The sequence below is a fragment of the Capra hircus genome, chromosome 2, assembly GCF_001704415.2.
Source record: "Capra hircus breed San Clemente chromosome 2, ASM170441v1, whole genome shotgun sequence".
Taxonomy (NCBI): domain Eukaryota; kingdom Metazoa; phylum Chordata; class Mammalia; order Artiodactyla; family Bovidae; genus Capra; species Capra hircus.
In genome coordinates, this window is record NC_030809.1 from 25,334,410 (window position 1) to 25,478,588 (window position 144,179).

General features: G+C 40.9%; 1 protein-coding gene across 1 annotated transcript; it reads left to right on the forward strand.

Annotated features, from left to right (window-relative positions):
- Nucleotides 1,196-104,759, forward strand: PAX3 (paired box 3). The gene is made up of 9 exons (XM_005676604.3): nucleotides 1,196-1,666; nucleotides 2,966-3,201; nucleotides 4,543-4,672; nucleotides 5,837-5,971; nucleotides 72,047-72,252; nucleotides 81,881-82,046; nucleotides 83,424-83,638; nucleotides 102,498-102,744; nucleotides 103,239-104,759. The coding sequence occupies exons 1-9, from the start codon at nucleotides 1,582-1,584 to the stop codon at nucleotides 103,271-103,273; spliced, it is 1,455 nt and encodes a 484-aa protein (XP_005676661.1). The 5' UTR covers nucleotides 1,196-1,581; the 3' UTR covers nucleotides 103,274-104,759.

A 144,179-nucleotide genomic window follows, 5' to 3' on the forward strand; every position in this document is an offset into this window, starting at 1 on the left:
CCTGCCCGATTCTCATCCTTTTGATTGATTAAGGCCCTGAATACCTCGCAGGCCCAGAGTGACAGTCTCTGAATAGACTCGAGCGAATAAAGCGCAGTGCAGAGCGCGGGGCTGGCACTCGGGGGTGTGAAGGAGGCGAGCTCACTGGCACTTACCAAGTTATAAATAAAAGCCTGTGCACAATAGCACCTTCTCGAAGGACAGACAGTCTTTACAACACTCCTGGCGTCATATCCTGCTGGGGACACTTCAGCTCCTAGCCAAGACTTTGCTCCTTTTATTTTTCCAGCAGTTTAGTCTGAATACCATAATAAATTCCTGAGAACAAACGCTGCAGCCGGGCAAAACTTTAACATATAGATGAATCTCTGCCGAAGCATTGGGGGATCTGTACCTCTAGATTTAGAGCTGGGGCTTCTGAGAGAGGGTTTTTTTTTTTTTTTAATCAAGAAGAGGAAATAATTTTCTTTCTCTTCCCCTTCCCAGGCTTCGGGTAACCAGGACTGGGGCCTCCGGCCACTACCTAAGTAAGCTTCAGTGTCCTGGCTGCCAGAGGGTGAAGACAAAAGAACTTATCAGCACATCCTGGACTCTTTCTGGGAGGAACCCCATAGGAAAGACCCTCATAATAAGCCTAGGCCAAGGGGCATGGGCCAGAGGAAGGAAGACTAAAGGGGTCGGGGGCTCCAAAGCCTTCTTATTGGAACTGCGCCCCTTTCATTGGCAGTAAGCCAAGAAAAATGGGCGAGAGGGAGAGCCACAGGTAGCAAAACAGAGACATAGAGACACAGAGAGACAGAATGAGAGGACGAGCCAGAGACAGAGAAGGACATACAGAGACACAGAGAGAGACGAGGAGACAGACAGAGAAAGTCAAGGAGAGAGGCATACATGGAGTGACAGACAGAGAGGCACGGACCCCTCTTCAGTCTCGGCATCTCCTCCGCACTGTCTCTCCGGGCTTCCGTGGGTCTACCCTTCTTTCCCCAGGTTAGAGGCGCAGCGCGGGTCCCTCTCGGGGCCGGTCGAGGCTTGGGCACCGCCGGGGATGGGAAGAGAAAGTGGCCGCTGTCGCCCAATCAGCGCGTATCTCCGCCACCCGGGACGGTCTCCCCGTCGGCCAATCGCAGCTCAGGGCTCCTGACCAAGCTTTGGGTGAAAGAACTAATAAATGCTCCCGAGCCCAGATCCCCGCACTCGGTGTCACGACGGGAGGAGACTCTCAGGCCGGCCACGCTCCCGCCCCCGTCCCCCCTCCCCGGCTCGTTGCCGAGCTCCGAGCCCCCTCCCCAGCGCTCCCAGCCGCGGGGCCGCCGGCCCAGACTCGCACTAAACTTTTCCGCCCTGGGATCGGGATCCTGGACTCCGGGGCCTCCCTGCCCACCCCCTTTCCCCGGTTCCACCTCGAGCCTCTTTTTGGACTAAGAGCGAGCAAACCCCCTTTTCCGGGTCCCTCCTTTCTCTCCAGCCTTTTCGGGGAGGGACTCTCCACGCTCGGGGGAGTTGCCTGGGGTCACCAGCGCCTGTCTCGTCTATTTCGCCTTCACCTGGATATAATTTCCAAGCGAAGCTGCCCCCAGGATGACCACACTGGCCGGAGCTGTGCCCAGGATGATGCGGCCGGGCCCAGGGCAGAACTACCCGCGCAGCGGGTTCCCGCTGGAAGGTAAGAAAGGGCCTCAGCGCCGCCCAGATCCTGGGTCCGCGGCCAGGCTGCTCCACCCAGCCGGGGTCTCCACGGGCTCCTTCGACGCGTCCAGGAGCCTATTCCCGGGGTACCCGCATATCCGGAGGGAACAGTCGGGCGAGATCCCCTCTCGATTTTCTCTGGGTAAACGAAGCGTCCTTTTCACTGTAACTCCTGCTGGAGCTTGGCGGCCAGGCCTGCTCCTGGGCGGGTGTGCTTTCCCCTGTTGTTTTGAAAATGCCTTGGTGGGGTAGGGGTCAACCGGCTTTTGAGCACCAGCAAGCAACTTCTCAGCACTTTGTGCCCCCGAAGGCATCTCAAAACTACCTCGGCTGTTCCTGTATCGCTAAACTCTTGTTAATTCTGGGAGGATTTTCTTAGGGGGTGAGAAGCTGTGGCGGCGCATGCGGGTGCAGAATCGTGCTGGGGAATTTTTAGTATTGATTGATTCCTCAATTAGGGCCTCGTTTATCTCCAGCTTCATCTGGAAGTTTCCACAACCCATTTGGCAGACCACCTTTCAGTTAGTCTGAAGGTTCTGGACTCCAGGGAGGCAGGAGACCTTGCAAGTCCTTTTTCGGACTTTCTAGACAGTTTGCGGGGTTGGGGCACCTGAGCTGGGGTGCTGACCTTGCCGGTGCCTGGGCTTGGCCCTCAGTCTGAAATAGGATGTCTTATTAATAATAACCAGAGCACCAGTGGAGCTGAGGGGCCTGTGAGCAGACTGGACTGTCGTCTCTGGCCTGAGGTGTAACAGGTGACTCGCGATGACACCTGCGGCTTGCTTTCAGTACCCTCTTTGACCTTTGGCTGCAGCACTCCTAGCCCCAAACCCAAAGGGTTGTCAACTCCTCCAAGTTTCTTAGAAAGAAAGGCCCCCCCCCCCCCCCCCAGTTAGACAGGGTTTAATGCCAGCCGCAGAAGGCCTGGGTGAACATCTCTCTGCAGGGAGGCCATTCTTTCACCAGCCTCTAGGTCTCCCCACCCCACCCCCTGTCCCTGCAAATTGTTCCCTTTCTTGGGTCCAAAGGGAAGACAGGTTCACTATAGCGAGTTCCTTTCACACAAGATTATGTGCCCTTGAATTGCTTAATAGTTTGAAAAAGTGTGGTTGAAGTAGGGTCTCAGGTTGGGAGCCCAAATGGAGCGATTTCAGTGCTAAGGCTGTAACTTACTGATCGGCCAGAAGAGTGTGAAATTGGGGTTCATCTTTTGGGCTGCTCTCCTCTCTCCCCAAACGATCTTCCACTTGTCTCTCTTCTTGACTTCTGTTCCCAGTGTCCACTCCCCTCGGCCAGGGCCGGGTCAACCAGCTTGGAGGTGTTTTTATCAACGGCAGGCCACTACCCAACCACATCCGCCACAAGATCGTGGAGATGGCCCACCATGGCATCCGGCCCTGTGTCATCTCCCGCCAGCTGCGTGTGTCCCACGGCTGCGTCTCTAAGATCCTATGCAGGTATCAGGAGACCGGCTCCATCCGCCCTGGTGCCATTGGTGGCAGCAAGCCCAAGGTGAGCTCGCAGGCCTGGCCCTGGGGGCCTCCTGTCTGGAGTTAGGGCAGAGTGGGCAGTGGGAAAGGACTGCCAGCTGGGACTTTCTGAGGTGTTTTTTTGCAAGTCTGGGAAAGTGTGTGTATGTGTGTGTGTGTTGCGGGGGGTGGTGGTGGTGAAGAGAACGGTCTACAGTGCTGTTTGAGCTGGTACTTCTTGATAAATGCTAAGGGAAAACTCTAGCATTTTTGCAAAGGAGATAAAGCATTTGTTTTGTATGCCTCAGAATCCTAGAATTCTCATCAAATTGTTTTAATAGGCAGACACCCAAAGCATCCAAGCTGTACTCACCTGTTGCTGGTTTCTTCTCCAAGTATCTCCCAAGCTCCCAGCGACTATACTGCCCATTCCAAATTTAATCCAAGGAGCCACTTTGGGTTTTTGAATGGTTTCACTCCCAACTCTTCTCCCCAGTTGCCTCCAGTCCAAATTGTCTTCAAGGAGTCAAAAGCTAGGGTGATTTGCTTTCTTTGTAATGAGCCGATGACTTGGCTTTTAAAAGGCAGTTTGGTGCTATCCTCAAACTATTTTGGGTCTCCTTACAAAAGGAAAGAGAATCACACTGGCTATGGCTGAGTGGGAGGGGATTGCCTACAGCTGCCCTTTTTTCTGGATGTGGGGAAAATCCAGTATAATTTTCTGGTTGCCACAGGGCAAAACCAAAAGGATTCTGGTAAACTGAAAATTTCCAGACAACTGCCTTTCCTCGCATGCCAGCCCGCTTTGCAACCTCTCTAAGAATCTCTGGAAACTCTTTTTCTTGGGGAGGGGGGTGGTGGTGGTGGTGGTGGTAGTGGAATAAAGAGCCTGTCTTTCCAATTAATCATATTTGCTACCACTCTGATTTTTAATGGACACTCAACTTTTGCATTTCATTTTGCTCTTCACTTGAGCTAAAACCTTGAATTCCTTTGAAAAGGCCCAAGTTACAGATCTAACCTGATTTTTTTCTGCTCCTCTTTCAAGCCTTCCTTTTTTAGTTTCGTTTTCCTGTTGATTCAGCGTAAAGGGTTGCCTTTCTTTATTCCCACGGATCAGAAAGTACACCCCTTCCAAGAGGTCATACCTCTTTTTATTTTATCCCAACTGTGAGAGCTGATCTAGGGAGGAGAGGGTTGGGATGGTTTTCTCTCTGCCCTTTTCTAAAGTACACTGCTCAGAGAGTTGGGGTCCTTTTGCTAACCAGGGGAAACTTGCCATGGGGCACAAGAAGGAGAATCCCACCAGGCCTGGAGGCGGTGAGGCCGCCACATCTGGCCCAGAGAACTGGGTACCAACGCCAGTCTGCCGGTTCTCTTAAAGCAGGTGACAACGCCTGACGTGGAGAAGAAAATAGAGGAATACAAAAGAGAGAACCCCGGCATGTTCAGCTGGGAAATTCGAGACAAATTACTCAAGGACGCGGTCTGTGATCGAAACACCGTACCCTCAGGTACCAGGCTCATCTGCGTCTTCCCAAGGCTAGGCGTCAGTCGCTATTACGCGGGCGGGCCATCTGAACCGTAATCACCCCCAGTGATCGATCTGGATGATCGGGAGGCGGTCCCTCCGGGACTCTGAAATATTTACGAACTAGCCGTTTTATGGAGGGAGTGATCAGCTGCTTGTCCTGGGGTTGAGAGACCGCCGCTCAGGGCTCCCCAAAGAGGGTTTCTGTCGAAGGGGCAGGGCAGGAAACGCGAGGCGGAGGCCAAGCGTTTATTAATATTGATGTTCCCTTTTAAAGAGAAACAAATGTTTTGGTAACCCTAACCGAAGGGAGATGGGGCCGCGCCAGCCGAGGCTTCTCCGTGCGCTCACGGGAGAGGAGGCTTCGGCAATGGCCGGGAGATTTTTTTCCGGGAAAGTCCCAGGGACCATCCGGCGCCCCCGGCGGCCAAGGGGAGGCGAAGGGAGAATAGGGGCGAGAGCAGGGCGAGCGCGAGGGCGCACGGGTTTGTTTTTAATTAGAAGGAAACTCCCTTTCCCCCCCCTGCGAGAACGAGATATTTCAGAGGATGGATTTGTTTACCAGACTGGAATCTGGAAAAAATAAACGGGGAAGAGTGCATTTTCTTTTGATTTTTACAATAGGAAACGATTCTGCAGTTGAAATTTAAACCCTTTATGGTCGCAAAAGAAAAAAGTCGAATTGCAGGGGATGGGGCCGCTCTCCTTCTTCCTGCCATACCGCGAACCGCGGGGCGCAATGCCTTCAGCTTGGGGTGGGGGTGTGCCGGGTGGGCTGGCGGGAGAATTCTCTGAGACTGGAGATCTAGAGACCCGTCTGTGGAGTCAGGAGGGAGGCTTCCTACTGGGGAGAGAGGACCCGTACGGCTGTTCCCAGCCCCTAACCCGGAGGTGTGAGCTTTCCAGGCTGCGGTCTCCGCGATCCTAGAAGACGATCATACAATGGGGGTGGGGTGGGGGCAGGTTGAGTGGGAGGGTGAGGCGGGGTGTAGAAGGACAAGGATGCCCAAAGATGCAGGAGGGGACAGAAGCAAACTCTGCAGGGCAGGCCTTCTTCACTCCCACTCCGATTAGGAGCTGGGAGCCCCTTCCAGCATGATCCTGCAAATCTCAGTCGTTTGCGCCCCCTTCTTCCTCCCGCCCCCAGTGAGTTCCATCAGCCGCATCCTGAGGAGTAAATTCGGGAAAGGCGAAGAGGAGGAGGCCGACCTGGAGAGGAAGGAGGCAGAGGAGAGTGAGAAGAAAGCGAAACACAGCATCGACGGCATCCTGAGCGAGCGAGGTAAGCGGCGGCGCTCTGAGCGGCGCCCTGCGGGCCAGCGCCTCTCGGACTCCGCGCTCTGACCTTGGAGGCTCCAGGGCTGCGCCTCCCCGGCTCATGTCACGGTCCCTCCTCATTCGTATCCACTGCACCCGGGTAAGAGCATTGAAGAGAAAGACCCGAGATGCACTTTCATTGAAAACAAAAATCTTTTTTTTCTCTCTCTTTTCTGTTTCATAAATCTTTGTTCCGTACCACTCACAGTCTCTCGGAATCTAGAACTACAAATTGCGGTCTGGCTGAGGGGCTACCCTCTTGCCCGCAGGCTAGCAAGACTGAATCTGAGCAGTTTGGGGTCTGGGGGCCAGTCTTTGAGCCTCCTGAGGTTAAAGGAAATTTTTGCGCCCTTAGGAAAGTCTCCAAAGAGCTTCCTTGGTTGAGGAGGTGGGTAGACAGGGGAGAGGAAGAGAGACTCAAAACTCTTGAAAGCAGTAGGTTCTCAAAGTTACATCACACTGATTGCCTTATAAATGTATATATATACATCAGTGGTTTTTCCTTTGTTTTAAATTGATCTTCAAGTGCGGTAGGGTTTGAACTGTGTGTGCCTGGGAAGAAAAACAAGCCTAAGATCTAGTTACAAGCAAGGGGTTTCTGGGTTCTTGGGTTCACAATGTGGGTGCACTTTCTCTTCCCAGGGGTGTCTTCTTCTTGGCTGTGATCTGTCAGCCTCAAGAGAAAAACCTCCCCTGTGGAGCCTTACATGTAGGCTTGGGGTTATCTTCAGAGCCCCACGGAAAAAGTCCACCCCGTGGGAGCTGAACTGGGAAGGGATCCTGGCACAAGGAGAGTCTCCGCAGTTCTGCCTCTCAGCGCTTTTTGCTTGGGGGATGGTTGCACCTCTTTCGAGGCCCAAAGGGTCGGGAGTTGCCCGGTGTTCCCACCCATGCATGGCCTTCTCTTGCTGGGGGCTGAGACTCCTGAGGCTGAGTGGACTTTTGAGTTGACTTAGAAGGGCAGACGGCTCTCCAGGTGGGCTTGGAGTGGTCAACTACTTCGACCTACTGGATCTGAGCCCTCCACCAGTGGTGTCCTGGGTAGGACTGTGGTTCGGGAAACTGGTCGCTTTTTTTACTTTCATTGCTCAACTCCAGCGCAGGCCACTGGCCCTCCGGAGCCGGCAGCTTTACAAATCAATACCAAATCTGTACACAACTTCGAAGAGACACAGACTTAGATGTTACAAATCCAAACCACAGTTTGTAGGGCTAAAACGATGCCTAGGTGCTCTGGCACACACAGGCAATCAAGACATAAAAACCCAGGGCAGGTTGAGTGAAGAAGACGCATACCCTGTGGCTTCCCTCCTTTGAAGCAGAGGTCTCACACAGACTCAGTGTAAGCCCTTCTTTTTGAAGGGGTGCCTTTCTGCCCTGGTCTCTGAGAGGATGCCTGGCTATTAGTCCTGGTCTAGATGCTGTATTGGAGATGCTGGGGAGGGAAGAAGGCAAGAAGCCAGCCAACCCCAAACCCAACAGGCCCCTGCAGGCACTGAACCCAGAAGGAGGCTTGGGAAGGAGGGTGGAGGTGGCCAGGCTTTGCTACTTGTTGCTAGAGGCGCCTGCGCCACAGCTCCATCGCCGCACCGGCAGCCGAGGGCCTAGGAGACAAAACGCCCCAAATGAGCTGGTCAAACATTTGTACAACTTTTCCAGCTTTTACAAAGAAGGCCTTCTCTACACAATCTACACTTGGAGATGAACTTGGGAGACAAAGCCGGGAGAGTCCATTGAAACTCACACTTTAGCTCGGCCCAGACAAAGCTCCCGCTCGCAGCAGCTTGATGTGAACAAAGGAAGGCAACCTTTTTATAATTCAAGGAGAAAAGAAGAGAAAACAGCCCCACAAAGGGCCGAGAATAGACATTATGGGCTTGCAATGAGGGATGAATTATTCAATGAGCCCCAAGAGCTGCTGCGCCAGGAAGTTTTATGGACTCTCCAGCCGTGGAAAAAGTGGCCATTTCACCTACAAAATGTTTCTAGTCTTTCGGGCTGTCTAGCTGGGGCTGCTGCCATTCAAGGGCAATTGCTACCATTTTTAAAAGCAGAGTATTCTCCCCAGCGGGGCTGAACCGTTGAAAACACACACACACACACAACTCGGAGGCTGAAGTCTAATTTAATTTGGAGTTGTCAAGCAAGAGGCAGTGTCAGTCTCTTCGCACCTCTAGCTCCTTTTCCAGATGAGCCCTGGAGGGCAAGAGGGGCCCAGAGAAAGGACAGAGGGGAATGGAGTTGGAAGGGAAGTTTAAAAATCTCAAAAAGGAAAAAAAAAAAAAAAAAAAGATTCCCGGTCGTCTGGGCAGCAAAAGTCTCAGGCTGTCCGGCTTGGAAAATAGAATGAATGTTGATAGAGGGGTCTGAGTTCCCAGGCGGGCCTAAGGAAGGCCGTTTGGGCGTCCTGAGCAGGGCGGCGCGCGCTTTCTGAAGGTTCCGGATTCCTTTTCGGCCTGCCGGCTGTTGCTGACTGGCTCTTCTCGGGTGCATCTTTCTACTTGTCAGAGACTAGGACATAGGTTGAGAGGCACCCTAAAAGAGGGCAGAACAGCTCTCGTTTTTCTCCCCAGGGTCGCGTTCTAGATGGCCCCATTCACTTTCCCAACTTTGCCTTGTGCGTCGCCCCATCCAAGAAGACCGTGGCTGACCCACCCGGTGCGCGCAGGCCCGTGCGCCCTGGCACGGAACAGACAGCGCGCCCCTCGCTGGATCTACACTTCTAGCTGTTTTGCCAGGGTGGAAGGAGAGGGTTGGGCGGCCAGGAATCCCCCACCCTTCCCAGGACCTTCTTCACTCCCCTTCATTTCCCTCCCCATTCGGCACCGAGAGCCGACCGGGCGCAGCCGCAGAAACCCAGCCCCGGTCGCGGCAACGGGGGGCTGTGGGCACGGCCCGAGCCGTGGCCACTCAATGGGCGCCTCTGTTCCTCCCCCGGCGCGGCGGAGCGGGCCCGCGGGCGCCGCCACAATGGGCACGGCCCCCACTCTTGCGCCCTGAGCCAAAGCGCCGCGCCGCGCCGCCCCCTCCTCTGCGCTCCGGCCGGCTCGAAGCTTAGCTCGCCGGGCTGCAGCCGACTCAATTGCCTCCTTTATGTCCTTCTCACTTTCATCTAGACACAACCCGCCTCCCCCTCCTTCTTCTCCTCTTTTTTCCCCTTCCTTGCCTGAGGCTCACATTAGTGAAATTTCTGCAACCTCCCCCCATTTTTCCCCCTCTTATTTTAAAGAAAGCCCTTAACACAAAAGCGGTGACTAATCAATAGAAACTGCTCCTTCATCAGCTCCTCCCCCCAGCCTCCTCCTCCTCCTCCACCAGCGGCAGGGTGACGCTTTTCCTGTTTGTGAGTTTTGGGAAACATTTTTGCTTTGTGCCGTAATGGAATTAGAGGACAGATGAGGACTGTAAATGGACACGCGACTGCAAGACTCTCGCTTAAATATTTAGATGCAAAGTTACAATTACTGACTTGTTGCAGCAGCTTTGAAGTGGCAGCTCGGGGGTGCAGGGGGAAAGAGGCCAGATTGCCAAATTGATGTTTTGATTGGGGCTGGAGATACACTTTCATAGGACCCTAACCCTTTTTAAGAATCACCAGCTAGCGTGGGAGGTTTGCAACAGTTTCAAAGTTTGAGCCAAGAGACGCAAGCATAGGTCGGTTGGAGCTTACCCTCCTTTTATATCGATCCCTTTCAATTTGACATTTATGAAAAGCAGTTGGTTTTTTTTTTTTTTTGAGAAAGTAAAAGTGACAAAAGCTTTGCTCGAGTTTGCAAACTTGTGAGCTTTTCTAAAATTAACGAAGACGACGTCATCTTTTCAGCTGGGCATAGGATAAAACAAACACGTACTGACGTTTTAAAGGTTCTGGAACGATTTCGTTTCCTGTGGGATCATGAACATTTTATCATTAACGGGAGCACTATTGAAATCGAGGGGGAACTGAAGGCAGTTTGTGTCTGCCCCCTCTCTACCCCACCCCACCAGTTAGCAGGGAAGGACTTTTGGGCGCGAGGCAAAGGGCGGGGGTCAGGCGGGGGCGGGGGGGGGGAGGGGGAAAATCTTTCCCACAGATTAAAATCATGAGCTATAAGATCTTAAGTTTGTGGCATCGGAACCTTTATTAAAGTGGACAGCCAGGTCTCCATTTGTCAGAATCACGAATTTGACCCCAATGTCGTCTCTTGTCTTGGGAGGGGGATAAATTTAATGTTTTCTGTAGCGCTTAAAATACTCAACAAGGAAATATCACCCATTTAAAAATCTATGGGAAATATCAGAACTTGAATTAAAATTGAAATAGCACGCTGTGTTCTTTTCGAGGAGGTAACGGTAAAGATTTTCCCGTTGGACCGATTTGAAAGGAAGCAACCGAGATCAGATTGTAGCTTTCTTTTTCGCTGGTTGGTTTTGTCTGGTTGACTGCTGTCGGCTTACTTTATAGCTTTATTGAAAACATGCAGATTTTCTAATTAATGCTTGAAATTGTATGTTTATTTTGAAGTTTGATTTGCTGGGTGATAGCACCGGAACGGGGACGTTGGTGCTTCAAGTGCGTAATAATTACTGAAGGGTCATTTAAGAGTCCCCAGGGCTATGCAATAAAACCCATCCGCGCGGCGAGGTGGAACCAGCAAGTGCGCCTGGGTCCAAGGGGTGGAATATATGGAAATTCATCAGGTGAATAGTAGTGTTGCCACCGAACTCAGGTTCAGCGTTCACGAGTATATGTATTTTTGAGAAGAACAACAAAAATCCTTCCTAACCACGAGGTTAAATGTTAACGTACATAGATAGTCAATGAATGTTAAAAGCCTCAACAACAGCAACAAACAAATGGTGAGTTTCTCCAGGCTTGGGGGCAGAGAAGGTTCTGTTTGGTGGGGTCCTACCCCAGGTAATTTATTTATGCGGGTAAATAAAGATTAAAGAACCATTAAGAATGTACATATATAACTAACCAGACAGTAAAAGGCAATTAAGCAGTCAGTTTAATGCCTTATCTCACTGGCTGCTCTGGGGTTGTTTTACAACAAGGAATTAAAATCTGAAAAGGAAGTTTTCAGCAGCTCTGGCCAAATATTGATTAAGTAGCTGTTTGTTGATACCATTGTTACGCATTAAAAGGCCAGGATCGCGGCCTCTCAGTGGCCATCTTCCATTGTGAAGGATTCTTAACCACTGAGATCAAAGCGGGATCATTTCAACTTATCTGTCTTGGAAAATCCCCCTTTTCCTCTGAAACCTCTAAGGAGGATTGACCGAATTCTCTTTAAGAAATAGGAACCGAAACCAGTTACATGTCCTAGGTTTGTAGAGAAGAGATTCATGGGGTGTTTTTAATTATCCTACGGTGATTTCTTGTTTAAAACTTAAGCTAAGATGGTGAATTTATCATCAAATAGATTCTCCTTGGCCGGGAGGTGGTGGGAGGCATGGAAGCTAAGATCCCAGTGTCCACTAAATTTCTAAATATGGAAGTTTTACTGAAGTTGCTTTCCAAGCTGGAATGATGTAAAGGCAAGATGTCAGAGTTTTATGTAAAACTAGGTGGGGAATAATTAAATACACAGGAAACTGGGAGTTAGATTAACTGCATTTCCCTACATATGTTTCCACAATTTTTCTGTTTATGAATGGTTAGATGAGTCCCATGTATATTTTTAAACCTCCTACAGTGTAGGAGCAGATATGTGTTTGTTTGTGTGTGTAGTTTGTGCATCGTTAGAGTTTATTTATAAGTCGGTCACTATGAATTATGCTGGCAGTAAACTATACCCAGTTGCACACACACACAGAAAGGTTTATTTGTCCTGTGGATTACACTTTCTAGAGTCATCAGAATTTGAAGTAACAGCACAGCTTCCCAATTCATACTCAGCACTGCTGTTGAATGCTAGGAAAAATATTTCCCTGAATAATTTTATGACTTTTTTGGACTGTTGATTTTTCGATGAACTGCTAGACTTTTTTTTTTTTTTTTTGGTTTAAGAATTTAATATATTTGGAAAGATTTTTCTTTTATTATGAGAGCTAAAATTCCTGCAAAGGCTCTTTTGGAAATACCATCTCTGTGCTTAATTTGCAAATTCCAACAAATCACTCTAACTGAGGTTGTGAAATTTATGCCAGATTCAGCTTTGAATATTCAACTGAGCATCATGGATCTGCCTGTGGGGGTGGATTTTCTGAAGCCCTTTCTCTGTTCACTTCTCTACTAAATAATTGTGCTTAGAGACTTATTTTTATTTCATTTGATTTTATTTTACTATGCCATTCACCCTTGAGCAAGATGAATCTTGACATACAGAGTCAGAATCATTAGTGAGTATTTTCTAACATTTTCTATTATAATTCCCAATTAATTAATAATCTGTGCTCAAATGTTCTTTGAAATAGTCCCAATCATTGCGCATTGGGACAACTGCCTGAAATAGATTAAGCTGGAAGTGTGAGTCAGTGCAGATTGATTATGACTGCCTTGTCCTGGGTCCAGATGCAGTGCTAGAGAATTCTTTGCTGCATTTTTCACGTATATGTGTATTTCATGTTTCACATACATGTGGAGTGAAAGTGACTGTCCCCTCTTGGATATCAGGCTATGTGTTCATATACTGCCAGGGGGGCACAGAGTCTTACTCTGAGTGGAGCCTGACCTCAGTACCAAGGCAGAATTACTGACTTTGACAGTGGGCTTATGTTAATTATATCTCAATAAGGTTAGAAAAAATATTTGATGTTATTGTTGAAATAGAAAAGTGCTGGCTACCTTAGCTGGAGAATTGTGATTGAAGAAAGTGAAAGAGAATTTCAGAAGTTGCGATTCTCTTGGAAGATACACACTAAAGTGGGGACAGAGGACCATTCTCTGCTCTGCTGGGAAAGGCTTCCTCACCCCATTCGTCCCAGTCTTGAGTGGAGAGTGGCACAGTTCAGCTTTCAGCTTTATGTTGTGGTATTGGGCCAAATGCTGAACTCCAATAGTGCTGAACTTTTGCTGGAATGGGGTCGTCTCTTTTCTAAGAAAGCATCCTCTCACATTGTCTATGATGGAATTATGCCCTCAAATGAACAGAATATACTTTCCAGTTTGTATCTGGAACATGCAGTTATCAAAATGCCCATTAGGATTATAAAATCTTTATTTAAAACAGATGAGTTAGAAGTTTCACCATTGTCAAAGGGAATTATGAAAACCATGGAAAATAGTTGTTGAAGACAGTTGAGGAATAAAAGGCTTTATGAATTTTTATTGTCAAAGTCAGTTTTTCTTCCTTCCTGATAAAGACCAAGGAGACTGACATAATTTCTGCCACAGCAATGGCCACTTCCCTTTAAAGAAGTAATTGCATCTTAATAAAGGATAATGGTGTAAAATTTAGAATTTGATTTGGTGTACATTTGTCCTAGAAAAAAATTCCTGAGGGAGAGTTTTACCTTAGATGTTGTGTATAACAAACTTCGTAACATTTAAATTTTAGCTGCAGGATTTTAAGTTTAAAAAAAACAAACAAACCCAAACAACAAAGAACCCCTTCTCTCTGTGATGAAGCAGCTCTATCAAAATAGGTAGAATGAGTTTTTACTGCAGTGGCTGGGAAACAAATCTTCCTTCATAAAACAAATCGAAACTCATGACAGGCAATAGCAAACCAGCCGTGTTTATCTCCTTCAACCCACTTAGTGATTTCTTGATTCTTATGTACTTTTATTTGGCCAGTTTTACTGTATCTACAATATTATATTAATATAAACTTCTGATTCTAGGAACCAATTTCCCACTCATTCTGGATCTGATTCCATTAGATCTGTTTTAAAATAGCTGATCAAAACGCTTTGTGACAAGAGTGGGAGATTCTTCTTGGCCGGCTAACATAGGTTTGGAGGAGAGGAAATACCACTGACTTTCAGCATTAAAAATTTTCAGGATCATATTGGAATTCAAATAGTACAGCTAAGGAGGCTTAAGTGGAAATTTAAAAAGATTTTATAATCAGATGGTAGGCATATTTCTGGAAACAACTGCAGAATTCGGTGTGCTTGGCCTTATGTCATTAGATGGAAACAATAAGTATGTTAGGATAGAATAGCTAAGAAAGGAAAGTTAATGGCTTTGTGCAGTTTACCTTATGGAATTGTTTTTTGTATACTTTCACAGTCAAGGCATACATGGTCATGTGCAAATTTACATTTTTAATAGAGAGCCTGGCTTATGATTTTTACAAGTACACAGATAAAGGAGAAGTACAGCCACCATACTTATATCTTTTTTTTTGGCAAGCCCTTGTATAAGCATCAACTTACCCAGTCAACAGGCACTTAGGCATTGTCTGGGGGTATTAGCATAGTTTTTGTTTCTTTTATAGGGTTTATCTTTTTTTTTTTTTGGAAAAAAAAATCTTATTTTATATAGACCCATAGAATCTATTTTCAAACACATATTAAAAAATTCTTCCAGTATTCAAATATATTATTATGATTAAGAAAATCTTGGCCACAGGGTGTGTGTGTCTTCCAATTACCATGGTTAAGCTTAACCTGAACTAAAGAAAATTAATTGGTCCAATTCATTTTATTATTAAAAAAAAAAGCAACAGGTTCCTTCTTTCTGAATCCCCACTTGGCTGGTTTCCTAACTGAGGTTCGCTAATACAATTGAATGTTTCTTGTCTGACTTAAACACACCCCAAAGTCCTTTATCATGTCTTTGCTTGCCTTTAAGAACATAGCACCCAAGGTAAAAGTAGTCTATCTTACATCACTAATTTTGCTCCAAAATTGAGACCAAGCACATTTTGGGTGTGATCCCTTGAACTTCAGTTTTGACAGCTGGTAAGACTGGGGCATATTATACTGTACCAATTTCCCTGAGTGGTATGAGAATGAAACGAGAAGGTGCAAGTTATACCTATCTCATAGGAAAACTCAAAACCTTGTAGAGGGAAAACCCTCCGAACTTACAGAAAGTGACTAGTCTGCTGGCAGATGGGCTCTGCCCAAGGGCAGATAAAAGCTTAATTCAGGCTTAGGAGCAACAATGAAGACCAACACACATACATGCACACACTCACGCACACCACAAACTCCACTTTCACTGAGTCAGAAAAAATTGAGTTTATAAGAAACTCTTTAATAGAATAGTCTGTATTGATTTAATAGATATGAAAAATAGCAAAATTCAAAAACCATTTGCTGGGATGTCAAAGATATTTCTTAATTACTTTTTTCTCCGGATCTGAAAGGTTATTTTTCTCTCTTAGACTAACTTGGTTGTTGAAAACTCTTCCAAATCAAACTTTGTTTTCTTTGTGTATTTGCACAAGTCTTCCCTCACTCCCCTTACTAACTGACAAATAAGTTGCTTTTTGAAAATGGATCTCGTCTATGTCTATACGTTCTTACTCCTGAAATCTTGGCGCAATCCTTTGTTTGTGTTTGTATAATTCCTCATCGTGTCCCTTCTTCAGCCTGCTTCCTTGTTCTAAAATGTCTTTATGGCTCCGCATGTGAGATGGTGTGCATTCTTAAAGCTTTCTGCATGATTCTTCTTAATCTCCCTCCTTTAAAATTTGAGTTCAGAAATATTAAGGAAATTTTCCAAAATAGCATTTGTTGAGCTAGGGCGGGGGTGGGGGTGGAGGTGGAGTGGTGGGATACATTTCAGTGACCTCGCTATTCAGTTTTACTCTGTCTAGTCGGCAAAGCTGGGGACTTCTATGTGACTGGGGTGCTATGTGAGGGTGAAAAGAAAGTAGCCTGGTTTGTAAGACTGGGGTTAGGGGCGCGGCTGGAGAGCTCCTGCCCCGTGGTTCCCCCGCTGGAGCAGCTTGCCAATGCAGCCACTGGAGAGAAGGAAGGTTGTTTTCTTATCCCCGCATGCACTGGGCTGACCTGTCTCTGAAATAGGTCAGGCTGGGGCACCGCCAGTTTATGCAGCTGTCACGGCTTAGGCGTCTCAGCAGGCAGCCCGGCTCCTTGGCCAGTCGGCCCCCAGTGAACTGATAAAAAATTCGCTGGTGAGCCCTGGGCCTTCCTTCTGGACCGTGCTGGCCCCCTGAAGGCTTTTAGAGGCAAGAGGACTCCAGGATTATGGGGGCCAACGCTCAGCCTCAAAAGGGAAGCGATCTTTTATTCCAAGGATTGCCCTCTTGTCCATCTGAACACTCAAGTGAAATACATGCTTTGTCAGATGGCATTTTAATTTTTAATTGTTTATTTTTTGGCTGCACCACGTGGCATGTGGGATCTTTGTTCCCCGACCAAGGATCGAACCCCCGTCCCCTGTATCAGAAGCATGAAATCTTAACCACTGGATTACCAGAGAATTCCCCAGATTTTTAAATCATATTTATTTTGGACTGAGTAAACCTTTCACTCTGTACATAATTCAAAAGATAGAAATGGGTGTACAGGGACAAGTTTCCTCTCACCCAAGTCACTCAGTAACTTGATTGTCTTTCTAGAGAGGCTGTATAAACAAGCAATTGTATTTCTTTCTCTCTTAAAAATATTCTCTCCTCCTTTGTTTGCACAAATGGTAGCCCACTGTAGAAACTTTTCTGCACTTTGCTTCCCCCCCGGCCCCACCTTCGAATATATCTCTGCCATCACTCCACATCAGAGGCTGAGGGTCTCCTCAGCCTGTTTGTATAGCTGCATAGTATTCCATCCTGTTGGCAAATGATTTATTTACCAGCATTTAGAGTGTTTCCAATTCCACAGCCCCATTTGGCATATGTGTGAGTTTATTTGTAAAATAATTCCTCCATGGTAGGGACAAAGGGTATGACATTAGTGATTTTGATAGCTTTAGTGGAATTTGGGTCCTGCGTTGAGAACAAATGGTGAAGGAATGTTTAGTCAACACGGAGGGTGTGCAGGTTTGGCTGTGGCCGCTTGTACGAGAAAAAAGAGACGCTTCCTTCTACCACTGTATGTAGCTAGGAACATAGGTTTTGAAATTTCTGCTTGGAAATTCCTCCAGTATTTTGGTATTTCTCCAAATGGAACATTCTCTGAATCCAAGGAAAGGTTTTTTTCCTTGACTTATTAGTGCCTCTTTTTATTCTATTTTTATCTACTGTTTATTTCACTCTGCCTCCGTCGAAACTAGTACACATATGTTAAGCACTTATTTTTCTTTCTATACTGGAAAAACTATTGGTAGTTTTTAGAACAATTCAGAGACAACTTATTCTGATTGTTTAGTTATAAGAGAAATTGTCTCTCAGGGTTACCAAATTAGATTTGAACTGGTAAGACAGCAGGTTATGAATAATAAAGCTGTCTTCTATTTCTCATTTTTGAAAAAGTGCTGGCCTGATTCTCTAGGGTTTTCTTGAGTTTGGTAAGGGCTAGTTTTTAATTTTATGAACTTTTAAGGGGATATGTATCCATTCCCTTCTAGGCACAAAAGACTTTTTATATTTTTGCACATACCTTGCCTCCCTCAAATCATTTCAGCCCATTTTCCCTTAAATCTGATGCTCAGGAATTCAGTTGTTGATGCTGCTGAGTACCTGGCTTACCTAAGCTGGAAGTTCGAATCTGCAGAGTGAGCCAGAAAGTACTGTGTTCCAACTGCATGAGAAAAACAACCCTCTCCAAAGCCCCCAGAGAAAGCTGGAGATGTGAATGCCAATAAATATTTTAAGGTCAATATTTCAAGTCATTCCTTCTTAGGACTGAGCCTTTCAGAAACAGGAGAACAAGTTACATGTTAAGGATTTATTTTCGAAAATCAAAATCTTGATTCGGTTTTTAAAAATAACAGAAAAACAAACACAGGTCTTCTTTCTTGACTGTTCCTGCAGCCAGCCCCACAGCATGTAGCAGTGTTCTACTAGACAGGAGGCAAGAAAGTGGGTTTTCCTAACGCTAGAGCTTTTGTTTGTGCTTCAATAGAAACGGCTATCTGGGTGCCTTGGTTGTCTTCCTGCTTCCCCTCCAACTGGCTTATGGAACTCCAAAGGAGTCAGTTGGGGATGTAAACAGGCCTGGCATTTAGAGCATCTGCAAAGAGCTGAGAAGAATCAAAAGCAGCTTTTTTCCCCTCTCCCAGCTCTGTGCATAATTTGGATTGAATCAGGCCCATAATTTGTGACATCTGATTACTACCTGCAAAAGTATGCAGGCCTCCATGTAGGAAGGAGGATATTGGGAAGGTTAATCCCAACGAGGAAAATTGTTGACCTGTTTGTCAGCTTGCTGTGACGCTCTCAACAGAAATTTAGACCATATAAAATCAGTGGCTTTTGGGTCCATGTCAGCAGAGTAACCATACTTCAGATTCTCCACATATCCTCACGTTGTTCTGATCACAGAGGTAAAGAAAGTAGCAGGCTGAGGCGTTCTCTAGGGAATTGGCTTACTATTAGGTTCGTTGGGAGAGCTGCCCCCTCTGAATTTTAGATTTATAACTTTTTAAAAAGAGACCCATGAATTCATCTGGAGAAACGCTTCAACTTTCCATTGTAAGATTCCCAAGTGACTGGGATCTCAGTGCCTGGAATTATTGGATATATTTTGGAAACTTTTAGAACTTATTACATCCTCTCAGACTATTTCTAAAGGGTAATGATAGCCCATGTCAGGAGGTTGAGCAGGTAAATGGGATCTCTCCCAGTGCATCCTGGGAACTTGCAGTCCTGCCTACACAGTGCATCCGGGTCTCCTCGAGGCATCCGGGGAACCTGCAAGACGCCAGGGCCGAACAGGATGTGGGAAGCTAACCAGGATGGAAACTGTCCAGGTAGTAGATTTGCCTTAACTTTATTCCTACAGGACACATCTGGGGCTTGTGTGCACGCAACACGTATTTATCAGGGACCTGTAGAAAAGCGAATTGTGTAGTCTCTTACCAGAAGCCAATGTCTGCTTGTGGTGACTGGCTAGCCCTGCCAAGCTCGGAAATCTCGCTGAAGTTTTGTCTGAAAGAAGAAAAGAAATGAAGGACTGCGGACTTAGCATCGGATCAGAAACTGTGAAGAACCCGGCTGGCTAAGAGTGCAGGGGTGAGGCGGGATGCCTGGTTCGGGGAATTTCTCCCATTCTACAGGGAATCAGTTCCAGGTAGAGGGCCCGGATGGTAACTCAAGCCCTGGCTTATTCTGGATTTAGCTCCTGGGCTTTTGTCTGAACTTTTTGAGCCTTAACCTCTGCCTTCGTCCTGCCTGTGGAAAGTGGGTTTTCTTGGGTCGTCATGAGCATAAAGCTCTTTGGGAGCTGGGAAGGCTGCCTCATTTTGTTTTCATCAGAGGTTCAATAAGTGGATGTGGAAACAAACAAATCGTGTTCAGGTCAAGAACTCATTCCCTGGCACACCTTTGTGTCATGTGGTTTGTCTTTTTAGAAAAATTGAAACCAACAGCCACTGCACAAGCTTTTATTCCCAGTGGAGTCCTAGCAGATACCTTGGGCAGATAAGGAGAGGAACAATTTCCTTATTACAAAATACAAATGACAGAGAGAGCCGAATTTGGTCTTCATTTTGCTGGTTGGCAAACTTTCATCATTTTATTGAATTACTATAATTTAATGTTACTTGTTTAAAAGTAACGATTTTTCCCCTGAAATGAATCCTTTTTATTTATTTATTTTTAAAATTGAAAGCTCAAATTAAATTCATTTGGGAAGACAATGACTATCTTTCACATTGACATTTCTGGTTCTTGGAAAATCCTTTTGGAAAAACTTTAGAAGATGGTCACTCAGACCATAGTTTAATAAGAAGTGATGTTACTGGAACAAGTTTGGTTTTTTTTTTAAAGACCATTTATTTGGCTGCACCATTTCTTAGTTGTGGCTTATGGAATCTAGTTCCTTGACCAGGGATCAAACCTGGATCTCCTACATTGGGAATTCAGTCTTAGCCACTGGACCACCAGGGAAGTCCCAAGTTTGGGTTTTTTACAGGGTTGTTTGATAATCTCCCTGCCCTCAATCCTCTGTTCCCAAACTCCTTGAAAAGTTTTTGTCACTTGCCCTTCACAAAGGGCTTTATGGGCTGACCTTGGGTAACAAGGGGGAGGTCAGTCTTAGCTGCTGTTCCCTCTCCTTTCCTGTCTCCCTACCATCCTGCTTCTTTCTGCCTGGTTTACTCTCCCCTTGTGTACCCTGATTCCACGCACACACCTACCATTGCTTCCACTGAGCTTTATTTTACCTCATTCACATGAAGACTCAACTGTCACCCTTCCTAAGGATGTTTGCAGTTTCTAAAAGGCCCCTGGGAGCTGGTTTCCTGGCATAGAGGAATGAACTCCCAGTGGCAGAATTCCAGGTACCCATGTAGGACAGCTTTTTGATGGAGGCGAGGGGCAGGTTTCTGATGCCCCTCAGGTCACACCCCAGCAGATACCAGCTTCACTGTGGATGGGCAGGATTAGTTCTGCTCCAAGGAAGCTCTTTGCTGGTGAGTGTGGCTTTCCAGGGCATGGTACCCCACTGAGTACTCACGGGGAGGCAGGGCCAGGTGGGGCTCAAGAGCATTCTCCCCTGCAGGTGGATTTCCGATACATCCAGGATGGCAGGGAAGGGCCTTGGCTTGTGTCCTTTGGGCTTTCCGGCAAAAAGCAGGGCCAGAGGAAGGACATGCAGCGTCTGTTCTGGCTTGGAGCCAGGGAGGGCACTTTGGAGCCCATCCTGCCTCTGTGCTCACAATCCTCCAAGGAAGCAGATATCTGATTTGGGTATCGGTGCTTCCAGTGGTGCCTGGATAGTTGTCAGTGGTCAGAAGAAGTGAGGTTCTCCTCCTCAAAACAGATAGGGCCCAAGGGGCATTTATGATGGATCCACTGGCGAGGAGAGCTTCTGAAAAGTGTTCTGAAGACTTCCAGGAGTCTTCCGGAATGCAAGTTTCCTAAAGTCTCAGTGCTGGCATTCTGGAGAGCTCAGAAACATGTGGCTTTGGAGGATGTGAGCCACTAGGGTCCCAGAGGGACCCCTGGCATTTGGTCCACCTGTGATAGGTGGGGTTCAGAAACAGCCTGCTGGGTTTGTTGACTCTGATAATCTTGGCTTACTGCTGAGCCCCCAAAGTTGACACTTAGACTTGATTAATGTTTTGCAAGTATTAACAACAGTGCATACGAGCACCTAGAAACAGCCCCCATCTCTCCTTGGCCCCCTCAAGTGAAGAATGAGAGAGGAGTCCTGGGCAGAGGTGGGTTTACCACAGAGCTGATGAACCTTCAGTTCCAGAGCCCCTCACCTGTGGGTGTCCCTTCCAGGGGCTCTCTGAATTATAAAAGCTTCGGGTCCCATGAAACTGTATCTATCCTTGTCCTTGTTCAGTTTAGTGTGGGAAAGGTAGAGGCGGCCTGTACATCCAGTATAGGCCTGGCACAGCTGTGTTTGAGAGCAAAGCAATGATAATAATAATAATTCTGATACTCAGTTACCCTCCACTTGTATCTTTGACTTTAAAAGTGTCCAGGATGCTTCCTTGTTTCTTATGCCCTACCGTGTTTACCTATGGAGCCAGAGTCTGTGCCTAGCAATCCAAAGGTGCTGAGAATTCCCCCACATGGCCCTTCTACTGCACGCTATTCTCAGTCCTTGCGTGGAGACCCTTACAGGGATCATAGAGACCACCAGCTCCATCAATCTGGAGGAACCTCCGTCCACTCACTGCGTACAGGTTGGTGGGTATGACTGTAATTCTGGGGGTGGAGGTGGGGGCTTGGTGCCCTCAGCTGTTAAGGTGTATTTGGCAATTTTTAGACATTGTAGGTCTTTACAACTAGGTAAAGGTGATGGTCCTTCCCAGCCTGGCAGGTTGTGGCAGCTGTGGTCCCATGAAACTCTTGATAGACGTTGGGAGGGCCCGGACAGCTCTTTGAGGAAACAGTGGGGCCTCAGGCAGTCAGGGGATCAGCGTAAGAATGGAGAGGCCTGTGGCCCCTCAGTGTCTTAGACGGTGAGCAGCTCCTGCCTGTTTTTTGCCTCAGGGGAAGGATAGTGGCAGTGGGGCCTTGCTGTACTGTTGAGCAGGTGGACACAACTGGCTGTTCCCCATCCATGTGGGGAAACGCTTGCTTTCTTGGACCTCCTTTCATAGCTGCAGCTTCCAGATGAGGTGGGAAAGGCCTGGGGGTATTGGTTAGAGAACTTTGCTTTAAGTTAGAGTTGCTTAAGCAGGACGGTAACTTTCCTTCTTTCACATCATCTGTGCCTGGACATTTTCCCTGACACCCAGAGAGGGGCACAGATTTCTCGCAGCCGACAAGGTCAAAGCTAGAAACTGCCTGGGCTTGAGGAGAGAATCAAGACAATGGTGCGTTCACTTCATCGAATTCTGCTGTCATTTCTTAAACTTAAATTAGCTTCCTCACTTGTAGTTCTCAGAAACTCAGTCGGATAAACAAGATTTGTTTTTTTGTTTCTGAGTTATAATACCGGAGAAGGCAATGGCACCCCACTCCAGTACTCTTGCCTGGAAAATCCCATGGACGGAGCAGCCTAGTGGGCTGTTGTCTATGGGGTCGCACAGAGGCAGGCATGACTGAAGTGACTTAGCAGCAGCAGCAGCAGTTCACATCTAAAAATTTTTATCTTTTTTTTTTTCGAGAACTTTGCTATGAAGTGTTTTAGAAACTTGGAGAGGATGTAAGAAGTATTTTTTTGTTACATTGAAAACAGTTCAAAGCAAGATGTCCTAGCCTAACAAGGGAAGATTTCAATAAAATTTTCCCCCTCACTTTTTAACTTTTATGTTTGTGGAGGATAATTATTTCAGAAGTCAACACATACTACGTATCAACTTTTTAATATATATTCTGAAAATAGACAATGGTTCATTCAAATGCTACAGTCCTTAATTACAAAGACCAAATGATAAAATTAACAATGTAAAATGTGTTGTGAAAAGTCATTTTTTTATTTGAGGAATTTTTAGAGTATATAAAATAGCCAATCTAATATTTGCATTTATAACTTTTCTTATGTATCTGAAATATGTGGCTCTAATTTTGTTGTAGTTTTATCTTAAGCAAATAGATTTTGTAAGCGAATACCGCTACAACGTATCTACCAATCTTTAAAAATAGAAGCAGAACATTATAAAATTAGAATATCAGGAAGAGAAACTGTGCCCCTTTATACATTCAGAATAATAAGTACTACTGTTTACCATATGAAAGAGCTTGTTTCTGTTTTTCTTAGTGATTATCCTGTACTCAGATCAAATGTTTTGCAATTTTGAACTTTGAATCACAAATTAAAATTTTTATTTGATAGGAGAGACAGTCACTATTTGACCTATAGATTAAAGAAGAAATCTGATCTCAGCTACTTTTAGTCAACATTAGAATTTTTGTTGAGTAACTCCATACAAATCAAAACAATTCAAATTATTGACTCCCTTTTCTGTATCCATAAGCAAACGTCTGACTTATACTGCCACATGAATTGAGTTCCATCAGCTTTGAAGAAGTCGAATTTGTGAGAGTTATGGCATTCATTTGTTTAACATAGCTTGAATAGCCAGATAACTATAACTTTTAAAACGGCAGGCATTTATAATGCCAAGTTTGGGGTGGTGAGCAGTATTCGATCTGAGTATTTGATTTCTTGTACTTATTTTTTTTTCATGTTTTCTTAGGGAAGTGCTAGTTGAGAATCGAAGAAGACTTGTTATTCTATTTAACTATATAAAAACATTAAAACATTTTAGGGAATGCAAAAATACATATGCTTCAGGTTAAAATATTGAGACATCTTGGATATTTTAATAACATTTCCACTCCAGCAAAAGCAGACTTTTTAAAACTTTATACATGAGGTTACATTTGCTGATTAAAGTAATTTGAACACTTTGGAAGGACACTCAACTTTCTAGTGGTAAGACTTTTTACTGTTTTCCATGCTACTATTTATTTATAGATAGAGTACCATTATGATCATTTTTGTAATTGTTCAGAGGGACAGTTCTTAAAAGTCAATGTGAATGCAAATGTATATGAATGAGAGAAAACGAAATCAACAAATGCTAAAACTAAACAGTAAGATGACATTCTATAAAGTAAATATAACTGCCAAATAATATTATATACATTGCATATTTATATTAATAATACTTATAAAGACTGTTGTACAATTTCGTTGGAATGTTCGAGAGGAAAAATATCCCTTTAGGATTTGGAGAAATTGAAACTGTTGCTATTTGCGAGGAAAGGGACCCACAGAGGAAACAACGTTCTAGGGAAGTAAAAGGAATATTTAAACTTCTTCTTCAGAGGCTAAGGATTTTGTATCTTTATATACAGAAAGAAGAGCCCTTCCTGAAGTTGATTTCTCACATTAAGATTAAAAAGATAATTTCCCTAGAAAGTGAAAAACAAAACCCCACCAAACTCCAAATTCACTTGCAGGATGGATAACAGTTTAGATTTGCTTTTACTCGAATGATGGGAGTTTTTTAATGAAGGGAAGTGAACTGACGAGCAAATTCAAGAAATTATAGCACCAACTTTGTTATATTGTGGTTGATTTTTTTTTACTCTATTATAGTCCCAAGAGCTGTCAAATTACCTAAAGAGAACAATGAGTTTCTCAAGAGAAAACAAAAAGGAAAAAGAAAAAGAAATTACCCAGAGATGCTGCAACTTACAAAACAGTCACTCCTGCTAGGCTTCATATAGCTTTAAACGCAATTGACTATTGATTCTATCAGACCTAGTTGACTTAAAAGCTAGGATGGATCAGGAGCTGATTTTTGGCATTCCTTCATTTTCCCACTCTTTTGTTCACTTGACACGCAGCTTTTATACACTGGCTTTGCAGGAACCACTGGCATGATCTCTGAACAATCTGTCGGAGGAGGAAAGGGCTCCTCCAACCAGCAGCCAGAGTTTTAATTAAATACTGTGCATCCCGTCTATCTCAACAGCTGAAGAAATTGCTGTTGGCATAAAGGTACCCATGAACTTATGTTCTCTGGGGTTAATACAGCAAGGAACCTTCTTGGTGGTTAAAAAAAAAAAAAAAAAACAGAACTCCAAGCTACCCCCAATCATGTGATTATTATTTTTTAACTTAAGAGGACTCTGAAGCAACAGTGCCGATCTGTGGAGCCCAACTCAGTATCACATTGAAAGGGACATGCAGGTTGGAGAAATTATTTTGTTTATTAATTCAGGTTACATGTCCTGCCAGGCTGGCTGGAAGAGAAGGGAAAGAGAGGTGTAACTTTTAAGCACACACTGATTTGTTCTTATTACATAACAAAAGTCTATTTCTTTATCATGTTATCATTCAGTTAATAAAAATTAGCTACAATAACAGCATCAACTTAAAAACCCCTCAAAGTCCAGGGGATTTTCTTTCACAATGAACATGAATACTGTTCAGAAATACAAACAGTCAAAGGATAACTTTAGGTCTGAAAGAGAAACCTGGCAAGGGTAATTGAATAAGCCTGGGTCCCTTGACTGTGTCATGGTGAGGGCAGTCAACATGTCATAATTAGGTTTATTGAGGGCCATTCCAACAATCTGCTTCTATTCTTCCTGCCTTATTGTCCACAGCTAGGCAAATAGCCAAGGGACAAAAGGAATCAAGTGCTGACAAAACATGAAAGAGGAAAAAGATTTAGCTGCTTTTATCAAAGAAACTGAGAAGGACTTTGTGTAAATAAAATAAGTGACTGGCTATCCTGCATTTAGGCAATGCCGTTTTCATTAGAATTAATTCTTGACATATTGGAAGAGTTCCAAGGGAAGGATTTCTACTTCTGACAAGTTTAATTTGTAAATTAAAAACAGTTGGTTAAACATGAGCCTCCATCAACAAAACTTAACCAAAGCCATACACGGCAAAGGGCTAAGCAGGTGAAAAAGAGAATTACTTTGAAAACAAAGTCTTCCCCAAAATTATGCAAATTCTTATTACTTCATAACAAATGTTTCCCATTGAAGACTACAGCAGGATGTCTGCTCAGGGAGGTTTGTTTAGATCACATTTTCTTCCCCTTTAAGCCTCTTTAGTTGACATAACACTTATTCCTTGCTTGGGCACCGTGCTGCTTCTTGGGAGAAGTGGCAGCAAGAACAGAAGAGGTAGTCTGACATTTTAAAAGAAGTCAAGCTAATACCACTTTTGTAAGTCTCCAGATTTCAGGACAGCCTACTCTGCTTTTTCTTCAAGGTGAGAGAGTCTTGCAAGTGTGCTTTCAATGCCTAATGGGGATAAACAGTGGAGACTGCTATGCGGTTTTTCCTAAACTACTAACAGTTATTTACCCACTCTCAGGTCAACCTTGTCTGCCTAGAAGGTTGCATGCAAAACCAGCAGTGCTGTTGGTTGAGACTTGGTGGTGCAGGGAAAGTGGAAAACTTCGGGAAAGAGATGTAGCTTGCATCTGGACAAGGCTTTAAGTCTAGAAAGCCCCTTTAATAAAACAGCTATTTGTGAAGTTGCAGTACCTTTCCTGTTGCATTTTTTCAGCTTGCAAATTAAGCTTCAGATAGGGGTCTTTTCCGTGAACCTGAATATCAGAAGCTGCAAAAGAGTAGGTGGCTGGAAAAGAGAACTCTATCGTGAACGATTTGTCTCTTGGGGATACAAATTTTACTTGAGTACCAAGTGCCCCTTAGTTTTACTGAGAGTAACAGAGATGATAAGAAATCTATGACTGGGGTAGCTTCAGTGACTAAGCTGTTTCGATTTAAAAACTTCACATTGCTTTACTTCACCTGACATATTAGAGACTTACATTACTGTATTCCTTGGCACTTGAAATGAGAGTGAAAAAAATTTTTTTTTCTCATGCCAAAGAATTATTTAATTCCGTCTGATAGTGGATATGAAAGAGTTAAAGCCCTGGAGGAATGCAAGACTTCATCGTGATCTCAGTACCTTTATCATCAGTATCAGTACCATGTTTGAATGGAGCCTCTCAATGGTTGTATGTGTATGACTGTAGCATCCTGAGGAAGTATTGAAATACATGGTCCAAACAATTTTCTTGTGGCTCATGAAGCTGGATCTGCAGTGTCTTGAAGTTTATTCCACTTGTGGATTTTGGTAAAAAAAAAAAAAAACAAAAAAAACACAAAAAACCAAAAACCCACACAGTTGGACTGCTGATCTAGTTCTGCACCAGACGTAACTGTGTTTTTTATGAAGGATTTTCTTTTGTTGTTGTTGTTAAAAGACTTTGCTTTAGGTCCCAGTTCAATCTCTATAGCTAGCTGAGTGATGAAGGGAAACTCAGTAGCCATTCCGAGTTGGATTCCTCTGAAGTGAGGCAGACAGTAAGATGCTCTGCTGTCTCCAAGAATTGTTGTGATGTGTTAGTGGCCCTGAATACATTTCAAGTTCTGGGCAAGTATAAAGAATTACTTGTTTATAATCTACCCATTGCTTTTGTGTTCAGCGAAACAAGATTTGGTGTCCCGTTTGCCTTAATGTCCTTTCTTAGAGTACAGTTTAATAAGAATTAAGTGGGTCTTCCTGTGGTCAGTCCAGAATACCCTGAAATAATTCTATATCCAGGACATGTGGGACCTGGTTGCTGGGATGATACCGCTTTATTGCAGAGCGGCACACTGGTGTACATCTAGTGGAAAAATGGTATGGGAGAAGCTGCTTTAAAGGCTTGGATTTGTGCAAAATAAGTCTTTTAGATTTCCATATTGTTCCAATGCCCGTTGGCTCATGTCACAAAATTGGAAGGCCCAGCAGGCCAGGAAGGAGTCTTTCTGGAAGGAGTTGGAGATTTATGCAGATTGGCTGCCTCTCTGACATTTATTTGCTGCCCTTTTCTCACTCTGTTTTGGCAACTCTGAACCAGATGGACAAGCCCATGGAAATGAAGGCCAGTGAAGAGAAGATGCTTTTGATTTCTTCAAAGATAAGGGAGAACACTTTCTTTCTCTCTTTCTTTTAACATAGCCATGGCAATTTTTTTTTTTTTTTTTTTTTTTGTGCTCAGATCAAAACTGGCAAATCACTTTTGGAGACTGATTGGAACATTTGAACAAGGACTTTCCTTGTTACGTCATTGAGAGTAACATAAACTCTGTTTACCAAGGCATCCATGGAAGAGAAATGTCCAGGCAATGGTCCAAATGTTATGTCTACCAGAAGCCAGCCATGTACTTTGTAGCTGGGCACCAAGAATGTTGTCTGAGTTTCAGCTAGGATGATAATTCACCAGGACTGAAATCCTTCCTTAATCACCAAGCTCTCCAAAAGGCGAGTGATGACGAGGGGAAGCATAGCTTACTGTTTCACTCTGTAATCATTTATGATTTGAGTTGTATTTTACCTTACAATGACCTCTGGTTCTGTTAGTGGATCATTCTAGACTTGCTGCTACAGTATTACAGGGGCCACCATGAAGACAATGGCCACTAAATGGTGATTTATCCGGGAGAGTTGGAAAATATGACCTTCATGCATAAAAAGATACACAGAGGTATTTTCCTATTTTAAATGCAAACGACAGTCTCTGTACTGAAAGTGTTCATGAAGAATCAATTATATAAGCACAAATATTCAGTTTGAAAGTAATTATGTCTTGAGCACTGGGACGTATTTTTGAAAGATAAAAATACATATATTTTAAAGTCATACACTTGTCCCTCTGTGTTACCCATGGTGCAAAATTTCAGACTGAAAATATTTCATCTCAGGCATGTGACTGAACCTAGTCCTTGGAATTTCAGTGTTGAAATATGGGATTAAAAATGGTGAATGGATTTGCTAATTTGGTGCAGCTTTTTTTTTTTTTAAGGGAAGTACGGGAGGGGGATGTGCAGCTCCTGATTTTCTTCTTATTATTTATTGTATGTTGTCGCTGTCTGTAGACTTTTTCTTTTATTTGTTTACTCTTGTTTGTTTGAACTAATCACTACTTAAGAAACTGTCCTCTCAGGACGGACAGCCTCCTCTTCCTGAAGCCTGTAGCTTCGGTGACCGTTCAGGCATAAAAACGTGCTTATCTGCAAATGAATGGTAGCTCTTTGCTTCATTAAAGCCCCTTTCTCTTTTGGCACTCGCATTGTGACCCTTTGATATTAATTCAAAGGGCAATTAAAGAATGCGGCCCATCTTTGAAGTAAGGCATTCAGGGCAGGGGTAGGGATGAACCTGGGCCTCTGATGGACTGTGTGTATTCAACAGGCCTTTTCAAGACAGTTTGAAGTGAGTCAAAGAAAATGGGCAGGAGAAGGTCAAAGAGAAAAAAAGGGCTAAAGAAACAGTCTGTATTTGTTCGGAGTATTAGCCAAGCAAACTGCAAATAGCAACAAAATGAAACAGTTAATAGAGCAGCCAGACAGAGCCATGTCAATCACTTAACTTGAACAGCGTTCGGCGATCGGAGCTCCCTCCACTGTGTTACCTAATTATCTTGGGAAAGGCAGTAACTGGAAGTAATGGTATTGTATTTCTTTCTGCTTACTGCCCAGAAAAGGTGATAAATACTCACTGCTCCATAATTATGCAACATATATACATAAAGGAGTAGGAGGGGGTGGGAGGAGGTGGAAGGGGGCTGCATGGGGGAGGAGGTCGCATTGAAGTTGTGTTCCTAGTCAAAGGACCAAATATGGCACAAATATGGCATTTTCAAACATTAGCATGCTGGAGAATCACTTAACTCATTTCATCTGGAGCTGGCTGAAATATGCATGATTTCTCCTTTCACAGCCCTTAAAGACAAACACGTTGAGCCATCCAAGAAAACTTCTTTCGCGGGGCGGGCGGTGGGGGGGTGGGGGGGAACAAAAACAAAAAACAACCAAAAAACTTAACCTGCAAAAGCTGTGCTCAAATTATATGAAGGACTGGGCTGAGCATTCCCGCTGCCTCCGTGGAAATTGAGTAAAGCCGCCACTGGGACCCTAGCTCTTCCCACCGTGCCTGGCTGTTGAGACACTTTCTTTCAAGAAAAGTCCAGAATAAGCCCCTAACCTTAGTAGACGGTCGAGGGGAGGAGGCAGGACTGGAGGACTGATCGGAGGCAGAATGGGTTTCTGTTCCTAGGGTTAGGAAGGGTATTTTTGGATTCCACTTTTATGGGTCATTGTAAAAAACAAAAGAGCATCAACCACACACTTCTTTGAATGGTGTGAGCAAACTTGATTTTAGAAAGATTTCCAACTCCGTCAGGGGTGTCTAGGTGAGACAGGGGGAAACTCCAAGCCCCCGTTGGAATGTCTGCAGATAGGTCGAACTGATCTCCGAATTGTAAAACGCGGCCGCCTTTTAAAGGAGCCGCTGAGGACTGTATTCGGATCCTTTGTAACAGGGGCTGTTGCGGATTGCTGTTTGATGTTGGCTTTGTGCATAATGGGTTTTGTTTGGAGGGACAGTAATAGATCTGAAGGTCTGTTATGCAGCTTTTTGACATATTGTTCCAGAATGTATCTATTAATATAAAAGTTTCTGCCTTTGTAAAAAGTCCATTACTGAACTAAGTACTCAATTGCTCGGCATTTTAACACACCAGTCCTGGCACTTGAAAACTGCCTTCTTAAAATCTGATTTGAAGGTCACCCAGGGTGAATTGTAAACAGAGCTAGGAGAATGAATTATATGATCAGTTTTTTAATATATTAATAACTTCAGCTATTTAGTAGTGTCAACACAAATTGTCTCTTGCCCTGTGTAATGCTACATAGGGTGGAACAATGTTTGGGAGTCTAAGGGGTATTTCTACTTGGAAACAAAGTTCAAATGGAGAGCAATAGCTGCTTAAGAAACTGGAATTCAGTGAATATACTAATTTCCTTAGGTGACCTGCTTGCAGATTCTTTACCCTCTGGCCCACCAGCGAAGCCAGAAGGGGAAACTCAGGCAATAGAAATAGAATAATCTAGGACATTTTCACCAATAAGAAACTGTGGAAACTTTTCCACTAGAGAAATTTTTTTCAGACAGATTTGGAAAAATTGTTTTATTTTAGTTTTAAAATTACTCAATTTAGAACTCAATTTTATGTTTTTCAGGATGATTTAAAAAATCACAGTATCTGGAAATATTAGGAAATGTCCATCATCTTAGAATGCTAAAAACTGATATAACTTTCAGATCAAAATCACCTCAAAGTGGGAAGAAAGACTGGGGGCGTCTTTGTTATTCTTTGTCTTTTTCCTAATCCTGGGTGATTTGTAGATTTTCACAAACTTTTACCCTTCTAGCCTCTTTTCCCCACGCAAATCCCCAGTTTTGTTGCCAGAAGTGAAGGCTGGGGAATAGCGGTGAAGAAGAACAATTTGGGTTCCCTTTTGTCTCCTGTGTTAAGCTTGCTCACCCTTCCTGAACTCAGAATCCTGTGCAGTCTCTAGGAGACTGGTTCTGAAGACAAGACACATTTAAACATTTTTTTATTTTTAATTGGAGGACAATCGATTTACAATATTGTGTTGGCTTCTGCCATACAACACTGTGAATCTACCATAAGTATACATATATCCCCTCCCTCTTGAACCTCCCCCCAAGCCCCCATCCCATCCCACCCCTCTGGGTTGTCACAGAGCACGTGGACTGAGCTCCCTGTGTTATACAACAACTTCCTGTTAGCTATCTGTTTTACATATGGTAATTATACCTAGCTGTCCATTGACAGATGAATGGATAAAGAAGTTATGGTACATATATACAGTGAGATATTACTTAGCCATAAAAAGGAACACATTTGAGTCAGTTCTAGTGAGGTAGATGAACCTAGAACCTGTTACACAAAGTGAAGTAAGTCAGAAAAACAAATTTCATGTTATAATGCATATATATGGAATCTAGAAAAATGGTACTGCTGCACCTGCTTACAGGACAGGAATAGAAACATGGAGACAGACATAGAGAACAGACTTTTGACACAGCGAGATGGAAGGAGAGGGTGGGAGGAATTGAGAGAAGATACATTTTATCATTTGCTCTTATACCTGTGGAGACTTTGAATTGAAATGGATGAGTCTAGCTTACAGAGCATCAGTTGCAGTTACTGCACTTATAGCCTCTGCTACATTCAGGTTCAATTCCACATCGTTTCGTTGGTCTGTAATGCAAGGAACTCCATTCTGTCACCCCCTCGGCTGCTTCCTAGAGATACGTGAGGAATTCCTAGTATCTGTATGATCTTTTGGATCTCGTGGTTTTAATGATTTCCCCCAAATCAGAATTTATCCCTATCCTTGGATCAACAGTCAGTTCTCTAGGGGCTAGACAGGTAATGAGAAAGCAGCAATATAAATGTATTCCTATTTTCTGTCTAAGGATACAGAGGTGGGAGAGTAACACTGCTTGTAAAGGCAGAGCTGGGCTTGGACCAGCTGGTCTAGGTTCGCTGGACTCCAGAACTGCCACTGTGTAACTGGCTTGTGGCTTCTGGGAAGGCAGGTGACAATAAAAAAGCACTGGGAAGGGGGTCTGTTTTCAGGGAGCATGCCTAGCAACTCTGGCAGCTGGTAAGTCTATGAAGTGCGGCCAGTAATAATATTTGCCTTACAAAATTGCGATAAAAATTATATGAGAAAAAAAATTATATGAGAGACTACACAGGGATACAAGTGCCCCTCAGTAAGTGTCAAGTACTGTCTTTGTTAATCTTATTTGTGGGATGTGGCTCAGAGATGAGTTCCCAGGAAGCAAATAAAGCTTCAAATATAGGGCTTTTAGGTCTATGAGCCCCTGAGGGTGCTAGAGTCCTGGGTGGGGACAGGAAATCAGGATGACTTTTTGTGTAAGAATTCCTACTAAACTGCCTTGAGAGGTAAACACAACAGATAACTCCAGTAATAACTTACTGAAATTTTTCTCCCATTCAAAATAAATACTCACTTTGTACCTGGCTTTTGTAGTTGTAAATTTATATTCTTAAGAAGGTCCTGCCAAACCTGGATCAGCAACTGGGTATGGCCATACTATTGGGCTGGCCCTTGGAGAGACACTCTCCAGGCACCAGTGAGCCAGGTTATGGCGTGAGTGGGAAATGGTTACTTTACTGATGGGTTAGTTAAGAGTTTGATTTATTCAGAGGCATTAACTGAGAATTCTGTCTGTTCCATCAGATTCTATGTACATGCACTAAGATGTCAAAACCACCGTCCTACTCTGGAATTGTTTGTAGTATAGTTAGCTTAATGTTCTAGTTCCCAATATCCTGAGAGAGATGGAGGGAAAATCTTGCTGTCGGTATGAAGACTCCATAGGAGGCTAACTCAAAACAACTGGGAAAGTATAAAACCTAGGGAATTAGAAGTCATTTTAAAGCAAGAGTAACAGATCCTGTGTGAATAAGGAGATAACAGCACTTGTTCAGAAACCAATTCAGACTATTTTATGAGAGATATACAACAATCAGCACCAATCAACTACACTTTTAAAGACCAGGGCACCAAGGAAATGCGGGGAAGGTTCATCTGGCCATCTCCAGGTTCAGAGATGCTTCCTAGAAGAGAAGATGTGAGAGCTGAGCATTGGAGGATGACCAGGAGTTGATCAGCGCACGAACTAGAGGAAAGGCGTTACAGGCAGAGGGAACAGCACGGACGACAAAGGCATGGAGCAGTCAGACCCAGGGAGGACCTGGGGACTGGGGAGCCCCTGAAGGCAACAAGGGGTCCTGTTGCCAGACTCACTCAGTCTGAAAAGGCAAAATAAGCACCCCCTTTCATCTTTCCAGTGTTGAAAGTGAACAAGTGATACTCTGTAACACAACCTCATTCTCAAAAGGCTAGATAGATTGCTTTCTCCCTATCCACAGCTTTACTGAGATATAATTCACATATAACATGGTGTGAGTGTAAGATGTTCTGTGTGTTGATTTGATACACTTGTATATTGCAAAGTGACTACCACAACATACACTTGTAACTGCATGTTAGCTAGCTAATACCTGCATCATATCACATGATGAGTATTTCTTCTTTTGCGGTGAGAACATTGAAGATCTACTCTCTTAGCAAAGATGGGCTCGATAAAGGACAGAAATGGTATGGAACTAACAGAAGCAGAAGATATTAAGAAAAGGTGGCAAGAATACACAAAAGAACTGTACAAAAAAGAGCTTCTGCTGCTGCTACTAAGTGGCTTCAGTCGTGTCCGACTCTGTGCGACCCCATAGACGGCAGCCCACCAGGCTCCGCTATCCCTGGGATTCTCCAGGCAAGAACACTGGACTGGGTTGCCATTTCCTTCTCCAACGTGTGAAAGTGAAAAGTGAAAGTGAAGTCGCTCAGTCGTGTCTGACCCTCAGCGACCCCATGGACTGCAGCCTTCCAGGCTCCTCCGTCCATCGGATTTTCCAAGCAAGAGTACTGGAGTGGGGTGCCATTGCCTTCTCTGAAAAAGAGCTTCATGACCCAAATAATCATGATGGTGTGATCACTCACCTAGAGCCAGACATCCTGGAATGTGAAGTCAAGTGGGCCTTAGAAAGCATCAGTATGAACAAAGCTAGTGGAGGTGATAGAATTCCAGTTGAGCTATTTCAAATTCTGAAAGATGATGCTGTGAAAGTGCTGCACTCAATGTGCCAGCAAATTTGGAAAACTCAGCAGTGGCCACAGGACTGGAAAAGGTCCGTTTTCATTCCAATCCCAAAGAAAGGCAATACCAAAGAATGCTCAAACTACCACACAATTACACTCATCTCACACGCTAGTAAAGTAATGTTCAAAATTCTCCAAGCCAGGCTTCAGCGATACATGAACCGTGAACTTCCAGGTGTTCAATCTGGTTTTAGAAAAGGCAGAGGAACCAGAGATCAAATTGCCAAAGTCCACTGGATAATGGAAAAAGCAAGAGAGTTCTAGAAAAGCATATACTTCTGCTTTATTGACTATGCCAAATCCTTTGACTGTGCGGATCACAAGAAACTGTGGAAAATTCTGAAAGAGATGGGAATATCAGACCACCTGACCTGCATCTTGAGAAATTTGTATGCAGATCAGGAAGCAACAGTTAGAACTGGACATGGAACAACAGACTGGTTCCAAATAGGAAAAGGAGTGCGTCAAGGCTGTATATTGTCATCCTGCTTATTTAACTTCTATGCAGAGTGCATCATGCGAAACGCTGGCTGGAAGAGGCATAAGCTGGAATCAAGATTGCCAGGAGAAATATCAATCGCCTCAGATATGCAGATGACACCACCCTTATGGCAGAAAGTGAAGAGGAACTAAAAAGCCTCTTGATGAAAGTGAAAGAAGAGAGTGAAAAAGTTGGCTTAAAGCTCAACATTCAGAAAACGAAGATAATGGCATCTGGTCCCGTCACTTCCTGGGAAATAGATGGGGAAACAGTGGATACAGTGTCAGATTTTATTTTTTTGGGCTTCAAAATCACTGCAGATGGTGATTGCAGCCATGAAATTAAAAGACACTTACTCCTTGGAAGGAAAGTTATGACCAACCTAAATAGCATATTGAAAAGCAGAGATATTACCTTGCCAGCAAAGGTCCATCTAGTCAAGGCTATGGTTTTTCTAGTGGTCATGTATGGATGTGAGAGTTGGACTGTGAAGAAAGCTGAGCGCCAAAGAATTGATGCTTTTGAACTGTGGTGTTGAAGAAGACTCTTGAGAGTCCTTTGGACTGCAAGGAGATCCAACCAGTCCATTCTAAAGGAGATCAGTCCTGAATGTTCATTGGAAGGACTGATGCTGAAGTGGAAACTCCAATACTTTGGCCACCTCATGTGAAGAGTTGACTCATTGGAAAAGACCCTGATGCTGGTAAGGATTGGGGACAGGAGGAGAAGGGGACACCTGAGGATGAGATGGCTGGATAATATCACCGACTCGATGGACATGAGTTTGAGTGAACTCCAGGAGTTGGTGATGGACAGGGAGGCCTGGTGTGCTGCAATTCATGGGGTTGCAAAGAGTCGGACACGACTGAGCAACTGAACTGAACTGAACTATAATCACTGTGCTGTACATTAGGTTTCCAGAGCTTATTCTTATAAATGGAAGTTTGTACCCTTTAACCAAGATCTCCCTTTTCCACCCACATTACAGCCCCTACTAACTACCATTTGGGTCTCTCTTTCCATAAGTTTGGTTTTTTTTAAGTTCCACATATAAAGGAGAGTTTAAACTTGTCTTTCTCTGTCTGACTTATTTCAGTTAGCATGAATCTTTCATGTGTCCATCCATATAAAAATGTGTCTCTTTAACATTTATTGTTAAGTGTTGTTTGAAAATAAAATGGATTTCATATACTTCAGTTCTTTTTTTTTAAATGGGACAAAAATTTTCTCACTAAAACTGACCACTTTGAGGAGCATTTTTGGGAAGAACAGAGCCTGATGTACAGAAGTGAGGTCCTTGGGAATGTAACAGCCTAACTCAAACTCTTCCTTTATACTTTGTTCAAGGAGGTGATCTGAGTTTGGAGTTACAAATTCTATGTTTTTCTAGATTCCTTCTTTTTGTGACTTAAATTTATATTTTGAAATGGTCATATCGTAAAACAGACTTCAGTTTTTTCTGCATTGAGGTGAAATTCATACAAACCATTTTAAAGTGAACAAATCGGTGGCGTTTAGTACAGTCACAATGTAATGCAACCACCGGTTCTGCCTAGTTGTAAAATATTTCATCACCCTGAAAAGAGACCCTGTACCCAGTAAGTAGTTGCTCCCCATTTTCTTCATCCCCCAGCAACTACCAGTCTGTGTTCTGTCTCTGTAGATTTAAATATTCTGATTATTTAATGCAAACAGAATCATATGACCTTTTGTGTCTGTCTTCTGTCACTTAGCATCATGTTTCAGGGGTTCATTCACACTGTAGCGTGTGTCAGAGCTTCAGTCCTTTTTACGGCTGAATAATACTCCATTTGTATGCATAAACCACTGCTTGTTTATCTAAGCATCCACTGGTGGGCCTTTGGGCTGTTTCCACCTTTTGACCATTATGAATAGTCCTTCTGTGAACTTGTATATACATACATTTATTCTTTTTAAAAATGTTAACACATGTATATATTCATGCAACGACCATCACAATCAGTATACAGTATAGTTCCTTCATCTTCCAAGATCCCTTCATGCTCTCCCTTTGAATGGACACCCTCCTTCCACTCGCAGCTCCTGGCAACCACTGGTATGTTCTCCAGTTTTGTCCTTTTAAGAATATCCTATAAATGGAATCATACAGTATTTAACTCTTTCAGACTGGTTTCCTTTACTCAGTATAATTATTCTGAGATTCATCAAAGCCATTGAATGTGTCAATATTTCATTTCTTTTTAAAAAATGGACATTTATTTTATTTCAGTTTGGAATTAGTATTTAGTTTGGAGTTGATTAACAGTGTTGTGTTATTTTCAGATATGTAGCTAAAGTGATTCAGTTATACATATACATGTATGTATTCTTTTTCAAATTTTTTTCCTGTTTAGGTTATTACAGAATATTGAGCAGAGTTCCCTGTGCCATACAGTAGGTCTTAGTTGGTTATTTTTAATATAGCAGTGCGTACATGTCCATCCCAAATTCCCAATTTATCCCTCCCCTTTCCCCTCTAATACTCATAAGTTTGTTCTGTAAGTCTGTGAATCTGTTTCTGTTTTGTAAATAAGTTCATTTATATCATTTTTAAGACTCTGCATATAAGCAATATCATATAATGTGTGTCATTCTCTTTCTCTGTCTGTCTCTGACTTGCTTCACTTATTATGCGTAACTGCCAGGGCCATCCATGGTGCTGCAAATGGCATTATTTCATTCTTTTTCATGGCTGAGTAGTACCCCATTGTATATATGTATCACATCTTCCTTATCCATTCACCTGTCAGTGGACATTGAGGTTGCTTTTATGTCTTGGCTACCGCTGTAGCCAAGCACTGTAATGAACGTGGGGGTGCGTGTATCCTTTCGAACCATATTGATGAATCGTATCCTACTGACTGGTTGTGCTTGTTTGTTTATTTATTTACCTGTTGAGGAACATTTAGATTATGTCCAGTTTTTGTTCGTTATACATGGAGCTGGCATACGTGTTGGTGTAAAAGTTTTGTTCGAACGCAGAATTTCATTTCTCTTGAGTAAATGCCTGGGTGTGGGATTGCTAGGTTACATATTAAATGTATGTTTAACTTTATAAGAAACTGCCAAACCATTTTCTGCAATGGCTATACCATTCTGCATTCCACCAGCAATGGATAAGAGGTCTGGCTGCTCTGTGTTGGTGCTAGCCTTAATATTGTCAGTATTTAAAAATTTACCTATTCTGAATAGATGTCTAGAGATATCTAATCATGGTTTAATTCACATTTCCCTAATGACTAATGATACTGAACACCTTTGAATGTGTTTATTTATCATCCATATATTCTCTTGGGTGAAATATCTGTTCAAGTGTTTTGCTCATTTTAAAATTATATTGTTTTCTTATTGTTAAATTTTGAGAGTTCTTGTTATTCTGACTTCAACTCCTTTGCCAAATATGTGATTTGCTCTTGATCTTAGCTTGTTTGTTTATTCTTCCAACAGTGTCTTTTACAGAGCAGAATACTTTGATTTCAGTGAAGTCCAGTTTGTCGATTTAAAATTTTATGGTTGTGCTTTTTAGTATCATGTGTAAGAACCTTGTGCATAGCCCTGGTTATGAAGATTTTCTCCTATATACCAGATTTTGCATTTAGGCCTGTGGTCCATTTTCAGTTAATTTTTGCATGTGGTTTTATGTTTAGGGCAAAGGTTATTTGTTTTTGCATATGGATGTCCAAATGTTTCAACACCATTTATTGAAAAGATTATTCTTTCTCTGTTGAATTGTGCTTGCACTTCTGTCAAAATCAACTGGTGGTGTTTGTGTGGGTCTCTTTCTGAACTCTCTATTCTGTTCCATTGATTTATAAGCCAGTTCCTTTGCCAATACCACAATGTCTTCATCACTATAGTTTTGTAGTAATTCTTCAAATTCAGTGATATGATTCCTCCAAACTTTTCAAAATTGCTTTTAGCTGTTCTAATGATTTTCCACATACACTTTCACTATAGCTAATCTTATAGCTATGAAAATTCCTCCTGGGAGCAAATTAATTTTTTGAAAGGCATTTGTTTTGGTTTTGAATAGTTTTGGAAAGGAGAGGGTGAAAATAAAATAAGTCTATTTTTGTTTCACGCAAAATTAATGAAATTATCAGATTGGAGGTTTCATTCTATTACAAATTCTTCCTCTATGTGAAGTGGTCAGTTTTAGTGAAATGGTTGGCTGTAAGTCAGAGAAATTGAGCAGCGTCATGTCTACATGAGAGATAAACTTTGAAACACCACATATGTTTAACCTGCTTTTTGAATTGGTCACGCAACACTCAGAATCAGTTTCAGTCTCAAGGAAGGCATACGTAAAACATTTAATGTATGTTCATGAAGAACAGGTCAACCTGCCCTTGGCTTGTGTATCATTTATTTAATTTATACAGTTTTAGGCCTTTGGGTCCTTTCAAAACATTTGCAAATGTGCAGCATTATAGGGTTTCCAGGCAAGTGTTCTTCCCGTGAATTAAAAACTAGAACACCAGGAACTCAGGAAGGGAAGTAGAAGCTAGGAAGTTTTGTTTTCTTTTTCTGCTTTGAAGGAAGAAAGAAATTCACCCCCTGCCCCACTTTATAAGAGGATTCTTAGAAAGATGTCACAGTCTTCTTGCAACTTTTCCTTAGAGTCTAGAACTTCATTGCAAAACTCCAGTGAACTTTGACTGCCATGTCCTTATGTTTTATACAGAATGATATGTATGCCAGGTATTAGTGTGTTTGCCCTATCCATTTTCTAACACTTAGAATAAAATGAACATTTAACACTTATAAAGTCAATGTGAGCATTATGAAAGTGAGCTTAAATATAATTAAGGATTCAACACACTAATACCTGGCATACAGGTAGAAGGTTGGTTTTTTGAAGGATGCTGTTAAAATCAATTATCTTGAAACTCTTGGCAGCTCATTATGTGCATACCAGGTCTGCCAAAATAGTTGTTTGTTGTTCTAAATTTTGGAAGCTTTGGGTTAAAGTCTGCTTATTTCAAGTTACTCTTTAAAAACTGTATATTGAGATGAATATCCCAGGTTAAAGTTTATCAGTTAAGTAATTTTAGAAATTTTACATTGAGAAGTGAGGGATGTGGCTACTTGTGTCATTCTAATCATACCAAGTCTAGGTGGCTCTTGCTAATGCTCTCTTACATTGAGAGCATCATTTTTAAATTTTGTGTTTCCAGAAATACTTTTTTCGTTCCTCAATCAAGACCCTATGGTGTTGAAACATAGCTACAGGTAAATGAACATTAGTTCTTCGATTTCTTAGTTAAAGACTAGATAGGCATGTAGTTCAGTGAAACTAACACAGTTCAGCAAATAATTATAATGCTTTATTTCTCTGCGGTTCTTTTACGTGTAGTTTTTGTTTGCTACTTCATATTGTGACGTGCTGCAGAATGGCATGGCTTTCCCCACCTCAGACATGAAAGTGAGCCTCAGAGAAGTGGTTGATCTGAAGTCACTGAGCTAGGAGTATGTAGCAGAATCAGCCTGAAAACCTCATTCTTCTGAGGCCATTTTACTTTTAGATAAAACAGATTCTTATCGTATATCTGTGAGAAAAGGGAGAGAATGACTCCAGAATACTGCAGTTCAGATTCTATGGCAAAAGTTATTTGATATCTTTTGAGTTTTTCCATTAAAACTAAAAGGACAAAAATGCTGAATTCTGTAGCACCAGCTCTGGCTTTGAAGTATTTTTAAAAACATAGGCATTTGTATTTTTCTTTCTCTAAACACAATCAGTGTTACTTCCCAGGGGAATTTCTCTGTTTGGACTAGTAGTTATAAACCCTTGTATTTTGATATTCTTAATAGATGTTGATTGGTATAATGCTATGCCAGGTCTTTATATTTGATGTATCACATAGTACCTGCAAAGTGCTTATTTGTTTTGTACAATCTTTTGGTCTTAACCTTTTGATTTAGATATAAAACAGGCAGAAGCAATGCAATCCCTGCCTTTAATGTAATATGATGACAGGAATCAGGAATGTCCATTTTAGAATGTGTCGGGAAGTGGGGATGGGCTTATTCAACAATGCTGCTGTGTTGGATGCATTGTGTTGGTTGCTGCCTTGTGTGTGCTTGTGCACGCGTGTGAGTGTTCATTTAGAAGCAGTAAGAATAGGTTCTTCCTTTCCCAATAAGCCATTCTTGGAAGGTAGATCTCAGCAGCTGTAGATGAGAGAAAATATAGAATAAATTAGGTTTAGGAAAATTTAAAAACTTTAAGATTAATTTTTTAAAAAAGGAACTCATTGAGGTGCAAATCTGCAGGAAGAATTTTTCTCATTCTAGTTTTCTTGTTGAGGTCAGTCTAGTGGCTCACTTCACGGAATGCCTCAGGGTTTGAGATTTTTATAGTGTGTATAAAATCAGTGCCATGCACTCTATCCCAGATCTGACCCAAGAGAATAAGACCCAGGGGAAAATATCTCAGCATTACCAATAAGAGAACTACTTTTTTTTTTTTGAAGAACTAAATTGCAGATCCACACTTCAGAAAGATAGAATTGGTACCCAGTAAAACTCAGATTAAAAAGAATCCTCCATCTGCCCCAAATATTCTCTAATTGCAAACAATATGCAAGGGTTAGGAATCAAGTCCAAAGGTTAAAGGTTCTTGCTGGCAAGTGAAAGAGGGAGGAAGGAGGTATATTGATGCATGTCAGTTTCCAGATTCTGGGGTCAAGCTATTGTACCTAAAAGGAACAAGGCATCTTCAGAAGAAGTGTGATTATCAAACAACAGGTCAAAGTTTATCTCTAGGTCAATGAAAAGGGTGGGGGGAGGGCCATCATTCAGATTCTGAATATAAGCTTTGTATTTAAATTTGTGACAAGCTATTTTACAAAATTAACCTATTTGGTTTATTAAATGTCATTTAATAATGAAATCAGAAAAATTGTTCTCACTTATAATAAATATGAAGTAATAATAATAAGCCTCACATACATTATATAATGTAATCCTCAAAAGAATGCTGTGAGGTATATATTATTATTCCCACTTTGTAGATGAAATAATTGAAACACTTCTTCTAATGTCATTTATGTTAAGAGTCACTCAGTTGTGTCCGATTCTTTTCGACCCCGTCCTCTGCCTATGGGATTCTCCAGGCAAGAATCCTGGAGTGGGTAACCATTCCCTTCTCCAGGGGATCTTCCTAGCTCAGGGATCAAACCCAGGTTTTCTGCATTGCAGGCAGATTCTTTACTGTCTGAGCCACCAGGAAAGCCCCAAGGTTATAGGGGCATGTAAATACACTGTTCTTTCCGCCACTGTAGTTCTCCCCCCAAAACTGAATGGTGTGATATTATTTGGTCCTAATTTGATTCATCATAAAATACAAATGTTCTTGAGCGCACTTGGTTTTAGGACGGAAAATGTCTCTCAAATATTCCTCTTCCTTGAAGCGGTTCTTTTTTTCTTCTCATTTCTCTAGAAGGGTTTGCTGTCCATATCGGTCCAAAACCCCTTTTACCCTCTGCCTGCACATTGCCCGGCCAGTTCTGGTGGTGACTCTGAGCCGGACCGCACAAGAATGCTGAAATGCTGGCAGTGAAGGGCGGCCGGCACCAGCAACGATGCAGGGAGGCCCCACGGACACAAAAGCCCTCTGGAGGCCCGGCCTCCCAACGTCTGTGCTGCTCGCAGATGCTAAAGGCCCTTGGCTCCTCAGCAGCCCTTCTTGTTTGGTTTAGAAAAATATTTCGGGAGGGTATTTGGACCAGTGATTACAGGCAATCTGATCAGCATTCAAAAAGATCAACCAAGACAGTTAGTTGATAATGATTATTTTTTTTTCTTCACTAAAGGAAGGATGTTTTTGAACCAATGTCTGGGAAACAGTTTCCCAGTGGAAGCTACTGAGAACAGAAGTCTCCGTAATTAGGGTGGTAAAAGCTCCTGGAGTAATTAAAACAATTCATAGACTAAGCTGGTTTTAATTTTTCTGGTAGCTGTGGAGGCGGAAAGCAATTGTTCTAGCAAATTACTAATGCTTAAAACATAAAAGCCTATTATTAATTGGCTGTTTAGTTGTATAAGTAAAAAATAAAGGGAACCAGTGTACACCTTGAATTACCATGACCTCATAGCATCAATAGTCAGGCAGAGAGTGTGAGGAATTAGATATTGTCTGAAGGTCTAAAAATGCTGAGCCTTTAGTCAACAAACTATTTTGTGTTTCCTTGTTAAGAGAAAGCACATGTAGACAGATGAAGCAAAATATATATCTACATGGAAGTTTTTTTTCCCCCCATTTGGTAGTTTTTGCGCACCAAAAAAAGGAGGCTGTGTTACGGTGTACCTGTGTGTGTTCATTCTGTGAATATTTTCTAGATTTAACCAGCAGGCCATACCTAATATTCAACTATCAGTAGTTATTTATACTGCTCTCAGTTTGCCTCATTAAACAAAACTACCTCACAATTGCAGAGTCCACTTCTCCCTTTCAGACTGAACTGAAGTTTAGAGCTGTGTGGCCACATCTGTACCTTTCAAGGTGGAGTCCATCTAGAGATCGTGCAGCATTTTACAATGGAGAGAGAACCAATCCATCAAATTCCACGCCTGTTTTCCGAGGTGGAGTCAAGTTACGTTCCCTGAAACAAGTTACCTCGTTGAAGCACAACTTAAAGAGTTCCATATTCATATTCACTTTATAATTTTTTAGGAAAAGGAAATTTAAAAGATAATTCGTTTAAACAGCACCGTTGCATACAGTATTTAATTTTGTATTCATGAGAAAAATGAGACTTCCAGGCTACTAGAAAAGAAAAGTTAATTCCTTGCAGTAGAGAAATCAAAGTGTAGTTTCCGATTCTCCCGGGTGGAGGGCCTGGAGGAGGTTAGGGGGTCTTTGTGCCCGGGGGATTGTCTCAGTGGGAGTAGAGGGGGAGAGGGAGAGATCAGGAAGTGCCTGCCTCGGTGCGAGCCCGAGGGATCAAGGAGGGACTGCAGGGGGCTCTGAGAAGGAGGATGGTATTAGCTGCACGAGGAGGTCCTGCTTGGATCAAGGCATCTTCCAGGCAACGATGAGCAAAGTCCTCCGGGGCTGGTTGAAGGGAAAGAATGGATTTCTGTGAGCAGAGAAAAGTACTTCGTGGAAACTCCGAAAACACTTAAGAGCACTGCCTCCTGGAACGTGATTGATTCCAGCACACTCCTAATCCCAGAAGAAGAAAAAAAAAAAAGAAAGCCCAGGAGCGCAGAGGCTTCCCAGGGCAGGGTTGGGCTCAAACCATAGAGAAGTTGCTCATTCTCAAGGTAGGATCTCACAGCCACCAGCAAAGAGTGCAACAGACTGGCCTTGTTATTGCTGCTCAAGGCTGGAACTTTCCTTAAGGTTACTTGTGCGTCTTGGGAGACCCCACGCTTCCGATCAGCTCTCGGCAGATTTCTAGGGCGCTCCTGTTGGGTGCTTTATGTGTAATTAGAAATTCCATCATCACAATACCATACAAAATAGGAATTATTGCCCCTGTTTTACACTTGAGTTCCCTGGGGTGGCGGCTGGGGAGGTTAAATAACTGTTGGCAGCCACACTGCTGAGAAAATGGCAGTTCCAGGATTTAACTCCATGTGCGTTTTACTCTGAAACCTAGCCTGGTGGTCTAACTTCACAGAAACTAAGAGTCATACATAGAGAACATGAGTTAATACCTAAAAAAAAATTCTCAGAACTTTGACTGGTACGGTAAGTGCTAGAAAGTGTTAATATTATAATTGATTTCTGGGCTTCTTGCATAAGAGAATATTTCTGGGGCCATCTTCAAGTGATTTTGATTTTGCATGTGTGGAGTGGAGCTCAGAAATCATCATTTTTAACAAACATGTCGGGTGATTCTGATGCTTATACTGGTAGATGACTTGCATGATGTCCCCATTTAATAGCAGTGCTAAGACTTTATCTGGAGTAGGAAGAGGCAACCCACTCCAGTATTCTTGCCTGGAAAATTCCATGGACAGAGGAGCCTGGTGGGTCACAGTCTGTGGGGTTGCAGAGTCAGACACAACTGAGCGACTGAGCATTAAGGCTTAATTACCTAATGGGGCCTCTGCAGCTAGGAGGTCCTCCTTCTATCTTCCTTGACCATATTTAGGCAGGGCAGGCACTTCCTAACTCATAACCTCAAGAGTAGGTTCCCATCATGCAAGCTAACTCATTTTCAGTATTAAAATCAGATCCCATGACTTACATGTTTGAACACCACACATTCCCTCTTTCCTCAGTGAAATTTGTGAGTTTGGCTGTTGAACAAAACCTCTAATTCTGTTAATGTTGCAATTTGCCCAACTGGCTAAATTGAGATTAGGAAGTTTAATAGTAAATCTTAAGTATATGATAAATGCATGTTGATATAAACTGAGATGTTTGACATGCATACACTGTAAAGTGACATGAAAATAATATGAAAAAAGATCTCAGAGAGCTCCAAGTGGTCTCAGCCAGCCACAGTACTTTCTTACATCCTAAATAAACATGGCCTTGATGGAGACATGTTTGAGGGCAGACCCTGAGATGCGTCTCAGAGATGCCTTCATGATAAAATAATACACTGAGACTATGGGAAACCTAGATTTCCAAAGGTCTTCTGAGATATCTAAGAGACCCTGACTTTCAGACCTTCTGAGTAACCATATATGTCTGAAGTATTGACAGTACTTACAGTGGGGCGATGTATGTCAGAAGAAAAAACATATTTCAGTACAACAGAATTGAAATGTAAGATGAGAAAAGACTGACAAAATATAAAGTGAAAAAAGACCGTGACAGCTACTTACACCACCACCCCCAACCAGGCAAATAATATATCCACTGAACACAAAGTGGGATTAGAAGTCCAACTATTATTTCGTAAACCATCTAATATATCTGACTGAAAACTTAAAACTCCAATAAAAAAAAATTGCAATTGACATTTCCTGGAGGTTGGATGTCAGATTCTTAAAAATTTGATATTTGCTAAACTCTGAGCTTTTTTCTGTTCACTTTTCTGCATGTGCTGCTTTGCATAGACCTGGACCTAGAGTAGGCACTAAATAAACATTTGGTGAATAAATAAATGAGGAATTAGAGAAAAATTTTGTGATGAGGTTATTTAAAATTTCAGTCTCTTTTTACAGGAAAGGAAAACATATGTCCAAACGTGTGTATGGGTAGATTGTGTCCTGTTGTCTGGACTTTGGTTATATCTTTGCCAACTTGTTTTACTGCTATTTTGGGTGGTGCATCATTTAGGGTTATTTGTATAAATAAGGCCTTGATTAGCATTAAAATTTGGATCCTGAATCACAGCCTAGAATGTCTTTAGTGTTTGAGAAAGTTAGCACACTAATGTAAGCCAGGATACATAGTTTATACTTGAAAATGATAACTTTTATTTTACATTTCTACAGTCCTCTACATTTTTCAAGGTTTATTCATACTTCTGTAAATCTGTTCTTTTTTTATTCATACTTCTGTATATCTGTGGACTTTTTGAAGTGAAGTGAAGTCGCTCAGTCGTGTCCGACTCTTTGCGACCCGTGGACTGTAGCCCACCAAGCTCCTCCGTCCATGGGATTCTCCAGGCAAGAATACTGGAGTGGGTTGCCATTTCCTTCTCCAGGGGATCTTCCCAACCCAGGGATCGAACCTGGGTCCCCCGCATTGCAGGCAGACGCTTTATCCTCTGCACCACCAGGGAAGCCCCTGTGGACGTTTTATGACTGCCTAACAGATAGCATGTCTAAGAAGGATACAATTTAGGCAACTGTTTGTCCAACTGAAGGTCTGGGTTGAGAATACAATCCTAGAGGTAGAATACTAGTTCTTTCTTTTATGTTATTTGAACTTCCTTGTTTACCAACTAGGTAAATTTGCTGCCGTGGTGGTGGCCACTTAGATAAAAAGGATAAGAGTGGTGTGTGGGGCATCAGGGTATAGGACTGGGGAGTCAGGCGACAAGTATGGTTCTAGCATTTCTGCAGGTGTAGCCAGTGGCTTGTGTCAGAGGTCACTGAGTTCATGGCACAAATCTAAAGTCAAAGCCAAGGAGAACATTAAGCTAAAGTAAGCACAGCAGCAAGACTTGAGACCACCTGGGAAACTCTTGTCCAATTAAAAGAATTTCTCCGTTTTCTATCTCCTTGTAAATGGAGTAATAACTTTGGTTTTGGGTGTAATTAATTCATGAATTAGGTTTGGCACTCAACACTCTAAAGCTGAGTAACATCACATGAGATCTGGGCTCTCACGGGAAAAAAAATCTGCTGCAACTCTGGCTTCATTCATGCCTGGAGATAGGGGAATGACAGCAGTGGGAGACAGGATGAGAAGCCCCCCACCCACAGTGCAGAGGGAGTGGGACTTGAATCAGGCTACGGAAAAATGAGAGTGTGGGCTTTGTATTTTGCCTATCCCTGGGTAATGAGAGTGGTGGTGGGCTTGGATGGTAATAGGGCACGTGAAGAAGAAATTTGGCACAGAATTCATAAATATGAGCATCTGTATGAGAAAATTATTATATCAAACCTACTTCCACTCCATACTACTTAAGTAACTCTTTCTGTGCTTCAGCAGATTTTTCACCCATAAAGTGCAGAATAGTCTTAATTTGCAGATTAGATGAACAAAAGCACGTAAAAATGTTTCACACAGTACTTGGAGCATAGTAAGTACTCATAAAATGTTGGCTATTGCCTAGATCAGATACAGTTGTATAGACCTTTATCTAATAAAGGATTGTATAGTGAATATTTTTGCTTCTGTGGACTACTGGTCTGTGTCACAACTTTGTAGCGTGTAGCCATGTGCTCTGTGCTAAGTCACTTCAGTCATGTCTGACCCTTTGTGACCCCACTGTAGCCCTCCAGGCTCCTCTGTCCATGGGAACCACTTTCTTCTCCAAGCATGTGGCCATAAAAATACATAAATGAATAGATGTGGGTATGTGCCAAAGAAGAGAGGTGAAAAACAAAGGAGAAAAGGAAAGATATAAGCATCTGAATGCAGAGTTCCAAAGAATAGCAAGAAGAGATAAGAAAGCCTTCTTCAGCAATCAATGCAAAGAAATAGAGGAAAAGAACAGAATGGGAAAGACTAGAGATCTCTTCAAGAAAATTAGAGATACCAAGGGAACATTTCATGCAAAGATGGGCTCGATAAAGGACAGAAATGGTATGGACCTAACAGAAGCAGAAGATATTAAGAAGAGGTGGCAAGAATACACAGAAGAACTGTACAACAAAGATCTTCACGACCCAGATAATCACGATGGTGTGATCACTCACATAAAGCCAGACATCCTGGAATGTGAGGTCAAGTGGGCCTTAGAAAGCATCACTACGAACAAAGCTAGTGGAGATGATGGAATTCCAGTTGAGCTATTTCAAATCCTGAAAGATGATGCTGTGAAAGTGCTGCACTCAATATACCAGCAAATTTGGAAAACTCAGCAGTGGCCACAGGACTGAAAAAGGTCAGTTTTCATTTCAATCCCAAGAAAGGCAATGCCAAAGAATGCTCAAACTACCACACAATTGCACTCATCTCACATGCTAGTAAAGTAATGCTCAAAATTCTCCAAGCCAGGCTTTAGCAATACATGAACCGTGAACTTCCAGGTGTTCAAGCTGGTTTTAGAAAAGGCAGAGGAACCAGAGATCAAGTTGCCAACATCCACTGGCTCATCGAAAAAGCAAGAGAGTTCCAGAAAAACATATACTTCTGCTTTATTGACTATGCCAAAGCATTTGACTGTGTGGATCACAATAAACTGTAGAAAATTCTGAAAGAGATGGGAATACCAGACCACCTGACCTGCCTCTTGAGAAATCTGTATGCAGGTCAGGAAGCAACAGTTAGAACTGGACATGAAACAACAGACTGGTTCCAAATAGGAAAAGGAGTGCGTCAAGGCTGTATATTGTCACCCTGCTTATTTAACTTATATGCAGAGTACATCATGAGAAATGCTAGACTGGAAGAAACACAAGCCAGAATCAAGATTGCTGGGAGAAATATCAATAACCTCATATATGCAGATGACACCACCCTTATGGCAGAAAGTGAAGAGGAACTAAAAAGCCTCTTGATGAAAGTGAAAGTGGAGAGTGAAAAAGTTGGCTTAAATCTCAACATTCAGAAAATGAAGATCATGGCATCTGGTCCCATCACTTCATGGGAAATAGATGGGGAAACAGTAGAAACAGTGTCAGACTTTATTTTTTCGGGCTCCAAAATCACTGCAGATGGTGATTGCAGCCATGAAATTAAAAGACGCTTACTCCTTGGAAGAAAAGTTACGAGCAACCTAGATAGTATATTCAAAAGCAGAGACATTACTTTGCCGACTAAGGTCCGTCTAGTCAAGGCTATGGTTTTTCCTGTGGTCATGTATGGATGTGAGAGTTGGACTGTGAAGAAAGCTGAGCACTGAAGCATTGATGCTTTTGAACTGTGGTGTTGGAGAAGACTCTTGAGAGTCCCTTGGAGTGCAAGGAGATCTAACCAATCCATTCTGAAGGAGATCAGCCCTGGGATTTCTTTGGAAGGAGTGATGCTAAAGCTGAAACTCCAGTACCTTGGCCACCTCATGAGAAGAGTTGACTCATTGGAAAAGACTCTGATGCTGGGAGGGACTGGGGGAAGGAGGAGAAGGGAACGACAGAGGATGAGATGGCTGGGTGGTATCATCGACTCGATGGACGTGAGTCTGAGTGAACTCCAGGAGTTGGTGATGGACAGGGAGGGCTGGCGTGCTGCGATTCATGGGGTCGCAAAGAGTCGGACACATCTGAGCGACTGAACTGAACTGAACTTATGTGCCAATAAACTTTATTTATGGACACTAGTATTTCATTTATTCTCTTGGTCTCCAAAATCATTGTAGATGGTGACTGCAGCCATGAAATTAAAAGACACTTGGTCCTTGGAAGAAAAGCTATGACAAACTTAGACAGCATATTAAAAAGCAGAGACATTACTTTGCAGACAAGGTTCACATAGTCAAAGCTATGGTTCTTCCAATAGTCATATATGGATGTGAATTGGACTATAAAGAAGGCTGAGTGCTGAAGAATTGATGCTTTTGAACTGTGGTGTTGAAGACTCTTGAGAGTCCCTTGGACTGCAAGGAGATCCAACCAGTCCATCCTAAAGGAGATCAGTCCTGGGTGTTCATTGGAAGGACTGATGTTGAAGCTAAAGCTCTAATACTTTTGGTTACCTGATGGGGAAAACTGACTCTTTAGAAAAGACCCTGATGCTGGGAAACAGTGAAGGCAGGAGGAGAAGGGTATGACAGAGAATGAGGTGGTTGGATGGCATCACTGACTTGATGGACATAAGTTTGAACAAACTTTGGGAGTTGGTGATGGACAGGGAAGGCTGGTGTGCTGCAGTCCATGGGGTCTCAAAGTGTCAGACACGACTGAACAACTGAACTGAATATTTCATTTAGTTTTCATGCACTGATGTTATTCATTGTATAATTTTTTTCAGCCATTTAAAAGTGTAAACACCATCCTCAGGTCACAGACATGCAAGGACAGGCAGTGGGTCATGTTTGGCTGACCTCTGCTATAGACCTTCACATCTTCAGTTTGGAAGTCTTATTTGCCTAGTAAGCTTCCCTGGTGGCTCAGATGGTAAAGAATCTGCTTGTGATGCAGGATACCTGAGTTTGATCCCTGGGTTGGGAAGATCCCTTGGAGGAGAGCATGGCAACTCCCTCCAGTATTCTTGCTTGGAGAATCCCCATGGACAGAGGAGCCTGGCGGGCTGTACTCCATGGGGTTGCACAGAGTTGGACATGACTGAGTGACTGAGCACAGCACAGCACAGGGCCACCTCTGTGCTTGTGGAGATGCCCATTATTAGAGTTCTGTTGGCCGCTTCTGGTTCTGCTGCAAAGCATGTGATGGGGTGTGAACAGTACTTCCTCATTCACTGGAGACTGGTTATAGCTACCATGTGGAACACTTCTAAGAGACAATTGAAGTGATGGACTAAGTGGTCCTTTAAATGCAAACATGCATTTCTTGGGTAGGGACATGTCCCAGGTTCCCAAGATATTTCTTTAAGGTTTGAAAACAAAGCAAAATGGCATTCTCTATTTGCCATGAATTTCTCTGCATTCTCTGTGACCTTATAACTCAGTTATCATAGTTTATAGAATGGGTTTTGCGCATAGGTGGGGGAAGTGGCTGCCCCTGAAGGGTGATTTTACTGGGATTGAGGAAGAAACCCTATGTCCCCATGAAAGACTCAAGGAAGTTCACGATCATGAGTATTGGTTGACTTGTCTGTCCCTGCTGTTTTGGGGGTAAACTGGGCTTCATTGCTGTTGTTTAGGGATGTTTGCACCATATTCATGGTAAGAAGTGTGGAAAGAGAGGGTCTTTCTTTGTTCATTGCATTTAAGGACTCTGGTTTCATCAGGGGTTCATGAGCAAAAGTAGATTTACAGTGAAGCTAACTTCAGAACCCCTCTTCCAAATCCTTGCAAAGGGCCCCCAAACTGTGTCATGTGGTCTTGCAATTTTGTGAAATGTGCAAAGTAACCTCGTTTTGTGGGTTATTTTTAAAAAAACTCCACCCTTCTAAGCTGTAAAAGCTTTAGACCCCACGAAACGTGGATCTGCTTCAGGCTCTGTATTTGCAGGCTGGGACTGACTTACACTTTTTTGGAAGGTGAGAAGAAAAACACCTTTGTTGGTAGATAAGGAGGATTCTGGGATTTGTGAGTAAATCTTCCTTAAGGCCTCCGACTGAAGAAAACGTAAAAGATTTTCTTAGGGAAGAGGGCATGAAACTGAGAGAGGAATGACATTGTTGGTGTTTTCCTGTGTTCCTCATGCCACCACCTCCAGAAAAAGAGAAAAATCAGGATGTCTGAGAAGAAGATGGGCAGGTATCTTAAGCTGATCAGAAAAGAACCTCATGTACTCAACATTTTAAAATGCTTCATATACTGTCTAATTTGATCCTGGCTGATAATGTTTAATGCTGCATTATCTGCTATAATAATGATGATGAAATGCTGGTAATGATGATGATAAAAATACATATGCTACATGAATGTTACCATTTATAAAACACTTTCACATACTTTCTCTCATTGGTAACCACTGAAGCCAAGAAAGCATCTCTTTATTTATGGTCTTTGGATGCCTCCAGAATTAACTGGGATCCTGTGAAAGATTGAGATGGAATGTTCTCTATGGGCTTTTTAATTATTTTCTGCTTGTGTGCATGTGTGCCCAGGCGCTCAGTAGTGTTCAACTCTCTGCGACCCCATGGACTGCAGCCCATCGGGCTGCTGTCTCAGTGGAGACTACCGGAGTCCCTGGTGAGACTACTGGAGCGGGTTGCCATTTCCTTCTCCAGGGATCTTCCTGACCCAGGGACTGAATCCACATCTCCTCCATTACAGGCAGATTATTTACCACTGAGCCACTAGGCAGGCACCTATTATTTCCTTATTTTGTGATAAAAACCATGACACCTGTCAGTTTCTCTTCTTTTGTGAATTCTTCAGCATTGGGACAGTCAAAATAACCATTGAACTTTGACACACAAAGCTGTTTGCTTCTCTTCAAGCGGCTTCTAATTTTTGCTTGCAAAACTACTCAGCTGGCAAGCAAAGAACTCAGTTCCCTCAAAACCTACTCTTAGTAAGGCAATATTTGCATTCATCAGCTTTGTCTGTAAAAACATACTGCTGACCTCTGACTGTTTGACCTTTTAAATGAAAAAGCACCACTGGGACACATAATTATACACATTCAAGGGTGTGCTCAATCAGAGAAATGTGTGATTGTGAAAGAGTTGATCTGAAGTTTAGTCAGTAGTTCAGTTAAGAAGGAAAAGTGCTGGCAGAATGGAAAAGATGAAGTGCTCTTGAGTGCAGAGAGAGGAGGGGTGTATAGGATTGGAAGGTTCAGGGAAGGTTTGTGGAATGGGGTTTTGAGTCCTTTGACATGGGCAGAAAGGGCATTCTAGGTAGAACAGATAGTGGGTTAAGGTAGAAAGGTCAAGATATGGCCAATCCTTGGTCCATTTTGGTAAGTACATGGGATTCGGGGAAGTAGGTTTGTTTCAGTCGAATGAAACCTTTAAACTCCACTCAGTGAACTCTTCACAGATACTCATGTACACATTCAATTTCATGTTAATGAATAGTTTTCTAATTTTTAAAGCTGATTTACTCAGGAATATATGAATCATTATTTCTTATAAAAATTGGTTATTAGTGCTTGGTATTTGAATAATCACATTACTTGAGCAAAGAAATTTGAGAATGATACTAAGAAATAGATGATTTAGAAATCACTTAAGTGCATTTTTAGAGTGAAGACTGGTGATTATCTTCTTAGTTCTGACCCTTCATTGGCTTCCTGAGACTTTGGGTCCTTTTAAACATTGTGAATATCATCTTCATTTGAAAAACAAGAATAATTTAGAATTTGAAGATCTAGATTTGAGATTTAACTCTGCCACTAAAAAGGCAGATGATAGATGGATTATTTCATCCATTTGAAGCTCAGTTATTATTTTATATGTAAGGTAAAGCATGGTCTGATGATTTTTAAAGTGATTTCCAACTTTTAAATTTCTGTGTTCAGCAGCACATTTTAATACAAAACAGGAGCATCTCTGGGCTTCCCATGTGGCTCTGTGGTAAAGAATCCACCTGCCAAGCAGGAGATGCAGGTTTGATCCCTGGGTCGGGAAGATCCCTGGAGAAGGAAATGCCAAACCACTCTAGTATCCTTATCTGGAAAATCCCATGGAGAGAGGAGCCTGGTGGGCTACAGTCCTTGAGGTCATAAAAAGTCAGACGTGACTGGGTGATTGAGCATGCACACGACACACACATGAACGTTTCTAGCAAATAATTGAAAACATACACAATATTCCTGATACTTTCCTCCTGTAGTTTACATGGTTAGTTACTTGGAACATCACCTTCCTGTATCAGTTGGTTTTCTTCTGTAGCCACTGTCTTTCTTTATGCCCATCTTATACTCACATTCACACACGGATCCTGCTCTGGCTTCTTCTACCAGGAAGAAGAAAGCATTTTAAGGGCCTCCTCTTACTCAATTGAATCATGATTAGAAATGAGGACTTGGGAGGATGGTTAGTAAGGACAACCATCTCTGATGTCTCAGACTTTCTTAAAACTGTGGTTTATTTATTATGAGAGTAGAGGGATGTATGAGAGTGGCTTCCATGCTTGTTTGAATTAATTATATCACTGCTTTATGTGAATGCGATGTGAGTACATGCCATTTATCTCGATCTTCATACATAGAGATGGGCAGATGCTTATATTTGTTCATTCAAATATATATACAGGTATAGATGAGCAATGGAGAAGGCGATGGCACCCCACTCCTTGCCTGGAAAATCTCATGGACAGAGGAGCCTGGTAGGCTGCGGTCCATGGGGTTACGAAGAGTCGGACATGACTGAGCAACTTCCCTTTCACTTTTCACTTTCATGCATTGGAGAAGGAAATGGCAACCCACTCCAGTGTTCTTGCCTGTAGAATCCCAGGGACAGGGGAGCCTGGTGGGCTGCCGTCTGTGGGGTCACACAGAGTCAGACACGACTGAAATGGCTTAGCAGCAGTAGCAGCATAGATGAGCAAATTGGAAGAACCCTATGTAATCTCAGAGCTGAATTGAAATTTTCATGTATCAGCAATACTACCAAACAGTTTTGTTGTTATTACTAAAACAACAGAGACAAATTCACTTGAATACTTGCTGGAGGAAAGAATTTTATTTACTTTTTAATTGTGTAGCTAATCAAGAGAAAGGTTTTAACAACTTATATTTTGTTAATAGTATACATGGGACAAAAGAATGGAAAGAAACACCATAAAGGAGTTTGACTAATTCATCTCTCTCTCTTGATCCATCTATCCATCCATGCATCCATGCATTCATTTATCCATTTATATAATCTATTCCCTAATTTAAAGTCAATAGTGATTATTTTGAATTCTGGAACTATAGTTGTTTTTTATTTTTATATACTGCTCAAATTTTAGTTTGTAATTGTTTTTATAATGTAAAGACAAAAATATACAACAAAATAAGAAATGTATTTTGTCCAGGAAACACTTCTTAAGAATAAACTTAGAATTGGGTGATGAGGAGTAGGGCTTCAGTTCAGTTCAGTTCAATCGTCTGACTCTTTGCGACCCCATGAACTGCAGCACGCCAGGCTTCCCTGTCCATCACCAACTCCTGGAGCTCACTCAAACTCACGTTCATCGAGTTGGTGATGCCATCCAGCCATCTTATCCTCTGTCGTCCCCTTTTCCTCCTGCCCCTAATCCCTCCCAGCATCAGAGTCTTTTCCAATGAGTCAACTCTTCACATGAGGTGGCCAAAGTACTGGAGTTTCAGCTTTAGCATCATTCCTTCCAAAGAACACCCAGGACTGATCTCCTTTAGGATGGACTGGTTGGATCTCCTTGCAGTCCAGGGGACTTTCAAGAGTCTTCTCCAACACCACAGTTCAAAAGCATCAATTCTTCGGCCCTCAGCTTTCTTCACAGTCCAACTCTCACATCCATACATGACTACTGGGAAAACCATAGCCTTGACTAGACGGACCTTGGTTGGCAAAGTAATGTCTCTGCTTTTTAATATGCTATCTAGGTTCAGTTTGAACTAAATTGGCTACATAGTTTTTAGATGTTGGCATTATACTGACATGTCAATGGGATGATTTCCGGTTACATTATTGGTTGGTGTGGGTAGGAAGGATGAGTAGGACTATCTTTGGTCCATCCAGGTCATGCAGGATCCTTAATTTATTCAAAGCTGCCAAAGATAAAGACACATATTTAGACCCTTAACACTGAACCCCTCAGATCAGGCATTCCTAACTCAACAAGACTTGTCATCAGAGCCATTGGAGAAAGGAGTTCCTGGGGTCAGCCCTCTAATTCTAAAATCACTTATTGTGTTATTACTCTTCTTTGTAAGAAAGGGGACCTTCTTCTGTTCTTTCCTCTTCTCTCCTCCCCTCCCCTACTCTGTCCTACCTAGTACTTCCATTCTTTCCCTTTCAGCTCTGCAAGATAATTCCTGGAAAGAGAATGTCGAGAGGAAATACAGTTGCCCAAAAATTCACCTGGAAGCCTGCTTTTGAAGGAGTTCTTCATTTTATTTCTCCTGGAGATGGAAGCCTGACCTATTTCACATTGGCGAGGGACACCAAAATGAGCAGATAGAGAATTGCTCAAAGCCATACTTCATTTTACCTATGTTGATTCATATCAATAGACAAAAATGAAGAAGAGAATTTGCCTGTGGAAATTCTTCCCCATGGAAACCAAAATTGTTGGCACAGAGTAGAGGCCAAGTGTCCTTCATTTATTTTAGGCTGTTTGCTGGATGTTTATTAAGATCAGCCCTCTTGCTTAAGCCCTGAGGTATTTGGGGGAGCACAGAATTTATTTACTGTCCTAGCTACCTTAATCGTCGATTCCACAGCACAGATGCATGTCCTGGGCCAGGAGGAGTAGAGTGCATTGGGTTACATTTTAGATCTTTTAAAAATTAATTTTTACCAGAGTACAGTTGCGTTACAGTGTTGTATTAGTTTCTACTGTATCGCAAAATGAATGGGCCATACCTTTACATATATGCCCTCTCTTCTGGATTTCCATCCCATTCAGGTCACTGTAGTGCATTAAGTAGAGTTACCTGTGCTACATAGTAGGTTCTCATTCAGAGCTGAACATCCTTTTAAAGCAGACACATATATACTAGCTGATTGTGGGCAGGATCTTCAGAAGAGAAGCAGATGGGAGATTGGATGATGATCTTATATCATAAACTCAGGAAATTCTACAAACATCTTCGAAGTTTTGGTGATCATTTTTCTCCTTCAGTCTTAGAACATAGCATTTTTCTCATGCTAATTTTTTTTTTTTTTTCAATGCCGGTGGGGGTTCGATAATATGAAGGTGAAGGTATGCAGAGGGCTACATGTTTGGAGGATCTATTGTGCATTGGGAGCTGTTGTGTGCTTTGCAAACTCTTCTTTCCTTAAAACTCTTCTTTCCTTTGAAGCAGGCGTTTCAAAACCACATTTACTAATGAAAGAACTGAATCAGAGGCTTAAGCAGCTGGCCCCAAATCAGAGAGGAAGTGGCCAGGTGGGCGTTTGAAGCAGACTGACTTTTCTCTAGAACTGAAGGTCTTTTACCATAGCCTTTTTTTTTTTTTTGCCCACTTTGTTTGCTCAAACCTTTGGTATCATCTCTTCTGAACTCAGTGCTGACTGTTGCTTAGATGTAAAGAGAAAATTTCATAAACCAGCCATCCCTATCTAAGGATAGTGATAAATCATTCACATTATCTACTTAATCATCTTGACTGGTTTGCCAGTTCCTCCTGGGGTTTTGGTGGGATAGGACACCAATCTGGAAACCAACCTTCCAAGGCTGAGCATCATACCTTTGCAGGATGAAGGAAAGAAACCCCACTCTCTTCTTTATTATCCCTTTCGTCCCAGCCTCTGGCAAAGTACTGCTTGCACAGTAGGTTTCCCATGAGTGCTTTCTGATGGTGACCTTGATGTTGCTACTAATGCTTTTGCCAGCGAGAATTAAGCTCAGCCTCCCTCTTTTGCCTCCAGGAAAAGTTTCCTCTTTCATTTATATTCAGTTATTACCTCTTCCTATCTTCCAACAAGCAGTAATTGACCCAGATAAGATTTGGATTTTCTAAACAAGCTTCCTGCGCTGTCTCTTTTCTTCATTGTGGAAGCCGGCAGAAAACGAAAAGCAAAGAAACAATCTTGAAATGCCATATGGGAGGTGTCACTTAAAGCATTTATGTATTAATTTGATCTCTATATTAAAGATCACAGGCACACAGAGTCTATGGCTCTGTTATTTAGTAAATAATGTATCTGGGTTTTTCAGCCTTGAGAGACCATTTAATCTTTCTGTTGCCTCGGGGCATGGCTGAATTACCTTCCGTATATACTGATACAGGACTTGGATTCAGTGGAAAGAGCACTGGAGCGGGAGTTAGGTGATTTAAGTTTTACTTTCTGAGTTTAAGCACCATACTTGCATCCCCAGTGCCAAGGACAATATCAGCCAAATCTTAGGCTTTCAGTAAATGTTTACTGAAAGATGTGTGATTTGAGGCAACCCCCATGCTCTCTCTGAGCTTCAGCTGCAGAATGAAAGGATTGTCCTAAAGTTTCTTCCGATGATTCTGTAATTCTGTAAGTGTTTTGTTCTGTATTTCAAATCTCTTAGTCATTTATCTTCTTATACCTCTTTTGGTAGGTTTCTGGCACCAAAAGTGCAGCATTTAACTTTCTTCTTAAACCTGCCTTTCTTCTCTTTTCCCAACATCTCCAGTCATGCTAATCCTGACTAAGTGTGGCTGTTTAGGTTTTGTGTATCTCTAGGTTGTCTTGTCTTAATAAGAGTGGCAAAAGCATTCTTTTGTTTTCTGCCCTCTGAAAGGCTCTCTGTGTAACCTGTCACCTCTTTTATATACTCAGCCTTAGTTTATTTGTTGACTTTTAAATGACCAACGCACATTATAGCAAAAATATTCAATTGTGGAAAATAAAGGCAGGGTGATTCTTTGTCAATTGTGCTTTATTTAAAGCTCTGTAAATATGGCTAAGGTTTGGGTTTCATAGGCAGAATTCTTTCTTAGTGACTGCACGTAACATAATTTCACATACACCAACCACCATGGAAAATATCACTCACCTTTTATGGTCATGTTTTCACAACGAATTTATAGAGTTGACTGTGACCAGGAAGGAAAAAATGTGTCGATATTGGCCAGTCTTTTTCTCAGCCCACCTCACTGGTTGAACCAACGTACTCCTCAAAAGACAATGCTAATAAAACTGTATATTTGATATATAAGACCTAACATTTAGGCAGCTTCTCTTAGTTCTCATGGATCAGCTAGGTTACAGGACTCTTGAGATGTCATTTTTTCTCATCTATAGGATGGGGATGACAGTACTCATATGGGGTTTCGGGAACTTTGAAAGAATATGCATATAAAGAATGCCAGAAGCAGAGGTGTCAGCAAATCAGTGAATAACAGCTTAAAAAAAATATCCTTATTATTATTATTATTATTGAGTTGGTTTTGCCCAGAACGTTGAAGAAACGATCACAAGAAGGTCTTTGAGAGATCCATGTTCTGCCTCTAGTTAACCAGTTTACACAGAAATGATTTCAGAATTAAATTGTTCTACATTGCAGTGGATGAACCACACTTGGACCAAAAAATGTGGTTTCAATTCAGATACAGGAAAAGAAACATAAGCTAAATCTCCTCATAAAGAGAGTGTTTTGTGACATGGTTTTTCTTTCCCTATTAAAGAAATATTTTTCCATAGGAGGAAAGGAAGGTGAGTATGTTTGGGAGAGTAAAGGGGCTTGACACAATTATTTCTTAAACTGATATCACTGGTGATGTTAATAGTAAGCAACCCAGAATGACAGCATTTCTAATATTTTACAATTCTGAATGAATAAGGTATAAGTGGAAGAAAGAGATATAATTACCATAGGGAACACAATCTTCTGTTTCATTGGGTTTTTTTTTTTTTCCATTTATAACATCTTAGAAATGCATAGCTAACCCTGAGAGATGAAAAATGCCTATTGTTCTTTCGAATTGTTTGCTGTGTCCAGCTTTTCTTTCCTGACTCAATTCTGTTGAATACCTACGAGTTGTCACATTTTTAGTAAGTAATAACTGTGTCAAGCTGTGATGACAAAATATCCCAACATAACTGTTAATAAGCATTGTCATTTTAAGCATGAAACAGTTTAGCCAATGATTTATCTCTTATAATGCAGCACTTGGGGCAGCTGTATGATTTGTCTCTTTAGCAAGTCAAGTAATTTCTTTAACAAAATGTTAAGCACAGATGGGCCATAAGCTGTCAGTTAACTATTATTGTGTCTGCATCTGCTTGCTTTCAATGCACTGTTTTATGTATTCAGTCAGTTACTTAGCTGCGGCTCTGTGAAAAGCTGAACCTACTCTGATTGGCAAATAAAATGTTCATTTGTCTCTTCTTCCTATTGTTTTGTTTTGGTAACACATGTCAGCAGCTCAATTACCCAGTTCATTAACAGCTCCCAAAGGACATGATGGCCAGCCCGTGATAAGAGGGCAATTGTGGCACATATGGTCAATAATGGCCTCTCTCTTGGCAATTGTAAATAAAAGTCACTTGGCCCTTTTCCTTTCACCAGAACTACTGTTTTCCTGTTCCCCTTCAGTGTGCAAATTACCTTTCTTTGCTCCCTGCAATCCAATCGCAGTAAAGCAAAACCTAGTTTACTGTTTTTTGAGACTCAGAGACTTCAGCAGAGAGGGAGCTCTGGCTCTTAATTTTAATTATGACTGACTTTTAAGCTCTTGAGGGAGGAAAGTTCTTATCAAGGGAGACTATTCTTAGAAAGCTGTTAGCTGATTAATTAGTTAACTAATCAGTTTTCCTAATTGAATAGCAACACATTTTCTTGGGGCTTTTATCTCTTTTCCTCTTTGAAATACTCTGGTGGCTGAAATACTCTGGTTACCACAGAATTTAAAGAAGCAATTTATTAATAAAACAAAAATGTGCTAGTAGGAATCATTTGCAGGGGCAGATAGGTGTGACTTCATCTTTGTTCCATAAGAGAGATTCATTTCCTTCCAGAATTCTTGTTCCAGGTAAGTCTCAAAATAAAGTGTTTAAGAAGCCACTGGGTTCATTTGAGTCACTGTCAGAGTCCCCCCAAACCAGTTAAGGATTCCTTCTTCCTTTTTATACCTTTGGAAGGAGATGCCGAAACAGTTCCTTTGGGGTTTTGTGGCTCCCTTAAGCAAATTGTTGCTTGTGTCAGGGGAAAAGAAAGGGCAGAAGCCTGTTTTTACTTCAACATATCAAGGAATACAAAATAATCATTTCTAAAGCTCCTAGAAATAATCACTAGCAGGGCTGAGATGGATGAGAGATAAATAAACCTGTGTTTTTACAAAAGAGGCCTTTTAAGCGACTCATGGTCAGGTAGTGGCTGTGAGAAGAGAGCTCCAGCCCCAATACGTTTCCTTAGTGTAAAGCGGATGGAGACCTCACGCGCACGTGAAATTCAGTGTTTTTGGAACCTCAGGATGGGTGCGGAGGGGGTCTTGGGGGCCATGCAGGTCAATGTTTCGGAGGCAACTAGGCTGTACAGCCAGCCTCTGCTTGGCAGTCCTTATCTTACACAAACACCCAATGGTGTACGTTGTCCTTTTCAAGTCACTCCCGGGTCCGGAGCACACGCGGCCCTTCCGGGCTGCCCCTGCGGCCGGCCATATTCATAACCAATCTGTACTCTCCTCCCAGGGCAGCGGGGACTCCGGGAGTTGTTGAGTGTCAGGGTTTATTTGTGCTATTTTGATTAGCACCAACCTGGCAGGAGCTTATTTTCCTTCTAATGACCCCGTGCTGTGAGAAGGCAGCTTCCGAGGGAAGGGCTTGGGTCAGAGGGGAGGGGACCGGCATTACGTTTCTGCAGCCCCCAAGAGGGGGTGGGGGGCGCTGCTCTGCGGGAACAAGGGTAGGTGAAGGGCTGGAGGGTCTTAATTATATTGAGAGTTTCTAAAAGAACCTTTCCGAGAGAGCCCAGTATATCCTTCCCATAAACTGTCCTGCTTTTTTTTTTTTTTTTTTTTTTTGGTATTTGCTAAAGATTTTTGGGCTGGCTGGCACATTTTGCGGGAGAAATTGTAGTGGCTATAAAACCAAAACAAGACCCCTACCCGCCCATCTCCCCCTCGAGGCCGCTGATCAGGTTATAAACCAAACCGTCTCTCCTAGTTTATCAACGAACACAGTCAGAATTACTCAAATTCTAGTTCTGAATTAGAAATTCTAGAAAGTTCGAGAATTTGTTAGGTCACATACACTGGCTAGATCTTAGATACCTTAGGATTTTGTTGTAAAACTTTGGTTCTTTTCAGCGGAGTTTTTCTCTCGACGTATATACAATTTTAAAAATTAAAAAAAATCGCCGATTACTTTTTAGCTTGTGAATTAATGTGGAAGAGAAGCTTCCAGGTGCTGAAGTCTCTCAACTGGCTTGGATTAACCCCTACTGTGCGTCCATTTCAACCTCCCCCTCCTCCCGCCTCTGGAAAAAAAAAAAAAAAAAGTACCCAACCTCCCCTTTCTCATCCACTCCGGCTTTCTTTGTGTCTGCTGCTCCCTGCCAGGCAGGTGTCAGAGCCCTGAATGAGGGTAAACGCTCCGCTGATGGATTCCACAGATGGAGCGTGGAAATCGGTAGAATAGGCCTCGGCCACAGGCCATTTCTGGGGATCCAACAAAAGCGTCCAAATAAGTCAACAAAAATCCCAAAGATCACAAAGGGAAAATGTCATTTGTCATTTACTCTGGGGCTGTGAGGGAATATCAGAGTCTTCCTGGCTTTCACCCGAGTAAACACGAGAGAGGTCATTCACATCTCTCAGTGTAAAAGGACCACTTCAGATCAGAAAACAGTTAGTTGTCCCATTGTCTCCTCCTGTGTTGAATAGTGAAACTCACAAACACACAAGAGGTTCTATGATTGGATGCCAAGTAAGTGCATCCAACTTCAAGTTGACCCGTTAAAGACCTCATGGGATATACCTCTGAAATACCAGTTCAGTGTCGAACACAGGGTGAAACCACCTCGTGGGGCTTTCAGGAACAATTTTTATTTTTCTCTTGTTCTTTCGTCAGTGAAACAGATTTGAGGACCGGTGCTGACAGGTTTAGCTCCAAAAGGTTAGTACAGATACCGGGACCGTGTGATTCAGTCTGAGGCCGTCTAAGAAGAAATGACCAATGACCAATGACCAAGGAAGTTCAGCCTCAAAACCTGCAGGGCCTCCTCCCATGTCTGTAAATCACGTTGTATTATATCAGGGCAAACACAGAGTTTAAATGGTTGTCATGTTTTGATTCCTTAATTATTCCAATGAAAGGTCTTGCTGAGAAGAAAGACAGTGTGCCAAAAGCATTCTTGTGTTATTTTGTTTCTCCAGTTTTTGCCTGTCTCCCATCTCTGAATTATACTGGTCTGGAAACCAGTAATTATAGAACCCCACGTGACTAAATCCCTGTAAAATTGAGGTAAGATCTCATGTATAATAGCGTTAACTAGGATGAAATATTTCCTGAGGCTACAGAAGAGGTCACAAGGGGTTAACGGACAAAGACATACTCTCTAATTCTGTAATTCCTTCTTTAATTAAACTTCATGGTCGGTCCGCTGGTGGTAAGACTTTTGCCTTCTCCTCCCAGTTTGTTTCTGAAGGAAGAATTTGTAATCCTGTGGGGTATGATTGTTGCCTATGCTTGACCTTTTTAATTTTTTTAAGCTGAAAATACACATTTTCCCGAGGTTGTTTTTGGGAGTTAGTGTGAGATCGTTGGGATAACAAATTTTTGCTCCTAACACTTAGAATTAGCTTGACATAGAAAAAGAAGAAATGAACTTCTTTCAAAATTAAGAATAAAACACAAGGTTGAAATACTTAGGCACCTGGTGAAAGGTGATATTTTCCCAGCAATCACACTGAGGTTTCTGCTGAAAAACTTGTGAATATCCCAACAGATTTCAAATTTTTATTCCTGTCCTTTTTGTCTTAAAATAATTTGAGGTTACCTTATAGCTCTTGATATCCTTTCATCAGGGTGCCTTTAATATAAAAAAAAGAAGGCTTTAATACAGATGTAAACTGAGTGATCAGTTCAACTGCTTGTAATCAATAATATTTTCCAGCTTGATGCTGGATATTAGGACCAAGGGTCTATGATGATTATTAATGGAGACTGCAAATGGTCAGACAATTTTAATTTCTTAAATTGATTCAATATCTTGGAAAATTGATTAGTTTTTTAGTGCTTTATTTGACTATGCAAAGAACTCAATGAATATTTGTTGAATTAAATTCAATTGATATATCAATTTCCCAATTGAATTTAATTCAACAAATATTTATTGAATTCTTTGTATATTCAAAGTATGGGGGCTTCCCTGGTAGCTCAGGTGGTAAAGAATCTGCCTGCAGTGCAGATGATTTGCTTTCACTCCCTGGGTTGGGAAGATCCCCTGGATAAGGGAATGGCAGCCCACTCCGGTATTCTTGCCTGCGGAATTCCATGAACAGAGGAGCCTGGCAGGCTGTATATAGTCCATGGGGTCGCAAAGAGTCAGGCATGACTGAATGACTAAGATTTTCACACCTTCACTTTCAAACTATTGCATTTCTGTCGATTTTTGCTTGAGTCTCAGTTTTGAAAATTTGAGACAAATGAGGATAGTGGTGGCAATCAGTAAATGATTTATATTGGAATTCCTGACTTCATGTGTTTCTGGTATTCCTCTTCAAAAGGACTGCGTGTGTGTGCGTGTGCGTGTGCGTGTGCGTGTGTGTGTGTGTGTGTGTGTGTGTGTGTGTGAGAGAGAGAGAGAGAGAGAGAGAGAGAAAGGAACTCAACACCTATTTAGGACGTTCCAGGCTACAAGGGCGAGTTCTCTGAAATCCTATAAACCTGGGTCAAGTCCTAGTTTCCCAGCTGTGTGACCTGAATAACCTCTCTGAGTCTTTCCATTTCCTGTGCAATGGGGTGAGTATTTACTTTACAGGATGTTTGTCTAGTTACATAAGGAAAGGAGAGAAATTCTCAGCCTCTTGGTGAGATTTGTTCCAGGTTCATTGGTGACATTGAGTTAAACTAATGTATAAATCAGAGAATGGATTGTGAAGACGTTTTGGTAATAGGGTCAAAACTTTCAAAGTCTGATAACATGGATTGGGATAAAATCGGAGAATTTTTATGCAATTTAAAATAATAAAATTTCCACTTAAAAAACTACATTATGTATCGATAATGGATTTTCTTATGAGAACAATTGTGGAATTTCAAACTGGGGGACAGTATCTCTAATGAATGATAAAACAAACTGTGTGAAGGCAGGTGTAGAATGTGATAGAGCAACTTAAATGTCTGAACATCTTTCCTTATTAAGGCCAGACAGTAGAAGTAGACTGAATAAATTATATTTAATCTAGTTGCTATATCCTGGCAATTTATGAACATTTAGATAAACATCTTGTTAATGCTGCTTGTAGTTTCAAAGTCATAGCTTAAGTATTCTACACAGAAAAAATATATATCATTTCTTTCTGTCCAGCTGTCTGAAAAAAGTATTATTTTTACTTTGCTGTAATATTTAGCAAGGTTAGAAACTTGGTGTCTAGTATCTAATTTGTTCCAGTTTTGAACAAAGTTAAATATGTAAACTAGAACTTCAATGGAATGATTTAACTTGTGCTATCAAAATGGGATTTCAGTTTTAGACTTGTTTTTGGTCAAAACTGATTCAAATTCAGGACATTGTTGCGAACCATGTCCTATGAGACTAATACATTTTAATTCTGTTGAGTGATACAAAAAATGGTAGTATTTCTGTCTTTAGAAAGAGCTAGTATTTCCTAGCTTGTAGATTAATCTAGGGTGGTTCACTGAACATTTTTTAAAGCCCACATCCCTCTGGAATTCACAGATGGGGAAAAGTTAGAATTAGCTTGTAAGACTGTGGCTTCACAGTGTCAAAAATGATCAGTTTGTTCGGATAATTTTCCAGCAGAAAAATCAGGCAAATTGTTTCCTCAGTGCCTTTGAAATTATACTGTTTGGAGTTTTTCCTAGTTAGATGGAACCTTTTTATTGCTTTTGAATAACTAGTCTAGAAATAAAAGTAGTAATTTGCTAACTTGTTAAAGAAAAATTTATTTTTGGTGGTGAAGGCTGTCCTATTGAACTCTTAGATATTCTGAGTCTTTTTCATCACTGGTGGTTGATAGTTCCTCACCTTTTTAAAAAAAAATCCTCTCTTAATTGATAATTATTCCTCAGAAAAAATTCAATTGCATTCAAATGCTTGCAACAATTTTCAAGTACTTTTTAAGGATTCAAAACCTCCACCCTCAAAGCTCATCTAAATGGTGGGTGACTCAAAAGAGCAGAATTTCCATTTTAAAGATCTAAAATGATGGCAGAGAAGTAAATTTTAGTTCAAAACTTAATTTTTCTCCTGTACTTCTAGCCATTCAGCATGTATTTATTGAGCACATATTATGTTTCAGCAGTAGTTCTAGCAATGAACAAGGCAAAGGAAGGGACTTCAGCTCACAGAGTTTATATTCTGGGAGGGGTAGAGGTGGGCAGGTATTAACTGTTAAGTTGAAACAGTGGTCTTGACCCTCACAATTAACTCTGGCTGGTTCTTTTACATCTAAGCAGCCATTTTTCTCCAGAAACTAGTGATGATTTTGATTAATTGACCTGACAGTGCATGGCACATCATATTTACTTGGGAGGATTTAATAGCCCCAGAGACTCCCAAAGGAAACATGAAAATTTCCACATACTATTATCCTAATGGGATCAGAGTAAGAGAAAGTGCAAGCAAAGATTTAAAGTTCTCACAGGCAGAGGAGAGATTTAGGTCAGTTCTTAAATGCTGTCGAGTTTTTTACTTGAATTCATGTTAGACAAAAAAGTCAAGGCAACAAAAACTGAAAGCATGGAAAGAATACATTTTATAAAAATTTATTTTCTTCTTAGGGGGATGAGTAATTTGTTTCTTAAGTATATTATTTATAATTGAAGGGGCAAGTAGGGGCAAGTTTTGGGATAAATTGTGGTGGAAAATATTTTATATACTCGGGAATTTTGCAGGGGAAGCAAATAACTAGTCTGGAATATTCTATAGAGATGGTTCTCAAAGTGTGAGTCCAGGATCAGTAAAATCAGCATCAGTCACCAGGGAATGTGTTAGAAATGTGACTTCTCAGAGCCCATTCTGTACCAATGAAATCAGAGGAAGGGACAGCCATCTGAGTTTTAATAAGTTTAACCAGTGGTTCTCATGCTCCAGAGGTTTGAGAACCACTGCCCTACAATTTGGAGAAGGAAATGGGAACACACTCCAGTGTTCTTGCCTGTAGAATCCCAGGGACGGGGGAGCCTGGTAGGCTGCTGTCTATGGGACTGCACAGAGTCGGACACGACTGAAGCGACTTAGCAGCAGCAGCGGCCCTACAATTATGCACAAATTATTATTCTTCTAATTTGGTTCACATTTATTAAAGGTAGACACATGTAAGTTGTACTGGCTGCTTTTTAAGTTTAGCATGCAGTGCACAACATATTTTTTTAGCAAGTTGATGTTTGTTGTTCAGTTGCTAAGTTGAGTCCGACTCTTTGCGACCCCATGGACTGCGGCATGCAGTCAGCATGTTAATACTCCTGTAAAATATTCCCATACTTAAAGAAAGTCTATGTTTCTTTCTTTCAGTTAATGTGAAAATATCCTAAAATAAGATTTATATTAAATTAAACCATTTTATATTAAATTAGATAACATAATTGAAAAACCAAGCATAATGGCCAATATACAGTACAGCATTATATAATTACCTTTTGCTTTTATATACCAGAATTGGTTTTCTTTAATTTGTCCTATATATTATTGATTTACTTTCTTAATTTCACAGTATTTGAATGTGAATAAAATGTAGAAGTATTAAAATAAAAGAAAGCTTAGAATTATATTTATCAGTTCTTTTGTATGGGTACTGTTTTGGGGCAAATTATAGCTTCTTCTAAAGTTGAATGAAATTTAAAATTTCCATGGGGCAGAATTAAGTTTTGAGCTCAAGAGAAAAGAAAATTGGTATTGTAGGAGATAGTACATTTTAAGATCGCTTCTAGCGCCCCTTGCATTTCCCCAGGTCCTCTGGCCTGAGGGGGCAAAGAATTACCTTGACATTGTGTATGTCTACTTAGTCACGTCCCGCTGTTTGCAACTCCATGAACTGTAGCCCACCAGGCTGCTCTGTCCATGGGATTTTCCAGTCTAGAATACTGGAGTGGGTTGCCATTTCCTTCTCCAGGGAGTCTTCCTGACCCAGGGATCAAATCCACGTCTTTTTCATCTCCTGCACTGGCAGGTGGATTCTTTACCACTCTGCCACCTGGAAAGCCCATTAGTAATCTACAATTTTCTGGCTGGCAGCAAACATAGGCCCTTTCCCCAGAGGGTCCCCCAGTTGTTAGGGGCATTTTCTGAGTGCATTTGGATATGTTCAGGAGCACGGTGGCTCCAGCTCCTGCGCTGTGCTCAGAGTTTATGGCCTGACAGCCCCCTGACGGCCTCTGCCACTGCCCTGAGGCCCAGGACTCTGAAAGAGGACTGCTCTCCTGCTGAGAACCGCTCTGTGATGCGTCCTCAAACTGCAGAACCTGCTGTTGGCCAACAGGTGCTCGGTTACTGTTACATGTCACACACACCAAATTGCATCACAAATACGAATTTATACTTAATTTCCCAGCTCCTGCTCCTCTTTCTTAGGCATCTGCATACTCAGTTTGGAAGGTCTTCCCTGAACATGCTCATACACAGACAAATTCAAGCTTTGGTGGAGGGGGCTGCAGCAAGGCTGGCTTCAGGGCCATGTGACCTATTCAGTCACCCAGGGCCCCCTGTGCAGAGAGGGGCCCTGTGCTTAGTTTTATGCTCTGTTGTTACCATCTTGAAATTCATGATTAACTTTTGAACATCGGAGAAGGCAATGGCACCCCGCTCCAGTACTCTTGCCTGGAAAATCCCATGGGCAGAGGAGCCTGGTAGGCTACAGTCCATGGGGTCGTGAAGAGTCGGACACGACTGAGCGACTTCACTTTCATTTTTCACTTTCATGCGCTGGAGAAGGAAATGGCAACCCACTCCAGTGTTCTTGCCAGGAGAATCCCAGGGACGGGGGAGCCTGGTGGGCTGCTGTCTATGGGGTCGCACAGAGTCGGACACGACTGATGTGACTTTAGGGTCCTGCATTTTCATTTTTGCACTGGATTCCTCAAGTTAGAGTACTGGTATCACTCTATTTTTTAAAATTTTTTAAACTTGGCTGGTGGATTGTTTACTGGTTTATCCACTAAGTCTCTCAGTCATATTCGACTTTTTGCGACCCCGTGGGCAGTATAGGCTGCCAGGCTCCTCTGTTCATGGGGTTCTCCAGGCAAGAATACTGGACTGGGTTGCCGTTCCCTTCTCCAGGGGATCTTCCTGACCCAGGGATAGAACCCATCCTCTGCACTACAGGCAGATTCTTTACTGTCAGTTTATGCCTCAAATTAGGCAGCTGTTCTGAGCAGCTGCCTATCCATTAGCAGAGATCCAGATTCTGAATCTCTGTTTAGAAACAATTCACTAGACTATGCCTGTTTCTTCCTGCGTCTGTTCTTGAGACTTACATTAAGAATATCTAAACTCCCCTTAAAGCATTTCTTAATATCTGGTAATGAGATAGTAAATTTAACATGGTTTTTCTTATAAGGAGTGGTCAGTTCAGTTCAGTTCAGTCACTCAGTTGTGTCCGACTCTTTGCGACCCCATGAACTGCAGCACACCAGGCGTCCCTGTCCATCACCAACTCCTGGAGTCCACCCAAACACATGTCCATCGAGTTGGGGATGCCATCCAGCCATCTCATCCTCTGGCATCCCCTTCTCCTCCTGCCCTCAATCTTTCCCAGCATCAGGGTCTTTTCAAATGAGTCAGCTCTTCGCATGAGGTGGCCAAAGTATTGGAGTTTCAGCTTCAATATCAGTCCTTCCAATAAACACCCAGGACTGATCTCCTTTAGGATGGACTGGTTGGATCTCCTTGCAGTCCAAGGGACTCTCAAGAGTCTTCTCCAACACCACAGTTCAGAAGCATCAATTCTTTGGCGCTCAGCTTTCTTTGTAGTCCAACTCTCACATCCATACATGACCACAGGAAAAACCATAGCCTTGACTAGACAGACCTTTGTTGGCAAAGTGATGTCTCTGTTTTTGAATATGCTGTCTAGGTTGGTCATAACTTTCCTTCCAAGGAGTAAGTGTCTTTCAATTTCATGGCTGCAGTCACCATCTGCAGTGATTTTGGAGCCCCCCAAAATTAAGTCTGACACTGTTTCCACTGTTTCCCCATCTATTTGCCATGAAGTGATGGGACCAGATGCCATGATATCCGTTTTCTGAATGTTGAACTTTAGGCCAACTTTTTCACTCTCCTCTTTCATCTTCATAAGAGGCTCTTTAGTTCTTCATTTTCTGTCATAAGGGTGGTGTCATCTGCATATCTGAAGTTATTGATATTTCTCCTGGCAATCTTGATTCCAGCTTGTGCTTCCTCCAGTCCAGCGTTTCTCATGATGTACTTACTCTGCGTATAAGTTAAATAAACAGGGTGACAATATACAGCCTTGACGTACTCCTTTTCCTATTTGGAACCAGTCTGTTGTTCCATGTCCAGTCCTAACTCTTGCTTCCTGACCTGCATACAGATTTCTCAGGAGGCAGGTGGTCTGGTATTCCCATCTCTTTCAGAATTTTTCACAGTTTATTGTGATCCACACAGTCAAAGGCTTTGGCATAGTCAATAAAGCAGAAGTATATGTTTTTCTGGAACTCTCTTGCTTTCTTGATGATGCAGCAGATGTTGGCAATTTTATCTCTGGTTCCTCTGCCTTTTCTAAAACCAGCTTGAACATCTGGAAGTTCATGGTTCACGTATTGCTAAAGCCTGGCTTGGAGAATTTTAAGCATTACTTTACTAGTGTGTGAGATGAGTGTAATTGTGTGGTAGTTTGAGCAGTCTTTGGCATTGCCTTTCTTTGGGATTGGAATGAAAACTGACCTTTTCCAGTCCTGTGGCCACTGCTGAGTTTTCCAAAGTTGCTGGCATATTGAGTGCAGCACTTTCACAGCATCATCTTTCAGGATTTGAAACAGCTGAACTGGAATTCCATCACCTCCACTAGCTTTGTTTGTAGTGATGCTTTCTAAGGCCCACTTGACTTCACATTCCAGGATGTCTGGCTCTAGGTGAGTGATCATACCATCATTATTATCTGGGTCATGAAGATCTTTTTTGTACAGTTCTTCTGTGTAATCTTGCCACCTCTTCTTAGTATCTTCTTCTTATGTTAGGTCCCTATGATTTCTGTCCTTTATTGAGCCCATCTTTGCATAAAATATTCCCTTGGTATCTCTAATTTTCTTGAAGACATCTCTAGTCTTTCCCATTCTGTTCTTTTCCTCTATTTGCATTGATCTCTGAGGAAGGCTTTCTTATCTCTTCTTGCTATTCTTTGGAACTGTGCATTCAGATGGATATATCTTTCCTTTTCCCCTTTGCTTTTTGCTTCCCTTCTTTTCATAGCTATTTGTAAGGCCTCCTCAGAAAGCGATTTTTCTTTTTTGTATTTCTTTTTCTTGGGGATGGTCTTGATTCCTGTCTCCTGTACAATGTCAATAAGACTGGTACAGTCCAGAAATTTATAGGATTCTTGTGATAGTTTACTCTTATTGCCTTTTTAGATACAAAGTCAGTTTTGGAATATTTATTTTTAAAAATCACTCATTGACAAATTTTCTCCTGGTCTAAAAGCTGGTGAAAATTTATCAGGAACCAAATTAAATGTGATTCATATTGGACAAGAACCAAGTATCCATTAAATGCTAAGGCTGAGGGGCAGAAAAAATGGAGGCAGCCTCTCCTTGCTTTTTAAGAGCTTGTAATGCACTTAGAATGACAGATGCAGAGAGCAATTATTTCTGCCTGGGGGAGCCTGGAGATGGGGTTGGAAAAGAGATTAAATACTTTTTAATGTACTTCTGCAAGGAGGGGCTTGGTGTCCATGGGTTGACTTTAGCAGTGTACTTTAGGATTTGAGTCATTATATTTTGGTCATACTTCCCCCCGCCCCCCACCCATGTTTTGGCCCCAGCAAGTGGCTTTCAGGATCTCAGTTGCCTGACCAGGGATCAAACCTGGGCCCTGGCAGTGACAGTCCAGAATCCTAACCATTAGGCTAGCAGGGAACTCCATCGACTTGTTTGTTGACACACATTAGATCACCTCTTTTCTCCTGTGCTTTTTAGCCTCGGCACCCCAATCAGATGAAGGCTCTGACATCGACTCTGAACCAGACTTGCCCCTCAAGAGGAAACAGCGCCGGAGCCGCACCACCTTCACAGCAGAACAGCTTGAAGAACTGGAGCGGGCTTTTGAGAGGACCCACTATCCTGATATTTACACCAGGGAGGAACTGGCCCAGAGGGCAAAGCTTACGGAGGCCCGAGTACAGGTACCAATGTCCCAACATCCCATGCTGCGTAAACCCAGACAGGGAGCAAGAGCATCTTCTTCTCTAAGGTTTACTTCAAACCAAGAAAGTAACTATGTTAGGAATGGTCCTTCATTGTGAATGGTAGCCTCTCACATTCTGAAGTTCTCCCTTTCTGATTTCTTTCCTTTACATTTTGCCTTGTCATGATAACAATATCATGATCTCTTTTTTCTTTTTATTTGCACTTGTGTGGTCCAACCACCTCCCACCACTGCTCCTCCCCCCTCCCCCCGCCCCTGCCCCTTTCCTCAAGGTATGTCTGTGGGATACAGCAACATTTTACTATGCTAACCAGTAAGTCAGAAAATGTTCTTTTTCCTCTTACTAGTTCGGTAAGTCCAATTATTGATATGATGGCTATATTTGGCTTTTCTGTCACATTGTTTGATACGAGTATTTTATATGCATTGATTTAAAACTGTGATCTATTTAATTAGCTTTCCTTCTATTCTTAGTATATTTTGTATTTATGAAAATGTATGTTCTTATTTTAGACTTTGGTCGTCATTACGAGGAGAATGTGTTAATAATCGTATCAGATGTAATACAGAGAACAATGTCAATTCATGTTACTCATGCATCATTTCAGATATCCTTGTTATGTACCAGGGAATGCATAGATTTGGGGGGTGGTACATGGACAACAACGAAGTTTTGAGTGGTTGTTGTGTGGGCACTGTGCTAAATGCTTTGTGTGGATTAATTCATTTACTTATCATTAAGACCCTAGGTTGGTACTATGAATATCCCCAATTTATAGATGAGGAAACAGACTCAGAGCATTGAAGTAACTACCCAAAGTCATGTAGCTAGTAAGTGATCACGGTAATTGGATCCCATATATTTCCTCTCTGTAGCCATTTAGTCATGAAGAAGTGCAAAGTTGTAGAAGGTAAAATCCTTTTCTTTAAGTCTAGAAGCTTTTCAAGTAACTGTATTATTTTAAGAACATGTAAAATTACCTTTTCAACTTAGAAGTGTTCTGAACCCTGGAGAAAGGCTACTTTGGTGTAATTTGTTTCTATTGGGTGATCAAGTAATATTTCATTATGAATGATGAACAGTCTCCCCAAGGTAGAAAAGCACTGCTGGAAAGATTACAAGTGCTTCAGGGTATCCTGGAATTCTTTACTGGCCCAGGAGTTAAAGTCACCTTATCCGGAAATGTCATGTTATTCCCAGATACTTGACTTTCATGGTCAGAGTGAGACTGAGGACTCAGCAGCGAACTTGGCAGTTGATGTGATCTCTAGATTGATTGACACTTTCCCCTATGCATCTAACTATCTCTCCCATCACAGATTGTTCTGGAATAGCCTCTTATAGTCTGCAGAGCCAAGTCAGATTGCTTTTCTCAGCTTGACTTTCTATCTGATCATCACAGTGCTGGAAAGTCAAGGAACACCAAGAAGAATGAGGACAAATTTCTCAAGGAACTAGTGTTCAATGGGGTAATAAAAACACACAAATAATTTGAAAGCAAAGCTGATATGATAAGTATATTAGAGATGAAGTGCAGTGAGAGCTGAGAGGAGGAAAGGTGTGAGATCTTTTTGGGGTAAAAAAGGGGGGCTCATGAAGAAGGGAGGGTTCAGATGGACTTCTGGGTCTAGATAGATATTGAATGGGCAGGGCAGGTGGGAGAGCATTTTAGTAACACAGAATAATGAGCAGAAGCACAGAGGGCTGGACGCACACAAGTTACATGTCAGATGAACTTTCATTTTCACTCTAGCCATGTTGAAGAAACAGTGAATAGTTTAGTTTGGTTAAATAGAGGGAGTGGTAGGGTGGCAGGAAGGAAGCTGATTGGAAATCTGTTTGCTTTCTTTGTATTCTTGCTGTTTTTGTTCAGTCGCTAAGTCTTGTCTGACTCTTTGCAGCCCCATGAACTACAGCATGCCAGTTCTTCACTAGCTCCTGGAGTTTGCTCAAATTCACGTTCATCGAATCAGAGATGCCATCCAACCATTTCATCCTCTGTCGCCCCCTTCTCCTCTTGCCTTCAATTTTTCCCAGCATCAGGGTCCTTTCTTAGTGCTTATTTTTTGGTACTTAGGAAATGTGCATTCTTAACTTCAGTTATTCTAGGCAGAATATGATTCTATCAGACATAACATATAGAGAGGTGTGTCAATTCTTGTTATTCACTCACCACTTCAGGGATCCTTGTTATGTACCAGGCACTCTGTGGACTGTAGGGGTGGTCCATAAAAAAATAGTGAAATTTTGAGTGCTTACATACATTTTGTGGAGAGCTTGGGTTTCAGGCAAGGCAGCTAAACTTAATGCAAAGGGCATTGAAGGTGGTGGACATGAAATAGATCAGTGGCAGTGGGAATGGAAAGGAGAGAACTGCTGTGAAAGGTGGAATGTAGGCATCTGATTGTGTGAGCTGGAGGCACACGCAGCGAAGAGTCCCAGATATGCTGGGATTTATAGCACAAATGTTTTACAGCTGGACCTATTCAATCCCTGTATTTAATACACTGGGATATAGTGCTCCTTCCCAGAAATGACCACTTCTAACCACAAACTGGGCTTCCCTGGTGGCTTAGATGGTAAAGAATCTGCCTGCTATACAGGAGACCTGAATTAGATTCCTGGGTTGGGAAGATCCCCTTGAGAAAGGAATGGTAACCCACTCCAGTACTCTTGCCTGGAGAATCCCATGGACAGAGGAGCCTGGCAGATTACAGTACATGGTGTCTCAAAGAGTCATATACGACTGAATGACTAACACTTTTTCAGCCACAAATCATGATGTATGTATATATCACATATTATTTATAGTAACATATACTCATGTATCATATTTATATAGCATATATAATGTATGATCATAATATATTATTTATAGTAACATATACAGTGTACATATTATAATTATATAACAATGCTATATGTATTATTTATATCAAATCTGCTTGCTTTTATTATAGTTCTGTGATCACCCAGTTTAAATGTGAAGTTGAGGTCCATTCATTCTTCCTTTCTTTTGGCAAACCTTTATTGAGTGCCCTGGTCCCTATCTCCCTAGGCTGGCCAAGCCCACATACTGGGTCTGCCCTTAAGACAGACTGGAGATCAGTTCTGAACTCAGAGTCAAAAAATAAACTTTGGATTTAAAGAAATCAAACAAAGAGAGCGATAGAAAACTGAGAAGAGTGTTCCCTGTTTCTCTGTCTGCTTGTTGCATTCGCCAAAGACCAGTACGTGGGGACAGAATTCATCTCAACCGCGTGCAGCTTGTACAGCGCCGGACACTCGCATCTGGTTCAGGAAATGTGGAGGAGAGCAAGAATGGCTCATTAACTTCCAGAGGACAGGGGATCAAACCAATAAAGGGTGGTTCATATTTTTCTGTACAGTGACCCCCTCTCCAAAGCAGGGCCCTCATTAACCTAACAGCTGTCCTAATGTGGCTTTAACCCGGTGACTCTTTACATTCCTTATGGTTTCATTAGTTCCCTTGAGACGCATCATGTCTTGCACCACAGCTATGATCTACAGCCTAACAAATTCCCTACAACACCCGGCATATGGATCTTTTACTTAACCCAGCAGGAAAAAGAAGGGAGTAGTTAATCACTGATTAAAATGCCAGAACAAAATCCTTTAGTTTTTAGAAGGATCTGGGAAAGCAGTAGCAGCGTCAGTTCAGGTTGAGTGATAGCCAGAGAATGTGTTAGTTTAATTTGGGGCACCTGGGAAAACCCAACACCAAATCAAAAAAAAAAAAAAAAAAAAAAACCCAAATGTGTCTACATTCCCCTCCCTCCATGGAAGAAAATTTCTAAGCTCTTGTGGATAAAGATGAGATTAAAGCTTTAATAACGTAGACCTTTGTCAGTATTTGAAAAAAATTTGTTTGAACAATAACTATGTTATGTTTATCAGGGCTGAATCTGAGGACACAATCTAAGAATTACTGTACAGCAAAGGCCTAATTCGCTGAATTCATCTCCCTGGTAGCTGTTATTATGAAAATAATGGCAAAAACTACAATTTTGTAAGAAATGACTTGCAAACACTTATGATGTGTAAAAGTTTTAGTAAATATTCCAGCCAAGAACTGTATGAAGCAGGCAAGTATTCTTGCCACCCAGGTAATGGAAGACAGGAAAGGAAGCTGCTTATGGAAAAAAGGATTTAACTAGGAGTCAGAAGATGTGGGTTTTGGTCTCAGCTTTATCCAAAGGGTTTTGTCGAGCTAGTCACTTAATTTTGCTCTAATCCTACTGGGCTTCATTTTTTTTAATTTTATTTTTAAAATATGGGATTTAGATCAGATGGCCTTAGGCTGGGTCCATGAATGACTAGGATAATCATGAATGGACTTCAGGAGACCTGGGAAACTTGACATTTGTACACAGATGTTCTGCTTTTGCCTGTGTGTGTGTGCACACAAGTGTGAGGTAGGGAGAGGGCCACTAGCTTTCCTCATATTCTTACAAATTACCACCCCTTGATCATTTCATTAATTAAAAGCCCCTAAGATGCATGGTCTCTCAGGACCCTTCTAACACTGATAATTTGGGATTCTCATGGAAGCCCAGTGATGGTTTAAAACCATCTAACAGATCTTTGTAGTTCAGAAGTTAAGATAGGTATGAAATATTTGGCCCTGAGCTCCATAAGGAAGCAAAAATGCGGTCATCATACCATTCTCTGCCACAGTTTGCTCTTGTGATGTATAAAGTTGTGTATGCCCTCATGTGTGATATTCACGGCAGCATGGCATTTCTTCTTGTCAGCCTGGACTGTCCTCTCCCCAGCCTGCTCTCTACATGGTGGTCAAGGCTGGGTAGCAGCTGTGGTAGGAGGGCTGGGCGGGTGGAGTGTGAGTAAGAAGTTCCAGGGAACAAGCAGATTGTCAGGACACTGAATTTACCTACTTGGAAAGTACTGTAATTGACACTTTAGTATCACCTCTGGTAGTTAAAGAAACATTTTGTAATCTTGTTGTAAATTCTAAGGGTTAACCATTACACTCTCTTCCCATTTTTCAAACTGTATTTGAAATAACCCATCTGGAATAATGTAGGTTAGATTGCTTTTGAGGACCACACCAAAAATGTGAACCAGTAATTTATTGAGAGCAAAATTAGGCTTACACCATGGGACAATTAGCACTAATCCATGAAACTTGGAAACAATTTGGACCTAAGCCTCCGTTCAAGCCAGACTGGCTTTCAATTATTTGAGGTGTTATTTGGGCACTTTCCTGCTTGCTCAGGGGCATGAAAGGCTTTGGCTATAGACAGAACTCAGAAAACAAAGGCTTTAATTCTTGTATTTCTCAATGTGACATTTTTACTTAATACCTAACATTTACTGAACACACTTTTTTTTTTTTAAATTTTTTATTTTTTTTTAAATTTTAAAATCTTTAATTCTTACATGCGTTCCCAAACATGAACCCCCCTCCCACCTCCCTCCCCACAGCATCTCTCTGGGTCATCCCCATGCACCAGCCCCAAGCAAGCTGCACCCTACGTCAGACATGGACTCGCGATTCATTAAACAGTATTCTTTTACAAGCTTTGTTTGTATTGTCTCATTTAATTGTTCATGTTGTCTCATTTAATCCTGTGAAGGAGTTTTTTTTCCTCCCATTTAGTAGATGAGAAAACAGAGGCCCACAGACGTTAAGCAAATTTTTCAAGGTTACAGAGGTAGTGAGGGACAGGAAAAGCTGGGATTCAACTCTTGCCTGCATTGCTCCCATGTGAATGTAAAGTATGACTGTATTTTTTAAAATACTGAGTTTTTATCCAGCTTTTATTGCTGAGAACAAATTGGTCACTTATTTTATTCAGGAAGAGGAAAATTTATAAAAACCTATTCTTTTGTGATTATCTTTTCCCCCTAGTTATTGTGATATAATAGTAATCTTTCAATCAATTTCAATTTTGCTTCAAAAAATCATCGGATGTTATGTTACTCCAGAATGGACCTGAAGATCATTTCCAAAAGCATGAAGAGAGACATACAAGCATGGAAAGATTCAGGGAGCAGGTGAAACTGAACCAGGCTGCAGTTCATCAAACGAAATAAAAACTTGCTTCAAGGGAAGGTTCTGATGTTGTGTGATATTGCACAGACAATTATAAACAACTGTGCCTGATAGTAGTTATCCACTAGTATATGCCTCCTGCCCCACTTCCTTACTATGCGAAATGTGATGTGGAAGGCCAGGTAATGCTGGGGAGAGTGAAATCACACTGAATTAGAGATTGTAAAGTGACATTTAACAGGAAGGTAGCAGACTCTGAGATGGAAAAGACTGAAGGCAAAAGGAGAAGAGGGTAGCGGAGTATGAGACTGTTAGATAGCATCACCAACTTAATGCACATAAATTTGAGCAAACCCTGGTAGATAGTGAAGGACAGAGGAGCCTGGCAGGCTACAGTCCATGGGGTCGCAGAGTCAGACATGACTTACTGACTGAACAACAAGCACAAGCTGACTTTGTAAACTTGTTCCTTCTGCCCTACTGGCTAAGAAATTGGTGGAACACTCATACTCTCCTCTAGAACCTCAAAGGCCAGATTGTTGCTATTGTTACTCTTTTCAAAACAAAGAAAAGCTTCTAGTCATTGTAAAAACCAAATCATAAATACCTTCTACCGATTTTGGGACTTCCCTGGTGGCTCAGGTGGTAAAGAATCTCCCTGCAATGCTGGAGACCTAGGTTCGATCCCTGGGTTGGGAAGATCCCCTGGAGAAGGGAATGGCAACCCACTCCAGTATTCTTGCCTGGAGAATTCCATGGACAGAGCACCCTGGTGTTCTATAGTCCATGGGGTTGCAAAGAGTCAGACATGACTGAGCGACTCACACTTTCACTTTTCACCCATTTTAAGTGATTTTTTTCAGTCTTATGCACTTAACACATGTCATTCAGTAGATTATTCCTTGATTGTCTGTTAGGAATTAGGTGATAGAATATTGGAAGAGTTAGGTAGAACTTCTGAGTGCCAGGGAAATGTCTTTCAGTCGCAGATGGGGTAATAACTGCACCCCAGAATCATTGTGCTTGGCTTGGGTACTTAAAATAAAGGTGATTTCAAGGGCACCTATTTCCTGTTAAAAATAGATGTGTGTTTTATGAGTTTCAAAGCCTCAAGAAGGCAAGGACCATTTCCCAGTTTGCAACTTCAGTGTATTTTTACTTCAGTTCTGCTTCTGGCAGTTTCAGCTGCTTCTTGGAGATGCAGAGGCTGCCAGGGGCAAGATGATAGAAAACTCTAGTTAACTGAGTTAACCAGAGACAGGCAGCTTAGTCCTCAGGAAGCCCTGGTTCTCTCAGAAATAGCCCTCTGGATTTATTTAGCCTGAATTTAAACAACATTTAAATTCCTTCCTTTGGGAAACTCTTAAACCTCTTGTTAAAGGTTTGTTTTTCAGTAAAGATTTGCTTTCCAACTATTCCTTGTCTTTTATGGTAGTTATAATATATACTGTATGGTAAATATAAGAACTTATAAATCCACCTCCTGGTGGGTTTATTCCATGTCATCAATGTTTACTTGTATCGTTGTGGAAAAATGAAACAAAACCAAACTGTCTTGTACACCTAGCCTTTTGGGTTTATCTTCTGAAGGGATTTGTAGAAAGTCATGATGTTCCTTCTAATTTATTATCTGAATGAAGACATTTTTTATTTTAAAAATTGGGTTATGGAGGAGTTACCATGAACATAAATCAAAAGTAGGTTGGGATTGATGGAGTAACCAGGCCAAGCCCACCCACTGGATAAATCAAATTTGGTTTACTTATCTAAAGGTTACAGCAGGAAGTTGGCACAGAGAGATTGGAGACATGCTCTGATAATGTCAGAAGGGCAAACTTCTGAGATCTTCATAACGAATCTCACCAGTAGGTTTTGTGACAGTAAGTCTGAATGAGTGAAGTCACATCATAACTTTTGGAAATTCAACTTTCCTCCCTGCCTAGGCAGCTAAAGATGCATTTCACATGGGTTGGTCAAGATAAGTGTGAGGACCCTTCACTTGAGCCAGGTGTGCCTCGTTGATCTTGAGGTCATGTGCTATGAAATATGACCACAGTGCATGGGATAGGACAGTACACTCAGACATGAACACAACCCTCATTGCTTACCCTCAGCCTCCTCAGGCTAGCCAGCTTGTTCCAAACACTTCCCTGAAAACAGTTTTTTTGCCCTGATGCCTCTGGGAGTCATGGTAACAGACACTTAGACTTTCAGTGAGAAAACACAATTGATCCAGAACCGAAATTGAATGCCGTTCCTGGTTCTATTATCCCAGGTGGCAATTTATTAAGTTAAGTAAAACTCTAATTCAATTATGTATCAACTTGAGAAAATATTGACTTACCTTCTTTTCCTGTGGGATACTTAAGGAGTATTAAATGTTAGTGTTCTGAGGAAGTTCAAACAGCTTTCCTTACTAGTATCTTGCAGCATGGGTAGAGAAGACCAGACTCCTTTTCAGACAGATGCTTGAGTGAATAGCAAAAGTTTAAGCAGATGCCTTGGTAAAATGTTTATTAAACTGGGCTTTCTTGTTTAAGAAAGGAGGGAGGGAGACATTCCTCTCTCCACTCTTTTAAAAATTTTGTGACTTAAAATTTAGAATTAAGTTGTTTAAGTGTTAACTTTGTTCTGTGGGGAAATCAAGTCATCTTTTCTTAAGCATGCTGGTCTCTTGTATCATCTCTTCCATCTGGACTGACCACTTTTTGAAATCATATCCAAACTTAAAATGAGTTGACATTCTGTCTCTCATCTAAAGTTTTCCTGATTCTCTGCATTTCTAAAATGGAACTTCTACCTCTAGTGAGCAATTAGTTTGGTGACCTTGACCACTCTGTGAATTCCTTGAAGAAAAGACAGTAAGCTCCTTGAGCTCAGGAATCCTATCTTATCTACTCCTTTTTTCCTCTGATAAATAGATAGGTGCTTACAGCTGTTATGGAAAGAAATAATAAAACAAACTCATTTTGTAAGGGATCTTCATAGATAAAATGCTTTCTTTTCTTGAAGTACCTCTTCAACATTAATTTCTGTTAAGATCAGTATAATGTCTCACATTTTGGAAGAGATGGTAAAAAATAGCTCCACTTATCCTTCTGGTCAATTTTATAAGACTCTCTAGGAGATGTGCACATAATGTCCATAGAAATACAGACACATTGATAAGACTAAGAAATACAAGGGTTAGTGCAGTAGGCAAGGCCAAATTAGGACACATGTCATGGAGGGGGCCATAGAGACTCCTGGATCCCCCCTGAAGTGCTGTAGTACATGATGGTGGGAGGGTGCCAGTGGCACCTCTGCTCAGCTATCCCTCCCCATAGTCACCCCAGAGTTCATGTGGGGGCTCTTGCCAGACCTTGAAAAGCCCTTGAAGTCCCTCTACTGACCCCTGACATCTAACTTTCCTTTCTCCCCTGACAATGCAAGCCAGAAGGTAGAGGACTCTTGTGTCTGTTTGCCCTTTCAGTAAGGGGCCTTTAAACTGTTTTAGCATGAAAAATTCATTAAGAATGTACTATTATTTCATCAGTGAAATTCTCAAATTTTAAATTAAATCCATAGGTCTGGTTTAGCAACCGCCGTGCAAGATGGAGGAAGCAGGCTGGGGCCAATCAACTGATGGCTTTCAACCATCTCATTCCGGGGGGATTCCCTCCCACAGCCATGCCGACCCTGCCAACGTACCAGCTGTCAGAGACCTCTTACCAGCCCACAGCTATTCCACAAGGTATGGAGGAAGGCAGTCAAGGGGTTAAAATGTAATTCCCAGTCTTGTTCCCTGCTGCTTGCTTTATACTGTGAAATCTTCTGTGATGTCCTGTGGCTGTCTGTATGTTTGTTACATTATATCGGGCTGTCCTGAAAGTACCTGTCACCTTTCAGAAACATAGTTTGTTCTATGACATGTCTGAATCTCTCTAGTTAAACTGTGTTGTAATATAATATTGTTTCAGGATTTTAAAACAAAACCAAACAATGAACCAAAACAATCTCCCAAAATAAGCACGCAGTTGGCTTTTCCTTTGTTAAAACCTCTACCTTTGTACTCTAGTCTGCAATTAACTGAAGTTCTGATGGCTCCTCACTGGGGTAGGAATTGAGGGTAGGTAAACGGAGAAGGCAATGGTGCCCCACTCCAGTACTCTTGCCTGGAAAAATCCCATGGATGGAGGAGCCTGGTAGGCTGCAGTCCATGGGGTCACTAAGAGTCGGACACGACTGAGTGACTTCACTTTCACTTTTCACTTTCATGCATTGGAGAAGGAAATGGCAACCCACTCCAGTGTTCTTGCCTGGAGAATCCCAGGGACAGGGGAGCCTGGTGGGCTGCCGTCTATGGGGTCGCACAGAGTCGGACATGACTGACGCGACGCAGCAGCAGCAGCAAACTTTGATAAAGTCCTTCTATATTAGAGCATGGGCTTTCCAGGTGGCTCAGTGCTAAAGAATCTGCCTGCCACGTAGGAGACATGGGTTCGATCCCTGGTTTAGGAAGATCCCTTGGAGAAGGAAGTGGCAACGCACTCCAGTATTCTTGCCTGGGAAATCCCATGGACAGAGGAGCCTGGCGGGCTACAGTCCACAGGGTTGCAAAGAGTCAGACACAGCTTAGCAACAGCAGAAAAGTGTACTGCATAGAGGTGAATGGGATAAATAAGAAGACTAAATTATTTTGGATTGCAAAAGATAGCATTGTGGGCATTTTAAACTATATTATCACACTAATATTTAGGTGTTTTGGAAGTTTATTTGATAAGAAATTTAAGATGCAATTCTTACGTTGGTTAATCTTTACGTTGGTTAGTAACATTCACTACTAATATAGGTTTGTTCTCACTGTTAAAGTGATTTCTGAATTTCTGTTCTGGTTAAGTGTTCCTTGAAAGTATATAAATAAACTATGTACTTGTACATATGTGCGGAAGAGATGTGGCTCTATTTGTTAGGAGTGGTTCTATACTTACATATCAAGAAGTACAGTATGAAATTTACATTTATTTGACCAGTGGATATACTGATGGGTCGGTGACTACGAACTTTTGCACTGAACCTTCTCTGCCAGCCTTCAAAGGAGATTTATGGCTGATAACCTTCTTCCTTGCAGCCGTGTCGGACCCCAGCAGCACTGTCCACAGACCTCAGCCGCTTCCTCCGAGCACTGTACACCAAAGCACTCTTCCTTCCAACCCGGACAGCAGCTCTGCCTACTGCCTCCCCAGCACCAGGCATGGATTTTCCAGCTATACAGACAGCTTTGTGCCTCCATCCGGGCCCTCCAACCCCATGAACCCCGCCATTGGCAATGGCCTTTCACCTCAGGTCAGTCCCCTGTTTCCAGACAGGCGAGTTGCTGTATACCAGAACCAAATAGTCAATTCCCTGAGGCAGTCATATAATGAATTGCCAAATTTAAACCATAATGTATTCTTTATACAAGCCACATGATTTCAGTTTTCTGGTTTCCTTTCTCTCCACCCTTCTTATGGGCTGTATCAAAAGTTAGAGCTTAGACTTAAAATTCAAGCCACTTTTATCATAATTAGGGAGATTTTCTGTTTATACTTAGTTGTCAAGGTGTCATCTGCTCCACACGTAGTAGTTCTGGGTTTTGGGTAAGAAGTTCACACATATTTTTAAAAATGGTATTTGGTCAGCTGATAGGGTTGTGAGCAAGAATGCTTAATAAGAAAACACCACAGCTTTTCTATAATTTTCAGAGAGAAAGTTAACAAGTTGTGTGGAGAATGACCCATCTGATGGCTGCAGAACTCTGGGATAAATGAGTTATAAATGCAGAATATAGGAGAATTTCTGCTCCTTGGGACTATATAGAAATTTGAATGTTGTAATTGTTTTTCTAATTTGCATTGGACTATGAGCTTTTCTTGAGAGATTATATTAATAAATTGCCTTGATAATTGCATGTCAGAGGGTTGGTTAAATTTCCTACATGTGGCATCTGTCTGGGGTTGACATTATTAGCAGTTGTTTAAATACAGATCACTTGATTTTATTAGAGAGCACTTGGCCCAGGTGGCGAGGAGAGCTGCCCGCTAAATTTGGAGAAATGTCACGAAGGGGTTGCAATCTATAATTGCAATCAAGAATCTCTTCAGGGCTGAGAGTGAGAGTTTTAACAGCTTTATCTTTTCTTAACCCCCCTTTTCCTCTTGGTGGTTAGGAAAACAGAGAGAAGCTCAGAATGACACAAATGAAAAGTGAAAAGACAATTATACTCAATTACACACTAATCACTGACTATCACCACTGCCTAAGCACCAAGAGGGCATTCTAATAGGCAGAAAATGAGATTTTAATGGCACAAAGGGTGGCCAAAATAAGGACTCATATATCTTTGCCTTCTTCGTTTTCTTCAACTTGTGGTTTGCGTCTTGGGAGTGGAGTTCCTGGGCTCTGCATAACGGTGATAACTCTGAGCAGCTGAAAAGTTCAAAGCTGTTGCAGTTGAAAAGAATGAATAGCAAAGGCAATGAAATAAACATTTCTGCCTAAAGGCAAAAGTTCATAAATCCTTTTTTGTAACAGTAAATGTAATTAAGTTTCATAGATTCCTATAGCACATCCTGGGATAAAAACTAAGAGGTGGCTTTAAACCTTGGCTGCAAAATAGCAACATGAAAACAATGGACGTGCTTCCTACAGGACTTTAATAGACTTAATTTCCAAGTCCTGGCATTTGTGAATGTGGTTTTGCATGAAAATCATGGACTTATATTAATAGATTCATGTTTAAAGGCCTGCATTTCGAGCATAGAAGCTTCTCCCACAGTTTACAAGTAACTTCAGAAGTAGTTGTTGTCTCTGCAGTTTAAAACATTAAGTAGTTTGAGGCCACAGAAAAGTTTTTTATGAACACAATTCGGTTGAGAGTTTGCATATAAGTAAACTTCAACTCTGTAAGGTGAGACCCAGGATTCTCTTGGCATGTGTCAGTGGTCGAGTATTATAACACACGTATTATACTTTGTTATTTAAGTGGAAGTACTAGCACTTGACTTTGAGACTGTTAGTCCTTGATTTCAAGAAGACTGGCTATGATTCTAGAGTTGGCAGTAGGGCAGGAATGATTCCATTATCAAGCAATGGAAAATTCCTTGGGCAACTTCTCCTGTGTTTCTTTACAATGCTCTTATACATTATGCTAACTCCTTACTTATTATATTGTGGATATCCAGAATGTTTTGCATTTCTACCATATATTTCCTCCTCAAACCACCAGTTGTAGCATCTCTAGTGAGTTAGAAGAGAGATGAATAATGTGAAGTTCCTCCTTATTTCCTTAGACAAAATTGGAGAAAAATAGCTGAGTGAATCAACATCTTGCCAGATGTATCTACAAAATAGATGGAATAGGAGCATTAGGCGAATTGGGAATTAGGACTTACATTTCTATAGTCTTTGAGACTGACCACTTCTCAGGAATGCCTCTATTTAAGCAAAGAGGGATGTGTTCACTGTTTTCGGTTGTTTGTCTTGATTAAAAATATCGTAGGGATTTCCCTGGGAGTCCAGTGGTTAAGACTCTGCCTTCGAGTGCTAGGGGGTGTGGGTTTGATCCCTGGCGGGGAGGCTAGGTCTGCCATGACACAGGGTGTGGCCAGAGGTCCAAGAGGGAGGGGATATTGTATCCATAGAGCCAATTCACTTCGTTTTACAGCAGAAACTAACACATTGTAATACAATTATACTCCAATAAAAAAGTTTAAGAAAATATTGTAAAGAAAATTGAAGAAAAGAATCCACATTTAACAGCTAGTTTACCTGTTATCTAAAGAAAAAGGCAAAGAATGGTGATGGCTGAGTCTTTTTGCTTGTTATAGGGAAGTGCTTATTGATATACTGGATCATATAATATTAAATATGGGGAACTTCCCTGGTGGTGCCATGGTTAAGACTTTGCCTTCCAATGCAGGAGGTGCGAGTTAATCCGTGGTTGCTAAGATCCCACATGCCTCAGGGCCAAAAAATCAAAACAGAAGCAATATTGTAACAAATTCACTAAAAATAGTCCACATTAAAAAAAAAAAAAAGATCTTAAAGGAACTAATCCTACAACTGCCATTTCTCCTCTTCTCTCCAACTCTTGCACTTCCTATCTCCGGCTGAAAGTCTGATACACAGACAAATCAACTGAGGCTCAGAGAACTTGTGGCCATATCGCTGATAGTGAGAGAGCTGGGACTAGACAGAATTCCTGGCTCCTCGTCTAGAACCTCATTACTTACAGCACCCAGCTGGGTGGAGAGAAGACAGATTAAAAAAAAAAAAAGGTGGGGACTTTATTCATATTTTAAAATAATTTTATAGAAGGTAGTTTTCTAAACTTTTGGATTTGGGTTAATTAACACTCTTTTCTAATGCACTCTTTACAGGCTTTTTTGCTTTATGCATTTTTCTTATCAATCTTTTAACTTCCCCTAGTAATAAAAAGTACTTTTTGGTTATTGAAGAAAATGGGGAAAAATTTTTTTTTTAGGATTTCCTTTCTCTGGAGTAGGAAAAAAATTCCCCTAAGCAGCCACTGCTAATATTTTTGCATTTTACCTTCCAGCTCTTTTTGGGTGTTATGCTTTAAAAATACATACATAATGGAGATAGTATATGTATATACTATATCATAAAATATGTAAGCTTCCACCTTGCCTTTTCCCTGCCTTTGTACTTCATCATAGGTCTTTTCTTATTTACTAATTTAAATGAAATTGGATCTAAAGTTTTTTGAGTCATTATGATCAGTTCATTGTAGATCTCTTTAGTAGATGCCATTTTATTTGTGCATCTTATTTGATTTTTTTCCTACTGGCATTAATGTTGATGTATCATTTGCCCTTCAGACTTGGAAATCAGGCATTAGAATGTGTGTGAACTATTGTAAAATCAGCTTTCTAGTTAATGGAATTAATAGACATCATTATGATAAGCAAATTATTCCTTATGTTTGTGTGTGTGATTTAGTTGATTTTCCTCCGGGGCCTCTAACGTATCTATCTGCCCCCTCAAACAAAGATTCTTTTAAGGCTTGGCATCAGAGCCATGAGTCAAAGGGTGTTTCTCAAATGCCCTTAGTGCTTTCCTCAGAGAAATTCTCAGCTTTCGGAGGGATGGGTGTGAAGCAGTGACCGAGGAAAAGTTCACTCTCCAGTTGGTCAGATGAGAGTAGCAACAGACTGACAAACATGTGTCACATTCTGAATCTCAGAATCCTGATGAAAACTTTTAGAGACGTTGATCATATCCTTCCTCAAATTGCTTAAAGTGTCTGTGCATTCCTGAATTGTTGGCAAGTGTATTTTGTTTTGCGGTACTCCATAACTGTATCCATTTTATTTATGGAAGAGCTGAGGCTGGTGCAACACAGTTAGAGTCACTGGCAGAGGTAAAAGCCATGTCTGTCTCTCTTCCAGGCTTCTTTGGCTGTGCTGGGTCTTCATTACAGCACACAGGCTTTCCTAGTTGCGGTGTGTGGGCCTCACTAGTTTCAGGGCATGGGATTCTCCAGCTGTGGCGTGCAGGCTTCTTGGGTTATGGCTTGCAGTGTTAGTTGCCCTGTGGTGCAGGATCTTAGTTCCCTGAACGGTGATCGAACCCACGTTCCGGGCATTGGATGGCCGATTCTTTACAACTGGACTGCCAGAGAAGTCTCTCTTCCAGTTTCACTAGGTTCTTTAATAAACCAAATTACACATTTAATTTGCCAAAGAGGCATGATGGTGTAGAAAGTTTTCCATGGGCTCCAGCACTGATATTCAACTTGGTTTTCCAGCGGGGAGAATGGAAAGTCTTCACAGATGAACGACTGGGCTTCACAACTGGGCTCCCTCCAAAGCTGAATTTGTTAAGACATCTTGAGATTGTCAGTGCTGGGTGGAAGGAGAATAGGATAATTTCCTTGAAATTTTCTGCTGTCTCTGAATTTCTACATAACCATTCTAGGAGATGAGGCTTTTATAACAAATGACAAAACACCCCTTGAGAAGAAAACCGTTCAACTCACAATACCCTGCAGTAGCGCCCTCGTTTGAAAAGTTGTGTGTTCTTGGTGTGGGGACATCACAGAAAGAAAACAGGGAAATAGAGACCACGTATTTTCCCTCCAAACCCAGCTGGTATGTTCCCAGCACCTTCCTGCATGTGCAGTGGAGAAAAAGGAACGCCGACCTGGAATATGGAGCCAAGGAAATACAACCAGATGCTTGAGACGTGAGACTAATTAACATTTGGCCCATGTTCTTCTAATTAACTTTCCTTTGCAAGAAATACTACCCTGACTGCTCCCCCACCTCCAAAACACACATAACTAAACCTCCAAAACAAGGACAATAATATGAACAAACATATCATTTCAACCCCCCCAACCCAAATCCTACAAAACTCCACAGTTTTTGGTGACAGCTTCTAATGATTTCTTGAGTGAAATACAGTATCAGTGGGTTACAGGTTTCTAGGAAGCTTTTTTGTTGTTGTTATGTAGTGTGCAAAAATGGGCCAACTTGGCTGCATTTAGAGTTCATCAACCATTGCAAATGATTCTTCAAATGTTTTGGGTTTGGTAAAACCTAAAACACATTTTGCCAAGCACTTTTCCTCCTTAATTTTTCAAACTGTGTATTTTAGGGAAAATTTGATCCATATGGTTTTGATTCATTTACTCTTATATCATTGACATTTTTTTTTCCTGTGGAGCCATTTGATATCCAAGAAGCTTTCTGAGCCTTTGCTGTGTTCATTTTAAGCATTTTCTTCCTTAGAAAGAGGAAGTCCTCTTTGCAACCTCAGAGGCTATAAATTTTGAGTACTCTCTCAATTCAGCAATACTTAAAAATACATTTGGTATAAATCTGGATTATTATGAACACATTTTATGTTTAGAACAGATGGAGTGATTTTTGTTTCTGGTTTTATGAGTGAAACCAATGATAAAATAAGAAAATAGGCTTAAATTACAAAAAAAGTTTTGTTTTAGACAACGTTTAACTGTTATTAATAAATCCCCACGGTAAGATCTATGCTCACAGACCTCACTGCAAATTTTGTCCAGGTCTTGGGTAAGATGTAATTGAATAACCAGTACACCTGTCCTATTTCATGGGTAATCTACTGAGGAAAGAAAAAAAATTCTTATAAAGATTTGTGTACCAGGCTTCAACATGCTTGAATGTTTGCTCACCACTCAGCACCTCAGGAACAAAGAGTAGGTCTGCAGATCTCATCAAGTTTATGGACCATACCTCTCTTAAGTCTGGTTGAATCATCACAGCTTTGTGGGGATGAGATGCTGTCTCTGAAACAGACCCAAGAAACAGCAGATAGATCTTTATACTAACAAGATTGCGGTTAATGGCAGAAGACGCCAGGATCAACTTTTGTTCTTATTCATATTTTACAAAAGGAACCCTTTAACTTCACCACCCATCCAGTTGCTTTTAAAGAATAATATTAAAATTGAGATTATTAGTGTGTAATGTATGTAAATTGCATATTTGGTGTCAGCTACGCCTGTTAGGCAGCTTCTCCATTTCATGCATATATGTATTAGACTGTCGTGGTTCCATTTCAAATCAGATTTCAATTGCTCAGCACAGTTTCTTTTGACAAACATTTGTTAATCCTGAAACTTATTAGGGAGATGCATTTTAGTGTTAATATGTATACACCAAACTCAAGACTGCTTTTGATTTTGCTTGTCATTTCTTGGACCACAGTGTTCCTAATTATCTCAAATTCCTTAGCTGCAAGGCAAGATGAAAGATCTGTGTCCATCGAAGGTGTAAGGGTTTACTACATATCAGTTTGTTATGTGAATGGGGTACCGTCCTTAAGAATGCTTGTGATGGATACTCTTCTGTTTCCTATAGAAAGAATGTCCCTTTCATTGTGGCGTGGCAATTCCTTGACCTTCTTTTGTACTGTTGATGCATGTGAAAGCAGTAAGACTTCCCCTCGTGGCAGCTCCTGTTTCAGGAGAGCTATTTCTCTGGACATTTTGGGCACACATCCAGAAGCTACTTGATGCCAGGCCATTTGTTCTGTCCATGTCACACACAAGTTTGCAGATCCTCTGCCCTCAACTTACCTTTATCATCGTGAAGGAGCAGGCAAGCAGGTGGCCTGCCACCAACTCATTTCTCAACAGAGGCACTTCTTTTCTTTTCTTTTCTTTTTTTTTTACAATTTCCAGAGATTCATTGGTGGATAGAAAAGAGTGCTTTTCATTAAAGAGATTGGTTGGGTGTCAAACAAAGCCTGGAGAGAGAAAGTGGCAGCCTCTCTGAAGCTTCAGCCTCTTTCTGCTTCATTTCTAAAGCAATTCATGAGGTGCAGAAGCCTTACATGTTTATGAAGGCTCAAGGATATTTATGATCATCAATAAGCCCATTTCAGCTACACCAGAGTAGCCGCTGACCATTTGCAGATTTCCATTTTGCCATATTAAGTTTTCAAGATGTCCTGCTTGGTGGTGAAAACATTGCTGCTAATCCATTTGTTGAATCAAGGCAGGCTGTAATTGACATGGTGCCTTTGGTTTTTCTCCGAAGGCTGTGGTTGCTACCCTTAAAGAGTATGAGGAGAGCACTGGTTTATATCAATTCTAGCCACAGCCTCTTGTGTTAGTTATCCAGAGTTAAAGAATTGTGAGAGAAACAAGTCCTTGGCCAAAATCTCCCCTTTTAAGAGAAGAAAGGAGCAGCAGCCTCCAATGACTAAATCTTAACTCATGTCACTGAAATGAGCCACGAGAAAACCTTTCTTGCTGAATTAAATTTGTATGTGTATGTGAATTATATTGATTTAAATAGAAATTCTATCAGCTGCTTTCTCTTGTACATTGAACAAATCAAATGTAACAACCCCATGGTTTTTAGGTCCATTTGAATTCCGTTAGCCATCAAGGAGAAAAAATTGAGTGTGATTGCTTGGTTTATAATTAAGCTACTAGAGTAAAAAGTTTTTCTTTGTAATCAGTAAAACATAGGAAAGCCGTGCTGGATTCTAGTGTGAGGCCGACGGCCTGAATCAACCCTTTATATGTGGTTGGAATGCAACGTAAAGCTTTTAATTTATTACTGCATTCGCAAAACGGCAATATCTACAGAAATCTGAATACTTGCATATTTATTCAATTAGAGGCTGAATGTGTGCTTTGTACTGCAGACGCAGAAGACTGGATTCAGTCATTAGTTGTGTACTATTTTTTGTTGTTTTTTCTTTTTTTAAAAAAGAATCTGTCTCTGCAAAACAGTCTGGGTTCCATCAGAGGCGTATATTTTTCAATGTGTAGTATAATATTTAAAAATTACTCTTGACATTTAGCTGGAGTTCAGAGAAGTAGAGTTTCTGAGATTAGTGATTGCGTTGTCTCCACTGATCAATGGAAAAGATGATAAATTTGGGAGACCCTTTGAAACAGTGCATTTTGTAGAATCAAAGGGTTGTTCCTACTTTGTAGGGAGTATTTCTTAGCTGTGAGAGGACTGCAGGTATTATTTAAAGAAATAACCGTCTTTTTTTCCCCCCATGAAATACTGACCTCTCATTTTGCCCTGCTTGCATTAAAAAGTCTAATTAGATATTTACAGATTAAAGAAACACTCTGTATCACTTCTCGGCCTTTTGGCTAAGATGAAATGTAAAAATCCTCAAAAGAAATGACCCTCTATATGTACAATTCCACGGGAAAATTTTGAGTTCAATGTCATCCCTTTTGTGATGCTTCTAGGCAGAATTCCTTTAGTCTCTGTTGATGCCACAGTAGTGTGTTTATACCTTGTTAAAACACATACCACACTGTATTATAATATATCCATCCCTCCTCGGACCATGAGCTTCTAGAGGCATAATACTAGGTTGTAATCATCTTTGAATGCCTAGAAACCAAACAGTGTCTCATAATAAAGGCTTGTTCCCAAAGTGGGCTCTGTGGAATGGTGGTTTGAGGAAAAAAGATTTTGAATCAAAAATCTGGTAAATATTTCAAATTATATCCCTTTATTTTTCAGAGTCCCCATGCACATTAGCCTACTAAAGGCTCTGACAAATCTTGCAGTATAAAAACATGTTTAACTTGGCATTCTCTAATTTGACTATGGATCCCTTTTGCTGAGTATCAGACTACTAAGTTTTGAGGAACATTTTCTAGGAAGTGCTGAATGAAAGCAGTGGAGAGTAGAGACCCAACTCATGATTTGTCCATTTCTAGAATTGTTCTTTATATTTTTCACTAGTGAATGTTTCTTCTGTTAATGTCTGATGTTATCTTCTGCTTGAATACATTATCATCCTCTGTAGGTGACCTTAGGGGTAAAAGGGGTAATTTTAGAAAAGAAGCTATAAACTGCTAAATAATATCGATAGGTATGAAAATGAGTAAAAACAGAGAATTCCTGTTTAGTGAATTGATGGCGATGTGGGTGTAACTCATTGATCTAAGCAGGAACGCCAAAGTCAAAAGCACTAGATTGCAATACTTGACAGCCAGTTATAAGCTGTGTATCTTGAGGCAAGCTGCTTAAACTGTCTCATCTTCTGTTCCATTCTCTTGTTAAACTTGGAAGGTATTGAAAAAGAATCACCCTATAGAGCTATGCTGAGAAACATAGTACTTAAAAGAACTAAATGCATTTTGGTAAAGAGATAATACTGTTTGTTGCAGTAGAGCTTTCATTATTGTTTACTTAAAAAAAAAAATCATGTGGGCCTCTGACAAAAAACCATGCTTTTGTTTGTCTCTGATGAAGAAGGCAAATGTGGAAGCTGAATACCATCAAAGGAAAAGCAGTTTCTTGGTGACTGGGGTATTTTCAGTTATTCTACTTAGACATTTTAAAGGCCCAAGGACTCATAGTGGTATCCATTCAGATTGCAGTCATTGTAATTAATATACCTGGGATCTGATACTGCCCCAACATGCATTGTACAAAAATTAGTTTTGTTTGAGTAATTCAGATCACCTGTGGCTTCCCAGGTGGCTCAGTGGTAAAGAATCTGCCTGCCAATGCAAGAGACGCAGGAGACGTGGATTCGATCCCTGGGTTGGGAAGATCCCCTGGAGGAGGAAGTGGCAGCCCACTCCAGTATTCTTGTCAGGAATTCCATGGACAGAGGAGCCTGGCAGGCTATAGTCCATGGGGTCTCAAAGAGTTGGACATGACTCAGTGACAGCATGCACTATAATGAAAACAAGAGGCAACCATCCTTCGTTGCATGGGGCTAAGAGTAGGGATGGGACAGGGTTGTCTTATTGTTTCCTATTCTTATTCTTGTTTTGATTTATTGAAATGTAATACTGACATTCCAAGGTGGTGCTAGTGGTAAAGAACCTGCCTGCAAATGTAGGAGACCCAAGAGACACAGGTTCAATCCCTGGGGGGCGGGAAAGAATCCCTGGAGAAGGAAATGGCAATCCACTCCAGTATTCTTGCCTTGAGACTCCCATGAACAGAGGAGCCTGGTGGGCTACAGTCCATAGGGTTGCAAAGAGTTGGACATGACTGAAGTGACGTAGTAAGCAAGCAATAGTGACATGAACTCATTTTTCAAAAATCAGTGGTTCTGCTTCTGTGATACTAGATAACCTCAAAGGCAGGAGAATCTGATGAACTACACTTCTCTCTCACCAACAAAGGAGAAAGTTAGCTAAAACAACAGGTACAATAGAAAGGTTTTAGAAAGCAAAGGACAATCTTAAGTAATTCTGAGTTAACTGACTGGGGAGTACTCTTTTTATCACTAAATTACAAAGATTCTATTTTGTCAAGATCTGTAGGAGCAGAGTTCATTTCTGTAGATAAAAGAACTATCTATGTACATGGGCTCTGAATCTTGCCAGCTACTTCAGGTTGCCTGGGCAATAGGAGACAGAGCCCCTGCCTATTATAATCAAGGACACAAATAAGTTTAGAGGTGAAAAAGCATCACCATGTCTTTATTGGTCCAGTGTCTCTAGCATTGTGAAGGTGGGGGGATTAACGTAGGTAGGATTTTAACTTACTGGAATAGTAGCTTCTGATTCTTAGAAGACTGCATTCTCGGATGTTGTCCCATATGTATACAGTTGTTACAAGTTTCCAAGCATTTTAAATGAAAGTTTATTCTGCCTTAACACAAAAACCTGTGAAACAAGCCAGAAAACTCTTCTTGAAGGGTAAGTTCATTCTCAGACTTTTGTGAGGCTGTGATCTGTTAACCATTTCCCATGGTTAATAGGAATAGTTTCCCTGATAGCTACTTGTTAAATCAGTATCACTTGATCTTTTCACTTGGCTCTTTTCTCTGTCCTGAGGCCAAATCGGAAGGTCCGTTCTGTAGTCTTTAGGCATTTAGTAGATGGAGTCTTATGACATGGGCTTTGGGCAACCACAAAAATATTTGTCTACATCACACATGGTCTGGAAGAAAGAAGAAATTTCGTTGTTGAGCTGGGCAACTTTTTCCTCCCTTAGTAGAAAATGGAATGTCTGCCTTCCAAGTTTGTGGGGGGGTTGGAGATGTAGTATAACCAAGCATCCTTCTGCTTCAGAGGGGGCACTGTTGAGGCCCTTCTTTCTAAAAGGTAATGTGGATGCTAGGTTATTGTAAGGTTGTACGAGAATCTCAAACAGAACTGGGCAGTTAGGATTCAGTAAGGTGTGCGTTTTATGAATGGTTATTAGGGTGAATCAGCCCTGCATGTCCTTGAATGCAGGCGTAGTTTATAGGCAATTAGAATTTTAAACGCCATTTCATTGAAGGACTGCGGAATGCCCAGGTGTAGAGCTTTTCCCTGTCTATATTTGGTTTCTTAGGTCTCAAAAGGTCAATTAATATTTAGCAAACGTGTCCAGAAGTAGTCATGAAATTAAACCAAGATATATGCTTGATTTTCCACAGTCATGTTTTTTAGACAGGTTTTTGAAACAGTGATAGGTTTGAGTACTTACTCTTCAGAGGGCTACTGTGGTGGTGAGAAATTTCCTGAAAGGAGAAGAGTTAACAGCAGGTAATGTCATTCCTCCCAGAAAGAGTTGGAGACTCTCTGTGCTAAGTGATGAATGAGGGTATCTGACCCACATGTGTTTTACATTAGAATGGAACATTGCCCTGACATCGTTAGGAGCATTTGTCAAGATTCCCTGGACAGAGCTTCTGTAAATTACATGCTGCAAATGTGTCAGGGTCAGATAAGAGGATATCATTAACTCCCTCAAGTTTACTCAGGGCTCTGTCAGTCCATCTTAATATGCTAACGGCCCACAATTTTCCTTGAGCCGTTTTGCTGTATTTTTCATTCATAGAAGAAAAAATATGTATGCTATCCCCTGCCCCCCCCAATATCACACATGTTCTTTTCTCATAAATCATATTAATTGTAGACATGGTCACAAAGCATATTAAATGCAGGCATGCGTAAATGAATTAAAACATATGAGAATTTTATTACAGCCCATGGTGGGTCTAACATAGTCAAATAACAATTGTATTAACCATAAGTGTTCCTTTAGGTGAAATGAGCTTTTTCTTAATGGGCTTTATTTTATTGGTAATAGATGGACACGATATGATTGTCCATCATTGTCTAGAAATACACTCTATATGTATGTGTATATGTATATATGTCTCTTGCAAGCCGTTGCTATGTTAATTTTCTGCCTGCTGCTGCTGCCAGGTCGCTTCAGTCATGTCTGACTCTGTGCGACCCCATAGACGGCAGCCCATCGTCCCTGGGATTCTCCAGGCAAGAACACTGGAGTGGGTTGCTATTTCCTTCTCCAATGCATGAAAGTGAAAAGCGAAAGTGAAGTCGCTCAGTCGTGTCTGACCCTCAGCGACCCCATGGACTGCAGCCCACGAGGCTGATTCCGTCCATGGGATTTTCCAGGCAAGAGTACTGGAGTGGGGTGCCATTGCCTTCTCTGAATTTTCTGCCTAGATTTATAGTCATCAGTGTCTAAAGAAGTCTCTGTTGCTATCCATTTGACAGTTTAGGTCTATTGAGAAAGAGATATTGTAAAGAACTGATAAAGTAAAAATCATTCTGTAACTGATCACAGACTTGGAGATTAAAGCACATGTAACACTTAAAAGTTTAGCTTATACAGTACTTACAGTGCTTTTTTCAAATAAATCTTGGAAATGTATGTACCATATGAACCACACTTGTCTGGCACTCTTACTTTTTCATCATGCATGAAACAGAGCTACTTAAAAATGTTAGCTAAGGATTAACATTAAAGAAAAATTTGAGTTGGCTAAAAATTTCATTTGAGTTTTTCTGTTTGGGTTTTTAAATGTACAGAACAACCTGAACAAACTTTTTGGCCAACAGACTAAGTATGTATTTGGCTGGATATGTTACATGTACTAGTTTTCTTTCTGGTTAGGCAGAGGTCAGCCATGCCCTTCCCTAACTCTGGGTGGGTGAGAAGGTCATCATCCTTACCTTAAGAGAAACTTCTGCCTTAAGGCAACTTCCTTCTTACAGCTTTCAAACAGAGAGGGCAAAAAAAATCTAATTATTTAGATGCTAATCAACTGCAGGATAATTCCTAAGGCATTTGAATCTGAAGACAACATTTTCAGAAAAGTCTCCACTGTTTAAGTTTAGGTTTAGGTAATGCCTTAAAAATATAGTTGCTGAAATTTAACTATCAGATAAGTTCAGTAGCACCCGTATTGAAAAATACACTTGCATAAACATTTGGAATTTTTGTTTGGTTCTGGAAATAAATTATATCCAGATTTTAAAAGTTTAAAATCATTAGATTTTTAAGAAAAGTGTAGAAGCTATTAAAATAAAACCTCTGTATCATGCAAAGCTATAACTCACAGTGGTTTTCCAAAATGCAACTAAATGTGTATTAGTAAATGTTAAGTTAGAAGAACATCTGATTACTTAAGAGCAAAAAAGAAAATAAAGACATGAACCAGGATTCCTGCTAAGGAAAAAAGAAGTGCCTAGACGTACACCATAATATGCTAAATCATTTTAGATTTCTGATAAGCTCTAAGCACTTTTAACTGATGGCAAAATCATAACACGTAAGCCAAGACAAATATTTTCCAGACACATTGTTTTAAATGTAAATCTTAATTTGGCTCACAGTTTTTTTTTTTAATCTTTTATATTTAATCTTACAATAGGAAAATTAATTCAAGAAATACGGCATGAAGCAATTGTAAAGTTAGTTTTTCCTGAACCATATAATCTTCCAATCAAGATATAAACAACCTATTTGGAATTCTGAAACTTGAGAATGAGTTTAAAAGGATCTTCAAAAAAGCTTCTAATAATGGGAATGACTAAGGAACCGGCAGAAGTCCCGGTCGATGATTCTAAGGTTTGAATTTATTTTTAAAGGTTGTCCATAAAACAATTTAGAAATGACATCTGGGAAATATTTACCAATGTATTTAATAGATTTTTTTTTATATGCTTCACCTTAGAGTTGTACTCAACTAAAAGTTAAAAAAAAATCCTCCTCCTGTCTCCCTTCCCAAGGAGACAGATATCTTTAGAAAAGGAATAATTTTCTTGTTCATTGCTGTTCCTGGACTTATCTGACATTTAATAAGAATATGACTGGTGTTCAGTTGACAGAACTGAGTAGCCCTGAGTATTTTTTTTTTTCTTTGAAATTATTTGTGAAAACCAGGCGATTGTGTTTCTTCTATCTCAAATTAAAAAATAAAATCAGGCAAAAGTGGCCTGTAGTAGAAATACCTTACTGATAGCTTATGAGGAAAAAACCCCACTTTGCAACCAGTGAAGATTTTATTTTAGGCTTTGAATTACAATTTGCTATAGGAAAAGCATTTATGAAAAAGATCCTGACAATATTCTTTAAAATATGACTGGAAGACATTCTGTGACCATATTGGGGGAGTTCTAAGAAGTTCATTTCCTAACTTTGTGCAGCAAAAAGAAATTTCCATAGCTTCCCTTGAACCACATGGAATAGTAAAATTGCTTTCAAAGAAACGTACATAAAAGTGTAATAGGACCCTTCCACAGAGAATTGAGGTTTTAAATTATGTTAGGGGAAAGTAATACATTTTGTATTGATATAGTTATTTTTCTTTCCTAACACAGATTTCCTTTTTGATTTTTAAATAAGAAGTTAGTAAAATGATGTATATACATCTCACGTTTTCTCAGCATGAAACATTGAAATTAATTGTGTTAGTTATCATCATTCATTAGCTTCCATTTCAGAGCAAATGTAGGGTCGTATTAGTGCTTCTTTCTCCATCTTTATACAATTCCTGAGAAAGAAGTCATGGTTACAATGTGTGACTATCTCAATGGAAAGAAAAACTCATGGGAGATTATCTGTCTCTTGGGCTTGCTCAGGGAAGTCAAAGGGATAATGGGTCTCTGGTCCTCTTTATTTCCTCACATTAGCCTCTGGAAATATTGGGCTGCTGAGCTAAGGGCAGCTGCTGATATAGGAGCTGTCACTAGTTTCCGGTGTGTGACATTGGTAATAGCGACAGGAGGACCTAACAAGCATCCTTCTTGTTCCATTCACACAGCAGTCACTCCTCCTGATTGGATCAGGACCCAGGATGTCTTCAGGATACTGTGCCCTGGCACCTTTAAGGAACTGTCTTTCCTTTGCCCTAGAATATGGCCTTGGAGATGATACCGTATCTTCTCCATCCATCAGTAGATAATGTTTCAAGGTCTTCCTGTCCTAAGGTATTTTCTAATTCAGCAACTCCAATAAGTTGCTGCAAAAACAGCATAAGTTGAATTTTGCTTCTCGGAAGGACTCATTTCTTCTCTTTTAGGGTCTTCATGTATTTTTCCCCATGGACAAAGTTATTACTGCCTTCAAAGTTTTGTAAACAAAAGATATATGGCAGAGGATTAAAAAGCTTATCACAAAAATGTACATATAGCTCATGGGAGAGTGGGCACGTTTTGAATAAAATTTTGCTCTTACTCTTCACCTGTAATGGTGCATAGAGTGTACCATTTCTTCCTTAAAGTGATATACTGTTAACAGAATTTCAAGTAGTAGCTTCATGAAGAACACTATTAAAAATATATTTCTTTTTTATCCAGTAACACTGTATATTTTTCTTCTCTGATTTGATATAGTTACAAAGTTGCTTTTCCTAAGTGCTTTTTGCAAAAAACTTGGCACAGATTATTTACACAGTAAAATGTTTGTGCCCTGTGTTAAAATCCCCTTTCATTAAAACTATCATACTTAAAATTTTATTTTTTATTTTTTATTGGGGTGTAGTTGATTAACAATGTTGTGTTAGTTTCAGATGTATAGCAAAATTATTCAGGTATACCTATAGCTATATTTATTCTTTTCCTATTTAGGTTATTACAGTGTATTGATCTCTACAGCAGGTCTGTGTTGGTTATATATTTTAAATATAGCAGTGTGTATATATCAATCTCAAACTTTCAGTCTATCCCTCCCTGCCTACAATTCCCTTCTAATAGCTGTAAATTCATTCTCTAAGTCTGTAAGTCTATTTTTATTTTGTAAATAAGTTCACTGTATCATTTTTTAAGATTCTTCATATCATCTGATACTTGTCTTTCTCTGACTTACTTCACTTAGTATGATAATCTCCAGGTCTATCCATGTTGCTGCAAATGGCATTATTTCATTCTTTTTAACAGTTGAGTAATATTCCTTTGTATATATGTACCACATTTTCTTTAGCTGTTCATCTGTCCATGCACATTTAGGTAGCTTTCATATCTTGGCTATTGTAAATAGTGCTGCAGTGAACACTGGGGTGCATGTATCTTCTTGCACTATGGTTTTCTCTGGATATATGTCCAGGAGTGGGATTGTTTTTTTTTTTAAGGAATCTCCATACTGTTTTCCATAGTGGCTGTACCAATTTACATCCCCATCAACAGTATAGGAGGGTTCCCCCAAATGGTACATTTTTAATATTTTTATTTTCCTTATCCACTCTTGTCCATTAGGCTGGCATACAAGGAGGTACTCCTGATTTGAAAGGATTGTGTTTGGTACTGAGCAACCTCTGTTTTAAAGACTTTTTTCTTCTAATAGACATTAGTAATTTGGGCTAAAAGAAAATATTTAATAAATTAGTATATCAACTGACCTTTACAAAATTTCCCAGCGTATCATAAAATCACCTATATGAGCTCAAAGAGAGGCAAAAAAAAAAAAAAAAACCACCTAGTATAGGTGGAAGAACATTCAGGAAATAAATGCCTTTTGCATTATGTTTAGGTTTTTTAAATGAGAAAATGAAGTAATCAACTTACTGTAGATAGTATTATATGAGAGCCCAAGTTCTGGTGACTTTCATCCTCCTAGAGCTGGGAATCCTATTGATTCTTCCTTTACTTTGTGACTCTCATTTTCCTTAATCCCCAAGAAAACAGAACTATGCTCTGAAACATGTAATTATTTTTTTGAATATAATTTTAGAGATTTTGAAAATTTTCAAGCTCAAGAAAATTTAGATCCCTTGGAATGTCTTTTAAAATTTGGGAACCACTGTGTTGCTTGCCCTACACTGGCCCCCCGTCCCATCGGCTCACACATCTTACACGAGAACTCAAGTGAAGGGAGACAAGGAAAGGGAGCACAGAGACTTGGGTGTGTGGAGAAGGGGGAGGTGAGGAGGACTGGAGGAAGAAAGTGTGATCCATAGAAGGTGGTGAACAGATTCTCTTTTGTTTTCTTACCCCATCCCCCCTTTTTTTGGTCTTTTGGGGCTAATTGAAGATGGATCAGTTTAAAGCTTTGTTTTAAGAAGATTTTGTTTAGCTATGAGGATTATGCAAACCCTTCCCAAAGGGGATTGTGGCCTCACTGGTTTTGGAATCTAATTTAGGAAGCTTTCTGGAATGCAAGATTCATCCCTCCCTCCTGCACCTCCATCCAGGATTCTGTGGTCTGAATTACCTTAGTGGGTAACAGAGGCCTCTAGTCAAGGTTGAGTTCCATTACTGCCCTCTCGTCTTGCTTTTATTTGTGCGTTTTCATCCCTATATGCTTCAGACTTCCTAAAATACAGAGGGACTAGGATGGAAGTATTGTGCCGTGGTGGGCCCCTGCATTGAAATACTTTGTGAGCAGGTGAAGCTCTTTACCCAGCAGTCTATTTCTTCTGTGATTGCTTTTTGAGCCCTGCCACCGACTTGTACGAAGCTGAGAAAAATCACTTCCGTTCTTGGGTGGCAGTTTTCCAGCTGCAAAATTAATTATCCACTTGCTTCCATCACAGTGTGTTGTAAGGGTCAGCGAGCCTGAGTTTGTGAAACTCGTCACCGTGCTAATCAGAAAGTTGTTCTGTTATTACAGTTTTGTTTTTTTAAAAGTTCGCTTGCTCTCCAGGGTTATTTAAAATACCAAACGGACTTCTTATAATATGTTTGCATTTCAGGCTTTTTTTTTTTTTTTTTTGACACTTCTTATGAAAATGTTAGTTTGGAGAAGAAATGAAAGGATTAGGTAAATGGAGGAAGTTATTTGAAGAATCATCTGCCTGATAAGTGCTAAGAACTGTTAGGGGCTGAGAATATAAGAATCAGTAGTTCACTCCTCTCAGAACACTCACAATTCAAAGTAGGCGACCAAGTGTTAATTGCACAGTAAGAAGGATGGGGAAAACACAAGGGAATGTCAGAGAAGGAGTACTTTATTTCTAACTACTGAAGGATGGCCAACATAAGGAAAGTAATTTTCTTGAGAGGGAACGCTATGAAAAAAGACAAAGATCTCAAAATACACAAAAAGAATTTGATTTAGATTCATGTCACTTAAAAACAATATAAGCAAATGCCTGTTTAAAATGACACGTGACACTCCCAGTTATAACATGGTTAAACATTATTCAAAATGAAGTTACAATTTCTCCCTTCTTCCATCCTTCTGTCCCTGTGTCCCTCCTTCCTTGAATTTCCAGCCTGATCTTATCACTAGGGGCATGGTGTCTGCTCTCTTCCACCCTCTCTCCTTCTTTCTGAAACTGCAGTCCGATGTTATCACTGGGCATGATGTAATAGCTCTGCCACTTTGAATTGAGGTTACCCTCTTCGGGACAGCCCTCTCACAGCAGATTTCCAAAGAAATCAAACTTGGCCTTTTCCAGTTATCCCTTCAGCTACAGGCTAGGGTCTGGTCCTCCCTGCATTCTCACTTCTTCCCCATCTGCCTGTTTATTTTAGGTAATGGGACTTCTGACCAACCACGGCGGGGTACCCCATCAACCCCAGACTGACTACGCGCTCTCGCCTCTCACTGGGGGCCTGGAACCTACCACCACGGTGTCGGCCAGCTGCAGTCAGAGACTAGATCATATGAAGAGCTTGGACAGTCTGCCGACTTCTCAGTCTTATTGTCCACCCACCTATAGCACCACGGGCTACAGTATGGACCCTGTCACGGGCTATCAATATGGGCAGTATGGACAAAGTAAGCCTTGGACTTTCTAGGGAGTGATTATTCCTGGAAGAGTGAAACACTTTAACTCTTCCTGGAGAAAGGGGAGCTGCCAACATGATTAAGCCTTCCATCCCGGTATCAATTTTGTGGCAAAGCCAGCTGGTTGTTCCAGCAAGGGCTTCCTTGTATAATTATTTTCTTAACTGATGTCAACAACCTCTTGCGGTTATTAATTGCTGAGACGTGAAAGCTGATTGCCACTAGGTAAAACACAAGTGTTGGCCCAAACGAAATAACCCCTGGCATTAGAAACACATGTTCTTAATGAGGTCAGCTCAAGGATCATATGGGGTATAATCCCCAGGACACAGAGTTCTGTCAAACTTGTCTCAGGAATAAAAATATTAGTCTCGATCCTTTGATACCCCGGTATTAAATATGACATTGTCAGCCTGTAGCTGATTTTGCCCCTTGCTGTGAATTGTCCCAGCCTGACCTGAAAAGCTGCGTGTGTTTCCTTACAGGTGCCTTTCATTATCTCAAGCCAGATATCGCATAAGTGAACTGTCCACTTGGAGCGTAAACTGGCCCTGTTTCCGGTCTCCACAGCCTAGACATGAAGAATCTTCTCAGAAAAAAAAAATTACCCTCTTGGGGGGGCAGTCTCGACAGGAGACAAAGGAGAATGATTGATTTTCTTTCTCCAGTAGTTGGTTTCAAATTCTTTTGAACGTGTCGAACAAAAGCAGTGGAGAAAAGGAAGATCCGGAACAATAAAAGACAAATGCAACATTTTAAGGCAATGATTTAACATGGCTACATATCAAATATCCCAACTCTAGTGCAGATGATCAAGGAGCTAAAACATTCCATTTGTGTGTGTGTGTGTGTGTGTGTGTGATTTATTTTAACTGGTTTGGGTAAGCAGAACATTCTGAAAATATTAGTCGGAGAAGAAAGTAGAACAAGTTTGACGTCCGATGCTGACACTTCGACAACTTTAAAACTGCTCGCTCCATGAAGCAGGAACGGAGGAGTCTTTGACACACTGGAAATGGATATAAGAATAAGTGCCACAGTTTTTAGGAAGTTAGACTAGATGTAATGGACGTCCCCAATAAATTATTTGTTATCTTACCCTCATCTGTAATTCGGTTGTCAATATACGTCCTGGGTGGACACATCTTGCTAACAGGATGGGAGGGTGGGGAAATCCAGGCGGAAAGCTTGTTTTCTTTCTCAGTGTGGAAGAGGTGTGTGACATTTGCCCAGTTTATTTTCATTCGGAAGCCAACCTTGGGTGGGGGTGGGGGGTGGGGCGAAGAAGTGGTGCGCATTCCCATAGCTGCTTATCAGAGTGCAATACTGTGTACCTCACGGATGCTTTGGCAAAGTCCAGGGCCCTAGAAACAGAAGCAGAATTCTATTTTTGCAGGTGCTTTATTTTTCGCAGCCCATGATTCATTGTGGTAGAATGCAGTGACGTTTGCCATTTGCTGGACAACCAACACCCGGCTTGCCCCTTTTGATGAGAGAACATGTTCGAGAATAATCCTTTTTAAATGACTACGTTTACATTCTTCTCTTTTCTATGAAAGGCAGGGCAGCAATACTGATGTCCATGTTGGCTCTCATGTACTTTTAAATTATACAATAATATCCAATGTGGAAAGGTGATAGGAACTGAGGTTTACATATGTTTGTGTGGTGACATTTTAGAATGTCAATAAATTTGTTTTTTGAGATGTTCAGAGGAACAGGATGGTGGAAGGCAGTGTTATTTATTTCTTTCTATTCTTGGAACCATGAATGAGGTAGGCACAAATACATTCCTTTTAGAGTTAAGAATTATGATGTAGTGAGTTAGTGAGACTAGACATAGTACTGAGTTTAGTTCCTACGTTGGTCTTAGGGGGTGATGGATCGAGAGAAGAGCTATCTTCGTGTTGCAGCCTCAACCAACAACGATGTGTTGTAAAAATGTCTTTCCTGTAAAAAAGTGCAGTAAATATTTACTATTTATAATGAATAAACAGTTATGAAAAACTTGCCCAACATTGATTTTTTTGGGGGGAACTGGTGAATGCAGTATTAATAACAATGTGGAAATGTAGAATCATCAAAGCTTATGCTTCACTTCTAATCTAATTCCTTTTAGATTAAACCAGCAGTCCCTACCCTTTTTGGCACCAGGGATTGGTTTCATGGAAGACAGTTTTTCCACGGGCCGGGTAGGCAGAGGGCATGGTTTTGGGATGATTCTCTTGAGAAGCGCACACCTAGATCCCTTGCATGCTCAGTTCACAGTAGGGTCCATGCTCCTATGAGAATCCAATGCCATCACGGATCTGACAGGAGGTAGAACTTAGACAGTCTTGTGAGCCATGGGGAGTGGCTATAATACAGAGAAGCTTCGCTTGCTAGTCTACCATTCACCTCCCACCATGAGGCCTGGATCTTAAAAGTCCATGGTCTGGACTCCACTGTCCATGGGATTCTCCAGGCAGGCATACTGGAGTGGGTCGCCATTTCCTTCTCCAGGGAATCTTCCTGACCCAGGGATCGAACCCATGCCTCTTATACCTCCTGCATTGACAGGCAGGTTCTTTGCCACTAGTGCCACCTGAGAACAAATCATCTGAGCTCATTGTTAAAAACTCCAAGGACTCACAGTACTGTAGATAAAATGTCCAAATTCTTTAAATACCTTAAGGTCTTTTAAGCACGGACACTCATCCTTCCAAGTCAATATGTTTCCCCTTTTCTGACAATTATTTATTTCCAAAAATAATACAAGGAGAGGAAGGTAATCCTTACTGGATGCCTACTCCTGTAATCTAGCTTAATCTTCACAAAATCCTGTGAGATGGCCATTATAAGCCCCAATTTATAGATAAACGGACTGAGGTCCAGAATTGTACATCAGTTTGGGTGAGGTCACACACCATCAGAAACAGCAGAAGCAGACTTTGACTTCCATTCAATCTGGTGGTGGAACTGTTTGTTACTATCTCTCTGCAAATCCTGCTTGCAGTACTCACTTCATTATGTCAACCTATCCTCATGCCAGACTCAAGTTGAAAACGAAGTGTTTAAAGGGAAAATCATTCACTCCCAACACACGAGAGAAATGCTACCAGGCCGTGGGATTACTCAATAGGAACTGATCTTACATATCACTTTCCCTTCCTTCCTGATCTCAGAACTTGCCATATGTGGCTCATACCTCTTTTTGATACTTCTTTATGCCCTTCTCTTATTTCTACATGTCTCTGAGATCTGTTACTCTGCTTGTATTTCTTATGTTGAAAGTCTCTATAGATCATTTTCCCCTGACTTCTTTTGGCATCTAATCCATCTCCAGGGTATCGGGGCTCTGATTTCCCCCAGTCCTAACCCTAGTTGGGATCCCTACTCTCACCCTCCGGGACAGGCAGCCCTCAGGACTTTGAACTCTCAGCATTCAACTGAGTTCAAACTTGGCTTTGTGTGAAGCGCTTCCCCTTTGTCCGTGTAGTTATACACTTTGATCTAAAAACCTTAAATGTAAAAACTGAAATTTAGAGCTTAAAATTATTAAACAATGGAATATGAATATTAACTGCTGAGTCATTCCTTAACAGCAATTTTCCTAGAAACTGACACATTTTGCTCTTGTGATGGAAACAAACATATTGCTTTAGGCTTTTAATTAGCCCAGTTTGAAAATGCATGTTCACACACACTTAGATATTTGGAGAACATCCTTTGTTAGAAGGGATCTTCATTAGTGTTGGCATACAGAACCAGTGTAATTGACCAGGTCACTGGTTGTGAATTTAGAAAGAGACTTAAATGGGGGCAGGATGGATTAATTAATGCCCTTTGTGTGGACATGCCATGGATGAATCACTCCTCAAACTACATAATTGCTTTATGGAACTGAGATCTCTTTGGAAGGAAATCCATTTTGGCGGTGAAGATTTGGGCCTCAATCATTCTGAGAATCTGGTTTTTTGGTGTCTAATCATTTATGAGTAAGGAACATGAAGTCGCTTCAGTTGTGTCAGATTCTTTGTGACCCCATAGGCTGTAGCCCACCAGGTTCCTCTGCCCATGGGATTCCCCAGGCAGGAATATTGGAGAGAGTTGCCATGCCCTCCTCCAGGGGAACTTTCTGACCCAGAGATATAACGTGCATTTCTTGGGCCTTCTGCATTGGCAGGCAAGGTCTTTACCACTAGCGCCACCTGGGAGTAAGGAGAGCTGGCCTCAGACATCAACAAATGACAAGTGGCAATATTTACGCAAGGAGATCCAGAGGTCTTGGACAAGCCTTGGCCTTGGACAAGCACTCATGGACCTTCAGTCAGTGTTAGATGATATACGAGAAGATAGGGATAAAGAACTCGATTTAGGGTTCTTGCCAAATGCCAGTGATATAAGCTAGTTCTCTCTTTTTCATAGACCCACTCCTTGGTATTCCTGATAGGTACCCAAGTACCTAGTCCCACGTGTGTCCCCAAATGAGTACTCAGTGCCTGCCTGTTGAATAAATAAATGAATGAAGAGTGTCTCAAACTATCCCAACGTGATCTTCTGAAGGAGGATCTCCCCCTCAAGGGTGTGTGAATTATAGTAGGAATGGAATCAGTTAGGGACAGGCTTTATTCAGGACAAAGAGCAGCTCTTAAAACATTTTCTACTTAAGTAAGGAAAGTAAGGAAGAATATAGACATATTGGTGGGTGGATGAGGAGACCACGAAGATGCAGGAGTTCACCTCTGCTGCTTCTGTGTTTCCTGAAGCTGAGCACAGTGGGAGGAGGCAGACATTTAAAACAGCTTCGTGGAGCAGTGAGGGACCTATCATGGGACACAGACAGGATGTGGAGCAACCTTGAGCACCCAGGAGAGGGCAGGATGACTTTATTCGGCTGTGCTTGGTGGCTCACGCACGGGGACTGAGTGGACGGGAGACTGGACTGGTTCTTTTAGGGGGATTTGCAGCATTGCCCGTTAGGAAAGGCTGCTGGAGAGGATGGAAGAGGCTAAGTCTTGCAGGGCCCTGAAGGGGCCTGCATTCTAAGAGCTTCCTCCTTAGTACCTATGAGACTGCTAGACTCGGATTTTTTTTTAATTGAGGTATAATTGCTTTGCAGTGTGTTAGTTTCTGCTGTACAATGAAGTAAATCGCCATATGTATATTTATCTCCCCTCCCTCCTGAACCTCCCTCCCCTAGGTCATCACAGAGCACCGAGCACGAGCTCCCTGAGCAAGTTCCCTGTAAAATAGCTATCTTACACATGGTAGTGTTTTAAAGCAGGGGGAAATACAATCAGACATACATGGCTGGAAAGATCATTTTGGAAAGCTGTCTTTTGGTGCTGGGGATGAGAACTGAAATGGGATCCACTGCACACCGGAGAAGAGATGACATCTCTGCCTAGAGATTTCAGAGATACATAGAAAATGGACCCCAAGCTCCTAGACTTGACAGGGTTACAAAGTATAGGGGACAATCTTCTGAGAAAACCATTCTCCCATACCTTTGCATCCTCACGTCTTTAAGAATGACATACTGCTCTAAAAGTAGTTTTCTGAAGGCAGTGTAGCCTAATGCTATAGATTTTAAGAATGCTAGACCTAGGTTTTGAATTCTCCATTGGCAATTAAAAAATTTGTGCTGCTAATAAGTCATCTAATTTCTCTAAACTAATTTAAATTACTCTAAAGAACAAAAAATGGTGATGATTTCTTTATTGGACTCTATAGAGGGTTAAATGGTATCTTGAATATGCCTGGCAGATGGTGGGCAATGAATAAATCTTAGCTATTGATTTTATTAGTTAATCACCTTGGTCATAATATGCAGATTATAAAATGTGCTCCTGGACTTTTAACTTCCACAATAACCTAGCCAAGTTGCTAAAATAATGAGGAATTATTTTTAATGCCTATGAATAGAGAAGTCAAAAAATAGCTCTTTTATGTGAATATAACTTATTGAGAAGACATATTCATAGTTTCTTTTTTTCTTTGCCATGTATGGTCATGGTTTTTAAATGATTCTCTCTTATCACTGAGGGTTCCCAAAATAATGAGACTGAAGTCACAAACAAGAAAATAATAAGCTGACCTCTGCTCCAAAAAATTCTTACTGATGATGGCTCATTTATCAGGGCAATTTTTGTCATGGTAAAACAGGTATGTTTCTAAGATGCAAAGGAAGTACAGTAAAGGTCAGTCAGAGACAGTGGTCTCTAATTCATGTTTATACACAGAGGGCTATCTCATTGCAAGATTGACACTTAACAGTGTATGATGGCAGTGAGGAGCAGTTATTGCGGATATCAGGGTTTTGGGAGGAGAAGCATTTCTCGTTCTTTTGGGTTTAGATTTTATAGGAACGTGTATTTGTCGGGGGAGAAAGAGTAAGTGAATTTTTGCAGGCACAAGTCTGGGGACTTTTAACCTCATGATCCAGGGCAGGAGGTGGTTTACTGTTTGACGACCTAAATGGTGGTTCCCATCTCTCTTCTTTGCTGAAAGAGCCCCAACTTCTTTCAATTGTGTTGCAGTCAGATACTGGGGTCAGTAGAACCCAGTGAAATCCAGGGCATAGATAGGGAGGGAAGAATCACTGGGTTCTAGCAATACCACTGACACACTCTTGAGATGACAGTGAGGCAAATGCTCAATATTATGCTAACAGTTAGAATGTGAACTGGGAGCCACTGAGATCTGAGTTCTAACCCTTTTATTCATTTATTTGGTAAACACTCCTTGAGAGTCTTCTGCCAGCCAGGAATTGTTTTATTGTCTATGATGTTTTGTTCAACAAATAGTGGTTCCTGACTTCAGAAGCTCATGTAGGGAAGGTAGATGTACATGAATAAAGAAGCAAACACATAGGGCTTCCCTTGTAGTCCGGTGGTTAAGAATCCATTTCTGTCAATGCAGGGGACACTGCTCCGGGAAGATCCCACATACCACAGAGCAATGGAGCCCAATCGCTGCAACTCCCGAAGCCCACGCACCCTAGAGCCCACGCTCTGAAACAAGAGACGCCACCACAATGGGAAGCCCGCACACCACAACTAGCGAGTAGCCCCTTCTTGCCACAACTAGAGAAAGCCCACATGCAGCAACAAAGACCAAGTGCAGCCGAAATAAATAAATAAATGAAAGAAGAAGCAAACGTATAATTAGAAATCGTGCTGAGTGTCGGGAAGGAAAAGAATAAGATGCAAAGAGAGATTAACAGGACCGACTTAGACTGAGCCTTTAGGGAAAGCCTGGCAGAAAATGAGAAACAGTGACTCTCGAGAAGGGAAGAGCGACATTTTCTAAACAGAGGGCACAGCAATTGTGATGGCCTGGGTTTGAGAATGAATTTTGCTTGTTTGAAGTACTGAAATTAGGTCCTTGCATATGGTATGCAGAGTGGAAAAATGAGGCTGGCCTGGGCTGGGTCATGCCAGGGCCCCTACTGGCCACAGTAAGGGGCTTGGATTTGATTCTGTATGCAGTGGGAAGGGACTGAGGACTTTCAAGCAGAGGAAGGACAGTATCTAATTTTCATCCTTCATGGAGGATGTGTTGGAGGGATGCAGGACTGGAGATCCTGGGAGGTAACATAATGAGACTTGACTCGTACGTGTTGTCCTGGAAAGAGTATGGCTGTGAATACCTAGATGTGGATTTCAATACCGATTCAATCTCCTATAATTATTTACTTATTCCCTCCAAGCAATAGCTTGTCTGAGCTGCCATTCTCAAAATTAAGTGAATAAGAATTCATAGGATAGTGAGATTAATTGAGTTAATTCTATGTGTTTCAACACAGACTTGCATAAAGTGAACTTCCAAGAAATGTTAATTCTCTTTCCATCCCCACTGGGAGTAGATAAAGGACCTGATACTCTACTTAGTGAAGATGTGTGTGTGTGTGTGTGTGTGTGTGTGTGTGTGTGTGTGTGTGTGTGTGTGGCACTGAGGCCAATGGGTTGATGAAAGCAAAACAAAGAAAAGATATTACTGCTTTCCTTACTTGGTCTATTGTACATGTGTGTTCTCAGTTGCTCAGCTGTGTCCAACATTTGTGTGGGCCCATGGACTGCAGCCCACCAGACTTTTCTGTCCATGGAATTTTCCAGGCAAGAATACTAGAGTGAGTTGCCATTTCCTCCTCCAGGAGATCTTCCCAATCCAGAGATCAAACCTGTGTCTCTTGGATCTCCTATATTGGCAGATAGATTCTTTACCACTGTGCCACCTGGGAAGCCCTTGGTCTATTATAGGGGTAGCAATGTCTGTTAGTATTCACAACATTAAAAATTATGTTTTCGTTGTAAAAATACTAACGGACCATTAAAAAAAATTAGAAACCATAGAAAAGTAGAGAGATTTTTTAAAACAGCTCATCTAAATTAACAGAAAGTAAAAGTTGCTCAGTTGTGTCTGACTCTTTGCAACTCCACAGACTATACAGTCAATGGGATTCTCCAGGCCAGAATACTGGAGTAGGTAGTCGTTCCCTTCTCCAGGGGATCTTCCCAACCCAGGGACTGAACCCAAGTCTCCCACATTGTAAGCAGATTGTTTACCAGATGAGCTACCAGGGAAGCCTGAAGCCCAAAGAATTGATGCTTTTGAACTGTGGTGTTGGAGAAGACTCTTGAGAGTCCCTTGGACTGCAAGGAGATCCAACCAGTCAATGGTAAAGGAAATGAGTCCTGAATATTCATTGGAAGGACTAATGCTGAAGCTGAAGCTCCAATACTTTGGCCACCTGATGTGAAGAACTGACACATTGGAAAAGACCCTGATGCTGGGAAAGATTTTGAAGGTAGGAGGAGAAGGGGACAACAGAGGATGAGACGGTTGGATGGTGTCAACGACTCGGCGGACATAAGTTTGAGCAAGCTTCGGGAGTTGGTGATGGACGGGTACTGGCATGCTGCAGTCCGTGGGGTCACAGAGAGTCCGGCATGACTGAGCGACTGAACCGAACTGAGAGAGACAGAAACCAAACATACTCACTGGTAATATTTTGGTTTTCTTAGTCTCTTTGCACTGAGGATAATATGGCAGACAGTGTCTACTTGTTAGGGAGGCTGAAAGAAAATTGAGATATTTGTGAAAATTTCAAAAATTTTGGATGAACGATTCTACACAAATATAATGCCCTGTTGTTTAATTGCCACTTTCAGAATTATTGTAAAGATTTAAATTTTGGGGGTTCTCTTTTGAACTGGTCAGTATTTCAGGGCTTCAAGCCTTGTTTCACTATCAGGGAAAAGCAGACATCTTGAGGAAGAGAACTCGGATATCTCATACATTATTATCCTAGCAGCTAAATGGATATTATGCCTTGTGAATCGTTTATTTCATTTAAGAAAAAGTGTTAACTATGGCAACCTGAGGATCTGATGCCCTCCTGCTGCAGAGATGAATTGGAATTAATTCATTTTTGTAATGATAAGCAGTTAAATTGTGTTTCTGACAGCTGGTAACTGGAAGATTTTCAAGCACAAAAAAGGAATTGGCTGAGTTACTACACACACACAACATTGCATAAAACCTTATTGTCTAAGTGACCAATATCACACCACAGGAAATCACCACTTGGGCGTCAATGTCTTCCAGTCTTTGGAAATACAGTGTATGTTATCCAGTTTCTTAGTCTGTGTCATAAAATATGAAAATAGTTCAGGAAAGACACACCCCACTTGACCTTTGCAGAATGATTTAATAAAGTTAGCTTGATACAAAAATATGAAAGAGTAATTGCTGATGAAAGCAGACTTGTGGCTTCCTTCTTTCAGATCCTCCTTTCTTTGGAAACACTTCACAGGCTTTATTAACTCTTTAATGTTGTTGTAATTGGTGGCATTTGTCCCTGAGGCCATGTTATGAGCCCTGGAGTTGGGTTCCATTAGAGCAGAGATTCCGCATCTCCTACGTTTTCATCTCCTTTCAGCACTCATCTTGATATCTTTGTCTACATAATTAGGCAAATATGTTTTCAATTGTTTTTACGTGTGTAGACATTTCACCCCTTTTACTGCTATCTTGATTGATGTTTTATGGGATACATTTTCATTGGTGGCCTCTTCCGCTTAGAGAGGTGCCAATGCTGGCTTCTGCATCCACTTAGGACTCGATCGCTTCCATCTGCAGGTGTAACCGAATCTGGTCCTTCACTTTCCCAATAAGGGCTGTCCTTCCCAGGCTTCCTCACTGACGTCTGTATCACCCCATCCTTCCGTTTCCTGTTATTTATTTATTTTATGGTGTTATTCTGATTTGAAATGAAATGCAGAGAAAATTTGGAGACTATGAAGACGTTGAAAAGAAAACTTCCTTGCTGGTTGAGAACTGTCATCACAACGGCAACCATCAGCTGATGTGGTTTCTTCCCAGAGGCCTCTTGGATCTCCCAGTAACACTATGCAGTTTATTTTCATCCAAGGGCACCCCATTACCTGATGTTTTTTTGCTCACTTGTTTGTTTGTGTAAATTGTGACAGCAGGGATTTTGTCTCTCCTACTTAATAGTATTTCTCCTGTGCCTATGATGGCCTGGGATATATTTGGTGCTCAATAAATATTTGCCTAGTTTAATAAATGAACTGATTTATAATTTTCAAATGTATCTTTTTTTCTCTTAAACATCTAAAAATACTAAAAAGAACTAATGTAATTATTAGGTTTACATGAGGATTTCTTTCTGATGTTGTATCAGCCAGGAGAAGCTGGACAATGCTGCCCATACAGTCTCAAATTTTCATAACTGAAGACAATGAAGATTTAATTCTAACTTTCTCTACATGTCCGATGAGCTCTGCTCATCCTGGTCACTCAGGAGCTCTGACTGATGGCAGCTTTATCTTTGCACATACTTTCTACAAACCTGGGGTAGGAGAAGGGCCAAGATAAGTTGAACATTGGCTGTTAAAACTCCTGCTCAGTTGAGACACGTTTTTTATCTGCTCACATTTAATTGACCAAAGCAAGCCATGCAACCTAACCTCAAAAAAGATGGAGGAAAGAAATTACTCTAACTAGAGCTCTTGTGATGATAATGTGGGTTAATATCACACTTGGTAGATGATGAAAAGTAATTCCATGTCTTACCCTAGACTCCCAATCCTTCATTCCAGCCTCTCCACTATTTACAGGCTCTGGTATATCATGCTCAAAAATTTTCTCTTCATATAAAAATATATGCAATGTGTATATAGATGTATGCATGCATCCTTTTTTGGGTACTCAGTATTCAATAAATGCTATTCTGTGTTTTCTTTCCTTGGTTATTGGATTGTTTTATTTCTACATATTTTTAAAGATCTTTCTCTATACATCATATAGTTCTCCTGCATTAGCGGCCATTGCTGTATGTACCATACTTCACTAAGTTCAGTTCAGATCAGTTGCTCAGTCATGTCCGACTCTTTGCGATCCCGTGGACTACAGCACACCAGGCCCCCCTGTCCATCACCAACTCCCGGAGCTTGCTCAAACTCATGTCCATTGAGTCAGTGATGCCATCCAACCGTTTCATTTAACCACTTCCCTTTTGATGGTAGGAGGTTTCCAATCACCTCCTTTGACAACAGTGCTCACAGTGCACTTCGATCAAACTACTGTGATATAATAAGAACAAGCCTGTCTTGGCTTCAGAAAGAGCTTGTTTGCAACCCCAAATCCCACTGATTACCTGGCTAGGCAACTCAAGCCTCATGCATCTTGGTTTTTTCAGCTATGAAAAGGAGATAGTAATGCATCCTTTACAGCACTCTTGTGAGAAGTAAATGAGATAATTTCTTGAAACCTAATGGCCTTTCAATAAAAATTTCATGTGACAGTTTCATCATTGAACTTGAATTTAAAGGATTATTCATACAGAATCATACTATAACAGTAGGTAGCAGTTAGTAAGCACTCAAATCTATAAATACTGTGGAGGTTTTCTCATTCATTTTTTCTATTTTATTGTAGAAACCCTGAATTTTTTTTTGCCCAATCTTAAATAGTTTTCATTTATTTTATTAAAAATGTATCAATTAACTGAAGTCCATTTCTGATCAAGAATAAACAGAATTGCATAGTTTGTTATATGAACTCATAATTATCTAGCACATCCATGTTATGTAATCTGGGGTTTCAGTCCATTAATAAGTATGTCTTATAACTGTGTAGTCCACGTGGTTTCAATAGAAATGTACACTCATTTTATGGCCACAATTAACAATTCAGAAAATCCTGCCCTCAAAGTCTTCCTTCCGTTTCATAGCATTACTGCTAGCATGGGGTCACAAAGAGTCAGACACAGCTGAGAGACTAACACACGCACTGCCAACCATGTAAATTGTGATGCCACCTGAATTTACACATTCATCAGAGTGACACATTTCACTTCTGGTCATATTTCATTAGCCAAAGCAAGTCACATGGTCCTTCTCACTTCAAACATAACGTATCTGAAGGAGAACTTTTTATTGTCCTTTGGTTTCAGTATGAGTCCATCTATAGTTACTGCTCCTCATCTAAGTAAACAGCAACACTATTTACCTGGTTGATCATGCCCCCAGATTGGGAGTCATTTTGGCTTCTCTTTTTCTCTCATGCTGCACATCCAAATTATCAGCACATTGTAGTAGCTTTAAAAGTATATCTCAAATCTAATCACCTCTTATTATTTCTGTTGTTAACAGTCGAATGCAGTCATTGCTCTCTCTCAGTACCTGGACCTCTACCTCAATACCTTTCAAATGTGATCTTTGATCACATTTGATCTTAGCACTCTGCCCTTGTCTGTTTTCCAAACAGCAGCCACAGTGATTATTTTAAATGCAGGTCAAATCTAGTGACATTCTCTCGTACCTAGAACAAAGTTCAGTGTTTTTCAGACTGGTTTGTAATCTGTGTGTGTGTGTGTGTGTCTGTTTCTGTGTGATACATATATCTAAACCTATGCTATTTTTTGATGCAGATTCTTTTTTCTTACTTTGAGTTGCAATAGAAAAAAAAATATAAACTCAATTTTATAATCTGGCTTCTGGATCTCTTTGCAACCTCTTGTTCTAATTCTCCCATTAATTCAGCCCTAATCACACTGCCTTTCTTGCTCTTTCTTAGCACTTCAAGTACCCATTACCTCAGGACATTTGCACTTCCTGTTTATTTGTGTTGGATCATTAATCATCCAGATATTCAGCAGCTTCAGTTTCCTTTACCTACTTAGAAACCCTCCTTAGAAACCTTCCGTTTTCTTTGTCATTTTCAGAAGCCTAAAGGCTGGTTCAAAAAGTTAGATTCTAGGACAAAGGATCTAAAAAAATGGATGAAGAGCAAAGCTAATATATTTTTCTTATGATCATCTATTACTATATGTATATAAGATTCTATACCTTTTATAACCAAACTAGAAAGAGGCGCCTCTATAAAAAGTCTAGAATCTGCCTAGCTCCCTCCAGCTCCCCAAATTAACAGTATCTTTCCACTTATTCCTTCAATTCAGTTCAGTTCAGCTGCTCAGTTGTGTCCAACTCTTTGCAACCCCTCGGACTGCAGCACGCCAGGCCTCCCTGTCCATCACCAACTCCCAGAGTTTACCCAAACATGTCCATCGAGTCAGTGATGCCATCCAACCATCTCATCCTCTGTTGTCTCCTTCTCCTCCCGCATTCAATCTTTCCCAGCATCAGGGTCTTTTCCAATGAGTCAGCTCTTCGCATCAGGTGGCCAAAGTATTGGAGTTTCAGCTTCAGCATCAGTCCTTCCAATGAACACCCAGGCCTGGTCTCCTTCAGCTTCTTTTCTTGGCTTGGTCATGGCTCCCACCACAACGGCCCCACCGAAGGGCACACAAGTGGCGACAGCGGGAGGTCAAGTAGCTATTGTGGCTCCTGACCTGAGCTGTGTGTTTATAGTGACCCCACCTCAGAAGCAGCGTGCTTCTTTTGACCACTGGCAAAGAGGGCAATTAATATAAAATTCATGTGCTTTTCTGGATGGTAATTCTGTACTACCTGCCTTTAAGAGAACTTTGAATAAAACTAAACATATGGGGAAGTTTGGAAAATTTTTACATAGTTCATTCATAAAAGAGGAGGGGAAAGTGCTGCTGCTTCAAGTCCCATTCAGCTGTGTTGCTGGAATATATGCTTCTCGAGTGTTTGAGAAAGAATATATGAAATACATCATTAGAGCACCTAAATGCCATAAACAGTTGTTTAAATAATTCCACCAAATGATTTAGAATTTAAATCTGTATTTTTATTGGAATTCAGTTGGCATTAGGGTAATAGAATAACCTTTTTGATTTTGTCTCTTTATCCTGGCTTCTCTTTCATGATTTACTAGTTCTTAGTTTTATCTTTTAGAGCTTCTAAGTTACTGAGTTTTTGTATTTTTCAAGCAAGTAGTATTTGGCAATTAGGATTTGGTGGTTAAAAAAATCTTTAGTTTTGGGTTAACAGAAGCTAAAGGAGCAGCAACAGCAACCACCAAAAAAGCCAAAGGAAATATGTGGACAAGGAAAAACATAATGAAAAAACTGCCAATGAATTCACCAGGACTAAAATCAACTAGTCTAATACCTACAGATATTTAACGATAAACTAAATACTCCATTTTAAGATATTCAAATCAATTTGATAAAATTAATACAATCTGAAACACTTTCTATATTTTAAAGTAAATTTAATTGATTAACTCCTGATATCAAAATGACATAATAAAAAAGCCAAAAGGTAATAATACACGAAGACCACTATTAAATGACTCTACATGGCAGTGTTGGCTACCTGGTTTCACTGTATCAGAGATTTCAACTCAGAACCTAGGGCACTGATCAAATAAAAATCAAGAAATGAAAGGGGATTTCATGACATTATTGTTGACTGTGTTCTCTTTGCCTGAGATTTTTGTTTGTTTGTTTGTTTGATGAGAAAATGAAGAACTTGATTCTTGAAGGCAGTGGGAGTGCTGCACAAAACATGGAACTACAGTGCTATCGCTTCTATTCTGATCTTGCTCAAGTTCATCAGGGAAAATTAACGTTGGCAGCTTATTCAGTGACTAAATCTTGATATTTTTCTGGCTTAATTCATAACATAACTGTAAGCTATTGCTCCATGTTTATATTTCCCATCCATTTCTCACATTTCCAAAGCATGCTGATATGTGATCCAGGCAGTTTAGCTACCATAATTGGCATTTTTCTTGGGCCAAAAGGAAACAAATTCCTTATCCACCATACTTTTTTAATTTCTGAAAAACAACAAGTAACATGGTTAATCCTCTTTTTGATCTTTTTCCCTTTTGAATTTTCCTTATATTCTTTCTCTCTTTTAATCTTTTACTCTCTTTTTAATCTTCTCATTTTGCCCCACCCCTTTTATTTGACTTCTCGTTATGTACTCCTTTAAAAGAACTGGTCCAGTCTATGGAAATGGTTCTTCAGAGGCTGTTCAAAGAGCCATTATCCACAGTTAGAGGCCCTACTATTTCTCTAAAGAATTTCATTGCAACACTTGCCAAGATATCTCAACAGACTATCTTTCACAGTATTAATAGCACATAAATCTTGTGGACAAAGTGATGCTTAATGAAATTATTTTCTTGTAATGAAACTTTAAAATATATTCTGTTTTTCACCTTCCAAATACACATGTAAGACAAAAGGTTTTCCTAACAACTCAGGAAAATTGGTAATTCACAAGCCACTTAGCTTTTTCAATCAGGAGCATCCATATACATCTTTAATTTCTGTTAGACTACTTTGGTGACAACAGGAGGAGCAGAAGGGCAGTTTAGTTTCAAATGCAAGCACTATTGAATTAATCTTTACTTTCTTACACAATTTTGAAACTCACATAGCAGTGACACTGTTTATGCATAAGGTACACTTTTAACAGTAGCCAAGAGTTTGGAAAGAAAGGAATGAAAATTTGGGACCTTGAAAATATATAGGCCTTCCTTCTAACTTGAAAGACATATTTACAATGAGTTGCCTATTTCTCTTATAAGTCACATTTTCAAAACACACTCATAAGATGTTTGGCTGCTGGTCTAATATTACACCTTTCCCTTTCATCTTTCTTTTTACTACAAACCCTTAATGACAAACGCAGGCAGACCAGTGATACTGATATACCGCGAGCTTAGCATGTGAATTAGTCATCAGACAATCAGTTCAGGGGTCAGGCTTAGAGAAACAGTGCAAAGTTTGCAAAATGCAGGTCAGCAGAGGTGCTCTCCACTTCAAAGGGGGCGTGCTTGGCCACGAGAACTCGGATCCCAGGCAGAAACAGCTGGGATTGTCGTTTGTCCAGAGATGGAAGGCTTGTGTGTGTTTGAGCGTGTTTGTAGCCAAGATTGGGTTTCACTACTTTGTAGAACAACAATTTACTTTAGGAGGCTGTGCTGATAAAACACAATAGGAAGCTGGTGTCCACAGAAGCCCAGGTCACTAATATCAAGCAAGGGGACTGATCTGGGACAAACCACACAAAAAGATATCTGAAACGTCCCCATGTGGTTGACTTGCTCAGGATTTCAGTTTCCGAGAAATTTATAAAAGCATTTCCTTTTCTCGGGAGTAAAGTGAGAACCCCGTTTTGTTTGTATAGGAACTAAAGAGAAAATATGAAAATTTGAACCTATTCTGAAGATTTTAGAATTTGCTTTTTCTACTTAATTTTGTTCACAGGCAAATATAAGAAAGAAAAAATTTGATTCAGACTTTTGTTTGAAGAAAATATGTAAGGAAATATATAAGAAAATATATAAGGAAAACCAGTGTGTCCTTTCCCACTTCAGTTTATTTTTCTTAGGAAAAATAAAAAAAAAAGGGAAGTCAAGTCTGCATGTTACCCTAATATTAAAACTTATTTAATTAAAGTTGTAATGAATATTTACATTTGTATTCAGTCTGTAAGTGCCTTTTAGTTTCAGTTTTAAAAATGAGATCTCTTCTTAGGACACCCTAAGGACACTTAGGGTTTTAGGGCAACTCATCCAGAGCTCAGCAAGTAGAGAAGTCACTACCTTCAAAGAAGTAAATGTACAGGAGGCTAGTTTGACCTCAAGCTGATGTTACTGTTTTTCATTTTTGAGAAAAACAACAGCGTGAATCAGGAGAATTGGGTTCTTGCATCTCTCAGGGTTTTTCAACTACTGGAAAGAAAACTGGAAAGCGAAGTAAAAAATGCCAAAGAAGAGAAAAAAAAATCCAAAATCCAAACCATATGACAATGCCTATTTCTTCATTTTCTTTGTCATGTTGGTTTACTCTTTCTTGGCGTTAACTGTCTTGTTGGGTTATAGTTGCTCCAAGAAAGCCATTTCAAAGAAAGATCTTTACCAGGAGTTCAATGAGAGTGAGCCCTGAAACAAGAATGTGACCCATCGATGGTGGAGAAGCATTACTTTGAAGACGAAAAGTCTTCTTTGAACACTGAAATCAGGATACTGTGCTAAATACTCATAGAAGGCTCCTATCATAGCGGGGCTGTAGACACCTTATTCAGCTAATTCCAGCCTGATAAGCCAAATTATTGCCTGAATGTGGAAAAAGACCGACTTTCTAAAACAAACAAACAAACAAAAAAAAGCCCTGATTTATTTGCAAAAGAATTTTCAAGAGGAGGAATAACTTATAATGCTTTTCTGTCTTTTTATAAATCAGTATTAACATGCCACTAATTCATCACGGAGCATCAGTAATGGAACGTTTTGGACTGTATTCTTTTAAGTGGTAGGCAGAAAAAGAAGGAAAAACCAACTCGACTCAAGTATGGTGAATAGTTTGAAGGAGTTTGTTACTTATGATATTATCTGGTGATAAAGCCCATGAATTTCTGGTTTCATTGGAAATTAACTCTGGGAGTGCAAGCAGTATTGCAGAACATGCTTTACACTTCTTTATGAACTAATACCACTGAATATAGGAATATATCAATTCCCTCCATGCCCCCGCCCCCACTACTCAGCTGAGTTCATATGCAATGGGAAAATTATTAGCACAACATCTGCAGAACATAATTACACTGCTGTTTTATATCCTTTTACTGGAAAGCTAGGAGTTGAAAGCTGACATTTTTTCTTTCCATGACTTGAAAACATTCATAAATCTTATAACACAAGTGTGCCTCTGATTTTCATTGGTAGTCACTAATGGTCATTTATTTCTGCAGGGCTATTCCCATGAATTTTTTAAAAATATGTTTTTAATACTGATTAAGTTAATGCAAAATACAGTATATTTAATACACATTTATTTTCAATGTATCAGATTATCGAACTCTTTTTGTCAATTTCTTTGACATTGTAGATTGATTTATAAACCTTTTGTATTTGTTTTGAACATCTGAAATTTTGGACTTCCCAGCTGGCACAGTGGTGAAGAATCAGCCTGCCAATGCAGGTGATACAGGAGATTCCTGGGTTGGTCAGGAAAAGCCACTCTTAAGAGGATTATGAAAATAATAATAACATCATCTATATTAACAAACATTGTGTTGCAAACATTTAAGTAAATAAGGATGGTTACCACTGTCTGCAAGTGCATCACAATGATTGCGTTGTGGTCAACTGAGTGTTTGCTATGTGACAGACACACATCGAGGAGCTGGGGATGTAGGGAGGATTACCTTTTAGAAGAGACAGACAATAAATAAATGAGAGGTTAAGTAAAAATGGAAAGGAGAAAAATAAAGCAAGATAAGTGATTAAGGTTGGGGGTGCTATTTTAGGGAAGGGGTTAGACCCAGTGTGTCTGAACAGGTGATATTTGAGCTTTGGTGATATTGAGATTTGAATGACAAGAAAGAGTTAGTTATGTGATGATCTGGGGGAAGAAGATTGTAGGCAAAGGGACCAGAAAGTGTGAAGGCAATATTAAGAGGAAGAGCTGGGCATGTTGTTTTAGTTTTGTTTTGTTTAAACGTTTTTATTTAAAAAAATTAAAGATCTTCCTGTCCCCACTTCTTCCCAGCACAGTTAATTTTTATTTACACCAATTACAATACAATTACAACCAGTAAATCAAGAAGGGTAGGGTGGGTACTTATGGCCTCAAATTTAAAAGGGGAGGAGGGGGCACTTCAAACAAAGTAAAAAACTACCCAAATTTTAAGAGTAATTGCCAGCACAACTGTCAGACTGGCATTCTATTTCCTGCCATCTAATCAGTAATCACTGCAGACACAGGTGATGAAGGGTTCCAAAACAAGGTACACAGAGGAAGTAATTTACAACCACAGAAGTTGTTACTCTGTAAACCCTTGCCCCTCACCCAACTGGGTCTTTTTTAAAAGGGTTTTTTTTTTTTTTTTTTTAATATGGGCCATTTTTAAAGCCTTTATTGAATTTGCTACAATATTGCTCCTGTACACCCTCCCCCCGCCCCCCCCCCCCCCCCCCCCCCGCCCCGGCCACAAGGCATGCAGATCTTAGCTTCCCAACCAGGGATGGAACCCACACTCCCATCATTGGAAGGTGAAGTGTTAACCATGGTCGGGTAGGGAAGTCCTGGGTCTTTTTTATTTTTCATGCTTTCACAGTGGACTCCCTATGTAGCATTTTTAAAACTTCTATTTCTTTTAAAAGGCTTTTGGGTGGCATTTCAAGTCTTCTGTATTCACCTTCAGTTTCTCGCAAGGTCTGATTCGTATTAGGAGGTTCAGCTGTTTGCAGCTTCCCACATCAGCCTCAATTACACCTAGGTTCTCTGAGCTACAGGGGTGGGATGTGAAGTCTTGATTTACAATCCTCCTCACCATCTCAAAAGAAAGAATACATTTGTCATAAGTGGCCTGTTCAAATCCCAACCAGTGCAAAAGTAATCACAGATTGCTTCTCTGGCACATCCGGTGCTTAGACCTTCTGCACAGATTCAACATGGTATCCTCCTCCCCTGCAGCATTCTAGGGCATGAAAGGGTCAAGAAAGATAAATACCCACTGTAACTGGTCACCAAAAGGCAAGATGGTTGTCTGAGGAGGCCTTACAAATAGCTGAGAAAAGAAGAGAAGCGAAAGGTAAAGGAGGAAAGGAAAGATATACCTATTTGAATGCAGAGTGCCTAAGAATAGCCAGGAGTGATAAGAAAGCCTTCCTCAGTGATCAGTGCCATTAGAGAAAAACAATAGAATGGGAAAGACTAGAGCTCTCTTCAAGAAAATTAGAGATACCAAGGGAATATTTCATGCAAAATTGGCTCAATAAAGGACAGAATTGGTATGGACCTAACAGAAGCAGAAGATACTAAGAAGAGGTGGCAAGAATACAAGGAAAATTAGACAAAAAAGATCTTCATGATCCAGATAACCACAATGGTGTGATCACTCACCTAGAGCCAGACATCCTGGAATGTGAAGTCAAGTGTGCCTTAGGAAGCATCACTATGAACAAAGCTAATGGAAGTGATGGAATTCCAGTTGAATGTCTCAAATCCTAAAAGATGATGCTGTGAAAGTGCTGCACTCAATATGCCAGCAAATTTGGAAAACTCAGCTGTGGCCACAGGACTGGAAAATGTCAATTTTCATTCCAATTCCAAAGAAAGGCAATGCCAAAGAATGCTCAAACTACCACACGATTGCACTCAGCTCACACGCTAGCAAAGTAATGCTCAAAATTCTCCAAGCCAGTCTTCAACAGTACGTGAACCATGAACTTCCAGATGTTCAAACTAGATTTAGAAAAGGCTGAGGAACCAGAGATCAAGTTGCCAACATCTGCTGGATCATCAAAAAATCAAGAGAGTTCCAGAAAAACATCTACTTCTGCTTTATTGACTATGCCAAAGCCTTTGACTGTGTGGATCACAACAAATTGTGGAGTATTTTTAAAGAGATGGGAATACCGGACCACCTGATCTGCCTCTTGAGAAATCTGTATGTAGGTCAAGAAGCAACAGTTAGAACTGGACATGGAACAACAGACTCGTTCCAAATTGGGAAAGGAGTATGTCAAGGCTGTATATTGTCACCCTGCTTATTTAACTTATATATAGAGTACCTCATGAGAAATGCCAGGCTGAATGAAGCACAACGTGGAATCAGGATTGCCAGGAGATATATCAATAACCTCGGATATGCAGATGATACCACCCTTATGGCAGAAAGTGAAGAACTAAAGAGCCTCTTGATGAAACTGAAAGAGGAGAGTGAAAAAGTTGGCCTAAAGCTCAACATTCAGAAAACGAAGATCATGGCATCTGGTCCCATCACTTCATGGGAAATAGATGGGGAAACAGTGTCAGACTTTAATTTTTTGGGCTCCAAAATCACTGCAGATGGTGACTGCAGCCATGAAATTAAAAGACGCTTACTCCTTGGAAGAAAAGTTATGACCAACCTAGATAGCATGTTCAAAAACAGAGACATTACTTTGCCAACTAAGGTCTGTCTAGTCAAGGCTATGGTTTTTCTAGTAGTCATGTATGGTGTGAGAGTTGGACTGTGAAGAAGGCTGAGCACCGAAGAATTGATGCTTTTGAACTGTGGTGTTGGAGAAGACTCTTGAGAGTCCCTTGGACTGCAAGGAGATCCAACCAGTCCATTCTGAAGGAGATCAACCCTGGGATTTCTTTGGAGGGAAGGATGCTAAAGCTGAAACTCCAGTACTTTGGCCACCTCATGTGAAGAGCTGACTCATTGGAAAAGACTTTGATGCTGGGAGGGATTGGGGGCAGGAGGAGAAGGGGATGACTGAGGATGAGATGGCCGGATGGCATCACTGACTCGATGGATGTGAATCTGAATGAACTCCAGGAGTTGGTGCTGGACAGGGAAGCCTGGCGTGCTGTGATTCACAGGGTCACAAAGAGTTGGACACGACTGAGTGACTGAACTGAACTGAACTGATAGTGCTCAGGTGAGAAATACTTGAGAATCTATGAAAGTGGGAGAATGAGGAGCTAAGACTTCAGGCCTTAAAATATGTTGGAATTTTTCTTAGTCCCTGAAAGCAGCTATTGCAATGAAACAAGAGGAGAAAATACAGAGCTGATGGTTTTGCTATCATGTTAAAAAACTAGCCTTCCTCAGGGAAGCACCTGATAAACTTAGGTGATTGGATTACAGAGGAAAATCCACTTTACGCACATACACACAAACTAGGGACTTTTCCCACCCTCAATCCCTGCACTGCTGAGATACAAAATGAATTTTATGACAAAGGATCCTTAATCCCCAGAGATGTTTTGGCTTGTGGTGCCTTTTTAAGGCATCTCTCTCTTGCCCGGTACCATGGGTTAATCAAGGGGTGTATAAAAATGGGGGCCTTGGCAAGGTTCCACAATACAGGGCTACAGGCCCCTCAGATGTGGACATGACACCCACCCAGTTAGATCTTTACAGGGGGAATAACCTTGATAAATAAAAGCAAATATTTGTTTACATCAAAGAATTCCAACACTGGATCTTTCACATATGAAGGACAAAATATTTGTCATTCAGTCACTGTGTCAGACTCTGAAACCTCATGGACTGCAGCACACCTTCATCCCTGTCCTTCCCTGTTGCTATCTCCCAGAGTTTGCTCAGACTCATGTCAATTGAGTTGGTGATGCCATCCAACCACCTCATCATCTGTGACTCCCTTCTCCTCCTGCCCTCAATCTTTTCCAGGGTCTTTTCCAATGAGTTGACTCTGCATCAGGTGGCCAAAGTATTGGAGCTTCAGCTTCAGTCCTTCCAATGAATATTCAGGGTTGATTTCCTTTAGGATTGACTGGTTTGATCTCTTTGCGGTCCAAGGGACTCTCAAGAGTCTTCTCCAGCACCACAGTTCAAAAGCATGCACAACAAGGGATGGCAGTGAGACAGGCTGGGACCTCGGACCTCAAGCTGCAGTGCTGTAATGCTTCTACCTGGACGCGCCTCTCCTCCAGCAACAAAATACAAAGAAACTATATGGAACTAAAAATAACTGCATGCATGTGCAGTTGGGGCAAATTCTGGACAAAAGATACAAAAACAAAACCCCTACTGCCACTTCGGAAGAGCCAGGAGCACTAGCAGGGTGTTGGGAGCAAAAGTAGGGTACCATGCATGTTCCCTGCACTCAGCAACACCAGAGAGCTGGGCAAACCACTTAAGCCACCCCTCCTCCTGAGCCCTGGACACACCCCTACCCTCATCCCATATAAGGACATTCCACAAGCTCACCCCCTCCTTGGTGAGCAAGGGAACCTGTTGTTGGTTCTCACTTTCCTCCGCTGTAGCAGGAACACCAGAAAAGCCTTGTCTGAATTTCTTGTCTGGTTTCTAGTCAATTTCTTTCTGTGTGTGTGTGTGTGTGTGTGTGTGTGTGTGTGTGTGTGTGAATTTCTACTGATTGGGGAAGGCAAAGAACCCTGGACGGTATCACCAGGGCTGTAACAAGAGAGTTTCATTTTCCCACAAAATGAAGTGAAAGTGAAAGTCACTCCGCCATGTCCGACTCTTTGTGAACCCATAGACTGTAGCCTGCCAGGCTCCTCTGTCCACGGAGTTCTCCAGGCAAGAATACTGGATTCGGTAGCCATTCCCTTTTCCAGGGGATCTTCCTGACCCAGGGATGGAACCCAGGTCTTCTCCATTGCAGCCAGATTCTTTTAATGTCTGAGCCACCAGGGAACCCCTACCCAGGTGGCACAAATGGCAAAGAATCTACCTGCCTATGCAGCTTTCCTGAACTTTAGACAAGAACTGGGTTCAGAAAGCTTTTCAACTTCACAGAACTCCTCCTTTCGTTTTTCACGTTCAATAAAAATGGCGGTTTGTTTTCTGAGATTTCCTGGCTGTTCTTCCTCTCATCCTTTATCATCTGAACCATCTCTTTTCTTCATCTCCGTTGTCCCAGTTCTATTCAGTTTTGTTTGTCTTCTAGTGTTTCTCTTCAGGCTGGACCTCTGTTCTGGAAGTTAGCCTGAGGGTAGTTGTGAGAGTTCACAGGGGCTACCCTGCCCCAGCCTCTTCAAGAATCCTTGGGAAACTCCTTTGAATCCACTGCTGGGGTAGCCATGACCCTTTCGAGTTGTGGACTTCAAATGGACCCTTCGCATTTCCCAGGGAAATCTGTCTACTTTTGTGTTATTTTCCTCTTCTCAGGTTTATCAGATGCCCTGATGCTTCCCTGTGCTTCCATCTATTCAGAACCAATAACATACAGATCTAGAGGCCTTTAGCAATTTGGCCCCGTCTACTTATATTTTGGGGTATAAGACTGCCTTGTCACATAATTAAGTTTTTCTCCAGTTTCTTTTTAAAAAATGTTTATTTATTTAGTGCATTGGCTGGGAATGTTTTGTTTCTAATTGAGGTATAATTCATATAACATAAAATTAACTACTTTAAAGTGTACAGTCCAATGTCACTTAGTTTACTCACCATGTTGGGCAACTGCTATCTACTTCCAAGACATTTTCATCACTCCAAAAGAAAATCCCATAGCCATGAAGCAATCTTTCCCTGTTCTCCCAGGGCCCCAACCTCTGGCAACCTCCAATTTGCCTTCTATCTCTGTAAATTTACCTACTTTGGACATTTCATATGAATGGAATCATACACTATGTGACCTTTCGTGCCTGGCTTCTTTCACCTAGCATAATGTTTCCAAGGTTCATCCACTTTGTAGCACTTCTTTGAATGGAATATGGTAATATTCCATTTCAGATACATATCATGATTTATTTATTCATTCATCCTTGTCACTTTGTTTTATTGAAATGTCTGTGAAGTTTTGATTTTGCTTTCCAGTTGCTCTGTAGTTTTTGTGTAGGGATTCAGGAAGATCCCCAAACTGCTGCTGTCATTTCAGCCATCTCTCTAGAATTCTATGGGATTTAAACTTGAGGTTTTAAATGCCTATATCAGATATTATTAAAAATAAAAGGAACAACATTTGGTGGCATATGAAAGGAAAAGTTCACAAAATCCTGCTGTGGTCCTAGTGCTCTCCTTGTCTTTATTCTTTTTGAGGCTGATTGTCAAGCGTTCCTTTGAATTTCATATGTCTGCATCTTTATTTCCACCACTACCACTTGCATTAATTTTAACCAGTTTGGGTGGGTATCTGTCATTTGCAGCGCAGCAGGCCACAACCATCACCCCCCAGTCTAGGGTTTGTGCTTCTTCTACCATTCTGCCTGGGTTCAATTCCCTCTTGGGAACAATAGCAGCGATACCTCTCAGTGTGATTCTTCTCCAGTTGACATGTTCTTTAGCAAACTTCTAAAGTAACAGATGATTGTATGTATGAACATACATATCTTTCTTCTGATTTTATGTTTGGTTGTTTCCTCTGCAGCTCCCTGGCTTTGATTGGATTTGTTAGATGCCAAACCAGAGAGAGTAATTCTTGAGCGACTGATTTATTGAGGCAGTGCTTTCAAGTGGACACTGCCAGGGAGGAAGTGAAGCAGAGTGAGATGGGAGACAGGCAGAATGTGACTTTAGCTGAAGCCGAACCTCAGTTTGACCCCACATGGACCTCTGGGGTGTGAAAGACACCAAGAGTCGTCCCATCTTAAGAAAAGGAGGCAGACCTATGGTTTGGAATTCTACCAACTTAGCATATTCTTTGTGACTCCATGGACAGAAGCCTGCCAGGCTCCTCTGTCTGTGGAATTCTCCAGGCAAGAATATTGGAGTGGGTTGCCATTCCCTTTTTCAGAGGATCTTCCCAACCCAGGTATCGAACCCTGGTCTCCTGCATTTCAGGCAGACTCTTTACCATCTGAGCCACCAGGGAAGCTGCCTCTCCTCTAGTTAGGGGTAATTTGATGGAGAAGGGTACAGTGCTGAACTGTTAGCCCTCATTTCAACTAGCTGGGGAGTACGACTTCAGGAATGAAGATCTTGGTGGAGGACCAGTTATGTCTACGACACTTTTACCTAGCTTGACCCATCAAGAAATTTTCCTTTCCTCTACATATGTTTATCTGTATCTATGAATTCCATGTGCATATAACACATGTAAAGATATACCTATGAATCTTTGTATTTATGTATATGTTGTGCACTTGTGTATTTGTATGGTTATAAATACATGCCTTTTAATTTTGGTGCTTTTCCGGTTCTCCTTTTAGTCTATTTAGACAAACTTGTAGTGCAGAAGTGTAGTCAGGTGCAGGCTTGAGGAAGGTGTGAGGCAGAGATTTGTCTACCGGGAATAGGGTCTGGAAAGTCCAGTGACTTCTAGGAAGGTGCTGCCATGAGAATTGGTACATGAATGGCTGAAGGAGGGCAGTGGGATGGGGGGAAGTCTTCTCAGGAAGGGTGAGGGGGTTGAGGGGTTCCTTAGGAAGGTTTAGCACTGCTACCTGTGAGTGTGGAATCAAAAGGGAACAGGAAGCGGCCATTTATATACATAGGTCACTAGTAAGTTGAATTTTCTATAAGAGGCAGTTGCATGTTTTGGAAATTTGTGGTATCTCATATTTTGAGGCTTAAACAGAAAGATATTCTTTGGGTTGTGGTGTGGGGTAAATGTGGAGGCAGGAGAAGCAGGGAGGGAGGAAGTAATTAATGTCTCAAGGTCAATTTCATCTTTACAATTTGTGGTTCTGTGGCTTCTCTTTGATTTTGTTTCTTTCTGCAGTAAAACTTGTTATAGAAGCAATGGAATTATGGAGACCCTTTTATGAGAACTTCAAGTCAATGTAAGGCACCATTAAAGGTCTTTTGACAGTTTACATTATTTAGTTCAAATGTGTATTTTGAATTTTTGTGGTGAGAAATTATACATATTTGCCTTTTTAAAGAGATGTATGGGTGCTTAGGACATGTTAAGCCCCCCAAAACTGTTTAAACACTTGAATGTATTAATAAGTTATTTGTAACTATCTACATATAGAATTTAATGTTCCCTATCCAAATGGGTGAAAAGGGGGGAAAAAAGGCAAAGACATTGCTGTTTTTCTTTTTCTACTTTTTAAGAATCATCAAAACCTCTTTGTTTCTTTTCCCAGCATGGACCCTGCAGGCAGAAGTGGAGGGTAATTTTAGGACTGGATGATACATAAGGGGGCCAAAACCCTGGAGGTCATGACCTATGCCTTCTTATAAGTGAAGAGTTTCTATTTTGGGAGAGCAGTGTTTGCAGTGTTCTCTTATTATCTGCACATCTGACAGTGAGGAGTGTCATAATTAGCATTCAACCTCATTTTCCTACTGACTTTCTGAGGAACGCAAGACAAGCCCATCTGGTACAGCCTTTCTCTTTCTACACTTCTGCACTCCTGCTTCTCTCATATTCTGACATATTTTAGGATATTTTGCTAATATATATTAATATAATGTAAGTGTGTGTGTATATAAACAAATGGTATATGTATATACATACCATTTCACTGGAGACTGCTACAAATTTCTAGCTCATTTTGGTGGTCCCTTTTTTTTCCCCACTTGGTGTAGATCTTGATTTTTGGATTTCCAGCAAGAACCTTCTTTGGATCATAAGGATCTTGATAAAGGACGTTGTCTCTGTAATTTCTCTTCTATTCAGGCTTCAGAGTTCCAAAATTGTAACTTTCTGGCTATTGGGCAAGAGCCGTCTTCCCTCACAGAAAATTCAGCTCATGTTTTTCTTTAATAGACTTTTAATGTTTGAAGCTGGTTGAAATGAAGAGCTTTCATCATTTAAGAAATGTCAACAGCCCAAATGTCTTAATCCAGCATGAAACTGAAGTACAGTGTACTTTTTAAGTGCTCTTGGGAAAAGGTGACATTTGAAATAAATAAGTGAAATAAATTAGAGGATGATGGCCTCCTGAACCTCAATAGAGGTTCCTGGAAGTTAACTTTTAACCATGTGATATGAGATAACTTCTTTCCAAAGAATGGGTCCATTTAGGCAACAAGGCGACCCTGTTTCCCACGACCAGAAAACACTACACAATATTTCTGATCACATGGTTTCATAAATATGTTTCACGCCTAAGTGCGTGGGACTGGAACTGGGTGTTTAAAGTTTCCTTAGTTTAAAACTACCAAGGCATCAGTTCAGTTCAGACACTTAGTCGTGTCTTTGCGACCCCATGGACTGCAGCACCCCAGGCCTCCCTGTTCATCACTAACTCCCAGAGTTTACCCAAACTCATCTCCATTGAGTCAGTGATACCAAAGCATAGAACTTGTTTTTTCCTGTGGTTTAAGAAGTGTTCTGAAGCCCTGTTATACTCTCCCATTGCAAAGCAGATGTGCTCCTCAGCGAGAAGCTTGTAGTTCATGGTAACCAGCTGTTGGAAACAGAAAGTCACAAGGCAGATTCTCTGACAGCAGATTTTTTTCTGTGAAGAGGCAGAGAATAAACATTTTAATTTTTGCAGGCTAGTAGGCAAAATCAGGGATATTACGTAGGTATTCATGTCACAAGACAGAAACATTTTCCATAGATTTTTTAACTGGCAAGATTAAAAATACAATAATCATGATACTCACTGTGTATAATTTTTGTAATGCAGGCCCACTAATGAGAAGAATGTATTTTTTGGGGGGTGGGATAGCATTTCATTTGTGGGCTTCCCTGGTGGATCAGTCAGTAAAGAATCTGCTTGCAATGCAGCAGCCTGTCTGCAATGCAGGAGACCTGGGTTCTATCCCTGGATTGAGAAGATGCCCTGGAGAAGAAAATGGCAATCCACTCCAGCATTCTTGCCTGAGAAATTCCATGGAGAGATGAGCTTGGCAGGCTACAGTCCATGGGGTTGCAAGGGTTCGATACAACTTAGTAACTAAATCACCACTGCTGCTGCTGCTGCTAAGTTGCTTCAGTCGTGTCCGACTCTGTGCGACTCCAAAGACGGCAGCCCACCAGACTTCTCTGTTCTGGGATTCTCCAGGCAAGAATACTGGAGTGGGTTGCCATTTCCTTCTCCAATGCATGAAAGTGAAAAGTGAAAGTGAAGTCACTCAGCTGTGCCTGTCTCTAGCGACCCCATGGACTGCAACCCACCAGTCTCCCCCATCCATGGGATTTTCCAGGCAAGAGGACTGGAGTGGGGTGGCATTGCCTTCTTTGAAACCACCACTACTACTCAACATTTCATTTAATTGGGGCTCAAAGTTAGCAGTTCATCATCAAATCATTTGTAAATGTTCATTTGTAGGACCTCTTCTTGACTGAGGGGGTCATATACAAACAGGTGGCAGTAGGATTTGGTCCTCAGGTGTTTCACCAAGGAACCCATCCTAGGCACTTCCTTCTAAGTGCTGTGTTTGTGTTTGTTTCTGCTTTCTGAAGAGGCATAACAAAAGTAGAGAAATATACATGTTTAAAAATGTGTATGTATGAAGGAAAACTATAGTTTGTCTCTAATTCTTTTTTGTTTTTGATTCAAAAAACACAATTATCTGTGTATTTACTCACAGTAATACATTCTAGCCCTCTTCTTTTCCAATGAGTGTTAACCCAGTTCACCCTTCTGCTAGATGTGGCCTTCAGTTGCAGATAATATTAAGTGTCTTTCTCAACATTTCCAATTGCCTGACCCATATCAGGTGGTGGGGATACAGTGGCAAGGAGGGGTGACAGGTCGTTACTCTTAGGAACTTGTGTTTCAGTGGACAACTGGACAGTCAGTGTTGGCTGTTGATGTCTACCAGTGAGCCATGACTAGGTTCAGCACTCCATTCTCAACATCATATTTAGTTCCTACAATAACCCCTTGATGCCCTACTTTTATTCTCATTTTACAGACTGGAAGCAGAACTTTAAAGGTAATGGCTAATGATAACTGGGTACTTAGTCTGTGTAAGACTTGGATCTAAGTGCCTCACATATATTTTCTCATTAAAACCCAACTCTTATGTGGTTGGTGGGCTTCCCAGGTGGCACTAGTGGTAAAGAGTTCGCCTGTCAATGCAGGAGACCGAGAGACGCGGGTTTGATCTCTGGGTCAGGAAGATCCCCTGGAGGAGGGCATGGCAACCCACTCCAATATGGAGAATCTCATGGATAAACGAGATTGGTGAACTATGGTCCACAGGGTCACAAAGAGTTGAAAATGACTGAACGTGCATGCAAAGAATGTGATTGGTATTACTGTCCTCATTTTATAAAAGAGGCAAAAAGAAGTAGGGAGCTGCCCAGAGTCGCTCAGCTGATCAGAGGGAGAGCTGGGATCACATCCAGGCACTCTCTGCTCTAGCATCTAAGCACTGAACATCCTGCCTTTTCAGTCTTAGAACGATTCTGTTACTTGCCCAGGGTCACACAAGTAGTAAATGGCAAAACTGAAATTTGAACTATAGGAGACTGACTCCAGAATTTTTTCAGTCACTTCCTGTATCCAGTGATTCCCATTTTCCAGTTTGTCACTAGGATTGATCCTTCATTCATGAACAAGTTCCTTCCAAGGTAAAGGGAGGAAGTGGGTCTAGCTCACTAGGAGATGAACACAGGAAGCAAGGATGATAGAGTCCCATTCCTATGGCTTCCGGATTAACAGAGAGAGAACCACATAAGATGGATGCTCCATGGATCCTGAGCCTGACTCAGGGAAGCTTGATTGATTTGCTTATTCTTTCCTTTTGTGGTTGACCTTGGACAAATCACTTAACCTCTCTAATCCTCAATTTCTTTACCTCTAAAATGCAGCTAATAAAACATTTGTGAAAAGGAATGTAATGAGAAGTGTTTAAAACATTCTCATCTTCTGTGATGCTTCGTTTTCCATGTCAGCTTAGCTAGGCTGTTACCCTGAGATTTTTTGTCGTTGTTGTTGGAGTTTAATTGCTTTATAATGTTGTGTTAGTTTCTACTGTGCAGCAAAGTGAATCAGCCCTATGTATACACATATCCCCTCGCTCTTGGACCTCCCAAGATGAGCTCCTTGTGCTAAACAGCAGCTTCCCACTATCTTTTTTTATCAGGTTGGGGTAAACGCGGTTTTGCATTGTTGAACTTTGCTGTTTGATACTGGAATACATTCTTAAATAAATGTGGTTATGTTATACACCATTTTAATGTGTATTTCTCCATTTATTTTTTTTTGTTAATGACTGATTACTGGCTGTGTATTTTATATTTATTTTAGACTATAGGAATGATGTTAGATAAAAAGCAAATTTAAGTAATCATCTTATTCAAGTTCAAAATGGGCCGTAAAGCAGTGAAGATAACTCGCACCATCAACAATGCATTTGGTCAAGGAACTGCTAATGAATATATAGTGTAGTGGTGGTTCAAGGAGTTTTGCAAAGGAGATGAAAGGCTTGAAGATGAGGTACATAATGGCGGGCCACTGGAAATTGTTAATGACCAACTGAGAGCATCATCAAAAGAACTCAGTGTTGACCATTATATGGTCCTCAGGCATTTGAAGCAAGTTGGAATGGTGAAAAGAGCTTGATAAGTGGGTGCCTCATGAGTGAGTGAAAGTTGCTCAGTCGTGTCCAACTCTTTGTGAACTTATGGACTGTAGCCCGCCAGGCTACTCTGTCCATGGGATTCTCCAGACAAGAATACTGGAGTAGGACCCCATTCTCCTCTTCAGCGGCTCTTCCTGACCCAGGGGTTGAAACCAGGTATCCTGCATTGCAGGCCAATTCTTTACTGTCTTAGCCACCAGGGAAGCCCTTGAGTGCCTCATAAGTTGACCAAACAAAAAAAAAAAAAAGAAAAAAATCATCATTTTGAAGTGTCATTATCTCATTCTATGCAACAACAAAGAATCATTTCTTTATTCAATTGTGATGTGCGACGAAAAGTGGATTTTATGTGACAACCAACAATGACCGGCTCAGTGGCTGGACTAAGAAGAAGTTCCAAGCACTTCCTAAAGCCAGACTTGCACCAAAAATGGTCACGGTCACTATTTGGTGGTCTGCTGCCTTTCTGACCCACTACAGCTTTCTGAATCCTCGCAAAACCATTACATCTGAGAAACATACTCAGCAAAAAAGAATTACTGAAAACTGCAAGCCCTGCAGCCCTGCAGCCAGCGCCGATCAACAGAAAGGGCCCAATTCTTTTCCATGACAGTGCCCTACTGCACATCACACAATCAGCTCTTCAAAAACTGAATGAATTGGGCTACGAAGCTTCAGCCACCATATTCACCTTGGCTCTCGCCAACTTGCTGCCACTTCTTCAAGCATCTCAACAACTTTTTGCAGGGAAAATGTTTCCACAACCAGCAGGAGGCAGAGCACGCTTTCTGAGAGTTCGCCAAATCCCAAGGCACAGATTTGTATGCTACAGGAATAAACAAAATTATTTCTCATTGACCTTTGTAAAGGAGACCACCTTTGATAATGTAGGCAGGCTTCTTCCAATCAGTTGAAGGCCTTAAAGGCAAAAACTGAGGTTTCCGGGAAAAGGAGAAATTCTCTTAGCAGCATTGACTGCTGCCAGAATTTCCAGCTTGCCTATCTGCTCTACTAAGTTACCTCTCAGAAGGACCTTGTACGTGGTCACTAGGTAACTATAGCTATCGATGTCCCAAGGCCTGCAGAAAATCTTCGAATCTCAGAGATATAAATAATTGAAATATCTGCATTTTATTTTATGTATTGACACATTTCAGGCCTGTAAAATAAAAGCACTCCTACCTTTGAATTTCATTCCAATTATAACATGTATTCACAACACAATTTTCTTTGAGCTGCACCGCTATGGCAAAATACAGATAGACTTCCATCATCATAAAGCCCGGCTGATGTGCTGATTAAAGGAAAATGGCATGGTGAATTGAAAGATGTTTTAACTACTGTATCTAATTACAAAGAAGAACATGTTACTTACCAAAATTCAAATGTGTTCCATAATAAAAACAAGGGCAATTAACAATCAAACAGGCAACTGCTTTCTTGACAGGCAGATGACACAGAACAGGACTAAGAAAATGCAGAAAGTCTTTGCTTGACGAGGAAAATTGAGATTTTCCTTCAAATTGTAAGGTAAGATCCCAAAAGCATATGACTTTGTGGTTATAAGGCCAGGGAGGCGCTCAGGAAGCACTGGAATTGCTATGCTTGGTTCTGCATTACTAAAGCAAAGTCCGATTTATTTCTAAAATGGGGGGAAATATGTATTTACAAGCTTTTCAAGATATTGGATGCAAAAGGCACTTTATTTCCCTGTAATTTTGCTTGGAGATAAACTAGTATAAATGCCTATTCTAATATATATATTTCTTTATGATATTATCCTTTAGATAGTTTATGTTCAGAATTTCATAGTCTTGCCTTCTGACAAGCCCATAGGATTCTGTGTGGTTGAAGAAGTTAACATCCATGAATTAACATGAATGCTAAGAAGATAAGTTTTAGAAAAGTTAAAAATTTCCTAATAAAGCCAATTCTTTTTCTTTCAGGTGAGTATACGTGGTGTGATCTCTTTTTCCTGAATGTATAGCTGCTGCTTACCCTGACAATTAATCTAGTAAGTCTGAGAATGGGCTAATGGGTTTCTTATAAAAGGGGATGGACCTGTTATACTCAGTCTCTGGTCTCGGGCACAAGCAGTGCATATGGTAGCTTAGAGATAGGCATATTTTCTGGCCCAGAGGCCTTGGTTTTCAAGCTGTAACATGTACAAGAATTACCTGAAGAGCTTGCTAAAAATGCAAAATCTTGAGCTGCACCTTTAGGGATTATGAATCAGCGGTTCTGGGGTGAAATTCTGAAATTTTAATTTTTAAAGAGTACCCTAGGTGATCCAGAGGCAGGTAGGTCATGGACCGCATTTTAAGAAATATTCATTGGGATGGGTTATCTACCTCTCCTTTTTTTAAACCTAAACTCCTATTAGTAACTTTATTTGTAACTTTATTTATAAAAAAGTAATCTTATTTGTAAATAAAGTAACTTTATTTATAAATTACCTAAAATTACATACTGCTTTTTTATGTATGCACATTCTGTTCATCATAAAACATATATAATAATGGAAGTTAAACATTTTAGGGTGCTCTCAAGAAGAAACAAATTATATTTTATAAATTTTTGAGCCTTATCTTATTCATTATTTTTTATAGTTTACTCTTTTTGCCATCACTAGAATTATTATTAACATATTTAATTCAGTTAATACTAATTATGTTTTAATGAGAGCCATGTGGTCAAACATGCTCTATTATTTTGAAAATATGGTAACTATATCATGAAACAGTTATCTAAAAATCATCTCAAAGTTGTTTATTTTGACCCTTGGTTATAACAGATTTCATAGCTGGAAGAAAAATATTTCAAAGATTCACAGATTCAAAAGAAAACATACGTCCATGGCTGGGCTTTCTAAACTATGATATTCATTTTAAAATTCCATCCATTAATCATGCAATATGAAATTTGGCTGATAAATATCTGTATTCTCTGATGTCATTTAATGTTTTTCAAATTAATAAAAAATTGCTGAATTTTTACATTTTTAACAAACTTTTAAAAAACTCTGAAGTTTCTCATTTGGAAGATTTCAAACCAGGTTAGAAAGTTCTCTTCCACGTTTGAGTACATAAATCCTAATTTTCTTAGTGACATTTTTTTTTCCTTCCACAAGTCATGTAACAATGAAAACATTTTTAAACTTTTGCTTTCAAATGCTTAAAATTCATAGCTTGAATTATTCTCTAAAAGCAATATCATTATCCAATTATTATTGAACTGTCACCTTTGAAAGAACAGAAGAAATTTAAATATGTACATTTACATTCTCCAGGAGATCTTCCCGACCCAGGGATCAAACTCAGGTCTCCTGCATTGCAGGCAGATTCTTTACCATCTAAGCCACCTGAGAAGTCCATACATACACATAGGTAGACAGAAATACATAGAGATAATATGATATAAATCTACTAGGTAACATGCAACTGAGAATTTCTAGTTATTACAGAAAATGTTGACAAATTTGGAACATACGTGTTGTAGTAAAATATATATATAACTTTTTTTAAACTGAGGCACTTTCTAAATTACTTAATTAAGGGACAATGAGGAAACCTCTGTGGTACCAAACCTTTTCACTGTTACTCTGTCTCATGAAAAGCTGATAAACATTCTGTTATAAGAAAGTGCTGATTTTTGGAAAAGGAGGCACTTGAAAGGCTTCCTCGGGAACTTGGTGTTCATCTGACTTTCACTTTGTTGCAGCAGCTCTGAGTGGGGCGGGGTCCGAGTTTCTAGCGTGCCAATATCCCTGTAATCTTGGTCCCAAATGATGTGTTTGTGCCAGAAAAGCATTCTTCTCTTTCATTATCATACAAGAAACCTCAAAAATGACTTCAAAACCTTTCCCATTCAATTTCAGAGACAATTTTGTAAAGCCTTGATCGAGTATTATGTGTCTTTAAAAATTGTTCAAAAAAAGTCACAGTTTGGATTTCATGTTCTTGATGCTCGGGTTTTAAATTGCCTTGTTAATCATTGTGACTGAAATCCATTATCAAATAATATCTCAGGGCCCATCAAACACATTGAGGGTAAAGGCACTGATCAATATAGTAGATGAAAACTCATACTTCAGAGTTTTGATTGTGTCCAGTTTTGCTGGTGGTCCTCCTATCAGATCCAATTAGACTGTCATTATTTTTATTGATATGATTCCAAAGAGCTTTTACTGGGGACAGGAGAAGTCTCAGCTCTGCCTTTTTTATTTGCTTTAATTGTTCCCTTGTATTTCATTATTTGTGTTGTCTTCAATGCATTCCCCTGTTTTGTTTTTTGCCAGACTCTTTTTAATCCACTAGTCCATTTTGTTAAAACCGGATAACGTCACTCCTAAAACAGCTTAGTCTTGCACGTGTGAACTGCAGACTTTTCCAGTATGCTGCATGTGAGAGTCTGAGCACAGGTGCTACCTGCAAGTCCCGCTGGGTTAGGAAGCTTCTATTCCTCCCTCAGGTTACCCCACGTGGCATATAGACTAGTGCCAACCTGTACATTAAATATTAGCAAAGTATCATTTATCTTTTTTAATATTACAAACTAGAAGTAGTGTCTATCTCTTTTTAAATATTACAGTCTTTAATATTACCAACTATAATGTCTGAATTTGTTTTCCTCCACCTTAGTCATCACTTCGACTGTCCCTTTGGGTACACAGTACCACTTCTTTGACATGACAACTGGAGAGGATAACTGGGGCAAGTGCTCCCAGATACAGGACAGACTGACTCAGGATGTTCAACCCTGAACTTCTGGGATGTATCCCCACGTGGTGAGGCCATGCTGAGATATAGACAACAAAGCATGCTACACTCGCTACACACGCGTGTGTGAGTATGTGTGTGCACATACATGGTTCTATCTTCCTAGTTGTTCTGATAAAAGAAGCATGTATTCTACATTCCTTGCAAGGTTGCAGATTATAAACTACCCAAGTTAGAAAACTTATCCGAAGAATTATATTGGCATGACTATGATTTAAAGATGACATATCAAAAATATGAAGAAAATTTAAAGCCTTAGTACTGATGGTATTTTATATAGCCCTCATCTTTCTCAGATATACAGAAGCATATGTTCCATGAAGGCAGACTCATGTGTCTTGTTCACGGCACTGTCTCACCTCACAATCACTTTTATTTATTCAGTAAAATTTGTTGAATCAATGAATGAAAGAATAAACAGCCCATGCTTCATGTACTTACTTCTTTCCTGGCTTCACATTTTTTTCTTACCCTTGTTTTCCTTTTGCGCTAATATACTTGTGCATTTATTTCATCTTGTTTATTTCATGCATATTTATAAGCTTCCTTGAATCAACTAATAAGATGATAGAAATGAAAACAATTATAGGTATCCTTTAATGAGTGAGTGATAAGTGTTTTGCTCAGCACCTCCTAGACAGCTGCTTAGTTAATTCTCACACAGCCCCGTGAAGTAGGGACAACTAGTTCAATTTTATAGCAAGAATTAGGTTTGAAAAAATTATATTACTTGCTCAAAGTCACACTGGGATGAATCTGATGTTCTGGGATTTAAATTCTGATCTATTTATTTCCAGATCTTATGTTTTTAGCATGTTTACAATTGATGAACATGAGATTTGCTAAAAACTGGGGTGGGGGATATATTAATAATAGTAAGAGTCTTTGATTGTTTGCAAATCCATGTTTTTTCTAACAGCATGTCTTCTTGGATTTACTACTTTGAAATGTCCTTTAAGATTTTCCCTGCATTTGGGCCGATTTGCATGTAACATATTCTACATGGGCTGCTTAGATTATAGTTAACTTGATATTATCACTTGAATTTTAAATAGCTGTCAAAATAAATAATTTAATTTTTCTTAGGAAATATTTTAAAAATCAGTCTTGGTTATATAGTTAGTATCTTCATCATTGGGAAAACTAATATTCAACCTTCATTTTGTTTGTGAGTCAAATGATGACTTCCTAGACCTGAAAGGAAGCAATCAAAAGCTGCATGAGTGTTTTCAGAAAGACACTATGTTGTTTTTCATCTAGGGATCTCTATATCAGAACACATTTAATTGAATATTCCAAATTTGAGTGTGAAAAATTTTTTTCTGTCCTCTGAGCATAAACTTATATTAATCAGTTTATCTTTAGGGGTTCAAGAGTCTTATGAAAAGGATTTGTCCTTTTCTCCTTCAGCTGTCTGCCATTCATTCTAGGTTTTCTCAGGATAAATAACTTACTTTTTATTTTGGAAAACAAGAATCTTAGGTTTTTCTCTAGTCTTCACCCCCTCCTCAAAATGTGAAGCCATCTGCAAGCTTGAAGAGTGTTGTGGAAATTACTCACCCTCAGAGAATTTCATGGCCAAAACCACAGCCACATTCCAGATAAATTAAGTGTGCATGAATTACTGCAGCTCTGATACTCCACTCATTCTGCACCTTCCACTGTTGCTCTGTGTCATCAGCACATCAGATATCACAATCTTCCTTAATCCAGCGACACACACCTCCACCCAGGTCTCTATGACTTCAAGGCAAACTCTTGTGTTTTTGTTTTTAGATAAAACACTAAGGCATAAAACAACTTCATAATCTCTCTCATGGGGCTTCCCTGGTGGCTCAGTGGTAAAGAAGTCACCTGCCAATCAAGGAGATGCAGGAGATGCAGGTTTGGTCCCTGAGTTGAGAAGAACGCCCTGGAGGGGGAACGGCAACCCACTCCAGTATTCTTGCCTGGAAAATTCCATGGACAGAGCAATCTGTTGGGGTCGCAAAAAGTCAGAGATGACTTAGTGACTAAACAACAGCAATAACAATCTCTCTAGTAGGTTCTGTAGGGTTTAAAAACAGAAATAAACCAGTTATGTTTGAAAACATGAAGGAGATATCAAAACTGATATCATCCGTGGATCTTGAAGACTTGAGGCTCTGAATGGCCCTTAGATTTCATACTGGATCTCTTGTGAAGGTACAGATGATCAAAAAACATGTAAGTCAAGGCAAAGGATGGTTCTTTGAAAAAGAAATAAATTTATCTGATTACAGATATGAAACTGTGTGAGCTATAAAAATGGATCTCCCTGGGGCAACTGTTGTAAGAACATATCTTCTGTGATATTTGCTTGAGGCTGAAACCATTTTCATTTACTTTAAAGAGTTAAGTACTTGAAACAGCACTACTTCCTTATGTTAAGATTCAAATGACTTATCACATGAAAAACAAAAAGGATAGGATGAGTTTTGTTGGAGACCCCCATCCCCCCCATTACTCCTTTAAAAACATGTTTCCACATGGCTTGAGGGAGAAATCGCATACCCAGAAATGGTTAAATTCTTACTGGGACTTCCATGGGAATTAGCAGTCTGTAGACCAAGGCTCTGGCCGAAAATGTCATGGTTGGACCATGACTTCCTATGGGGTTGCTGTTCATGGCCAGTTTCTTGTTTTTCTTTCTTCAATGTGTACATAGGCCCAGAGGCTATTTGTAATGGGAGAATTTTAAGAAATTCATAAATTTAAAACACCCCACACATACAAAATTCTTTCTGGATGTGTCATCCTAAATTTCTTTTCCCAAATCCACATAAAATAAAACAGCATAAGAGCCATTTCTTTGTAATGGCCTATGTTATGCTTATTGTTTATTGATCTTGATCTACAATACTAGGTAACATCATGAATAGAGCAATATAAATTGACTATCTGAGTTTAAATGGCAAAAAAAAAATCACCTTTTCATGTTTATTTCTTTGAAATAAATGCATCTTGCATTTAATTTCAGAGCCAACAAACATAGCCTAAAGAAATATGAGAATCTGTATGCCTGGACAAAAGTTTTAACATGTACCTTTAAACATGTATTTATACAATATGAGTTAACTTGCTTTGTATACAAAAGAAATATAAACTCTTCAAAGAGCAAGCATCTGATCTCTAAGAACAGAGTTCATTGAGGTTAAATTGTGCTCAGAGAGTTTAAAGGAAAAAAGAAAGAAAAAGGAGATTATACTTTTGCTCATGGCAGGAAAAAGCTCATTTCCAGGGTAGAAACTCCTGAAATCCATAAAATATGTTCCAGATCTGAGACGTGGTGAATTTGTGCATCATATCTGAACACTTCTGCTACAGAAAGACTGGGGACCAATTTCCTTTCTACTGAATTGGGATAAAAATGTCCAAAGTATATGCAAGAGACAAGTTTAAAAATTAAAGTAACTAAAATTTTGTTCTGTTTAATCCTAATGAATCTGCCTGCAATGCAGGAAAGGTGGGTTTGATCCCTGGGTCAAGAAGATCCCTTGGAGAAGGGAATGGCTACCCACTCCAGTACTCTTACCTGGAGAATTCCATGGACAGAGGAGCTTAGTGGGCTGTAGTCCATTAGATCGCAAAGAATTGGACAAGACTGAGCAACTAACATTTTATCCCTAATGATCTCTTTTATAATTCCAATCTTTGAAACATTGAAAACTCAAAGCTATAATGTGGGACAAACCCAGAAACACAGAACATTGATGAATCTCTGCTAAGACAATAGCAAAACATTCATTAAAACTCAAGAAGGAAGATATCTGAATCCCAGGGATTCTTAAGCTTTTTCATGTCATGGACCCCTTGGCAGTCAGGTAAGCGGTCCCTTTCCCAGAATATTGTTTCTAAATGCATAATAAAGAATCAATTCAGTTCAGTCGCTCAGTCGTGTCCGACTCTTTGCGACCCCAAGAATCGCAGCATGCCAGGCCTCCCTGTCCATCACCATCTCCCAGAGTTCACTCAGACTCACGTCCATCGAGTCCGTGATGCCATCCAGCCATCTCCTCCTCTGTCGTCCCCTTCTCCTCCTGCCCCCAATCCCTCCCAGCATCAGAGTCTTTTCCAATGAGTCAACTCTTCTCATGAGGTGGCCAAAGTACTGGAGTTTCAGCTTTAGCATCATTCCTTCCAAAGAAATTCCAGGGTTGGAATTCCATCATTCCTTTAGAATGGACTGGTTGGATCTCCTTGCAGTCCAAGGGACTCTCAAGAGTCTTCTCCAACACCACAGTTCAAAAGCATCAATTCTTCGGCACTCAGCTTTCTTTATAGTCCAACTCTCACATCCATACATGACCACAGGAAAAACCATAGCCTTGACTAGATGGACCTTAGTTGGCAAAGAAATGTCTCTGCTTTTTAATATGCTGTCTAGGTTGCTCATAACTTTTCTTCCAAGGAGTAAGCGCCTTTTAATTTCATGGCTGCAGTCACCATCTGCAGTGATTTTTGGAGCCCCCCAAAAATAAAGTCTGACACTGTTTCCACTGTTTCCCCATCTATTCCCCATGAAGCGATGGGACCGGATGCCATGATCTTAGTTTTCTGAATGTTGAGCTTTAAGCCAAATTTTTGACTCTCCTCTCTCACTTTCATCAAGAGGCTTTTTAGTTCCTCTTCACTTTCTGCCATAAGGGTGGTGTCATCTGCATATCTGAGGTGATTGATATTTCTCCCGGCAATTTTGATTCCAGCTTGTGTTTCTTCCAGCCCAGTGTTTCTCATGATGTACTCTGCATATAAGTTAAATAAGCAGGGTGACAATATACAGCTTTGACGTACTCCTTTTCCTATTTGGAACCAGTGTGTTGTTCCATGTCCAGTTCTAACGGTTGCTTCCTGACCTGCATACAGATTTCTCAAGAGGCAGGTCAGGTGGCCTGGTCTTCCCATCTCTTTCAGAATTTTCCACAGTTTATTGTGATCCACACAGTCAAAGGCTTTGGCATAGGCAATAAAGCAGAAATAGATGTTTTTCTGGAACTCTCTTGCTTTTTCCATGATCCAGCGGATGTTGGCAATTTGATCTCTGGTTCCTCTGCCTTTTCTAAAACCAGCTTGAACATCTGGAAGTTCATGGTTCACGTATTGCTAAAGCCTGGCTTGGAGAATTTTAAGCATTACTTTACTAGTGTGTGAGATGAGTGTAATTGTGTGGTAGTTTGAGCATTCTTTGGCATTGCCTTTCTTTGGGATTGGAATGAAAACTGACATTTTCTAGTCTTGTGGCCACTGCTGAGTTTTCCAAATTTGCTGGCATATTGAGTGCAGCACTTTCACAGCATCATCTTTCAGGATTTGA

Excerpts from the sequence above, each read along its gene's own strand:
- PAX3 (XM_005676604.3), top strand. The coding sequence starts at position 1,582 with ATGACCACACTGGCCGGAGCTGTGCCCAGGATGATGCGGCCGGGCCCA. Across the intron at positions 1,667-2,965 it reads CAGCGGGTTCCCGCTGGAAG|TGTCCACTCCCCTCGGCCAG; the intron begins GTAAGAAAGGGC and ends TTCTGTTCCCAG. Across the intron at positions 82,047-83,423 it reads GCCCACAGCTATTCCACAAG|CCGTGTCGGACCCCAGCAGC; the intron begins GTATGGAGGAAG and ends TCTTCCTTGCAG.